We start from the raw sequence: 144,179 nt of genomic DNA on the forward strand, positions 1-144,179 counted from the left end.
TAGATAAATTATGGGATAAAATTAGAAAGAAAATGTTCTCCAAAACTAATAAAATGATTTCTCACCAAACTATTTCATAAGATGTGGACTTTTCACTAATAAATTTTTTTTATTGGATCTAATGCCTTAGACAATTACTAAAGTTGACTTTTCAACAATTAACTCTATTAAATATTTTAATAGATAATGCTATACTTAAAACATAATCTAATTTTTTTAATCTGAATAACACTACTCAAAACAATTCAATACTTCAGCCATCAAACCAATCTCATAATTTTCTACCATCTTATGCGTTTTATTTATTTATTTATTTTTTTGAAAAACCATCTTACGTTTGTGTACACATGTTGAAAAGTTTATTGTGGGTTCCACGATGGCGTGGCATGGGCTCTATAAATTTTTTATCAACAATGATACATCCCTATAAACTAGAGCTCTAATTGAGTTCTAGTGAAATGGAAAGTCCTCCCTAAAAAAAAAAAAAAAGAAAAAGAAAAAAAAAGGCCAAAACATCACATCAGATGGGCTCCACATACACATTAGAACTATTAGAGTTCACAAATTAGAATTCCAAAACATTTTTGATTTTTTATATTTTATCATGTAATGGTAAGAAAAAATTGAAAACTACTAATAACCAAAAAAAAAATAAAATTATTAAGTAATGGAAAATTTTATTACTTCAATTATTAAAATTAGTAAATTTTACCATTAATTTGTAATTTATTTTGAAAAGTTATTCAGTATAATTATACTGAATTGAAATTTTTTCTAATAGTAAATCATGATGATGAATATCTATATTTCGAAGTAAATACTAGATCTGTGTCAATTTCGAATAATTATCTAGCCTTTTAAAAATTTTATAGTGACAGTGTGTTTGGCCAATAGCAAGGGCTATATATTTATACCGTTCAAAATAGGAACAATTTAAGAGAAAAAAATTATTGTGCACACAATCACGTGATATTTTCATTAGACCACATAATTTTTAGTGGACTCCAATATAAATAGGAAAAAATGTCACACCATTGTAATGTACCATTGATCAATAACAATATTAGAAATACTTGACAATCTATACATTAAACTACTATCTCTCTCACATAGTTTGACATGTTGGAACAATTTTCTGTGTACAAAAAATAATTGAAACAAATCAAATAAATAAAAAATATGTATCAAATTTATTTTACCAAAATGTAAAAGTACAAAAAGATCAAGTCGAGTGTGTGACTCTCTGTCCTTAAGACAGATTCGCCCCACTATGGTGCTTATGGATAAAAAAACGTCTATCTCTCATGATACAATGATCTTCACAAATTGTAATAGTACTCCAAACAATTTGTATGGCGAAAAAAACATGTGTTCTATACTCTTTTTAATTTTTCCTAAAAAAAAAAAAAAAACTAATATGAAGAGAATTTATGTAAAGAAGCAAAACTAGGAGGGAACCAATTTTTTCTGGAGTTTTGCAGGATGTTTTTGGATCTCAAATACTGCTGGAAATGGCTAGTATTTATAGGCAAATTTGACAGACCCGAACAGATATGTTATTTGAATGAACAGATGCAAAATTAAATTGAATAGGTACAACACCATTTCAAAGATTGATTGTCACTTCATATGGCAACATGTTACTAGTAGCGCTGTTCGTCTTATCTTTGTTATCTTTACTGATTAGATAGCCGACATCTTCACCAAGGCTTATCCTCCAGGACATTTTTCTGATTTACTTTCCAAGCTCAAGTTAATATCAGTATTACCACCTTGAGCTTGAGAGAAGGGGGTGCGGGTGTTAGCTGTATATATCTAGATTACCATATTGTACATTAACATATTGAGTTATTACCATATTGTGCATTACTATATTAGCTTCTCCATCTCCTATATAAAGGAGTCTTGTATTAACTCATATTCATTCATTGAAATATACAGAGTTATATTCTCTCTCTCTTTCTTTCTTTCTCTCTCTCTCTCTCTCTCTCTCATTACAACATATAAGAGTTTCAGAGATCAAATTTTTTAGTCTCTGAAAGTGACAATTTTGTTGCAAAAGACATTTAGGGATCAATTTCTATCTTTGTGGGGATAGTTACTAAAAGGTTATCCCAAAAAGTCAAAAATATGACTTTTAGCGACAAAATTTTAAAAATGTCACTAATAAATAGACTTTTATGGACAAAATAATTTGATCTCAAAATGGTTTATTTTTTTAGATAAAAAATTTGGTCCAAAAAAGATAATAATTCATCACTAATGTCCAATTTTTGTTGCTAAAAATATAATAACGACACTTTTCGCAACAAAAATATTTAGCCTCTAAAAAATAATTTTATCCATAAATTTTGGTCTCTAAAATCTTAATTTTTTGTAGTCTCTCTCTCTCAGTTTCTCTCTATTCTCATAATAGTGATTTTAAGTAAATATGATTTGATGGAGTTAATGATGTCCGATTTATTTAATTTTTTGCAGATATAACCCACTTGATGTATTTAAAAAAATTGAATAACTCAGATTATCAAGTTGGGAAAATGGGCCCTATCACCCTATTTCCTACTTATTATAAGCTAAAATTAGTTTTAAAAAATATTAGAAGTTAAAAGTTTTTTCTCTTAACTTTTTAATTTTATTTTTGCATCATAGGTAATAAACAAAAACTGCAAGAATATTTTAGCACATATTTTTAACATTAAAAAAAAAATGATGGGTTGGGTTGAGGTCATGGTGTCAGTGGAATTGCGAAGTCCAAAGAAAAGAAACAGAGGCAATAATCTTACATTATGAAGACCCATTATTCAGGGTTTTTTTTTTGTTTTTGTTTTTGTTTTTGTTTTTGTTTTTGAACACAGAAACAAGAGAACGACAAAATCAACTCAACGCAACCTTTAAAGGCATAAGGGGATTTGCTACCCACTGGACTGGCAACATGCCCTTAAGAGCCGCTCTGGCTGTCCAGTGGGCAACCCTATTTGCCAACCGAGGGGACCAAAGAAACGAAAAACTATATCTCCCAGCCAGACAGCGAATATCCTTAATAATAGGGGCACACTCCCAAGGGGGGCATTCTCCGAAACACAAAGTAAAATCATTGACTTGTTATCGCACTGCTGGAAAATCGATTTTTAGCGGCGTTTTAAAAACGCCGCTAAAGGTACCAAATACGTCGCTAATTCTTTTTGTGACGTTTAATACCAAACGCCGAAGACGCGGCCGTCGCTATAGCTTTATGGCGTTTAGAAAACGTCGGTATATTAGTATAGGCGACGTTTTTAAAAACGCCGCCAAATGTCCTACCTAACTGTACTGTGACGTCACTATGACATTTAGCGACGTTTTGAAAACGCCGTCAAAGACATTTATACATTTTAAAAATCTAACCGTTGGGATAGGGATTAGTGACGTTCAAAAAACGCCGCCATAGCCTTTATTTTCATTTTTATTTTTGAAATTATACTAATTTTATATGGTTGAAAAAAATACCTGTCATAAACAATTATTAAGAACTAATAATTAATGTTTATTAAAATAATAAATAAACTAAGTTTGAAAACAAAATTAAAAATAAAAAACAATACGATAAGATGTGATACATGTACAATTACAGAATATATCTAGACACAAAATATATTAGAAACATATAACTCATTTAGGTGCTAACCAAAATTGAGTGGATGGATCAAGAATTCACATCCTGTTAACAAATACAAACCACTTTGATATATATATATACATACACATTTAAAGAGGTCCACGTACTCCATGAAATCTGAAATGTGCATCTCTGTTGAGTTGAGACAGCATGTACCGACTACATAGCGCTTACAATACAGTGCTTGAGAAATTTGCATGGATCTATTTGCTGCAGCAACAAGTGTGGCTTCATTTAACCGAAGATTGGAACTTCGGCATCACCGGTTGAACTTCTTGTGTGGTGATGCCAATGAGGTTGTTGTGGCTGATTCAAGCTGTAGTGCACTGCTTGGTTGTTCCCTTAGCTTCCTCTTTGGATGACACTGCAGCGAGGAGATCTATTCCACCCGAATCCACCTTACTGAACATGAGGTTAGCAACAGCCCTGTCAATGGAATTCGTCTCTGATTCCATAGTTTTCGTGTCCTCCAACCTGAGAGAATAGAATTAGCCTTGTGAATATCTGTCATTGCAACAAGAACACCAACACCATTGTTCTCATGACAAAATGAAACTTCATCATTTGACATGTATAAAAATGCAAAACCCTACACGCACAGAAAGTTTGTGTGCACAAAATGCAGCGATTTGTACATTTTGTGAGACATTGGTGGATACTGTGTGCGTAAACTTTTATGCACATATCATTGCTGATGCAATTGAATTTAACATGAAGGAAAATAATAAATGATGCAGTAGAAAATTTTAAGAGAAGTAAAGATGACAACATGAGCTTCACGAAGAGGAGAATAAAACAGGTTATCCTGCTTGCCAAATTATGACTATTTTCATAGATCAAGGCATTTAATGCTATTAGTAAATGAAATTGTAGCAGAGTTTCAGAGTACATTGAATAAGAAACTCCAAAACATTAGACTATAAGTGTATGACCTTATCAAGAATAAAAATCGTAAACACTCCAATTTTTTATTTACTAAAACAAATGCAAAAGGATTGTTCTGCCGCATGGAGTATGGGACAACATCAGATCCTACAGTGTTCAGCAGCTTGAACTGTCATTGAAGGAATAACTGTAGATGGGGAAAAAGTAATCCCCAGTACTTACAGGGTAATTAATCAGAAATAGATACCCTTGTTTTTAGCTAGAAAATGATGCATATGAAAATTTTACTTACAGGGTAATTAATCATGATACATAATTATATGATCTTTATTTCTTTTCTCCATCGCAGATTCAGACAATATACCAAATACTTACCTAGCCGTAAGACGGGGGTCTTTGTGTCCTTGAACCCACGGAAGATGCCTTGAATGGCCAGTGAAAGAACAACTGCAGGAGCACCAATAGCTCTAAGTTCAAGAAATTGTTGTGCTGGAATGTGCATGGGTGAAGCCTGTTAAGAAAATCAACTTTAGGAAATTTTGGTTCCCTGTAGCTAGAAAATGATGCATATGAAAATTTGAATGGTGAGATTTCTGAAACAAGCATAATGGGAAAAACAGATCTCTCCCAGGAGTGCAGTAATAGTATCAAAGTTTGAGTCTAAAATGTGATCAGTTAACATAAAGAGTTAGTTATGGATATATGTTCATTACTCATATAAACTAACATGTTCTACTCACTGTTGATATGCCCATCATGTTGAGAAACAGTCCAGCTCCCAAATACATAGCTAAAGCTTCGCATAAACCAATTCCAAGCGCTAAAAGTAAGGCAGTAGGGACTGAGGGTAGTGCCGTTCTTTCATCTGTTTCATCAAGGAGTTTACTGTTGTTAATTTCTGTCACAATCGTCATTTTACATCAAATTCTCAAAATGAACAAATGGAAGAAAAAAAAAATCTTATTTTTGTGTAATGTATTTCATGCTCAAGAGATTGAAGTCCTTGTTGCACCTATTCTAATTTTACCTGAAGTTGATCCCTTGCTTGCATTTTTGGAGATATCTTCAGCTACAAACGAAGCCGCAACACTAAGGAGAGGGATGTTGAATACCTCAGATGGAGTGAACAGAGCACACGCTTGATCAGTTATATTCAATAAGGATGCTTCCTGCCAAATTGAAAATTTGAATGAACTATTACAAAGGAATTGCAATCAGATAGACTGTTTAGAATTCTCAGAGAAAGAAAATGAAAGAGAAGAAAGGAAAGGAAAGAAACAATCACCTGTTTGCACAAAAACCAGAGAGAAGATATATCTTGTCTTGTAAAATTCAGATTATAACGCCCCACTAATGCATGGGTAATTTCATCCAAGGTAGGTTCCTTAAGCTTAAGAACACTAGGCTCCTGACTTGTTCTATAGGCCTGCATTCAGAGATATACACAATAAAACCAAAGAAGTATCATGTGTTGTAAAATTCAGCTCATAATGCCTCACTAATGCATAAAATTTCATCCAAGATAGGTTCCTTAAGCTTATTATCCAGCAGTATGAAGTTTAATTTCAATTTCCTAGTTGATCAGAATTGAGCAGGAACAAGCTGGCAATGCTTTACAATCAATTGAATAACATACGGAACACAATGCTTTTTTAGATATCAAGATAACAAATTTCCTATATTTATTTATTTATTGGGAAGTAAACTAATGCTTGTGTTTTTGGAAAGCAAACTAAAAATCCCCCAAGGCAATGTAGGCGAAGAAACATGAATCAAGACCCCCTCTCCCAAAAAAAAAAAAAATCAAATGTCTATAAATTTTTTAAGGAATGGAAAGGGTGAATCACCTTCAAAACTTCATTAATGCCCTCAATAATGTAGTAAAAAATTGCCCTGAAAAATGAAACAGATGTGAAGTATAAAATTCTGAAGACATTGGGAAACCAGAAAGTTCAGTAATGAAGCTAAATACAATGTAAATTACAAAGTGAGTCCTGTACACATGGCAATCTAGCGACAACCATAGAAAGAAAAAAAAACCCCACAAAAGCCAATTTTCCATCAACTACATCCATCAGTCACCTGAAGAAAAACGCCAATTGTTGTTTCCATTTTTCAAAATTTTTTAAAACAAAAAACAGAAAAACAAAAGACATTACCAAATAGGCCCTATTTCCACATGAGAAGTTACGTTTTTGGTAGGATAAATTAGATTTTTACCGTCTCCGCAAACACAATTCTTTCAAGTGATCCTTTTGAGAAGGCAGTACACCTTGAATTGCGGCAAGCCTGCAAGAATGTTCAGTTATTATCTGATATGTTGCTACATAATGTCTTGAAAGCATTTAAATTAGCCTACAAAAGACATATCATTTGACCCAACTCCATAATGTCTTGAAAGCATTTAAATTAGCCTACATGTTTTTCTTAGGCTTCAAAAAATGGAGAAAAACTCCCTACTTAAGCACTCAAAAACTACGTAGGCATAGAAAACTGTTTATGTCAATGTGTTGAGTGTGAGTATTTTCTGAGACAAGTCAAGTAGCTAAGCTGTCCAAATTCTGAAAGCCAGATAGGAATGGAGTGATCTGATTTAGGAAAGTTCAAAATCAGGTGCAGTATTAACATCCCTAAATTTTCCTTTTATCTTCTTTAATCTCTTGGAACTTCTTTTTTGATGACGAGGAACCCCGACACCAATCTTCGATGAGACCTGAGGTAAAACCCCAAATATGTGCAACCACCTGCTACTCTAGGATCTTCTTTGCACTCACACAGGTTTGTCTGTTGTTGTTATGAGAATTTGGACCATGAATTAGAGTGTCTAAATGAGAAAAGACATTTAACACTCCCATAATTGTCGACTTTTTGATGCATGAAAAACAAATTATTATTTCCTTCAATTTTTAAAAAGAGACTCAAAATTCTCATTGAAGTGCTATAAAAACAGTTTTAGGAGCTATTGATCAAGATAAAATCATGAGAACTCAAAAGCAACATCCAAAAGCTTCTTATTGAAGAAGAGGGGGAAAAAGGATTCCAAACAAACTGAAGAGATAGACACAATATTACCTTGACATGATTCTTGAAATAATGCCGAATTGATGGATCAAAGAAGAATGAATCATTCAAAGAGTTCAAACCTATACCTTCTTCCCATGCCCACTTGACATATTGAGTCTTCCCACCATATGCCTGCAAGTTATTAACTAAGCTAAGTAGCAGCCGAACTCTGTGTTGCCTGGCTTCCGCAATGACATGATCCAATGCCTACCATACTCTTTTGTCATTAAAATGAAAAAAAGAAATTTGGGACAATAATAATAAATGATCATGCAACATGATGATATTAACCAAAGTAAAAGAATTCAAGTATTGGCAACAGTTTGGCAATTTTATTTAATCTGGGATAAATTAAACAGATTCAACAATCCATGGGCCATTGGGCCATGTTCATGACTCGGTACAATTTAAGAAATACTTGAATGAATGAATGCTGAGATTTATTGTGTGATACGTCAACAAAGTTCAGTAAGTTTTGCGGATTTACAGGAATAAAATAAAATGGTTTTTCTTGTTTAAGAAATACTTGAATGAATGAATCCTTTTTCTTGTTTAAGAAATACTTGAATGAATGAATCCTTTTTCTTGTTTTGTTCATTCAAATAAAATGGTGAAAAATCAAAATCATACTGTTAGACAACAGTGTCACCTGATGTTCAGAAATTAGGAAGCGGGCTAAAAGTCACTAGTGCCTGGTCAATTGCAATTCCAAATTTGTGAGTTTTTTCAAAAATTCTAATTTAGAATTTCTAAGTCTTCAACGAGGGCATGATGAAAGCAACTTTGGAAATTTAGTACCTTTTAAACACCGCAACCACCCCCTCCCCCTCTCAAAAAAATAAAAATAAAAAACAAAAAAATAAAAAAACAAAAAATATCACTTTACTTCAAATAACTCAGCTTCATATACAAAGTAATTCTTAAATTTTTCATAAACATTTGTTGATTATGTACTCGCTGAATAATAAGGTTATATAGTTCAAAAAACAAGATCAATAATAGATAAATCATCATGGACAAGGACACAACACAGGGTATTCTGGATCTATCTGATAATTTAGGAATTAGAGTTTAGGATGTTGTAAAATACAAATACTCCTTAAAATTTGAATACCTTTAATGTAGTGTACTTTGTATTCGGCAAAGCCCAGAGCTACCGAATTGATGAAGCCTAAAAATGGGCTGTTTCTCTAGGCCCAAAATACGAAGTCAAGTCTCATTCCGTCATGTGATCAAACAAAAAAAAAGTGCAGGCTTCCAAACAATGTCAAATCAAGTTCATGTTTTACAATCTTCCACATCAAATCAAATAAAAGATGTCCTTTGGTATGAAATCGACAGTGGATTTGAACATTGTTGCATTGTAAAAAAGCAGATGTGGTTTCTATTTTGTTTTGATTTTCTGTTTAACTTTTTGATCAGTTGAATTATATTGACACAAGATAAAAATTAAAATCAAAATTAATATGAATAAAATTATAAAGATTAAAATAATACAATAAATAAATATATTTTTTCCTTCTAAGAAACTTTCGAATACTTGAAATAAGACAAAAGTTGAGTAATAGATTTTGTATTTAAGAGCAGCCCCTGTATTAAACACAGCAGGTCAGATGAGCAACTTGCATGCCAGTTTCAAAGCTCAGCAATAGCTTTTGTGTTTACTATTTCTACATACATTACATACCAACCTCTGCCAAAATGATTTTCTTTTAGAAAAAAATTACGAATGTATGTAATAGTTTTTAAAATAATAATATTATAAATTTTGAAATTTATCAAGAATTTAAATTATGTGGAAGAAATTTATTTTAGGTGTGACCCATAGCACAACAACTCTCATTTACACCACTCATTTTTTTCACAATTTTTATGATTGACAAATCTAGGACAGTAACATTAGTTTAAAACAAATACATTAAAAGTGAAATATATTTTTGTACAAGTGTGATGCTCACAAAAAACTTGTACTATCATAAAAATTTTCACTGTCTAATTGAAATATAATTCATTTTTTCCGAGAACACCCACCATAATCCCAATCTTACCCTTCTTTCTTAGACCTCCACCCCTACCATGTCCGTCCTCTGGCAGCCTCCTTTCCATAAGCCTCTCCCTGCCACTTCTCCACCTCCAACAGTCGCTTCCCAGCTACCCCCCTCTCTAAATGCCTCTACAATATTTGTTGAATTTATTGGGATGGTTGTTTAGCAGTATCTATATCTAAATCTTACTGATGCAGCACTACAATGGTAAGCCTGACAAACCAAGACAGTGCTATTGTACTCTTATATATGACTCGACCTGAATGTGTGGAAAATCATAAAGCATGGAAAGAAGAGATAAATTCCCCAATGATTGAATGCAATGGGGATGGAATTTATAGAACTAATGTGATCAAAAACTCAAAATGTACATATTCAACTCCACGAGACATCCAAATCAAACACCGTTTCGAGCTAGAGAGAAACTACAGCCAAACTAATAGCATGTAAAAATGCAGTCAAACGAAAGGACAATTTGTCGACATGAACAAACCGAGAAGAGAGAGAGAGAGAGTACCGATTAAAGTTCAGAAACAAAGTAGACTATTCGCCGCCATCGGAGCTTGAAATACGAGTAATCGAGGGGTCAGAGTTCAGATCTGAGCTTCTGGAAATCACTGAATCTCTGTAAATGAGATGGTGGAGCTCGCTACCTCGCCGGTTCAGCTTCAAAATCGCTTCGGTGTAGCTTCGATCTGAATCTTCGATGGAGATTCGAAATCGCTTTGATCTGAATCTTTGATGGAGCTCAAAATCGCTTCGATCTGAATCTTCGATGGAGCTCGAAATCGCTTCGATCTGAGTCTTCGAAATCACTGAGAGAGAGAGATGTGTGGCTTCAATCTTCAAAATGTTGAGAGATGTGTGGCTTCAATCTTCGATCTGAATTTATAGAACTAACCATTTTGAAGATGGTTTGTAAGAATACGCTTCGATCTGAATGTTGAGAGAGATCGATCTGAATCTTCGTTTTGTGTAATATGCTGTAATATGCTTACAGAGGGTTCCGATTCAAAATAAAGTTTCACAAAACGAGGCACGTGCGGCTACCGCATTTGGAGGCGTTTCCTATTATAAAACGGTGCCGTTTTGTGTAATAGAATATGCGGCGTTTATAAAACGCCGTTAAATGTTAATAACAGTGACGTTTAAGAAAACGTCGTTACAAAAACGCCACCATAACCCTTTTTTCCTGTAGTGTCGCTTACGATTTCGACCTGAGACAAATTTAGAGCTTGGGCCATGAGACAAGCCTTTCTAATAGCCAAAGCTTCCCCTTGCATGGCAGAATGAATTTCAACTTTTTGAACACCTCCTTCAACCAAATTTCCAATATTGCAATCTCGAAAAAGCACAGCAATAGCAGCTTTATGAGATCCAGGTTCGAAAGCAACATCGCAGTTGGCTTTGACGCTTCCAATAGCCGAAGGAGTCCAAACCACACTAGAGGACAGATCAGGTTTCATGGTTTTGGTTAGAAATTTCTTTGTGATTGAGGGATAATAAAATGTTCTTGTAAAATGCCCATATTGCCAATTTTTTATTTTTTGAGGATGGGTTATTGGATGTTATTATATTATTGTTGGGTTTATATAGTCAATGGAATTGACTTAGCATCCATTCATGGACAAAAATTGGGTTTATTGACTTAAAATTGAAAGTGATTGAATGCATGGACTCCTTGAATTGCCCTTTGATAAAATAATACTAATCAATAATAAAATTATAAATTAATCGTAGGATTAATTTGTCCAGTAAAATAATAAAATTATAAATAAATAAGATGAATAGTTGCACATGGATCAAGTCTCTTTTGCAATGCTTCATTTTTTTTTTTTTTTTGAAATTGTTTTGCAATGCTGATGTAGAATAGTCTTTTTTGATCACTTTAAGGACCGGTTCATTTATGATTTTGGGGGTCCATTAATCAGAGTATGGAAATAAGATGATAAATCCACTATGTAAATGTGACCAGTCTATTCATTTCAACTTGTTAATTATCACATCTCCATAGTGAAATTTTTTTGGGAGAGAGTTTAAAAAAAAAAAATTGAGATTATGCAAATATAAAATTTACTATCCAAAAAGATACTTATTTGTCTAAAATTTACTTATATATATAAATGTCATCTATCTTACCAATGCTCCAGTGTGCAATATATACTATATGCAATCGTATACAAAATTACGTAAGTTTTTTCAAACTTACGTAAGTATCTCACAAAAATGTGTAAGTTAAATACAAATTCTCATAAATTTGTCAAAACTTACGTGATTATGCGAATTTGTATTCAAATTACGCATTTTTGTAAGATCACGTATGTAAATTCATACAAACTTATGTAATTTTGTGTAGAGCATACGGTGTGCATTACATATCGGAGAATTTTCTCATCTATTTATTCAAATGCCACATATCTAGTCACCTATCTATTCACCTCACCACCATCCGCAGTTGGCAACTTTTTGACAATTTTTTTGGTGCCGGCAATTTTTACAACGCTTGTCCTTATCACAAAAAAAATATTAAATATTGAACCAAATAACATAAACCCTTTTTAATACATATTTAGATTAGCTTCTTTTTTATTTATTTTTTATTTTTTTAAGACTTTAGACATGTTGGTTTATTTATTGAGTCTTTACAAAACCTTTTAAGCGGTAGGATTCTCTAGAGTAATACCCTACAATGATCTCCTACAGTGAAGGAGAGGCAGCTAACACATGGCCCACTCACCAACCAAGGGCAGAGATTTAAATTCACTAAAATGACATCGTTTTCATGAGTAAATTGAAAAAAAAAATTGAAAATTGAAAATTTTGGGTTTCACTCCTAGAGAGAGAGAGAGAGAGAGAGAGAGAGAGAGAGAGAGAAAGGCTAAGAGAAGGAGAGAAGAGGAGGAGGACGTCGCCACCCCTCCCCGCCCTACCCATTCCACCCTCGATGTGCTGCCACTGCCGCTGCCACGCCACACCTCAAATAACACCATTTAGTACATTATGTGGACATAAAAGAATCCTCTCATTTGGTGTATATATATATATATAAATCATTGTTGAAGACCACTACACGAGTACATTGGTAATTAGTGTACACACTAGTGTACCAATTAGTGTTATGATATCATTAATGACCCTATTTATTATACAAGTTACAAATATGCAAAACCTCTAATTGGTACACTAGTGTGTACACTAATTGGTGCATGTAGCACAACCCTTTAACATTTTCACATATTTTCAAAACACACTTTCCAACATTAAACAATGCCTAGGGGGCACTTGTTAGCATTTGCCATATCGTATATGTGAGTGTTACAAAATTAACTTGTAACATGTAATTATATTTAAATAGTAGGGGTGCACTATGGCATGTATAGTTTTATTATTAATTGGTAATACATTGGGCAATGATGACATTGTGTTATCGTTATAACGAATTTTACTTGCATGGTTGATGACTATAATTGTTTTTTCACCAATTGATGGGAGAGGAATACAAATAGGGAAGTTGCGTCATCCAACAAATAAAACTCAAACTCAGACGTCACGCCTAGTAAGGAAAAACCTCACCCACTAAGCCAACACTTCGTCTTTGATGGCTATCTTGATGCTTTTTATTTTTACTTGTGAGTTGCAAAAATTTTCTCCAACCATTATCTGGAAACAATGAACATTAGATGATGCTAGCTGAATCTCTTAATAATATATACCTCTACTCAACTAAGAACTAACAACTGGTTGGAAGTTTCATAACTGCCAATTGAAAAGTTAGGAACATATATAGAGGGATGTGCATTTATGAAAAGTCACTTTCAAGATCTATTAAAAATGCAATGGGTTCAATACATTTGAACACTCTAATTGCTCAAATCTTGATTTCTCTCAATCTTACTTTTGCATGCACAAAATTTCTTCAAAAAAATTATCGAATCTCTAATTGTGTCATAGTCATCTCATTGATGCTATAATTACCTTGAGTCAGCAGATAAGTTGTGTCACTAGACTTCCTCTCTGTATAAAAATCAGGTTGCTTGGGTTGGGGGAGCACTACAGCCTTGGTAATCAACATTAAGAACACAGATAACATAGTTGGCCTGTCTTCAGGACATTTTTGCACACATAAGAGACCAACTTGTATGCACCTCAATATCTCTGACATTGGAAATGAACCCTCCACCAATGGATCTAATAGCTCATAGGCCTTTCCTTCAATCCAAAGTGTCTATGCCTGACATGGCTCAATATAGAACATCAAGATAAAAGAACTATTAGAAAATAGAATATTTATACTTCCACATAATTGTTTCACATAAAGGATCACGTAAGAGAAAAAAATGAGACAGTCTCACCCATTGTTTCTATTTTGTGATCTGTGAAAAGGTTTTGTGCAAGCTGCACAACTCATTGAAAAATAGGAAAGTAAAACAAGAAAACATTCTTTGTTTAAGAACTTACATGTCCAAGAAGGTTAAAATCGCGGCTTGTATGATGGAACAGCCTATTCCTTTTGCACTCAATATTTCCAAGACAATGACTCCGAAGCTAAAAACATTAGATTTCATTGAAAACAGGCCATCAATTGCATATTCTGGTGACATGTAACCACTGCATACCATTACCGAAGAAATTGGAAATTAGTACAAGATGAGCTCAAGAGATGTACTTGAAAATCTGGTGACTTTTTGGCTAAGCTTGTACAAGAAAAAGAGTGTTGGCCACTTACTAAGTTCCAATGACCCTTTTTGTTATTGAGGATGATTGATATACTCCACAAGCCTTAGCTAGGCCAAAATCTGAAATTTTAGAATTCATCTCACAGTCAAGTAGCACATTGTTGGCTTTAAGATCTCTATGAATCACTCTCAATCTTGAATCTCGATATAGATAGAGAAACCTGGAGCAATCCTAGCAGTAATATCCAAGTGTCTCCATGTGAGTGATCTACTTCTTGGGTTTTTTAGACCTGTATTGAATAAGGGGGCCAAGGTTTTTATTAGTTTATTAAATGTTCAAGTATTATATATATATATATATATATATATGTCCATTACAAAAGTGACATATTATGTCACTCAAGGACGGACCTAGGGCTGGGCATAGCTGGCTACAGCTCAGCCCGAAATTTAAAAAATCTATAGAATTTTTTTCCCCCCAGCCTAGCCCAACCGAGCCTCCCAACCTCTTCTAGCCCAACCCCTAATAACGGCCAATAGTTTTTTTTGTTTGTTTTTTAAATAGGTAGCCCAATACTTACCCAAAAAAATAGATAGGCAGCCCAATAAGTTTGTATTTGTTTAAAGAACAAATCTTCCGAAACAATCCTCACATCTTCCAATAGATAGGCAGCGGCCCTCTCTCCGTCATCTGCAGCAGCTCCACTTTCCTAACATTTTTTGTAAGTGTAATTAACCAATTATTTTAGTTCGTTGGCTGAGAATGGATTTGATTAACAATGGTTTTGAAATTTTGTCTTTATGCAACAAATATTATATTACTCTTAGTTTTTTTATGATGCTGCCTTGTTCAATATTCTATATTGCTCTTTGTTTTTGAACTTTGAAGGAGTTTTTTTTGACATATACAAAAATAATAAAAGCCTAAATAAAAATTATTGAGGATATATATAAAAACCCTAATATTTAAAATTATTGCAAATATACTCTAGTTTAATAATAAATACGGCTAGTTTTTTTAACTTTTTTTAGGTTATAAATAATGGAACCTCCACTACTAAAAAAAGGCAAAACCCTTTTCTCATTCTATCAATTAAAATAAAAGTCTAGTAGTACAACATTCAATGCTGTTAAAACCTCATTTTCTGATGTGCAACTGCTTTTCATGCCTCAAATAAACCAAGCGAATTTGATTCAACTGTTATTGAACGGGATCCTGGTATACGCTTGCAAACTTGTGAATATCCAGTTAATCAACAGGATGAGGTTAGACGAACTTATGTGAACTTGGGGCCTTATCAACCTATACTTGAGTGTCCTAGGTCCTCAAATTGATTTGTCTTATGTCGACCCTTCCTGTTTCTACGACGACTACAAAAAGAGCATTTTTGGGTATGAAGCATGTTAAAACTGCCATTCACAATTAAATGGGGGATGAGTTTCTTGGCGATTGCTTGTCTCTCTACCTTGAACGAGACCTTACTTTGAAAATTGATCTAGATTCTGTAATCAATGAATTCGAATCTTTAAAGACTCGTCGACCACAACTTAGTTAGATTGTTTTTAATCAATAAATTTAGATATTAATCTAGATTATATTATTAAATTCTCTTTTTTCTTATGTGGTTATACTTAAAATATATTGTATAGTTTTCCCTTAATATTAGCCCACCCTATCGCATTGCTTCATAGCCAACTTGGAAGCTTGCGAATCATGATATTATTAAGTAAAAATTGAGCAAGAATATCAAGTGATATAGAACGGTGGAAAAAACTGTGATATATACACTATTGCTCATAATATTATAGCAACTTAGCAAGGCAAACTTTTTCAATTAGCATAATTTTCTATTTGGTCAAATATGAATTCCAAACAAGCAAGATATAGATGAGGAAGGTTGAGAGGGCAAACCAAAAATGCAAGAATCCAAGCTTCCATTGAGCATGTACTCGTAAATTAACGTCCTTTCTTCTCCATGGATGCAACATCCCAAAAGCCTAACCAAATTACGGTGTTGAAGTTTGGCAATCAAAATCACTTCATTTTTTAATTCATTAAGACCTTGTTTGGAGTTAGTTGAGAGACGTTTGACAGCTACCTCTTTTCCAGTTGATAGCACACCCTACGATAATCAGCTTAAAGATTTATTTTAATCATTATGCAAAGATTACAGAAGCTTCTTCTTCTTCTTCTTCTTCTTCTTCTTCTTCTTCTTCTTCTTCTTCTTCTTTTTTAATGTATTTTTCCTTATCCAGAATTTCATTTATCCACTAAAATAGCTAAAATAGCCAGTGTAGAAATGGAATAAACTTACCTTGTAAACAGACCCAAAACCGCCTTCTCCAATTTAATTTGTGCAACAAAAACTGTTAGTTGCCCTGCTAATGGTGACCATATCCAAGATGGGTAATTCTAAGTTTTCTTTATACAACAACAAAATTATCTGAATTATTAATTGAAATATATTTTTGACATCATAAAAAATTATAATTGACCTAATGGTTTATTAATAAAATGAGTTATTTGTTATGTGATTAGAAATTTAAAGGAGCGGGATATAATTTTCAAAATTATATAAGACAATTTGTATTTTAAATAAATTATAAGAAATGTATTTGTAATTTATCATAAATTTATTTTTCATGATAAAAATTTGAGACCATTTTCCAGTCTCCTAAACTTTTCTATAATGTAATCAAATTATATTTTCATCAGTAAGTCCAACTTCAACAATGATGAATCATTTTTATTTTAAATTCAAAAAAGGGTTAAGGAAAATCATAAATCATCTAATAACATGTTAAATATAAACTATTATTTTTATATTTTGATGACATGTTAACTTATACAATGAAATAGAGATTTTTTTGATGGGTCGAGTTGGAGTTATGGTGTCTGGAATTACGAAGTCCAAAGAAAATAAACAAAAGCAAGAAAATATCGAAAACTCTTTTTTCAGGACTCATCATTTTGGATTGCGATTCTCTTCTAATTGAGTAATTTATTCTATTATTATTTTGTTTACATTGGATAAGATAGTGCATGGAAATTGACTGAGGAACATGGGTAAAATTGGGGGTAACTACACCCCAGTGGAATGCAGAAAAATAAAAAAAATACAAATCCATAAAAATAAAGAATAGTGTTTAAGAGTTTTAAATTGTGAGCTCTAATGTGACTCTAATGATGTGGAGAGTACTCGTGTAAAATTGGAGCCCACACTGCTCTCTCCACTCTCTCTTTCATCTCACTATAGCTTCATTTAGAGTTCTAGTATTAGAGTTATGTATCAATACTGAAAAAAGTATATAAATTTAATTGTTAATATTTATATAATTTTTCATTAATTTATAATTAATTTTTCAAATATCCACTGCTGTAATATTTTTCCATAAAATTGTACACTTGGACAAGAATCACCTTTCGGCCCACGCGTACAGTCACCACCTCCAATCAACAAAACAATGATACTAAGAACTCAGAAAAAAAAAATAAATAAATAAAACTTAGAAAATGAAATTAATGGATAGGATTTACTCAAAATTCAGTGCTGCAACAACTTTAAACACACACGGTAGATTTATGGGTCAAATACAAATGGGAAAATTATATCGGTAGTTTTTATATTTTGTCTCTTGTGTTATTTTGGTCATTTTATTTTTAATTGACTCAATTTTGACTATTAATTTTAAATTTTGTGTCAATTTGATCTAATTGATAATGTCATTAGTGTTTTTGATGGAAGATAATCATTGAATTAGTTCAGATTAACTCACTGAGTTTAATAAATTTATATTTTTATTCAAAAAAATATGACACATGTCACTTATATGTATATTTTTCATAAAAAATGCTAAGAGTTCTAATCAATTAGACTAAATTGAAACAAAATCATAAATTTAAGGTCAAAATTGAGCCAATTGAAATTATGAGAATAAAATGACACAAGAACCAAAATATAGGGACTACTAGTGCAATTTCCCAATACAAATACACCTTTTGAGATTGATTTAAAATGTAGATTGATCCTTGTAGTTTTGAAAATTATAAATACTCCCATGTCAACAAAATTTATATAACATAATTAACATAAAAAAATTAAATTTTTAACTACTCTTCTATACAAAAACAAAATTATCTGAATTATTAATTGAATTGTTTTTCACATCATTAAAAATTATAATTGACCTGATGATTTATTAATAAAATGAGTTATTTGTTATGCGATTAGAAACTTGAAGGAGCGGGATATAATTTTCAAAATTATATAAGACAATCTGTATTTTAAGTAAATTATAAAAAATGTATTTGTAATTTATCATAAATTTATTTTTCAAGATAAAAATCTGAAACCATTTTCCGGTCTCCTAAACTTTACTATACTCTAATTAAATTATATTTTCATGAGTTAGTCCCACTTCACCAATGATGAATCATCTTTATTTTAAATTCAAAAAAGGGTAAAGGAAAATCATATTTCATCTAATAACATGATAAATATAAATTGTTATTTTTATATTTTGATGACATGTTACAAACTTATACAATGAAATAGAGATTTTTATGAAAAAATCCACATACATGATGCTAGCTAAATCAAAATATATAACTTTGCTCATCTAAACTTTATTAGATATATCTTCAATTATGGAAAAATATATTAAAAGTTGCTAAGAATGCTCTATTATATAATAAACTAATTTTTTTAGCACCTGAACTCCACAATTTTAATCAATTCCAGAGCATCTCAACCCCACCATAAAAAAACCGAAAAAAGAAAAAAGAAAATAGAGAATAGTATGAGTGGAGGGAGAATATATGATAAAGATTTTAATTTTTAAAGAGGGGCTATAAAAAAATTAAGGGATACATATACAATATCCAATGAAAAAAAATAAAAAAAAATAAAAACCTGTTTAAACTATAATAAAAATTGTAATTTAAAAAACTTGAGAAAGGCAACTACCCACCTAGGTTGCATGTGGCCCCATCGTTGCAGGTAGAAAATGTTTTATCGAGCCGCTAGGCATGTCATAGTCACTTCGTTAATGCTAGGAGTACTTTTAAGTAATGATTGATCATGTGTTTCGATGGAACTCCTCTATGTATAAAAACCAAGTTGCTTGGGTTGAGGCAAAATTGCACTGTCACTAACCAACATTAAGAACACAGATGACATCATTAACCTATCTTCAAGGCATTTCTGCACGCATAGGAGACCAACTTGTATGCACCTTAATACCTTTGACATTGGAAATGAACCCTCCACCGTTGGATCTAATAACTTAGATGTAACGCCCCACTACTTACTAGCCCAAGTAACCTGTGGGTCGACCAACCCAAACAACATAAGAAGAAAGGCAAATACAATAGTCCAAGCATCCTTTTTTGTCCACATGGTAGAAGACCTTTGTTGTCCAACGTCAACATTCACCTTCTTTCCAAGCATAACCATATGGTAGCAGACCTTCGAAGCAGCCTATTTTTCCCATGAGATTCAGAATCTGCTCTTGAAAACTAGAAGTAAACATTTGCTAAAACAGAGCTACTCTGTATTACTAGTAATTTGCAATTCCTTCTGCTGCATAATTAAGGACAATAAAACCAATAACTAAACAGCAGCCACAGCAAGGGTCTCCCAATACTTAGGCCCCGTTTAGTAGAGCTGTGGGAAAGTGATTATAACTTATAGCCTAACAGCTTATAGCTTATAGCTATGAATATAAGCTGATTTTTGACTTATAAATTAAGCTTCTCATCCTTCACTCAAAGAGTAAGTTGATTTTTGACTTACAAAAAGCTGTAAGCTGTATTGTTAAGCTGAACCAAACACATCAAAATAGCTTAAATTAAGCTAAAAGCTGAAATAAGCTGGAAATAAGCCCTACCAAATAGGGCCTTAATCAAACTCCAATGCATTCACTCAGCAGATCTCCACTTTGTTACAATGCATACCTTATCTTATACAAATTTGAGATAGTAATGGACTGAATAGAATAGTCCTACTGAACTATATTTCATCCACAAAGCAATTCTTGTTTTAATAGCTTCACATAGTTCCTCCATGTCTGGTTGGATGCTATTGAACACAATCATTTCAATGTTTCCATATTGCCCATAAAATCATAAGTGAGATGGCTTTCCAAATCTTACCTTTCATCTTCTTCCATTTATAACTGGTCCACCAAAGCAGAACCTGTTCCACTGAGCTAGGCATTGTCCAATTAATTCCCCACCAATTCATAACTGAAGATCAAACTTTGTTACAGCTACAACATTGTAGGGGTCTTGCTAACAAGTGCCCCTAGGGCACAAGTAAGAGACAAAAAATAAAAAATAAAGAACACAAGACACTTTTTACTAAATTCAATGTACTTCTATTGAAATCAATACACTTTTTAACATTTTCACATATTTTCAAGACACACTTTCCAACATTAAACAATGCCTAGGGGGCACTTGTTAGCATTTGCCATATTTGTGTATGTGAGTGTTACAAATTTATCTTGTGACATGTAATTATATTTAAATAGTAGGGGTGCACTATGGCATGTATAGTTTTATTATTAATTGGTAATACATTAGGCATTGATGATGTTGTGTCATCGTTATAACGAATTTTACTACCATGGTTGATGACTATAATTGGTTTTTTACCAATTGATGGGAGAAGAATACAAATAGGGAAGGTGCGTCATCCAACAAATAAAACTCAAACTTAGACGTCACGCCTAGTAAGGAAAAACCTCACCCACTAAGCCAACACTTCGTCTTTGATGGCTATCTTGATGCTTTTTATTTTTACTTGTGAGTTGCAAAAATTTTCTCCAACCACTATCTGGAAACAATGAACATTAGATGATGCTAGCTGAATCTCTTAATAATATATACCTCTGCTCAACTAAGAACTAACAACTGGTTGGAAGTTTCATAACTGCCAATTGAAAAGTTAGGAACATATATAGAGGGATGTGCATTTATGAAAAGTCACTTTCAAGATCTATTAAAAATACAATGGGTTCAATACATTTGAACACTCTAATTGCTCAAATCTTGATTTCTCTCAATCTTACTTTTGCATGCACAAAATTTCTTCAAAAAATTTATCAAATCTCTAATTGTGTCATAGTTATCTCATTGATGCTATAATTACCTTGAGTCAGCAAATAAGTTGTGTCACTAGACTTCCTCTCTGTATAAAAATCAGGTTGCTTGGGTTGGAGGAGCACTACAGCCTTGGTAATCAACATTAAGAACACAGATAACATAGTTGGCCTGTCTTCAGGACATTTTTGCACACATAAGAGACCAACTTGTATGCACCTCAATATCTCTGACATTGGAAATGAACCCTCCACCAATGGATCTAATAGCTCACAGGCCTTTCCTTCAATCCAAAGTGTCCATGCCTGACATGGCTCAATATAGAACATCAAGATAAAAGAACTATTAGAAAATAGAATATTTATACTTCCACATAATTGTTTCACATAAAGGATCACGTAAGAGAAAAAAATGAGACAGTCTCACCCATTGTTTCTATTTTGTGATATGTGAAAAGGTTTTGTGCAAGCTGCGCAACTCATTGAAAAATAGGAAAGTAAAACAAGAAAACATTCTTTGTTCAAGAACTTACATGTCCAAGAAGGTTAAAATCGTGGTTTGTATGATGGAACAACCTATTCCTTTTGCACTCAATATTTCCAAGGCAATGACTCCAAAGCTAAAAACATTAGATTTCATTGAAAACAGGCTACCAATTGCATATTCTGGTGACATGTAACCACTACATACCATTACCAAAGAAATTGGAAATTAGTACAAAATGAGCTCCAGAGATGTACTTGGAAATCTTGTGACTTTTTGGCTAACTTGTACAAGAAAAAGAGTGTTGGCCACTTACTAAGTTCCAACGACCCTTTTTGTTATTGCGGATGATTGATCTACTCCAAAATCCTTAGCTAGGCCAAAATCTGAAATTTTAGAATTCATCTCACAATCTAGTAGCACATTGCTGGCTTGAGATCTCTTTGAAAAACTCAATCTTGAATCTTGATGTAGATAGAGTACCCTTGAGCAATCCCAGCAATAAATATCCAAGCGTCTCCTTCATGTGAGTGATCTACTTCTTGGGTTTTTTAGACCTGTATTGAATAAAGGGCCCAAGTTTTTATTAATTTATTAAATGTTCAAGTATTATATATATGTATATATATATATGTCCATCACAAAAGTGACATATTATATCACTCAAGGGTGGACCTAGGGCTGCGCATAACTGGCTACAGCCCAGCCCAAAATTTAAAAAATCTGTAGAATTTTGTTTTTCTCAGTCCAGCCCCAGCAGGGGCCAATAGTTTTTCTTGTTTGTTTTTTAGATAGGCAGCCCAATAGCAGCCCAATACTTACCCAAAAAATAGATAGGCAGCCTAATGAGTTTGTATTTGTTTAAAGAACAAATATTTCAAAACAATCCTCACATCTTCCAATAGATAGGCCGCGGCCCTCTCTTCGTCATCTGCAACAGCTCCACTTTCGTAACATTATTTGTAAGCGTGATTAACCAATTATTTTATTTCGTTGACTGAGAATGGATTTGATTAACAATGGTTTTGAAATTTTGTCTTTATGCAACAAATATTTTATTGCTCTTAGTTTTTTTATGATGCTGCCTTGTTCAATGTTCTATATTGCTTTTAGTTTTTGAACTTTGAAGGAGATTTTTTGGACATATATAAAAATAATGAAAGCCTAAATAAAAATTATTGAGGATATATATAAAAACCCTAATATTTAAAATTATTGCAAATATACTCTGGTTTAATATTAAATAGGGCTAATTTAAAAAAAAAAAAATTAGGTAATAAATAATGGAACCTCCACCACTAAAAAAAAAGGCAAAACCCCTTTTCTCATTCTATCAATCAAAATAAGTCTAGTAGTACAACATCCAATGCTGTTAAAACCTCATTTTCTGATGTGCAGCCGCCTTTCATGCCTCAAATAAACCAAGCGAATTTGATTCAACTGTTACTGAACAGGATCCTGGTATACGCTTGCAAACTTGTGAATATCCAGTTAATCAACGGGATGAGGTTAGACGAGCTTATGTGAACTTGGGGCCTTATCAACCTATCTTATGTTGACCCTTCCTATTTCTATGGTGACTACGGAAAGAGTATTTTCGGGTATGAAGCATGTTAAAACTGCCATTCGCAATTCAATGGCGAATAGTTTCTTGGCAATTGCTTGTCTCTCTACCTTGAACGAGACCTTACTTTGAAAATTAATCTAGATTCTGTAATCGATGAATTTGAATATTTAAAGACTCGTCGAGCACAACTTAGTTAGATCGTTTCTAATCCATAAATTTAGATATTAATCTAGATTATATTATTAAATTCTCTTTTTTCTTATGTGGTTATACTCAAAATATATTGTATAATTTTACCTTAATATTAGCCCACCCTATCGACGAATCCTGGGTCCGCCCTTGATGTCACTCATTTTTTATCGCATTGCTTTACAGCCAACCTGGAGGCTCGTGAATCATGATATTATTAAGTAAAAATTGAGCAAGAATATCAAATGATATAGAACGGTGGAAAAAACACTGATATATACACCATTGCTCATAATATTATAGCTACTTAGCAAGGCAAACTTTTTCGATTAGCATAATTTTCTATTTGGTCAAATATGAATTCCAAACAACCAAGATATAGACGAGGAAGGTTGAGAGGGCAAACCAAAAATGCAAGAATCCAAGCTTCCATTGGGCATGTACTTGTAAATTAACGTTCTTTCTTCTCCACGGATGCAACATCCCAAAAGCCTAACCAAATTACGGTGTTGAAGTTTGGCAATCAAAATCACTTCACTTTTGAATTCATTAAGACCTTGTTTGGAGTTAGTTGAGAAACGTTTGACAGCTACCTCTTTTCCAGTTGATAGCACACCCTACGATAATCAACATAAAGATTTATTTTGATCATCATGCAAAGATTATTCCAACTTCTTCTTCTTCTTCTTCTTTAATGTATTTTTCCCTATCAAGAATTTCATTTGTCCACTAAAATAGCTAAAATAGCTAGTGTAGGAATGGAATAAACGTGCCTTGTAAATAGACCCGAAACCACTGTCTCCAATTTTATATGTGCAACAAAAAATGTTAGTTGCCCTGCTAATGGTGACCATATCAAAGATGGGTAATTCTAAGTTTTCTTTGTCACTGGCTTGAATATTGAGTCCTGCCCTAGTTAATTGTAAAACACAAAAAAAATTTAATGCTTGTGAAGTTTTGTTGTGCAATTGACAGTGAAAACATATGATGAAATAAATTAAACAGAAAGAATCAACACAAAAACATAAGAATTTATGTAGTTTGTCCAGCAGTAGGTCATGTCCATGGGTGAAGATTATCAATCGATCAGAACACAAGTATATTAATTTTTTCAAAAAGAAAAAGAAACAACATATTCAACCATAAACCGTAAGATAGTAGAAAATCTCATAAACCAGAACTATCTAAATTAGATATACTAAGCAAGCAAAATTTAGCAAGAAGAGTGAAGAACATCAACCATATAATTCTATCCCACCCACCACAACATGCTCTCTGTGAGGGGAGTACACTCCCCACCCTTTGGCCACCCACAAATACTACACTAGACAACAAATGATAGAAATTGAAGGTCCAAACTACTAAAAAGAAAGAATGAAAGATATAAAAAAATCCATGTAGTTTAACAACTCTATTTTTTAAATATATATATATATATATATATATATATATATATCTTTTATACTATTATAAAGCAAACCGCCACGGTGATATAGACGAAGCTGGCTCACACTGTAACTGTTTGGTGAAGTTTCTAACCCTATTTAACTCTTTCAATTCGTAATTGCCAATCTAATTGTTTCACTCTCGTATACATAGTGTGTGCCAACACTTCTAGTATATATATATATATATATATAGTATACGCAATAGTACAACTAGAAAGCCCCCTACAAACACCACCCCATGATGATAGCAAAAATATGAAAACCAGCACCCCCAATAAAATAAAACTACTCTGCCTAAGAAGCATAACAACAAACACGTTAGTTGCCAAATAGAAGATAATCAGAAGGGAGATGACCACAACAGATTTCACCACAATGGCCACTATCCTTCGATGAGAAATCTTTGATTGTTGTTTTTTTTTTTGATAACTCAAGGTGTCCGGGCCAACTTGCGCGCACCTCGACTATCCCTGGGGGACCAATCCCACTGTCCCCTAGCGGGGGGCCCATTTAAAGCCAGAGCAGAGCTCCGTATGGACTGGCCCAACACAAGAGTTGATAGCACCTGTGAGGTTTTAAACCTAAGACCTAGAGAGGAGCAAACTCCTAAGTCTCAAGTCTCCACCACTAGGTCAACCCTTAGGGGTTTTGATTGTTGTTTTTTTTTTTTTTTTTTTTTTTTTTGATTGTTGCTGAGATGCTGCAATGAAGAAAACCATGACCCATTAGTTTAGCAAATTCAAACAAGAATCATCCATGTATAGAAAATGTATTAAAAAAAATTATATTTCATTCACAATTTCCCTATCCCTCTTCACTTGAATCCAAAACTTTCGTTTGGGAAGTTAATATTTTAGCCAAAAAATTTAAATGTCACTATAATTTGTTATATCTCTCTTTACTTTTTTATATATCTTTTCATAAAAAGCTAAATAATTAGCCAATTTCTAAACAAGACAAAATGTCTTGTAACTTTCATTTCCGATTTTTTATTGACTCTAAAGCCCATTAGATATGCTCTTAGGGTGAGAGTTTCTGACGCACTATCTATTTTTTTTTTATAGGAACCCAATTATGACACGATAGGATACCACCATAAATAAACAAGTTAGTGCCAAACACGCATAGTACGAAATTGACACAGATAACTGTTTAATGAAAAATTAGTTACATAATTTAATACTATTTTTACAAAAGGATGTCATGATATGGTCAAATCCCGTATGTAACAGCATTCAATTGAATAATAAATATGAAAAATACAAATTTAAGATAAACATAGCATTTCCCCCCCCTTATTTCAAATAATATGTTCCTTTTATTTACTATTTTAGAGTCAATTGTAAACAAAAAAATTAAATAAAATAAATAATTTTTAATTTTAAAGTTGGATAAATGAAATTAGAAGTAAGCAATCTAGTACAAATTCGTTTTATAAAACTTAATTTATGAAGAATTTTTTTTTAATGTTTGCATACACTAATTTCAAATAAAACATGACGGATTAACTATGAACTTAAAATAACATGACAAGAAAATACGAAAAAGAAAACAATTTAAGTTAATATTGTAAATATTCTAACACAAAACATGATCAACACTACACAATTCTCGCCCCTAGCCACACCAAAAACGACACTCCAATCTCTTCCTCCTTATCCTGCAATCAAACACCGGATAAAAAATCGGATGAAATTCATATGTTCCCTCTACTCTTGGCCAGAGTAACAATGAGCCTTTGTGGGTTGGTACAGGTGTATCAAAAGGATAATTTTAGTGGTAAGTGTGTATTAATTTGTAGGTGTGAAGATGAGAATACTAATAGCTAGTGGGAAAAAAAATATATTAGAGAGTTTATTTGTTTTATTATTGTAATTTTTTTTATTGTTAGTGAATTATTTCTCTCTCACCCGTAAACATAAGTATTTTACGAATCACTTAAATTCTATATTTTTATTGTTTTCTAATTATTTTACTTTTGCTTTCATTACTTAAGCGGAGTTTATTCCCAATACATGTTACCCAGCACCACACATCCACAAAAACCATCTATACTACAAACTATTAGCGTATTATTTTTACTATAAATCTACAAGTCTACTGTCCTAGAAGAATTTATCCAAATTTTTCTGTGTAGTGTGTTTGCGTATTATTTTTGGTAGAAGTCTCACTACAAGAAATAACACTTTTGTCGACCAAAAAATTGGTCGCTAAAAGCCCATTTTTAGTCGGCAAAAGTTATCTGCGACCAATTATTTTGGTCGCTACTTTGGTCGCCAATTGAGGGTCGGCAAAAGTAATTCGTGACCAAAATTTTGATTGGTCGGGAAAAGTGGGATTTTTGGTCGCTAAATATGTAATTACTGCAACTAATCCATTTTGTTGCTAAAACACTTTGGTCGCGAAAAGTGATATTTTCCCGACCAAATATCTTAGTCGCCAATTGTCACATTCCACGACCAAACATGTTTGTCGCCAAAAGAAATGTTTGCGCAACTAAAACTTTAGTTGGCAATAGACCTATTCGCGACCAAATCCTTTGGTTGCCAAAATAAATAATTTTAACGACTAATTATTTAGTCGCCAAATGTGGTTGGTAATACACCGACTACTTTATTTAGTTGACAAAAGTATAACTTATCTATCCTGACTAATTAATTGGTCGCCAAAACTAAAAAAACAAAACCAAAATTTGATCGCCAACAAAATAAACCTGTAATTTATAATAATCCATCCAATTTATTCAATATAATCTGTAATTTACAAAAATCATTCAAACCAACAAATAAATGGAATCATGAATATTCAACAAAATACTTATATCAACCATTTCTGAACCTGTTTAATTAAAGCCAGCAACTATTATAAGTTTTCATCCACAAGTAATTCCAAACTACATATTTCATCAAGCATAAAAATTTAAAACATAACAAGTACTTATTATTATGTTTAAAATTTTTATCCATGTGCATCAACCCAAAAATATAACTAGTAGTCTACCAAATAATTTCCATACACCCATCCAAAAATATAACTACTAGTGTATCCAAAAATATAACTACTAGTCTACCCTAAAACTTTCCATATACATCTATACAAAAATATATAATCCTTCCAAAAATACAAAAAGTGCCAATTGTCTTGTACAATTTGACTTTGTGCACGAGTTCATCCATCTGTACCAAAGAAAAAGAGAAATAATGTCAAGTAAAATTGGACAAATAATGAAAAATGTCCATGAAAAGTTAAGGTCACATTAGCAAATTAAATGGCTATCATTATCAAATTGTAAATAAAACAACAGCATTCTTATGTCTATAGCATTACCACTTTTTGTTAGGTTTTTATTCTTGGCAATCCCGTTTCACAAAACTCCTTTGAGTTGTAATTTTGTTCGCACTTTTATTTCAGTGAGGCTATGAGTTTTTAGATGCGAATCCAATCCAAATCGTGCTTTGCAGAGAAGTTTGTGATATTAATGCTTTCAAGATTGCCACTTTGCTAATTATGATGGGGGTCGAGCCACCCGGTCAGCTCGCGGGGTCGAGGGGCAGCGCCCCCGAAGCAAAATGCAAAAATGCATTCAAAGTTGCCTGTCCGCTCGAACGTCCATTTCCTCGCTCGAGCAGAGAATGCTGAGTTTCAAAAGTTTGGTGAGTCTGCAAATATACTGTGATCCATTTTTTCATGCTCGAGCGTCCATTTCCACGCTCGAGCATACACCCTAGTGCGGAACACGTCATATAGAGTCCTCGCTCAAGCATCAATTCCCACGCTCGAGCGAACCTCGCGATTTCAGATTCTATAAATTGACAAGTTGCTCCAAATCTAGGATTACTCCTCCAGATCTTCTTCTTGGGTTCTAGGGTTTATATCTGGGGATATTTTGCTAGTTTTCTTTGATGTTTTGATTAAGTATTCAACTCATGGTTTAAAGAGTATACATCAAAGGATTGTTTGTTTATTCTATACAAAAGAGAGAGTTGTTCTTCGGTGGATTCTGAAGAATTCGAGCTTGAAGCTTTGGTGGATTCTGGAGTGGCTCATCGTCAAGACAATTCCGAGGTGAAGACGGGGTTGGAAGAGGCACATAGGGGTTGGTTCAATTCGGGCGTGGATTCGCTAGGTAATTGAGAGTATACCTGTATAGCTCCTTTATGTCTTTTTAGTGGATTGTGTTGTGGCTTGTGCCTGTGGTTTTTTTTATCACAATTGGAGGTGTCCAATTGTGGTTTTTCCACGTAAAATTGTTGTGTCGATTTGTCTTGATTGTTTGATTGGGATTGTTATATACTGCTTAAAATTGATACATAATCACAAATCAACATCTAGGGGATTTCTAGATTTTTCACTTTTGTATTTCATTGTTTAGTTTTTTAAACGGACTTAAATGTAGTTCAAAGAAGAACAAGTCAAAAATAATTAAATAAAACCACAGTTCACAATAATATGCAATGGACTTCTCAACTAGCAAATGTAAATTATACATATTGGCATACGCGAGTGTCTAACCATACTGAAGGGAAAAATTGAAGCGGAATCCAAACAACCGGTGTTTGCATTTTTTATCACATTGTTTAGAGGCAGTTACATCTAGCTAATTAATACTTAATAGAAACCAGAGATCAGGTTCCCCTCCTAATTTTGAAGACTTACGGCCAGCACTAAACAGTGTCTTTTCATTAATAATTTTTTAATTTTGTTTGGGTAAGTAATTCATTTTCGTTAACTTAAACAATATGATAAAATGTTTGTTGTGGATCACCGAGTGGAGCCTCAATTAAAAATTCATTGCATCAGTTTATGTTCTTTTCGAATTTAGTCTTACAAAGCATTGCAGAATTTCATAGCCCACTGTTTGGGTATGTTGGTGCACCGGCCTAAGCTACCACATTGTCCTTATTCATTTACTAGGTTACCTAAAAGCATATTCTATTTGAGATTTATGTATCTCCTTTAACTAGCCCACTAAAATTGTACAAAGATCATTGAAAACCCTATACTACCCTAAGTGTTATATTTTAGTCTTGTAATGGTATGGAACAAAGACTGAAAATTATTCCAACGAGTAAAAAAAAAAAATTCACCTTTGCTTTGAAATAAGATAAAAGATATGGAAAGATAAGTGGTGTTCAATTTTTTACCCCAAACAGCCTATTTTCGCCTTTTTTCATCACATTTTTTTGTCTAAATATCTAACCGTGCGTCCAAGTATGCTTCCAAATGTCATCAAAAATCAATTTGCAAATAAAATAAAAAAGGAAAACATTAATATATTATCTGTCACGCCCTCAAAATAATAACATTAAACCCATCAATAGAGACATGCATTGATATATAAAAGCTCCACTTTCTTCTATTCATCAGAGTTTCATTACCAAAAGTATTACATGTTAACAACAAAAGCAAATGCCCTAAAGGCTTACAGCTTTCCAAGTTAACACTTGGTTACAACAAAAGAGTGCTAACTCATTTACACATTAAGCCCTTGGCTTGAATATACATATAATACATCAAAGAAATAAAACAACAGAAAGTCCGCCCGCCTCTATCCTCCCAAGCTACGTCCTTGGAGGTGGCATGCTACCTGTACCTGAAAATGATATTCCCATATAGGGTGAGCCGCAGCCCAATAGAGATACACTAAACCAAATATGAACAAGGACTAAAAAATTAGCAGTTGATAGAAGGCCAACACTGATACCTTCCCTTATCACACTTTACAGTTTCATGACATACAAGTTCATGTTACAATCCATTTTCCAATTCTTTTAAACTCTAAATTTACAACCATGGCTCAGGACCTGGCCAAACAACTCATATGAGACAGTAACTCACATTAAACACTTTCCCATTTCATAATAGATAAGCATACTAGCTATATCACACACCAACAGATAAGCATACAAGCTATATCATCACCAACAGATAAGCATACAAGCTATATCATCACTTTCACAGATATGCATAAAAGCACTATCACACTTCCAATGACAAGCATATGAGCTCTGTCAACACATTACTAGATAAGCATATGAGCTCTATCTATGGAGTCCATCCCCTATCTCCTCCCAAAACATCCGGTTTAGAGGTCCATCCCCTATCTTCCCCTAAACCGTGGAGTACATCCCCTATCTCCTCCAACACAACACAATGCATATAAACAATAATTATACACATCATCACACAATACATAAATTTAATGTATTCTTTCAATCGTCATACTCAATGACACATTCCAGTGATTAGTCTTAGTTTGCCTAATCATCATGCATTGTCTACAACAATCAAGACTATCCTCCACCGATAGCCCAAAGCAGTTATTTCTATACAGAAGATAAATGCAACAATGGATATATAATCAACATTTCAACTAGGTGAGCGATAAATAATCCAACTACACCATTTAATCCCATGCCTTTCCAAATCAATTCCTCATTTCTCATAATTAATCATACAAATTAATTAACCAATGTAATTAGGGAATATTCCATAATTAACATTACAACCCTTAGGTTCCATTTTCACTAATGTTTCAACATTAATTTCACTTTTCCATGCCAAACATGCACCTAGGTTTTATATAGCCAAAACCCCAACTTTTGTAAATTTACACAAAAGCCCCAAACTTTCACAAAATTACCAAACCAACCCCAACATCTCAAAATACTAAAATTTAAAGACAAAGCCCATAGTGAGGAGTAGGTTATCCCTACCTCGAAGTTAGAGCTCGGGTGGAGAAGAGACCAAAGCCAAAGTGCTCCAAAGACCAAGATTTTCGGATCAAAACGACGCCCTCGACGATCAACACAAGTTTTTTTTTTCAAAAACAGGTTTTCTCCATTCTCAACAATATTACGACATAATTTTAAACATTTCGACCCATTACCGGTCAATTCCATCTCTCTTCAAGAGGCATTTCACAACATATATTACAAGTGCATTATCAACATGCAATTTTCTTCCATTTCCAACCATTTCCAATATACATGGTTCACAGTTCATATCATAATTTATATACATGATACAACTCCAATTCTACAATATACTTCCATTAAATCAAAACATTACCAATGTTTTACAACTTAAGACATATATAAAGCTCTTAAGTCCAACAACATTACAAAATTTAAATACAGGATTACTCATCAATAAACAAGTCCGGATATTTCTCACGGACCTCCAACTCACGTTCCCAAGTGGCTTCCTCCACTCCGTGATGTTTCCACAAAACCTTAACCAAAGGGATGGTCTTGCCACGCAGGACTTGATCCCGCCTATCCAAGACCCGAACCGGTCTCTCCTCATACGAGGCATCCTCATCTACCTCTAAGTCAGTCCAATCTAATACATGCGATGGATCCGGCTCATACTTCCGAAGCATACTCACATGAAACACGTCATCAACTCCGGACAACTGTGGCGGTAAGGCTAAACGATAAGCAACCTCGCCAATCCTCTCAAGGATCTCAAAGGGACCAATAAATCGAGGGGATAACTTCCCACTCTTCCCAAACCTCATCAACCCCCGTCTAGGTGATATTTTCAAGAAGACATGATCACCTACCTCGAACGCCAAAGGCCTCCTCCTACGGTCGGCATAACTCTTTTAGCGACTCTGGGCTGTAACAAACCTCCTACGGATAAGCTCAACTTTCTCCGTTGTCTCCCTAACCAGCTCCGGACCCAACAAAGGTGCGTCACCCACCTCGGTCCAACAAACCGAAGACCTACATGGTCGGCCATAAAAGGCCTCAAACGGTGCCATACCGATACTAGACTGAAAACTGTTGTTGTAGGCAAACTCCACCAATGGTAAGTGCCTCTCCCACGTCCCACTAAAGTCAAGGACACAACCCCGAAGCATATCCTCAAGGATCTGAATAGTACGCTCGGACTGCCCGTCAGTCTGAGGATGATAAGCCGTACTAAAGGTCAACTTAGTACCCAAGGCACTCTGCAAACTCTGCCACAACCTAGCAGTAAAACGAAGATCTCTATCTGAGACGATCGTCACTGGGACTCCGTGCAATCTCACTATGTCCCGAATATACAAGTCGGCGAGATGGTCTACCGAATCTCTCATGCGCATGGGAATGAAGTGCGCCGACTTAGTCAACCGGTCTACAACCACCCAAATAGCATCACTACCCTGCTGAGTCCTCAGAAGACCTACAACGAAGTCCATAGTGACATGCTCCCACTTCCACTCGGCAATAGGCAAGGGTTGCAACAAACCCGCTGGCCTCTGATGCTCGACCTTCACTTGCTGGCAAGTAAGGCACTTAGACACGAAAACTGCCACATCTCTCTTCATACCCCGCCACCAAAACTGGCGACCCAAATCCCGATACATCTTAGTACCTCCGGGATGCACCGCAAGACGTGAATGATGGAACTCTCGGAGTACTTCCTCTCGGCAAGACTCCGGCACACACAGACGGTCTTGGTATCTCACACTCAGGTCGGGATACACCGTCAAACCCTTCTCAGCCTTTCCATTTGAGATCTTCTCTCGGAGGGATTCTACCTCAAGGTCACCTCTCTGTGCCTCTAACACTCTAGTCACAAGTGTAGGCTACGCAACAACAGAAAACAAGGCCGCAGCCTCAACAGATTCGCCCAGATGCAAATCAAACTCGCCAAGTACACCCAACATCCCCCGTTCCCGGATGGCTATACAAGCTACATCACTAATGGATTTCCTACTAAGGGCATCGACTACAACATTGGCCTTCCCCGGGTGATAGTGCAACTCAAAATCATAGTCCTCAATGAACTCCATCCATCTCCTCTGCCTCAAATTCAAGTCTCTCTGTGCAAACAGATACTTCAAACTCTTGTGGTCCGAGAACACCTCGAACCTTTCACCATAAAGGTAATGCCTCCAAATCTTCAAGGCAAAGATCACTGCTGCTAACTCTAGGTCGTGTGTAGGGTAATTCTTCTCGTGAATTTTCAACTGACGTGAGCCATAGGCTACCACTTTCCCCTCTTGCATCAACACACAACCCAAACCCTCTCGTGAGGCATCACAATAAACTGCGTAACCCGACCCTCTCTCCGGGATAATCAAGACCGAAGCAGTGGTCAATCTAACCTTCAACTCTTGGAACGACTTTTCACAAGTCTCACTCCACACAAATTTGACTCCCTTCCGAGTCAATCTAGTCAACGGCGAAGCTAGCTTGGAGAACTCTTTCACAAATCGACGGTAATACCCAGCTAATCCCAGAAAACTGCGAATCTCAAACACACTCTTAGGCTGTGCCCAATCTTGCACTGCCTCAACCTTGGATGCATCAACGGACACCCCTTTTCCAGATACCACGTGGCCCAAGAATTTGACTTCCCTCAGCCAGAACTCACACTTCCCAAACTTGGCATACAGCCTATGGGCTCTAAGCAACTCAAGCACCACTCTCAAGTGTTCCTCGTGCTCCTCCTCTGAATGTGAGTAAATCAGGATGTCGTCCACGAAAACGACTACAAAACGGTCTAAAAATTCCCGGAAGATCCGGTTCATCAAGTCCATAAAGACTGCCGGTGCATTGGTAAGCTCGAATGGCATCACCAAAAACTCATAATGGCCATACCGCGAACGGAATGCCGTCTTAGGAATATCCTTATCCCTGACCCTCAACTGGTGGTAACCCGATCTCAAGTCTATCTTAGAGAAACAACGGGAACCCTTCAACTGGTCAAACAAATCATCTATATGGGGCATAGGGTACTTATTCTTGACCGTACCCCGATTCAACTTTCGGTAGTCGATACACAACCTCAAGGCACCATCTTTCTTTTTAGCAAAGAGGCCGGTGCTCCCCACGGCGAAACACTAGGGCGAACAAAACCCTTATCTAGCAATTCCTAGAGCTGAACTTTCAACTCAACCAATTCTGCTGGAGCAAAACGGTAAGGTGCCATAGAAATCGGCGCCGTGCCGGGCACTAGATCAATAGAGAACTCAATCTCTCGGTGAGGTGGCAAATCCACAAGGTCTTCGGGAAAGACATCCGAATACTCACAAACCACCCTCGGCAACACAAGCTGGGTCTCACCACACTCACCACTCTCAAAGCTAGCAAGTAGACCACTAAGCTCACTCCGCCCTCGTGAATCATACCCCAGTGGCAAAACACTACCAACCCGGTCTCCCAAGAAATGGAACCACTCCCCGCTCAAGGTACATAACGTGACCCTCTGGCGGTAACAATCAATAACAGCCCGGTATGACGATAGCCAGTCCATACCCAAAATAACATCAAAACCCTTCATGGGCATAACTACAAAAAGGAAAAGGAAGCCTATGGTCGGCGACCTCTATATCACAACCTCTAACACCTTGTTTCAAGATCAACTCACCACCAATAGGCGATACCACACAAATAGGAGATGCTAACTGTGCCAACTCCAATTCCAAAACAGATACAAATGCAGCAGATACAAAAGAATGAGATGCACCCGTGTCAATCAACACACTAGCAACCGAGTTGCAAAACAGAAAAGTACCTCTCACTACTGATGGAGCCGGTACTAGATCCTGCGCGGTAACAGCATACACGCGCCCTGTAGGCCCCTGATCCACCTGCTCACCCCTCGGAGCATACGACTGCTGTACTGACTGGGACGACGAAGCCCCCGGATTGGCCCTCGAGGCCTGCACAGACTGAGCTGGCTGATAACTCTGCGTCTGCCTAGAACCAGACGCTCCTGAAGTAGCACTCAACTGTGGACAATACCTCTTCAGGTGCCCAGGCTGACCACACTAATAGCAAGACAATGGCTGGCCCCTGCCCTGACTCTGGCCCTGAGGTCTAGTTGAAGAGGAAGCAGCTCGCTGACCCCCTCCCTTCTGCGGGCAAACCGAAGACTTGTGATCGAGCTGGCCATACGCAAAACAAGTCAAGCCTCCCTGATTACCTCTCCCCGAGCCTACACTCGGCACCGGAAAGGTCGATCTAGCAACTCCACCCTGAGACTGCTGAGGGTTATAACCCCTCTGTCTCCTGCCATCACCCTGACCCTCCTGGCCCTGCTTGGAGCCTCTATGTTTCTCCTCGTCTTCCTCCTGCATCATAAGCTCCATATGAGCTGCAACATCCACTAAATGTCTATACTCTCGGATGTAAGACCCACCAATCCTCAACTTGAGGCCCCGCCTCAACTTCCGCTCAAACTCATAGCAACGGCGTTCTTCGGACGCCACCAACTCAGGTGCAAACCTGGACAAACTAGTGAAAGTGGCCTCAAACTCTGCCACAGACATACCCTGCTGATTAAGCCGGCTAAACTGATCCCTCAGCTTCTCCCTAGCAACTGCAGATAAGAACCTCTCCTGCAAAGCATTCACAAACGCCTCTCATGTACCACCAACACGAGCCTTCTCATACTTCCACCATTGACCCGCATCTCCCTTTAGCTGGAAGGATGCCAAGGTCACTTTCAATGCTCCGTCCTCGATGCCAAGCATCTCGAACGTCTTACTCATCTGTTCTAACCACTCATCAGCCTTCAGTGGTTCCTTCGGATCTCCAACAAACTCGTCCGGATTAGACCGGAAGAACTCCCTCTTCAAGAAGGAAGGCCCTGCCTCAGCTGCCTGATTCCCTGCTCTGAGAATACCCAAAGCTCCTGCTATCTCTCGGGCCAAGGCACTCATAGCCTGCTGACCCGCTGGCTCGGCCACATTGGCCTGACCAACTCCCTCCTGTACTGCCGGAATATCATCCGGTAAGGGTACTTCCTGCCTCGTAGGCCTACCATGCCTAGCACCTCTTCCTCGCCCTGACATCCTAATAAAGGTAATACAGAACGTTAGCACATTCACAAATGTGCCAAAACTAAACACTCACGTCCTAATGCATGGACAACTGTAATTCACTCCATGTAAGCACATAAACACATAAGCACTTACGAATTTCATTTCCAGATAATGATAGTCCCGAGGCGTTACTAGAGTTCCGGTTAGAAACAGCATTGATCAAGTGCCTTTCCAACAAGACTCACAGAAACCCAAGGATCCAATCAACATCCTAGAAACTAAATCCCATACCCACATAGTCACATAAGCATGTTATCAATTAAGCACATAGCATATGACACTACATCTAAGTCTCTATCAAGCGAGACAAATCCATTGTGATCCTAATCACTTCCCACATACCCAAAGTATACGAACCCGGTACGCTCTGATACCAAGTTGTCACGCCCTCAAAATAATAACATTAAACCCATCAATAGAGACATGCATTGATATATAAAAGCTCCACTTTCTTCTATTCATCAGAGTTTCATTACCAAAAGTATTACATGTTAACAACAAAAGCAAATGCCCTAAAGGCTTACAGCTTTCCAAGTTAACACTTGGTTACAACAAAAGAGTGCTAACTCATTTACACATTAAGCCCTTGGCTTGAATATACATGTAATACATCAAAGAAATAAAACAACAAAAAGTCTGCCCGCCTCTATCCTCCCAAGCTACGTCCTTGGAGGTGGCATGCTACCTGTACCTGAAAATGATATTCCCATATAGGGTGAGCCACAGCCCAGTAGAGATACACTAAACCAAATATGAACAATGACTAAAAAATTAGCAGGTGATAGATGGCCAACACTGATACCTTCCCTTATCACACTTTACAGTTTCATGACATACAAGTTCATGTTACAATCCATTTTCCAATTCTTTAAACTCTCAATTTACAACCATGGCTCAGGACCTGGCCAAACAACTCATATGAGACAGTAACTCACATTAAACACTTTCCCATTTCATAATAGATAAGCATACTAGCTATATCACACACCAACAGATAAGCATACAAGCTATATCATCACTTTCACAGATATGCATAAAAGCACTATCACACTTCCAATGACAAGCATATGAGCTTTGTCAACACATTACTAGATAAGCATATGAGCTCTATCTATGGAGTCCATCCCCTATCTCCTCCCAACAACATCCGGTTTAGAGGTCCATCCCCTATCTTCCCCTAAACCGTGGAGTACATCCCCTATCTCCTCCAACACAACACAATGCATATAAACAATAATTATACACATCATCACACAATACATAAATTTAATGTATTCTTTCAATCGTCATACTCAATGACACATTCCAGTGATTAGTCTTAGTTTGCCTAATCATCATGCATTGTCTACAACAATCAAGACTATCCTCCACCGATAGCCCAAAGCAGTTATTTCTATACAGAAGATAAATGCAACAATGGATATATAATCAACATTTCAACTAGGTGAGCGATAAATAATCCAACTACACCATTTAATCCCATGCCTTTCCAAATCAATTCCTCATTTCTCATAATTAATCATACAAATTAATTAACCAATGTAATTAGGGCATATTCCATAATTAACATTACAACCCTTAGGTTCCATTTTCACTAATGTTTCAACATTAATTTCACTTTTTCATGCCAAACATGCACCTAGGTTTTATATAGCCAAAACCCCAACTTTTGTAAATTTACACAAAAGCCCCAAACTTTCGCAAAATTACCAAACCAACCCCAATATCTCAAAATACTAAAATTTAAAGACAAAGCCCATAGTGAGGAGTAGGTTATCCCTACCTCGAAGTTAGAGCCCGGGTGGAGAAGAGACCAAAGCCAAAGTGCTCCAAAGACCAAGATTTTTGGATCAAAACGACGCCCTCGACGATCAACACAACTTTTACAAAGGCCGAAGAGAAGGAGGACACTCTAACTAGATCAAACCCTAGAGAGAAGGGAGTTTCTAGAGAGAGAGGCTCTCAAAAATGGGTTTTAGAAAAAGTAGGAGAGAGAAAGAAAAGCAAAAAGTGATTTAAAATCACCCAGCGGATAACTCATATACGTATGACCCGCTCGAGCGGAGAACACAATGCTCGAGCGCCAAGAACGAAAATCTGAACACGCTCGAGCGTAATAAGGCCCGCTCGAGCACCAAGACACAAGAATAAAGCACTTCTGCTCGAGCGCGAAACCCAGTCCGCTCGAGCGTAGATTTCCCCCTCCCAGAACTTATACCGAGAAAGTACTGCCCGCTCGAGCGCCACCGCTCGAGCGTAAACAAACCCGCTCGAGCGTAAAAATCACATCTGCAGAAGTTTTGCAGGAACACGAAATACTGGAGGTGTGCAATCCCCGCTCGAGCGCAAGAAGACCCGCTCGAGCGGATTGCCTAAAAACTGGACAACAAGGAGTTGAAACCAAGGCCTAACCAACCTGTAATAACCCTGCTCAAAACATCCTAATACTCAATCAAGTGGAATTAAAGGATGGCAACAAGATGGATACCACTACCAACTTCACGGAACCGAGTCCGGAACACAACAGAACAGTAAAGGGACAACCGGGATCACTATATTATCAATTACCAATTTAGCAAAAATGCATTTTCTACCGAAATTTGAATTTCATCTGTACTTAATCACAAAACAACAGCTAATCTAATTGGGGGCAAGCTCTTGCAAGTTATATGAACAACTATGAACCTGCTAATATTGAAAACAATCAAGCAACATGATGAGTTTTATTGTCATATAGAATGGTTCAATGAAACTTGGATCTTTGTTCTACTAACTCCAGTTATCTCCACAAATTTCACTATCTACAAGTGGATGTCCCTTTGATACAACTTTACTATCTCACTCACTATTTCTCCAACTTTGCTTAGAAAGAAATGAGAATACTGATATGGGTTGATTGTTGTTTATGGGTTTTCAATTTCACAAAATTTGAACTAAGATAGATCAACATAAACAACATAAAACTAGGCATGGTGTAAGTCTCACATAACACTTGGTGTAAGTCTCACTAACTCCAGTTATCTCCACAAAATTTAAACATTCACATTGGTGTAAGTCTCACATAACACTTACATGTTTATTTTTTTTTTGTACATCGGAAATAAACATAACACTTATATGTATGTGTGAGGTCTGCACCCATGTTACATTGGAATGTTCTGTATATTCTTCTCTTATGGATGTAGAACTGAAGCGCAAAAATGCACGAATCATAGTAAAGGAAAAAAATCACTTCTGATTTTGACGTCTAAAAATAATATTGCCCACTTTGCAACAGAGAAGATATATGGTTTGTCAATAAAGTTACAAGCAGAAGCACCAGCACCTCAAACTTTATAGTGTTCATATTTACACAAGCGAAAACTCTCCAAGAGGAACAGATCTCTTCACAAGTTTAGCCCAAGATTCATTGGTCTCGGTGATTACCTTAAGAGCATAATCCTTTTTATTCCAAAATAATTAATTTCACTAATTAAACAACAGAACAATATCATATAATAGAATTCAAAACATAATCTATAAATAAATTAATTTTTTTTTAAGGACAATAAAATAACAACAATATGGAAATCCCATTCTTAAAGAATGACATAATCAACTCTTGTTCTTGGATTCAGTCTTTTCCAGTGGTTTGACAAATACTTCAAATTCATGAGCAAAATGAATATGTTCAATGCACATAAATTTCTATTTGTTATGTACTTATGCTGCATGACATACAATTTCCTAATCAAACACCCTTCAAGATGGTTAGAACTGCATCTAAACAATGTAGATTGATTGAAGCATAGAAATCATAATACCTTGTTTGCTGCCTTGTTACCAAGACCAAACTTTTTTGCAGGTTTTCCATCAGGGATCTTGTAGTCTCTGAACCAGTCTTTGACTGCAGTGAGAGTGCCCTGGAGAAGTTACCCAGTCAGGCCCGTGATAACTATGCACAACAATTAATTTACATAGGTGCCAAATCAATTTTTAAGCAACCTATGTCAACTTATATTTCTATTAACCAGGGACTACCATAGTTTGCTAATAAATAGAACACCTTAGCCCTGATTACCAACATTGCAATGTAATCAGAATGATGTACATATGCACCGCTGATTATTAACATTTAAATCTAAATCACACCTTCATTCACGTTGCTTGAATTTAATGGCTTTGAGTAACCAACACCGTAAAATATTGACTTTCACACCAATCATTGGTCATGCCTGAAAAATCTAGAAATCCCCTAGATGTTGATTTGTGATTATGTATCAATTTTAAGAAGAATATAACAATCCCAATCAAACAATCAAACAATCAAAACAAAGAGACACAGCGATTTAACGTGGAAAAAACCACAATTGGACACCTCCAACTGTGATCAAAAAACCACGGGCAACAGCCACAAGACAATCCACTAAGAAGAATTAAAGGAATTACACAGGTATACTCTCAATTACCTAGCGAATCCACAACGCCTAATTGAACCAACCTTTATGTGCCTCTTCCAACCCCATCTTCACCACGGAATTGTCTTTCTGATGAGCCACTCCGGATTCCACCAAAGCTTCAGGCTCGAATTCTTCAGAATCCACAACTGAAGAATAACTCTCTCTTTTGTGTATAGCAAACAAACCTTTGATGTACTCTCTTTAAATCATGAGTTGAAGACTCAATAAAAACATCAAAGAAAACAAACAAAATATCCCCAGATATAAACTTTAAGAACCAAAAAGAAGATCTGGAGGACTTCAATCCATCACTTAGTTTTGGGAGAAAACCAAGTATTTATAGAGAACCAAAAGTAATCCTAGATTTGGAAGAAAACAAACTCCTTGAAAAATCCGGATTCTGAGGCTCGCTCGAGCAAAGATTTGCTGGCTCGAGCGAGGAGTGTATTTTTCATGATTTCTACTAGTGCCTTGGCTCGAGCGACGGATCCTTGGCTCGAGCGAGGAATACACTCTTTCAGGTTTTTGTATGGACGCAATCCTTGGCTCGAGCGCGCATTCCTTGGCTCGAGCGAGCCCTAGCTCGAGCGAGCAATGACGGACATGCAATTTTGAATGCAATTTTGCATTTTGTTTCGGCCGCGAGCTGGAAGAAAACAAACTCCTTGAAAAATCCGGATTCTGAGGCTCGCTCGACCCCCGTAATAATCAGCGAAGTGGCAATCTTGAAAGCATTAACATCACAAACTTCTCTGCATGGTTCGATTCGGGTTTGGATTCGCATCTAATAAACTCATAGCCTCACTGAAATAAAAGTGCGAAAATAAATACATCTGAAAGGAGTTTTGTCAAACGGGATTGCCAATAAATAAAACCTAACAATCTCCCCCAGTGACAAAACACACCTAACAAATAAAATCCTAAACACCCCAACCCATTACAGCCAACAAAAGCCAACTTCTTTCTCAAGGTCATGATCTGCAAAACAGTCATTAGTGCCACAATCTCCAAAACAACTATTAGTCCCACAAGAGTATACGAAAAACCAATAGACATATGACACGATTATCTTGAAACATGAGATGGAAAACATGAATAGATGAAAACTAAGACTCATGAAAAACAACTCTCAAATAACAAAAGCAAGATCATAAACCACACAAGCAATAATATGACGATGTAAATAACATGAACATACAAGAAGGGCAAATAGTGCATAGCAACATGCAAAACATATAACCAATCTCCCTTATCAAACATATCAAAGTGTTCATGCTAAACAAACTCTTGCAATGATAAACCAAGCTCCCTTACCAACCCAAATCAAGATGAACCAAACTCCCCCTCACTAAAAGCAACCACAAATACTGAAAACAGTGAACAAGAAGAAAACGACAAAAAATAATATGGTGGAGCAAGCAAGGAATTTCAGATTAGTACCTTAAAACATATAAGATTATCCAAGAAGCACCATTACAAGAAAACACAATGTGCACAGTCTATAGAAGATTCCTCATGCAAGAAAGTGATGCATTATATGAAAAGCATAGATCCCATGATAAAAGTGTGTGTGTGACTCTTGGAGTTCGACAAACACTAGATTCAATCCTAGTAGTGATCTGAAAGATGGACCTCCGACAAGAGAATCTTAAGCACGACAAAGGAAAGTCAAACCACTAGGAATCAAGGGGTATTTGGTGAGTAAAGGCGGAGGCTCCCCCTCAATCAATGAATCCTTTTTTTTTTTTTTTTTTTTTTTTTTCTTTTGCACATTTTTTTTTTCTTTCTTTCTTTTGCATATTTTGTCTACTTCTCTTTCTTTTTCTTTTTCTTTTTCTTTTTCTTTTGCACAATCATTGGTGGCTGACACGCTCAAGAGTATGGAAACCGAACCAGAGAAGCATGGATATAATAAGGATGGCCTGGTTGGTGACTCTGAGGTAGCCTTTTCCTCATGGCTAGACTGCAAAGAATTAAGGGGAAAGCCGTGGAGGTGCAAAAAGATGGTAGGTGGTTAAGAGACTCAACATCACCCATGATATGCTAGTATAGGTCAATTCCTCTAGAAAAGCAAAAGATACAATGCCAGAAGTCCATAAAAAAATAATCACTAAGGCGGAAGACTCTAAAATTTGCTAATCCAAGAGTGTGTACAGAATGAGACATACTTATCAAAAACACACACTCCAAAATGAGTAATGACCATAGAAAGCACACATATATTAACAAGTAATGGATATTCTCATCAATTCCAATATGCACCAAGGACCACTCAAAAAATTCAAGCTTGCAAAACCATACTAAGAAAATCTTTTTGGATTTTTTTTTTTTTTTTTCAATTTTTTTTTCTTAACCAAAGCAAGACAAAAAACAAACAAGCACACATTAAAAGACCAAAAAAAAAAAACACAAAAACCTATAGACTAAAACGACCAAACAAATTAACACAAGTCAACTTTTCTTACCCAAATCTTTTTGGTCTTAACAAAATCAGGTCTAGCGGTCTTGGTAAGTGTCGTGGTGTAGTGAACACCCGCATGAATCTTGGTATTCCGCCTAGACATGTAAGTCGAATTTCTAACCTTTTGAGGCACTCTCCCATGCAACTTATAACAATAAGGGCGAATATGACCATGCATACCACAATGATGACAAATAAACACAGGGTGTACCTTCTTTTCTTTTACCTTACCAACTCTAGGAAGTTTGAGAAGTCCATCCTTTTGTTGAATCTTTTGTCCTCCCTTTCCTTGAGTTCTTGTATCATGAGATGTGGAAGCACTCTGTTTTTGCTCTTTCTTACCACCAAAGCCAATGCCACTCTTGTCACAACTCATTTGTTGAGACCCAATGATATCCTCCAAAGTCTTTGATCCTCTGTTCCAAAGACCAATGGTAGCCATAGCACACTTGAGCTCTTCCTCTTTCTTGATCATTAGTTCTTCCAAAGCAACTTGTGACATCTCGAGAGATTCAATCTTTTCTTCATACATGGCGTGGGTTTGCAGCAGCTCATTCCTCTCTGTCTCACAAGTCAACAATTTTGCACAAAGAACTTGTCGATCATCAGCTACCTTGATGGCATTAATCCTGGCCTCGAAAATCTCCTCCTTAAGTTTGACATTCTCACATTCACATGCTTTGAGTTTCTTTGTGAGTTTGTCATTCAATTTGAATAACTTAAGAGACTCCTTATATAACTTTTCATAAGCTTGCTCAAGCTCTTCATGATCGCTCTCCGAGGATTCATCATCAGTGATATTCTCAACTGACTTCTTTGGAGAATCTGTTTGTCCTTCAGCTTCAGAAGCTGCCATGAAAGCAAGAAATTGTTTATGACCCTCTTCGTCTTGACCTTCATTGTCACTTTCATCTTCATCAGATTCAGATTCATCATCCCAAGTGATGGCAAGGGCTTTCTTCTTCTTCAAACGAGTGGGGCATTCTTGAGCAAAATGGCCAAATCCTTGGCACTCATAGCATTGGAGTCTTTCAGAGTTTCCTTGTATCTTTCCTTTCTCCTTCTTGGCTATAGAATTAATTTTGAGTTTATCTTTGCCTTTAGAATTATGAGAATGAGTAGATTCCAAAAGATTAGGATTCTTTTTCAAAAAAGATTTTTTAAATTGTTTAACAAAAGCAGCCATAATCTTGGAATCTATATCACAATCCTCATCAGAATCCTCTCTAACTTTATGAGCACTACTAAAAGCAATATCTTTTTGTTTCTGTTTGAAATTCCTGTGTGCCTCATAAGTTTGGAGATTTCCAACCAACTGATCCAGCTTGAGGTTGTCAACATCTTGAGCCTCCTCAATAGCCGTAACTTTTGGTTGGAACCGATCGGGCAAGGATCTCAAAATTTTTCCCACAACTTTGGATTCTGGAATTTTTTCACCTAAATTGAAGCTGGAATTTACAATGTCACTCAACTTCGCATAAAATTCATCAAAGGTCTCACTATCTTTCATTGAAAGGTTTTCGAAACTAGATGTGAGCCTTTGAAGTTTTGAGCGTTTAACAGAAGGAGTGCCCTCATGAATAGTTTGTAAGATATCCCAAGCCTCTTTTGCGACTTCACAATTACAAATACGACTAAATTCTTCAGGTGTGACAGCGCAAAAGAGAGAATTGATAGCTTTACTATTCCAGCTACTATTTTGGTAATCAGTTGTGTCCCACTGATCAATTGGTTTGGGGATTGTAACTCCATCAACAGTAATTGTTGGTTCAGTCCACCCATTCATGACGGATTGCCAAACTTTTTCATCAATAGATTTTAAAAAAGATCTCATCCGAGCTTTTCAAAAAGGATAATTGGATCCGTCAAGTAGGGGTGGTCGAACCATAGAATTTCCTTCACGAATTGTATCCATTATCACAAATCAAACAAGATCTCGTTCTAAAAGAAAATATTTTTAAAAAAAAAAAAAATAGAACGACCTGCTCTGATACCAATTGAAAAATCTAGAAATCCCCTAGATGTTGATTTGTGATTATGTATCAATTTTAAGCAGAATATAACAATCCCAATCAAACAATCAAACAATCAAGACAAAGAGACACAGCGATTTAACGTGGAAAAAACCACAATTGGACACCTCCAACTGTGATCAAAAAACCACGGGCAACAGCCACAAGACAATCCACTAAGAAGAATTAAAGGAATTACACAGGTATACTCTCAATTACCTAGCGAATCCACAACGCCTAATTGAACCAACCTTTATGTGCCTCTTCCAACCCCATCTTCACCACGGAATTGTCTTTCTGATGAGCAACTCCGGATTCCACCAAAGCTTCAGGCTCGAATTCTTCAGAATCCACAACTGAAGAATAACTCTCTCTTTTGTGTATAGCAAACAAACCTTTGATGTACTCTCTTTAAATCATGAGTTGAAGACTCAATAAAAACATCAAAGAAAACAAACAAAATATCCCCAGATATAAACTTTAAGAACCAAAAAGAAGATCTGGAGGACTTCAATCCATCACTTAGTTTTGGGAGAAAACCAAGTATTTATAGAGAACCAAAAGTAATCCTAGATTTGGAAGAAAACAAACTCCTTGAAAAATCCGGATTCTGAGGCTCGCTCGACCCCCGTAATAATCAGCGAAGTGGCAATCTTGAAAGCATTAACATCACAAACTTCTCTGCATGGTTCGATTCGGGTTTGGATTCGCATCTAATAAACTCATAGCCTCACTGAAATAAAAGTGCGAAAATAAATACATCTGAAAGGAGTTTTGTCAAACGGGATTGCCAATAAATAAAACCTAACAATGCCCTTATTAAGATAATTAAAAATAAAAGGAAGAAGAAAAGGAAGAAAAATGTTGTATAGCTCAAATGTACTTAAGACATAGATATTGTATATAATAAAACCAGTACATTGCTAGTGCTTCTGAGACTATATTTGTCTTACAAAATTCCATACCTTCTAGTGTTGTACACATTATCACATTACCATTATTAAAATTAATAACTAAAACATTTTGTGCAATGAGTAAGTTCGACCAACCCAACTAATGCTCATCCTAACTAATTGGTGTAGGCTTATTATTATACAAGGAGATGTTAACCAGTTATAGATCCATCCCCCAAAGGAACCAGACAAACAAAGAGCATGAGAGCAAATGATATGTCACAGATGTTACAAAAGTCTCAGCATGTATATCTACAATGAACTCTCTTTTTTTTACTAGTATTTAGAAGAAACTAAAATAAATTATTGCTTAGTTCAACAAAAACATTATCGAAAAATGCTTTTCCATATCATCAATATCATTAACAAGTGAAGCTCTTGGATCATCCAATGAAATTGCAACTATTTTCCAGTCAAGTTCCCCTTCATCAAGCATTGCTAAGGCAGCTAATGGCCTGACCTTCATAATCTGTCCTATCTTTCCACAAGTTTGACTAATCTCAACAAGATCGACTACAATTCGAAGAAATTGGCAAATTAAATTCAATTATTTTATTCTTTTGCTTTTGGTAGAAGAGAATGCTTAGTAAAGAGGTAAAATGAAATGAATGATCAACTAGTACCTGGATCGTTATCTCCAAGTGCCCTCTCAACTTCAGAGTTTGCAAATGATGGGTCTTCCCACGTTTGTGGAAACAATCCATAATTCCAATTTATATTGTAACTGAGAAAGATAAAATAAAATGATTCAGGAGCTTAAACTTTAAGAAACTCAAATTCCAATATAAAAATTATGGAGAAGTCATGTAAAGAGAGAATCCAGGGTTTTGTGATTAGAACAACAATGGCAAGAAGTACCAGAGATCTGGCAAACATCAATTTGTTAAAAGAAATAAAAGGATAAACAAGTTGGCTTAAAAGTTCTCATATTAAAGTTTTTTGGGGGTCTAAGACAAAATCAAAAAAAGGGGCCAATATATGTTCATAAAAATAAAAATAAAAAATCAACATGTTTGGCACCGCTACTGGTGATTGATATCAAAATAAATATCTAAATATATTTATTTCAGAGTACCCATAAAAAAAAGTTACCAAACGGTATAGTTCAAATTAACAAAACAAACTAATTTAATCAATAAATCTAATTAATGAAATGTTACAACATTGTGAAGCACACATAAATGATTTCATAGGGTATTAAATTAAAGAGTGGGACAATAATTTGTTTTCACCAGCATGTGAAGCAAACATAAATGAAAAGGAAAGATGACCATATAATCAATTTTTCAAACAAAACACACAATTCACTCATTATCTGATATCTTATAGCAAAGAAATTATGGAACACAATTTAATGAAACAAAATCAAGACAAACAAATTAAGGAAACTTTATTCAATTAAAATATGATAAAAACATAGGGTAAAATTATTTATTCCATTAAAATCTAATAGTTTATGAGAGAGAAAAACTAGGACAAAATTATTTATTCCATTATTTCAGCCAACAATACTTGTATATGTTTTAATTTATTTTTTTCAATTAAGCCTAATCACATTTGTGATTATAAATATTTTTTTAAATTGGGCCCAATAGAATTTTTTAGAATATCCTTTAGCCTGTTCCTAAATCAATGAAAATAAATTTGGCCTATTTAAATTTTGAATATACTACTAATGAATTTGGGAACCTTATTTTGGGGCCAAATTTTGGGGGCTAAGACACAAGTTTTAGTGGCCTCAAGGCCAGCCCTGAGTCTACGATACCAGAAGAATCTATCCAAATTTTTCTAGGTAGTAATACTACAAACTAGATTTAAGTATCCATCAATTAGCTTGAATTATCATCTATGGTTTAAATTTATTCTACACATAGACCCTACACTACACAAATTCATTTTCAGCCACATAACTCTCATTCGCGGTAAATTCGAGATAAATAAGTGGGGTTCATAGCATTTTCTTTTATATATAGTGTGTTTATGTAGTAGAGATTGAATTGGTATAGTATAAGATTCAAATACAAATGAATTCGAGTTATAAATTAATGCATGTGGATAAAATTCAGGATAAAATTTCTCAATTTGTAGTATCACTATTATTTTTAAGATGGTATCAAAAAAAAAAAAAAAAACAAAAACAAAAACAAAAACAAAAAGTCATTTTCTTTGAAAGAAGGGAGCACAAGTTTCTTTGTGAAATAAAATCTCTTTCAAAAAATACAAAAATAAAAAAAATAATTTTTTTTTTTTTTTAGGTAAACAGATTTAATCAACTTGATTGCCTTCTATATGACCTTTGTTGTCACAATTGTTCATTTTTCTTTACACAAAACGTCAAACTTGTAATAAAAATTTAGGGTGAGTTTGGAATCCAATTAAAAAAATTATTTGCTCGGTTAAAATTTTTCAAAAATACTTTTCAAAAAATTTTACTTTCTTGCTTTCCGTGTTTTTTTTTTTTATTTTTACTGAATTTTTTTAATATTTTAAGCAATTTTTTTTTTTAATTTTTAGACATGCCTAACATAAATATACCTAAAAAGTAAAAACTTTGAGAAAAAAACCTTTTAAAAATTCACTAAATATCAAAAATATATAAAAATATATATGAGAATTCAATACGTTTTTTTTTTTTTGTATTTTTATGTATTTATTAAAATATTTTTTCATAAATTTTTTACTTTTTAGATATATCTAAGTAAGGTGTATCTAAAAAAGTAAAAAAATGTTTAAAATTTTGAAAATATTTACTAAAAACAAAAAAATACGAAAATCAAAAATCTCAATTGTCAAAAAACTTAATCTAAAAAACTCAAACCAAACACTTATCTTTTTGAATTTTTGTTTTTAGTAATTTTTTTTTTTTCCTAATTGTGATTAAATTTTGTCTTTAGTCCGTCTAGTGTAGGAAGATCTCAAAAGTAAAAACTAATTTAAAAAAATTCAAAAAAACTTCATCAAAGACCTTTTTTGGGGGGTGTTAGTGGACTTATATATATTAGTCGTAGAACTTAAAAGTATAAACTTTTAATAATTTTTTTAATTAAAAAAATAGCAAAAAAAGGCACTAAAAAAAATATTTAAAAAAAATCAATCGTAAACACACATTTAGTAGGAAAGAACAACATACCTAATTCAATTGCATCCACTCGAATATACTAGTCTAATCCTCCGTTAGTGAACACTCTTGTATTTGTCTAATTCTCGTACCATGTGACAAAATGCCCCTACTCCACTCACATAAGCCAAGCATAAACAATTTCTCCAAGTCCTTGCACCTTCATTACTTATTGAAAAATCTAGAAATTCCCTACATATTGATTTGTGATTATATATCAATTTTAAGCAGTATACAACAATCCCAATCAAACAATCAAGACAAATCGACATAACGATTTTAACGTAGAAAAACCACAATTGGAGCACCTCCAACTGTGATAAAAAACCACGGGCAACAGTCACAAAACAATCCACTAAGAAGATATAAAGGAATTACACAGATATACTCTCAATTACCTAGCGAATCCACGCCCGAATTGAACCAACCCCTATGTGCCTCTTCCAGCTCCGTCTTCACCTCGGAATTGTCTTGACGATGAGCCACTCCAAAATCCACCAAAGCATCAGGCTCAAATTCTTCAGAATCCACCGAAGAACAACTCTCTCTTTTGTATAGAATCAACAAACAAACCTTTGATGTATTCTTTTTTACCCATGAGTTGAATACTCAATTAAACATCAAAGAAAACTAGCAAAATATCCCCAGATGTAAACCTTAATATCCAAAAAGAAGATCTAACGAAGTAATCTAAAATCTGACAGAAACACGTACTTATATAAATCTGAATCGCGAAGCTCGCTCGAGTGAGGAACCAAAAACGCGTGTTTTTCCATAAGTGGCTTCGCCCGAACCACACAACCTTTGCTCGAGCGTACATTCATCCTTCTTAGGTTTTTTGCCCGACGCAGCCTTCGCTCGAGCGAGCAAGGACAGGCAGGTTTTTTGCCCGACGCACCCCGGACCCGACAAGGGGCGTTGCCCTCTGGACCACCGCGAGCTAACTGGCCAGCTCGATCCCCATCGTAATCAGCGAAGTGGCAATCTTGAAAGTATTAACATCACAAACTTCTCTGCCAGGCATAATTCGGGTTGGATTCGCATCTAAAAACTTATAACCTCACTGAAATAAAAAGTGTGAAAGCAAGTACAACGGAAATGAGTTTTTTCAAATGGGATTGCCAAGAATAAAACCTAACAATCTCCCACTTTGGCAATGCCGTGACAAAACACACCTAACACATAAAATCCTAAACACCCCAACCCATTATAGCCAACAAAAACAAACTTCTTTTTGACGGTCAGTATTTGCAAAACAACTATTAGTGCCACAATCTCCAAAACAACTATTAGTCCCACAAGAGTATATGAAAAAGCAATAAACATATGGCTAGATTATCTTGAAGCATTTGAAGCATGAGATGGAAAACATGAATAGATGCGACTTGGAGATTTTAAGAACATGTAGCATGAAAACCTGAAAACTAAGACACATGCACCTGACACATGGCATGAATACATGAAATCCTAAGACACATGCACCGGATAACATCACTCCCCGTTTTTGTCATGAATTGACAAAGGAAGCTTAATCAACTAAACGAAGATCAGAAACCACACAAGCAATGACACGATGACGTAAATATGAGGAGCATGCAAGAAGGAAATGATCAAAGTGTTCATGCTAACAAACTCTTGCAATGATAAATCAAACTCCCCCTCACTAAAAGCAACCACAAACATTGAAAATAGTGAACAAAAAGCAAACGACAAAAATAATATGGTGGAGCAAGCAAGGAATTCCAGATTTGTACCTTAAAAACACACAAGATTCTCCAAGAAACACAATTACTTGAAAACACAATGTGCACAGTCACTACAACAAAAGCAACCTATGGTGACGAAAAGTAGTGAAGAAAATAAATTTCGCCACTAAATAAGAATAATCCGTGACGAATTATAAAATTTTGTCACATATAATAAAAAAGTAAAAATAATAGGTGTCGAAATTTATTTTCGTCAATAAATATTTCTTTTTAGGCGAGGAAAAATTAAATTTCGTCACCAAAGGTTTTCCCTCTAATTTTTTTGGGTAGCGCCAAAATTTTGAGACTTTTGATGAGAAAAAAAATTGTCATCAATTATAAAATTATTAGTAAGAAATATATTTTTGTCACTAATAATTTTTAATATTTTAAAGATTTTTTGGTGAGGAATTAATGTTGTCACCAAAAAATTTTGAGTATTGAGCAACATTGAAAAAACAATAGGGTTCTAGTTTTTTTTTTCCCCCCTTTTCTGTTTATCATTTCCTTTTCCGTTTATCATCTCTATCTCTCTCTCTCTCTCTCTCAAAACACACACACCTAATACTCTCTGTCATCGCTTTTTTCCCTCGCTACTCCCCCTTTAGCGCCTGCACTACCGTTGGCCCTTGTTGCCTTTCTACGCCGCGGCTGACATCGCATCTCTGAGCAAGCCTATTGTTCTCTCTCTACACTGGACTTGTATAAATAGGGCTCCACTCTCTGCATCAAACCCAGGTTCTTTTTCTCTGTTTTTTCTTGTATTCCATCAATTTGATTGAGCTATTGTAGAATTTTTATGGGTTTTCAATCTTCACAATTTTTTTTAGCTTCTACTCTGGCTTTATTGTTGATATGGTAAATAAATTTTGAATTGTTTTCCTTATTGAGCGATTTAAAAGCTTTGATTTATCATATGGGTTTTCAAGTTTCATTTATTTTTTGGAATTTTTTCAGTAGTTGATGTATGTAGTTAGCCATTAATGCTCTGCTCAAGGATTAGATTTCTAAACTAGGGTTTCGATTTTGGTGATTTGCGCAATTCAATTCCTTCTAGTCTACCGCCTAAAGATGGTATTTTTATTTTGTTATTATTCTACTCTATGCCTATCAAAATTATTTGGGCGAAAAGGACATTTATTTTAATTATTCATCTCGATATTAAGTTATTTGTAGCATGATTATTTGTAAGATCAATGAGTTTGGACTGTGATATTCTGATTAATGATATTGATAATGAAGCTGTAACACACTAACACCGTTACATTATTGTTTAGTTGATAGCAAAAAGAAATTCTGCATGTTAGAAATACTTTATGTTTGCTTTACAAACAAACCAGATGGCATGGTGTTCAACAAACCAGATGGCATGGAATAACTCTTTTAAAAATAAATCAAAAATAATAAAATTAAATTACAATTTCTAAAACAAAACAAATTACAAAATTAAGAATCTAAATGATAGAATCTACTCAAAAAGTACCTTACATCACAACAAAATTGCAAGTTTGATACTTGGGCGGTTTCCTATCAAACATGGGCCTTTTAAAACTAATCCACCAATATTAATCTAGATAACTATTTACCGTTCTATTATCCAATGATCCAAATAGACTAATTAACTTGTCTCCATTCAGTAATGCTCTCCATTAAGATGTTTTTGAAACGTATCTTTATCTTGATCGTGTTGTAGCAGAGGTTGGTTAGAGATTTTTACAAAATCCTCAATCAAGTGAGTACTGAAGAAATCGCAGATGACCGGAAGTTGTCGGAGTCATTTTTGAGCAACAATTGCTATTTTATTTGAGCAAAAATTTCGTAAATATATAAAAACTTTGGGTTTACTTTATTTCATTTAAGAAAGTGAAAGACATTGTTCTTATGAGTACAATGAAACAAAAATGAAGGAAAATGATGAAGATTTGAGGAAAAGACGCTAGAGAGAGAGAGAGAGAGTCCAATTTTGCTCTAGTTTTCATTCTGTTCTTTGAAGAAGAAGACATAGGTTTTATCCTGTTTGGGTGTGTTTTTGATGCAACCTAGTTAATTATTCAGTGTGGTTGTGTCCTAGGATGGTTTTTACATCCTAGTGAATTAGTCATTTAGTGAGGTTGAGTCTAAAATTATTTATTACATCCTAATTGTTTTGAGACAATTGGATGGTTAATTTTATATCAGAAATTATCTTTTTGTTTATATACTGAAATTGATCTTGCCTATTTGATTCTTGCATAAAAAATTTGTGAGATTTCAGTTTGTGAAATCTGGTTATAGCAGATTTCTGTGGGCCTGAGTTGTAGAAGATTATTTTTTTTTAAAAAAAAATGAAGGTGAAAGAAATTTATTTTCTTTTGGTGGGAATATATTTTAATATATTGAAATAATTTTTTATTCAAAAAAATAAATTATTGATTGAAAGGCATCTCTGTCGATGCGAAAATTAACATTCAGGTTATTGAACATTTTCTGTATTTATTATGTGCTCCATCACCATCAAAAAATTTTATTTGGTTTTATCTGTTTTGTGTGAGAATTAGCAATGTACAAGTTTTCCTATTTCTGACCAGCTAGAGTTATACCCCCAAATAATGTTTACTTGAAAATTATACCTCAACAATTTGTCATTTTCACATTTTTTAGTTACTTAAAAAGTCCTAGTGTATATGCAAGATATTTCTGTATGCATATTTTAGCTTTGCTTTTTTCATGCTTTATTTATTATGTGCACATATCAATCAGGTTTTACAATTTGGCTTAATAGATAGTTAAGTAAGCAGAACATGCTCTCACTGAACTTGTATGTTTATAAAGTTGGGCACAATTCTTGATAAACTGAGTCTAGATTTTAATGGATCAAGCCTTTTTAAAATAGCAAGAAATATGTATGTGCAAGGGACTGTTACTTTTGATCTGTGTTGGCTCTGGCAATTTCTTGTACCCCATTAAAAATAATAAACACTATTATTTTTTTTTTTGCTTCTATTTAAAGTGCTTTAAAATGAGGAGGTGAATTATGTCTACTTAACAGTCAGTAAAATATTTGCAACTTTCTTGACTTTATACCTAGATCTATATTATCACACATAACTTTTTGCTCTTTGTTTTGTTATTTTTGCAGTTGAGTTCTGATTTGACATTGCATTTTCATGTTGATAATACCCCCAGGCTCAGCTTAACATATTGCTTTTTGTTTCTTTTAACTTGTATGTTATTGTTCTTAAGAATTTCAGTGAGGAAATTATTGAATTCGCTGTTGACAGAATTTTTGCTCAACTTCACTTTTGCTCATTTGCTTTTTAAGGCTGGTGAAAATTAGGGTAACAAATGTTTCTACAGTTGTCAGTTAAGGATCCTGTGGATGGAGGAGCTTTCAGATGCATAATATGTCGACTATGCTCTTTGAGATTCTTTCTGTGCTAGTTTTTATTATTATAACATGACGGGTTTTTTTTTTTTTTTTTTTTTGTGCTGGTTTTATTTTCATGACAGTATGAGGATTTGATTGGGTGATCTTCACCTAAACAAACTTTATTTATTGTTAAAAATTTGTGGGATTCTTTTCTCACTCTCCGTGAGTTGGAAAATATGGGGTGTTTGACTGTTGTTGAACCAATTTGTATGAGTTTTTTAATTAGAGCAGATGTACTGCAACTGGGAATTGGTGTAGCATATGCATAAATTATCATCATCATGACATTATAATAATGTGTATTGTGCTATCTACATTATCCATGATACATTATCAATGGACTGATTTCCCTGTTTTGGTGATCAACACAATCTTCCTAGTGTAATTTAGTAACTAGAGGGCTAGTCCTACTATCAGCTGAAAATAGAAAAGTGATCAATGAATTAGAACCATTTGTCTGCAACCTTAATTGCATCTGAACTGGATGTAAATGGGGCAATTTTAATGTTTCTGAAATGTTTGTTGATTTGTATAATGATCAATAAATCAGAGATGTAATTTTCAAGTAAGGTGAGATTCTTTAAAGTTATGGAAATATGTCCTTTTTTCTTTTCTTTTGCCTTGATGACTTCAGGTTGACACTAGTGTTGTTCCAATAAAATTTGACCATGCACCCTATGTTTTGTTTTGGTTTGATGTTGGGCACTGCACTAGCACAATTTTGATTGAATAATAGGCCAAATTGTGTTTTTCACTCTCATCAATTTGCTATTGTTTTAGAGATATTGATCAAGTCTTTCTATCTCTGATATCTTAGTGTGACTGTTATGATGGCTGAGTATATTGTCTCACTGAAGAAGTTTTTTGCAAGAATGTTTCATGTGGTTTATGTCAATGTGAAAAGGATGAATGGAAAGTTGTCCGGAAGGGGCTTTGGAGCTCTGTCATGTCACCTTATAAGGACAGATATGTTGATGTTAAGTTCCTTGGTGAAATTTCTGGTCCTGTCACATTGACAGTTGAAGATGGTTAGACAATTATTTCCTGGTTCTTGGGTCTAATTCTTATTTTGTTTTATCTCTCTCGATGTTTATTTTTGGTTTTTGTGGTTTGTGCAGAGTTTCAAAGATGGCATTTACTTTGTCTTGCTTTTGGTTTTGTTTTATTACTGTTGGCACCAGTGGTCAGCAGTTGGGTTCCTTTCTATTATAGCAGTTCAATGGAAATTGGAGTTTTGCTTGTCATTATAATCCTTCTTTTTCAGGTATTTGGATTTGGTGGCATTGTACAGTAGTTGATTTTTTCGATCTGTTTCTTTTCAACTTGCGCTAACTTCTTTATTCTCATATGGTGTGTGACCTCTTGATTGTAAGGTTTTAAACTTAATTTTATTGCACATCAAATATCAAAGTTGACTTCTTTAATTGTACAGAAATCTTGAAATCTTTTGAAAATTGAACCTTGGTTAAGAGTAAAAGTAGACTGGTGTTCATTGGTTGTATTGGCAATGTGACTAATGCTATAAAAAATCTTGTAACTTGTGTGGCTTTATTTTTTTTTCAAATATTTATTTTTATTTAATTTTATAATTTCATGATAGCTTCAAGGGAGAAGAGATGGGAAGAAGAATAAGTTATGATTTTTGTCATTTTCTAGCTTTAGAATTGAAAGATAAAGAGAACGGAAAAGTATTATTTTCGCTATATTGAAGAATTTTTGCCAAATGAGTACTATTTACTACAATTTTATTACGTGCTAGATAGCTTTAGCATTTCATATTTTCCCATGAATCCATTTTACTTTCAAAATTCAACAATAAGGTCTAAAAAGTGGAGCCAATGTAACTTCTTCTACCCTTTCTTCTTTTGCACTCCCTCTAGCCGTCTCTACTTGTGTCTTGCTTTCAAAGTCTTTATTTAACATCTAGGGGCCATTGGCAAAAATGATAATCTTATTTTCCCCTCCCAAGATAAGCATTTCGTTTCATTATGGAAAACCAGTCACTAGTAAAGGGGCTGTTAGTTGTAGTGCAGTATACTAATAAATATGAAAAACAAATTGAGATTACTCGTGGTGGATCGTGGATGAAGGTTGAGAGTATAACATGTGAAAAACCTTGTGTTGTCTCTCAATTAAATATGATATATTTAGATTCTTAGAGGGAGATGAGCTTTAAATTTTATTTCACCACAAGGGAGAGAAAGATAAGAGGGATAAAAGGTGCTTGTCTACAAGGTGTTGGGGTCGGGTTTGGCCATGTACGGTGTGGATGCCTAGTGGACTGTGTCTATGAGGTTGTTGAGTCACCCAACCTTGGTGTTTGGGGAAGTGGTTGCTGGGTTTTGTTTTAGAGGTGGTTGATAGCCATGGTGGCCCATGAGGCTATTGGTCAGTGGTGGCATGTGAGGCTGATTAGTTTGTCTCAAACATGTCATGTGATTCTCTCTAATTCTTGTTGGCATCAGTATTCCTACAATCTTTTGGCATCTTTTGTTATCCGTGTTGCTTATCATCAAAGGATCACCTCAACTCTTTGAAGTTTTGGGATTGTTATATGCATTTATACTAAATTCGTTTATAAAATAAAATTATTTATATATGAGTTTAGATGTAATTAATAATATATTAATGTTTTCCTTATTTATTTTCTTTGCAGATTGGTTTTTGATGACGTTTGGAAGCATACTTGCAAATCAAGATTAAGTTTGAATTTTTTTTCCCCCTTCTAAATTGATACTTAGTTCTAGTTGCAAATCAAGATTGAGTGTATATTTATTTTTTTGTAGATCTCACGTTAGTTCATTTTGGAATTTGCTATGATTTTTTTTTTGGTTATATTTAATGGATTATTATTAAATTTGTTTGATGGATATATATATTTTGATATATAATATAAATTGTGATAGGTTTTTATTATTGGCAACCCCGTTTGACAAAACTCCTTTCAGTTATATTTGTTTTCGCACTTTTATTTCAGTGAGGCTATGAGTTTATTAGATGCGAATCTAACCCGAATCGTGCCTTTGTCAATTTCCATGGATCAAAACCGAAGTTGTAACAGGATCTAGTTTTCCAGGTTTTCCAATTTTGGTCGTCCCGTTCGAGCAGGGAAAGGGACGCTCGAGCGGGGATTGCAAGCTCACAGCATCTCTACTTAGCCTGAAAAAGTACTGGATGGTGTGATTATCCGCTCGAGCGTGGAAACTTACGCTCGAGCGTGAAGCCTATATGAATCACACAATTTTGAAGCCTCCGCTAGAGCGGGAATTACCACGCTCGAGCGGACCGCGCGAACATAGATTCTTGGATTTCTATAAGGAATTCGTTTTCATCAAAACTACGATTACTTTGGTGTTCTATAAGTAGTTGATTTTCTCCCAAAACTATGATAAGTCCTCCAAATCTTCTTTTTGGATTCTAAGGTTTATATCTGGGATATTTTGCTAGTTTTCTTTGATGTTTTCATTGAGTATTCAACTCATGATTTAAATGGTATACATCAAAGGATTATTTGTTTGTTCTACATAAAAGAGAGAGTTGTTCTTCGGTGGATTCTGAAGAATTCGAGCCTGAAGCTTTGGTGGATTCCGGAGTGGCTCATCGTCAAGACAATTCCGAGATGAAAACGGGGTTGGAAGAAGCACATAAAGGTTGGTTCAATTCGGGCATGGATTCACTAGGTAATTGAGAGTATACCTGTGTAATTCCTTTATATCTTCTTAGTGGATTGTTTTGTGGCTGTTGCCCGTGGTTTTTTATCATAATTGGAGGTGTCCAATTGTGGTTTTTCCACGTAAAATCGTTGTGTCGATTTGTTTTGATTGTTTGATTGGGATTGTTATACACTGCTTTAACTTGATACATAATCACAAATCAACATTTAGGGGATTTCTAGATTTTTCAATTGGTATCAGAGCAGATCACTCTATTTTTCTTTTTCTTTTTTGTTTTACAAATCTATTAGAGTGAGATCTTGTTTGATTTGTGATAATGGACTCAATTCGTGAGGGAAATTTTATGGTTCAACCACCCCTACTTAACGGATCCAATTATTCATTTTGGAAAGCTCGGATGAGATCGTTTTTGAAATCTATAAATGAAAAAGTTTGGCAATCTATCATGAATGGGTGGACGGAACCAACAATTACCGTTGATGGAGTAACTTTCCCCAAACCAATTGAAAAGTGGGACACAATTGATTACCAAAATAGTGCTGGAATAGTAAAGCTATCAACTCTCTCTTTTGCGCTGTCACATCTGAAGAGTTTAGTCATATTTGCAATTGTGAAGTCGCAAAAGAGGCTTGGGATATCTTACAAACTATTCATGAGGGCACCCCTTCGGTGAAACGCTCAAAACTTCAAAGGCTCACATCTAGTTTCGAAAAAATTTCAATGAAAGATAGTGAGACCTTTGATGAATTTTATGCGAAGTTGAGTGACATTGTAAATTTCAGCTTCAATTTAGGTGAAAAAATACCAGAATCCAAAGTTGTGGAAAAAATTTTGAGATCCTTACCCGATCGGTTCCAACCAAAAGTTACGGGTATTGAAGAGGCTCAAGATGTTGACAACCTCAAGCTAGATCAGTTGGCTGGAAATTTCCAAACTTATGAGGCACATAGGAATTTCAAAAAGAAACAAAAAGATATTGCTTTTAGTAGTGCTCATAGAGTTGGAGAGGATTCTAATGAGGATTGTGAGATAGATTCCAAGATTACGGCTGCTTTTGTTAAACAATTTAAAAAATCTTTTTTGAAAAGAATCCTAATCTTTTGGAATCTACTCATACCCATAAATCTAAAGGCAAAGATAAACTCAAAATTAATTCTATAGCCAAGAAGGAGAAAGGAAAGATACAAGGGAACTCTGAAAGAGTCCAATGCTATGAATGCCAAGGATTTGGCCACTTTGCTCAAGAATGCCCCACTCGTTTGAGGAAGAAGAAAGCCCTCGCTATCACTGGGATGATGAATCAGAATCTGATAAAGATGAAAGTGACAATGAAGATCAAGGCGAAGAGGGACATAAACAATTTCTTGCTTTCATGGCGGCTTCTGAAACTGAAGGATGAACAGAGTATCAGAAGAGCCCGGTTGAGACTGCCACTAATGATGAATCCTTAGGAAGTGATGATGAAAAGCTTGAGCAAACTTATGAAAAGTTGTATAAGGAATCTCTTAAGCTATCCAAATTGAATGACAAACTCACTATGAAACTCAAAGCATGTGAAAGTGAGAATGTCAAACTAAAGGAAGAGATTTCCGAGGCTAGGAATGATGCCATCAAGATTTCTAATGATCGACAAGCTCTTTGTGCAAAACTCTTGACTTGTGAGACAGAGAGGAATGAGCTTCAGCAAATCTATGCAACATATGAAGAAAAAATTGAAACTCTCGAGATGTCTTAACTTGCCTTGGAAGAACTAATGATCAAGAAAGAGGAAGAACTCAAGTGTGCTATGGCTACCATTGGTATTTGGAACAAAGGATCAATGACTTTGGACAATATCATTGGGTCTCAACAAATTTGTTCTAACAAGAGTGGCATTGGCATTGGTGGTAAGAAAGAGCAAAAACAGAGTGCATCTACATCTCATGATACAAGAACTCAAGGAAAGAGAGAACAAAAAATTCAACATAAGGATGGACTTCTCAAACTTCCTAGAGTTGGTAAGGTAAAAGAAAAGAAGGTACACCCTGTTTTTATTTGTCATCATTGTGGTATGCATGGTCATATTCGCCCTTATTGTTATAAGTTGCATGGGAGAGTGTATTTGCCTAGACCTAGGAATAAGAAGTTGGAAACCATGTCGAGACGGGTTCCTATTGCAGGGGAAAGGAACCACAACGTCAAGACACCATCCAAGAACCGCAAGTCTCACAATTTTGCTCATACTAAACCGGTTTGGGTGAGAAAACTTGATTTGTGCTAATTTGTTTATTTGTTTTAGCTTTTTGGTTTCTGTGTGTTGCTTTTAATGAAAAAAAAAATTTGTGCGCTTGTTCGTTTTTTGTTTTGCTTTTTTTTGAAAAAAAAAATCCCAAAAAGATTTTCTTAGTATGTTTTTGCAAGCTTAAAATTTTTGAGTGGTCCTTGGTGCATATTGGAATTGATGAGAATATCCATTACATGTTAATATATGTGTGCTTTTTATGGTCATTACTCATTTTGGAGTGTGTGTTTTGATTAGTATGTCTTATTCTGTACATACTCTTGGATTAGCAAATATCGGAGTCTTCCGCCTTAGTGATTTTTTTCTCTATGGACTTCTGGCATTGTATCTTTTGCTTTTCTAGAGGAATTGATCTATACTAGCATATCATGGGTGATGTTGAGTCTCTTAACCATCTTCAATCTTTTTGCATCTCCACGGCTTTCCCCTCGATTCTTTATAGTCCAGCCATGAGGAAAAGACTACCTCAAAGTCACAAACCAGGCCATCCTTATTATATCCATGCTTCTCTGGTTCAGTTTCCATACTCTTGAGCATGTCAGCCGCCAATGAGTGTACAAAAGAATCAGAAAAAGAAAAAGAAAAAGAAAAAGAAAAAAAAAATGTGCAAAAGAAAGAAAAGAAAAAAATGTGCAAAAAAAAAGAAAAGAAAAAAAAAATATGCAAAAGAAAGAAAGAAAAAAAAATGTGGAAAAGAAAGAAAGAAAAAAAAATAATGTGCAAAAGAAAGAAAAGAAAAAGATGTGAAAAAAAAAGGAACAAATAAAGGATTCATTGATTGAGGGGGAGCCTCCGCCTTTACTCACCAAATACCCCTTGATTCCTAGTGGTTTGACTTTCCTTTGTTGTGCTTAAATTCTCTTGTCAGAGGTCCAACTTTCAAATCACTACTAGGATTGAATTTAGTGTTTGTCGAACTCCAAGAGTCACACACAAACTTTTATCATGGGATCTATGCTTTTCACATAATGCAGCACTTTCTTTCATGAGGAATCTTCTATAGACTGTGCACATTGTGTTTTCAAGTAATTGTGCTTCTTGGATTATCTTGTGTGTTCTAAGGTACAAATCTGAGATTTCTTGCTTGTTCCACCATATTATTTTTTGTCTTTTTCTTCTTGTTTGCTGTTTTCAGTGTTTGTGGTTGCTTTTAGTGAGGGGGAGTTTGGTTTATCTTGATTTGGGTTGGTAAGGGAGTTTGGTTTTTCATTGCAAGAGTTGTTTAGCATGAACACTTTGATTTGTTTGATAAGGGAAATTGGCGATAGTTGTTTTGTATGTTTCTGTGCACTGTTTGAAAATTATTTCCTTCTTGCATACTCCTGATATTTACATCATCATATCATTGCTTGTGTGGTTTCTAATCTTGCTTTTGTTGTTTGAGAGTTGTTTTTCATGAGTCTTAGTTTTCATCTATTCATGTTTTCCATCTCATGTTTCAAGATAATCGTGTCATATGTCTATTGCTTTTTCATATACTCTTGTGGGACTAATAGTTGTTTTGGAGATTGTGGCACTAATAACTGTTTTACAGATCATGGCCTTGAGGAAGAAGTTGGCTTTTGTTGGCTGTAATGGGTTGGGGTGTTTAGGATTTCCTTTGTTAGGTGTGTTTTGTCACGGCATTGCTAGAGGGGAAGATTGTTAGGTTTTTATTATTGGCAACCCCGTTTGACAAAACTCCTTTCAGTTGTATTTGTTTTCGCACTTTTATTTTAGTGAGGCTATGAGTATATTAGATGCGAATCCAACTCGAATCGTGCCTTTGTCAATTTCCATGGATCAAAATCGAATTTGTAACAGGATCTAGTTTTCCTGATTTTCTAATTTTGGTAGTCCCGCTCGAGCAGGGAAAGGGACGCTCGAGCGGGGATTACAAGTTCGCAGTATCTCTGTTTCGCTTGAAAAAGTACTTGATGGTGTGATTATCCGCTCGAGCGTGAAAACTTCCACTCGAGCGTGAAGCCTATATGAATCACACAATTTTGAAGCCTCCGCTCGAGCGGGAATTACCACACTCAAGCGGACCACGCAAACACAGATTCTTGGATTTCTATAAGGAATTGGTTTTCTTCCAAAACTAGGATTACTTTGGTATTCTATAAGTAGTTGGTTTTCTCCCAAAACTGTGATAAGTCCTCCAGATTTTCTTTTTGGATTCTAAGGTTTATATCTGGGGATATTTTGCTAGTTTTCTTTGATGTTTTCATTGAGTATTCAACTCATGGTTTAAACAGTATACATCAAAGGATTATTTGTTTGTTTTACATAAAAGAGAGAGTTGTTCTTCGGTGGATTCTGAAGAATTCGAGCTTGAAGCTTTGGTGGATTCTGGAGTGACTCATCGTCAAGACAATTCCGATGTAATAACCCTCACACTGTCCTAACCATACTCATATGCATTCATATGATTCTGTCTTGTTAAGCTTGCATTTCAAGTCTTGTCCTTGTTCCCTTAAGTGTTACAGCATGCTTTGCACCTTACTTGGTGCGGGTTTAGCCGAGGTCACCCTGAGCCTAGGTCAGTTTTGAACCTCTTACATCTAAGACCATCTTGGAATTTACTTTGGTTGACTCCACCTTCGCTCTGACATGTTGGCCAAGATGTCACTATCTAGGCTGAGGTGTTCATCGCCGAGGCCGAGATGTGTATTATCTAGGCCGAGATGTTACCCTTGAACCTAAGTGACCTTACTCCTGGATTGGTACGACCTAGACCGAGGTGTGGCACATCTAGGCCAAGGTGTGGCACAGCTAGGCCAAGTGTTGTCCTTTCTAGCCGATGTCCTTGCCCCTTGCTTACCGAAGTCTTGTTGTTAGCCGATGTCGTTACTTGTCGGAGTGCTCTTGCCACCTAGCTTGTTGAGTACACTTTGTCATACTCTTGTCTTTTCACTCAGTCACCTTTTTGAATAGAACCAACCAGTCGTTGCCACGTGCCCCTGAAGAGGGTTAAGTCAGCCGGCAGAGCTAGAAACACATCATTTTTGTATCACATCTTTGTCTTTTAGGGAGAGAGACTCTAGGAAGAAGAAGGAGTTCTTGAGGGAGGAAGTAGACTACCAAGCTTGATCTTTGGAGTTTGAACCGGTAGATTCGAGTTTTAAGGTTAGAATCTTAAACTACTCTTGTTGTTCTTATTGATCATCTAGCTGCATTGCACGATCGAACCAGTTCTGCACGTCATGCATTGATTTAAAGTTGGTTTTAGAAAGAGAAGATAGTGTTCATGTGTTCTTGAAGAAAAAGTCTTGTTTGATCCGAAAATTTGCATTAAGATTCATGTTTTTGTGTTTGTTCTCACAAGATCCTTGAATATGGGTACCCAGGTCCATGTTTTTGAATTCATAGCATGAAATCTCAGATTTTGTAATAGCAAATTATGATCCTTGCATTCATCTTCCTCATGTTCATGTTCTTCATGTTCGTCATGCTCTTCGAGAGAGGGAAACCCAGATTTTCCCGACTTCATCTCCTTGGATGTGGCCATTGGGACCACACCTCGGCAAAGAAGTGTGGGACCTCGGCCTAGACCTAGTAGTTGCCCAGCATGTTTTCCCGAGATAAGAAACTGTGTTTTGTTTTGATTTGACTTAGTTTTGAGGAATGCCAAGATCATCTTCATGCATGTGAAACTTGTTTGAAAGTGTATTCAACAGACCTTGCCATGTGTTTGTAGGACTCGGACTTGCCTTGACCCTAACGTTTGAATAGCTATGTGAGTGGTATTTTTAATAAAGCTATGTTATAATGCTTTGATAAAAGTCTTGTTTTGCTTTGTTTTGAAACGTATTTATAAGCATGAATGGTTATTCCTAGTTGGAAAATATGTACTATCTTGTTTTGATGACATTCTTGGAAAGTCCTTACGTGCTGGAGGACTCTAAGCATTTGCAGCACAAAGTTTGGAAGTCCTTACGTGTTGGAGGACTCTAAGCGTTTGCAGCACAAAGTTTGGAAGTCCATACATGCTAGGGGACTCTAAGCATTCGTAGCACAAGTCCTTAGTGCCAGGGGACTATAATGCAACTGCACCATTGAATTGAGATATCTCCCTTGTCTTGCCTTGTTTGCCACTGACGGTTTATCGCGTGGGTTTGTTTGTCCGAGATGTCATCACTTGTATTATAATGATGCTAATAAGCATCCCTTGAAGCTTGACAGATTTGCTAGATGGACTTGGTTCATCCTTTGACTTGCACTAATTATGTTATGTATCGTTTGATAAAGATCTTGAATACCAATCATGCAAACCCCTTTATTATTTATACCATTCACTGAGTATCCAAGCTCACCCTCTCTCTCTATATATATATGTAGGTGATGAGCAAGAAGGCGGTGACGCCTAGATGTGATTCGCGAGCTTGTTTTGGATTTTTGTTATGTCGGCTTGACTTGCATTCACGTCGGCAGTCTTGAAAATTATGCTTCTCGACTTGTAATACTTGTAATTTGCACATGTCGGCTTGAGAAGCCTTTTGGTCAAGATGTATTCTTTTTGTACTTCCTTTTGTTTGTATTCAAGATTGTAAAGTTATGTAATGATGCATGCCATTCCATTTGACTTGTGCACAGCTCTTATGGACTACTTAGTTGTAAATGTATTGCTTCCGCACTTGTAAGCCCCATATGTATACTCTGTTGTGTATGAAACCTTGCAAGTTGGCCTTGGGTAATTGTGAATTACTGGCCATCATGGCACCATTGTACTAGGGGCGGAATGGGGTCGTGACAGATTGGTATCAGAGCAGAAGTTTCTTATAGTACGTTATTCACACACTTGAGTCCTAAAGAGCATAGGATTTCCCTTAGAAAATGTTAGGACCGCATCATATTGCTTGCTATTTGACAAGGTATGCATCATCTCGACATGACCATTTGTTATTTGCATACATGATTCTTGGTCCAGTTGTTTTAAAGTTGCATTTTGCATACTCATAACATCATGAGGAGGGGTAGACCACCAGTTGGCCGAGATCAATCAGAGGATAGACTGGACAGACTAGAAAGACTAGTTGAAGGTTTAACCCGCGAGTTGAGACAAATGAGGCAACAGAATGCTAGTGCTACATCTACCCAGGCCGAACAGACGAATGGCCGACATGCAGCTCCACCTCCTCCAGTGCCTCAAGTGCCTCTACAACCAGCCTTGTATGGGAATGGGACGATGACTTTGATTAAAGAGTTCAAGAAGATGAACCCACCGAGATTCCCAGGGGGTATAGAGCCGATAAAGGCCGAGGCGTGAGTTTTGGAAATGGAGAAGCTGTTCGAGATCTTTCCCAGCACCGACGCTCAGAAGGTGACATTGGCAGCATTCACATTAGACGACGACGCTCGAAGGTGGTGGATGATGATCTGGGAAGCTAACCCTGGTTTAACTTGGGCCAGATTTTTGGAACTGTTTTATAACAAGCATTTTCCCCTTAGCGTTCGAGATCGCAAGACCACAGAGTTCTAGGCTCTGACGCAAGGCAACAGGACAGTGGCAGAATACGACCATGCTTTCACCGAATTGGCGAGATACGCGCCTCATATGGTCAGTGATGAATATAGGAAAGCCAGGAAGTTTGAAAGTGGACTGCGTGGACCAATACAGGATCGAGTCAACATGCTCAATATGCCGACTCACGCCGAGGTGTTAGACAAGGCCATTCTGGCGGAAGCTAACTTAAGCCGATATCAAAATTCAAGAGAGAGTCAGAGGAAGAGACAGAACTACGAAAGTCGTCGGATGTTGTTGTAGACGCGCCCGCGGGAGGCCTTCGTGCTACAGTTCGGACTCAATTTGTGTCACGGTTCTTAATCTGAACCAAAGAGTCCAAATCCGGCAAATCGTTTTGAGAAACAGATTTTTGAAAAGAAGTGCCAAACATGGACTGCTTTGCTAGATACAGAGTCGCCACCTAAATATTTTTTATGGCGAAATTTAGGAAACCCTGACTCGGTGCCAAAGGCCACGTGTCGGTCATCACCAAAGTTACCTTGGCTCGGGAACTTGGGTACGATTGGGGAAGGTCAGCTATGAGCACCCCCTCTTGCCCGGTTCGAAGATCGGCCTCTACTAACCATGATATCCGTTTTTGAAAACGTTATGTGTTCTTATCCCGATTATTAGCCTAGAATTACTATGTTATGCGCAACGCACAAAAGTATAGACTAGATCACCTAATTTGGAAATAAGTATTGCATACCCGTTTGCTTTGAAAAAAAATGTTTTGGAATTTGCTACTCGCAAGTAGGCTAAAACACGGATTTCAATGAGCTATTCCAACTCAGACAATCCAACCTTCACCCATAGGCATTCAAGCAGTTATATCACATAAGCAGCTAGCCTCATGGTAATCATGCTATCATGGCAACACTCACACACATGCAAGGATGCTAAAGCGTAAATACTTACATCGTACTCCGTGCCAAAACAAAGAACTCGTTAGCAACCAATGCATGATCCAAGTCCATGTTTAAATGTCTAATGCAACGCATACGGAATGTCACTAGAGTAGGCTCGGCTAGTCTATGAATGACATGTGAAAATGCACAAGTAGCATGTATTCAAGTTAGATTTGAAATACTAATGCAATTAGCATGATGCGTCGAGCCCGGTGCATGCAATACTGATGAATGATACACACATGCATAGCATAAGGTATGCTAAATTAAACATGTCCTATTACTAACCATCAAAACAAGTAAGTAAAAGGGAGAAAGAAGTGGGGGTTGGAAGAAATGCACACACTCACCCACACTTATTACAAATTCGCCCTCGCTCAGAGGGACCAAAAGAATGATACAATTCGAATAATGAATTAACTAACCTAGCTAATTAATTATTACAGACCAACTAAATTAATTAAACAAATTAATCAACTTAAGAAAGAAAGAAAAAGGGCCTCGGGAAGAGGGCTCAATGCACGCGTGCTCGGGTCTTGCTCGGAAGTCCACTGCCATGTGCAAGCTGCCTCTGTTTTCCCTGCTCTGCCTCTCTGAAAACTTCCAAAGTCTCAGAATTGCTTCCCTGGACATTGGGGGACACCACCGGCTGAGGAGAATGGCCACCGACAGTAAGATGTGATCATCGGCTGTTGATGAAGCTATCGGCCACGGATGGATTGCCGGTCGGCACTATGTGCAGTCGATCGACAAAAAGTTCCTGCAGAATTTGTTTGACAGCAGCAGAGGACAGAACTTTGCATGGCAATGCAATCCAAGCAATGTATGCACCAACTATATCCCTTACCATGTTTATGACTCAAAGGGGCATGGTCCTTGGTTCTCGGACCATCAATCGCGTATTTCAATGCGTGATGACCCAAGAGACCAAGTTATGCATGTTGATTTCAAATGTAATGCAATGCACATAGTCAAATCATGGGGCTTCTACCTCTATCATGACTCACTTCAAGAGGTGAGGCAATGCATGCACAATGCAATGCAACCTAGGCATGCAAGCTAAGGATGCAACATGGCAATGCAATGCATTTATGCAAGTATGCAAGCAAATATGCAAGGCAAGCATGCAAACAAGCAAAGGATGGACTTAGGCATGGTTTAGGCAGCCCTCATTAGGCCTAAAACAGTGGCCAAGGTGCTCAAAAATGAAGGACTAATAGGCACACAAACATGCATGCAAATGATCTCCAACACTTCAAACATTAAAGAGAAATTCTCAAGCACACTCAAGAGGATGCAAACATGGACATATAACATGCAAATTAAGCCTTGAAAATCATGCAAGAACATGGTGCCAAACCAACCCAAACAATGCGATCAAGGTATGCAAGCAAAGTCCAAGATTCAAAGGAAGCTAAAGGGGTATTGAACCACACTTAACAAGACCAAACATGGCATGAATCCAATGACCCAAAACAGAGTTTTAGCACCTAAAACAAAGCCCAAAAGATTACTTAGATGGCATCTAAATGACTTGAATTTAAAAGCATGCACAATGACCAAAACACGGAGCATGCAACACAAGCCTTTGACACATCAAGGGGGCCATGAAATGCAAGCGTACAAGCATACTAAGTGGACTGAAATGACATGGAAAATGGTCCCAACCCACTAAATTAAAGCAAGTAATGCATTCTATACACTCACACCCTTAAGGCCAACAAGCCAAAATGCAAAGGGGCTATACAATGCATGCCAAAGTCGACCCAAACAACTAAGGACAGACCTTAATCACGGCAAAATAAACATGAAAGCTTCACAAAGCCAAGCCTAAAACATGCCAGAACAATGGTTTACAACCTAAGGCATGTTAAGGCAACAAAATGGCATTACAAGGCATGTATGCTAGGCAAGCATGGTGTACCAAAACCAACCTAAAACAATGCTATTTCATGGCAAAATAAGCATAAATAACAGCTATGGCATGGTCAACAAGAGCCTAAGCTAGGTGCTCTCTCAAGAGGCAAAAATGGTCCTTTTCAAGGACAACAAGGAGAGGGGGCGGCCCTCTCCTTCTTGGGAACTCAAGCCACCATCTCCACCTCTGAAATCCCTCAAGATTTCATTGGTGAGGAGGCCCAAACACCAAGGTCTCGGGGCTCACTCAAAATGGCACAAAATGGAGCCTTACAAGGCTTAAGAGGGGTCAAACAACCCCAAAGCTTGAAGCAACCTTAAAAAACTATTTAGAGGGCCTAAAAATAGAAATTTTTTATGTTATACACAAAGCTCAAAAACAGTTTCAAGATAGGATAAAAAGCTATGCAAGAATGGGGTAAAAAGGGGCAAAAGTCTTACCCTTGTAGACCTTCTTCACAAATGGTGGACTAGCTGTCTCCTTAGGTCCAAACCAGCTTCAAAACTCTGAAAACAATCCCCTAGAACCTCAATAGCCAAGGGAAGGTGTAATAGTAGGTGTTTGTGTATAAAACTAAGGCTTAAACACACACAATACAAGAGAAGGAGAGATATAGATAGAGGATAGATACAAAACCCTAAACCTAGAACCAGAGCTTCTCTAACAATTTTTTCTAACCTAATGCCAAGAGAGGAGCCCTCTTCTTATAGGCAACTCCCTCTTGTAAGGCTTCCAAAACAAGCCATCCAAGAGGAAAATCCCTCCATACACGTGTATGGAGGGGAGCAGAGTGGGTGCCAGCTATCACAGCTGGCACAAAATATCTACTAAAAGTAGATGAACAGTGATCGGCCATTCAAAATTGCCATTTTGGCAAAATAAATGGCCGACCGGCAACAAATAGTGCCGACCGGCAATATACATTGCCGATGGCATAAAATCACTGGCCGGTGGCCTCAAGCCATGGCCGGTGATGTGTGGGGGTGCCTCACAAGGCATTCCTTGCCCCTCCAAGGCAAAACACAAGTGTTTGGTGCAAAACCAGACACAACACGGTCGAGTCGAGAGATCCTGAGGCAAGGTACGCAACCGAGACCTCCGGGAACTCAAGACGAACACGAACAAGGGTAATCACCAAGTGTTCTGATGGTGACGTCCAAGTCTTGAGGACGGTCAAAAATGGGGTGTCTACAGTTGTTTAATGCCAAGAAGAAGGCGAACGTGAGCAGTTCCAGCAACTCAAATCGGGATGGTAATGCTAAGTGTAGACACCCCATTTTTGACCGACCTTAAGACTCAGACGTCACTGATTGAGCGCTCGGTTCAATTCAGAAGTTTCAGAGTCCCCGCTGCAAGCGTTGCCTCCGGACTTCCGGACTCATTCGTGCCTTGCCTCTGTTTGCGAACCAGTCTCTGTTTTCTCTGTTTTCTCTTCCTGAAGGAAGGGAGACGTCTCGTAGATCATCTCTCAGTGGCCGTAGGCTATGTTTCGTGGTCATAGGCCATTTTTCCCGTTTGGAGCCCGGTTTTCGATTTTTTAGTTTTTCGGAGCTGACGGTCGTGTGCCTCGGTTCGGGACCGCCTAACCACCTGCGTTTGCTCCGATTTTTGGTATATACCTTATTTCCTCCCTTTTGAGGAACACTGTGGCCCGAGAGACCAACTTCGTGGTCGAATGCCACCTCCGGTGCTTAACAGCCCATTTTCGGGGCCCCAGGTCGCGTGTTTTGGTCCCCGAACCTCCGTTTTACATCCGTTTTGGTTCATTTTTGGTGGAGACCTTATTTTCATTGTTAGAAAGCTTGTAGGAGGGTGGGAGGCCAGCAATTTTTTTGAAAAGCTAGTTTTATTTCTTCATCACTCTCCGTCGCCCGTTTTCCTCACTAGAAAGCTAATGTTGACCACTCCCGGGCCACTTTCTTTAGCCCTAAACCCCATATTTGTGTTGTACACACCTGGGAGGCCACCAATATGAATAGGCCGGCTAGTAATTGTCTCTGACCCTTTTGAACCCCTCTAAAAAGTTGGCTTTTCTCTCTTCTGGTTCACATTTTTTGGGTTTTGACCACATATTTGTGTTGTGCACACATGAGAGGCCACCTTTTTGGGGTGGCCGGCCAGCAATTCTAATTGACCCTTTTGACCCTTGGCCGACCGGCCATAGGGGGTGGGCGGCTGGCCACCTGAACCTTTTGAACCTGGCCGGCCATGATCCTCTCTCCAAGTGTGTTCCAGCTGTGCAATTTGTTTTCCCCCAGATTTTGTATCCGGGGGGCTGCCTTTTGGGAGGGAAATTTGGATTTGTTTTCCCCCCCCTTTCCTTGGTCTCTCTCCCTCTATAAAACCAACACTCGAGCTTCATTTCTAAGGGTTAGAGATTTTTGCTAAGGCACACAACCATCTTCCTCCATAGCTCTCCCTTCCAAGCTCTAAAGTCCATTATCCTTGGCCATTTACACACCACCTCCAAGCCTACAACCTCCACACTCATTCCAGCACCTTGGAGGCCATTTGCAAAGGTTAAAAGCTCAGAAATTTGGACCAAAAGTTGCTGGAAAGCTTCTCTTCAAGGGTGAGTCCCTATTTCCCCTTTTCTTGCCTTATTTTGCATGATTGGTTAGCCTTTGTTTCTTGCATTTTTGAGCTCCGACCCAAACTAAAAATAGTCATATTTCAAGCTCTTCGCCATGTTTGATCAAGGGTCTTTCTCTGTTTGAGGTCTCCTCCTCCCCCTTTGTGTTTAAACTCTCTTTTAGGCCTATTTTTGCATGATATTTTAGGCTTATTTGTGAGCTGTTTTGGACTTGGTCATAAACTGTGAAATGTCTTGTTTTGAGCTCCTCTTCAACTTTGTTGAAGGGCTCTCCTCTGTTTGAGGTCATCTGCTACCACTTGCCTCTTTATCCCTCTTTTAGGCCTTTTTCTTGCATGCTGATTTAGCCTCACTTTTGTTCATTTTAGAGACTTAAAATAAACAGTGAAGTGCTTCATTTTGAGCCCCTCTTCAACTTTATTGAAGGGCTCTTCACTGTTTGGGGCTAGCTGTTGTCCCTTGTCTCTATTCTCTCTTTTAGGGCCATTTTTGCATGATAGATTAGCCCTATTTATGTTCATTTTTGAGACTTGTTATAAACTGGAAAAAGGCTTTTTTTGACATCATCATCATGTTTTATTAAGGGAATTATTTTATTTGAGGTCACATGCTTCCTTGTATGCTTGATTGTCCCTTGTTTTGAGCCTTACACCTAAGCCCCAATTGCATGCTTTGTTTTGCCTTCTAGCCACTGAAATCCAATGGATTTTCAGTGGCTAGAACACTATTTTGAGAGCCAAGATTAGAGGGGGGTGACCCCCTCTCTCCTTCTCTTGTTTGGTGGCCATTTTGGCCTTCCAAAGAGACCCTACCTTGCATGCTTCGAAGTCACTTTCTAGGGTCAATTTGGTGAGTTTTAGGACTACCATATTTGATTTTCACAGTTGTTTATGGCATGCTAAATGTCTACCTTGCATGTGCTTAATAACTCCTTGCATGGCCCTCCAAAGTAACTCATTATTTTTGCATACGCTGGTTGCATATCAGTGGTTATTTGAGCCTATTTTCACATGATTTATTCACTGATTTTTTCTGTTTTGGTGAGATTACATTTGCTTCATATACTTGCCATGTAAACCATGATTGCTAGTCAAGATTGCATGCTATTTTGTCCACCATGCTAGCATCGTTTGGCCATGCTTTGAACTGGAAATGTTCATGTTTTGGGACTGCCTTGGCTCTGTCTTTATGCTTCATGATCAAATAATGCATGCTTTGTATAGCTATAGGTCAATTCATGTGCCTAGTTTTGAGTTTCGGGACCATTCCATGCATCGGGTGCCATATTTCCGTGATTCGGGACCATTTTGTATCATATTTCAATACTGAAATTTGCATGTTTTCATACCATGTTCCATGCCTTGCCATGCTTTGGTAGAGTGGCATTTGATGCCTTAGGCTTGGTCCTCGGTTTGTGTGCATGTGTGCACTCATTTTGAGTGTCTCATTTCCATCTAATGGCTACTGATGTGAGTGTGGCTGAGGTCCACTCATGTTAGTGTAAGTCCATTATGCGTTGTGTATGCCATTTCATTTCATAGCATTGCGTATGCAAGGTTGTATGTTAGAGCATTGTGTATGCCTCGTTACATCGTGCATTGTGTGTGCCATTTCATTTCATAGCATTGCGTATGCTAGGTCGCATGTTAGGATTGCATTCATGCATGTCATGCATATTGCATTGTGCTTGGGATAGGAGTTAGCCTAAGCACGGGAAACGAGGGACGTTTCGTACTCCGAGTGACGGAACGTGTCTCAATTCCCGGTCGCCGACACTCCGGATTATCCATGATGGTGTCTAGGCCTTGTTGTGTCCATATGTTCATTCATTTCATATTGAGTCATGCAATTCGACTTCTCGGCCATCATGCATCGAGATGCGTGATTGGTGGCACGAGGATCGAGGACTACACTCCCTGAAGAGTAGTCATGCATACATATGTGAAAATACTTTGCCATGCCCCTTTGTTGCTCTCTGTTACAGCAAATCAGAAATCAGTAACCTTCCAGAGCCTGGCACGCATCCCAAGAATAATTGCAAACAGAGGCAAACCGGGACATCGCAAGGGATTCTCCGCACAAGGCAAACCGAGCATGCATCATTCATCATTTGGAACAGAGCTGAGGCGGTCCATGGATTTACGTGCCAATTTACTGCTTTCCTAGATTAATTTGTTAATTAATTAGGGTTCTGTATTTATTCGGGACTGTATTATTTATTCATTTGGGACTATATTATTTATTCAGACCCTCTGCGCGAGGGCAATGTTGTAATAAGTGTGCGTGTGTGTGATATATGTCTTCCAAACCCACGTCTTTCTCCCTTTTATTTATCAGTTTATGATGGTTAGATTAGGGCATGTTTCAATTAGCATACAGTATGATAGCATGTTTGCATTCATTCATCTGTCTTGCATGCACCGGGCTCGGCGCATCATACTAACTGCATTTGTATCTCAATTCCAAGTTGAATACATGTTAGTTGTAGCATTTCACATGCCATCTTTAGAATAGCCGAGCCTATCTTAGTTGTATTTTGCATGTGTTGCATTAGGCATTTCTGTATAGTTAGGATCATGCATGGATTTCTACCATAGCTTTTGTTTTGGCTTGGAGTACTCGGTAAGTGTTTATGCTTTAGCATCCTTGCATGTGTGTCAGTGACTGCCATGATAGCATGCTTACCATGAGGCTATATGCTTATGTGATATAACTGCCTGAATGCCTGTGGGTGAAGGTTGGATTATTTGAATTAGAATAAATGCATTGACTATGAGTTTTAAGCCCACTAGATAAGTGGCAAAATCATGTTTTTCTAAGCCCGCCCGAGGGTGGCAAATCCACGTCTGAGCCTACTTGCGGGTAGCACCATCAAACCACTTTCAAAAATAAACATGAAATGTTTTGTTCCAATTCAAGCGACCCAATGTATACTTGTATGCTGTGCGCATCACATAGTAAATCTAGGCTAATAACCGGAATAAGAACGCATAATGTTTCCAAAAATAGATATCATGGTTAGTAGTGGCCGATCTTTGATCGGGCGAGCGGGGGTGCTGACGAAGTGACCTTCCCCAATTGTACCCAAGTTCCCGAGCCGAGGCAACTTTGGTGATGACGGACACGTGGCCTTAGGCAAGCGAGTCAGGGTTTCCTAAATTTTCCCAAAATAAAACATTTAGGTGGCGACTCTGTATCTGGCAAAGCAGTCCATGCTTGGCACTTCTTTCAAAATCTGTTTTCTCAAAACGATTTGCCGGATTTGGACTCTTTGGTTCAGATTTGGAACCGTGACAATTTGAGAGTCCAAACTGTAGTGAGCCCAAATGAACAGAACGGGACCCATCCTCCCGGGACGTTCGGGGACGTCTACAATTTCTGGCAACTCCGTTGGGGATTTAGAGAGCTTGACTCGAACTCGTGATATCCTGTTTTGATTTCATTTATGTGTCTCTTTGCATTGCATTTGCATTGGTGCGCCTAGGACACTGTGTTTGCCATCTGCTATTCCTGAACGGTTTGCCGGAGGCTTGTCTTGTCAAGGCATGACCATATGGCTGACCGGTTGTGGGCTCTGCCAGTATCGGAACACAAACCCCGGTTTTATTGGGGCACCCTTTTGACCATTCGACCTAGTGCATATTCGGAATCCATAGTGACCATTCCAAACTAGGACAGGTTGCTTACCCGATGATAGGTTGTTTGAAACCGCTGCGTGCGTAGTGAAACCCTAGCTCCTAACAAAATAGGATAGGGAAACGCTACCCCTAACATAGGGGTGTTTTGGCTCTCCTTGCATGCTATGTGCTTTTAGGGTGTGTCCCTACAGGAATGCATGTAACAGTTTGAAAGTCTGGGTATCAGGCCTGCAGGCATCAGTATCTGGGAATCAGTTTTACCTGAGGGTATCAGTTCACCGGCAGAATTTTGGGCAGCATTCAGTAGAGAGCACACTCATTCAACTATGTTCATATCTGTTCAGGTGAAATCAGGCTGAGATGCTGCATGTTTTCTCTTTTGCTAGGGGGTAGTCTTGGAACCATAGCTTCAGAAGGCTCCGATATCCCCCGAGGTTCATCAGACTTGTGGTGATAGACTTTGTCAGGTCAAAGATATAGTCCAAGGGCAAATTAGTGTTCCTCCGCCTGAGGCAGGGTAAAAGGGGTCAGTCAGGCACAGATCACCAGTCCAGCAGTTACCAGATCAGTGGCCCTTATCCACCCTACCAGTGAATAGTCAGGCTGAGGCCTCAATTTTTATCAATTTTTAGTCACCCCACCAGTCAGTCAGTCGGAATAGCAGAACATGGCAGGGATGGAGGAAATGATGCGTCAACTCCAAGAAAGTATGAAACTCATGCAGCAAGACACTGCCCGCCAGACGGAATTTGTCAAACAGCAGGCTGCAGTCATGGCTCAACAGACAGAGTTAATTACCCGGCTACAGCAGCAAACTGGAGTATCTACTTCACACCAGGCTCCTCCCCCACCAAGAGTTCCAACACTCGGGGAGACAGCTAATGTCCAGGAAGATACGGACATTCCGACAGGGCCAACTTCGCCCCCGGTTCTACCCCAGCTATCTAAAACACCCACCAACCTACCATACCCCCCCCTTTGATGTCGAGACGGACCCCACAGCATTGAAAGTAAGCAAGCTTTAGAAATTGTTCAAGAAGTCTCAAGGGGCCCACTCCATTCCTGACATTGAAGACGGGTATACAGACTCGGCTGTGACGCTGCCTGACAGATTCAAAATGCCGCACATTGATCGATTTGATGGATCCGGGGACCCCATGGTGCACCTGAGACTGTTTTCAGACATACTAAGGCCGATGGGCCTCACCAGATTACAGAAGCTATCATTGTTTGGCCGGACCCTGTCTGGGATAGCCGCAATCTGGTGTGCAAAATTAGAGAACTCTGTGAAACAGAATTGGGAAGAGATGGCTGAGGTCTTCAGTGATCAATACTCTTACAACGCACAGATTGAGGTCACAACTCGTGATCTTGAAGTCACCCAGCAAGAGCCAAATGAGAGCTTCTCAAAATTCGTAGCCCGCTGGAGGGCCAAGGCCTCAATGATGACCATTAGGCCAACGGATAAGGATCAAATACGGATAGTTGTGTGCAACCTCCAGCCCAAACTAATGCAGAAAATGATCGTGCTCCCCTTCCCTACCTTTTCAGATTTGCATGAGATGGGAGTACAGATCGAGGACGCTATGAAGCAGGGCCTCATTGACCAGGAGAAGGAGCAGCCTAGGAGGGCGTTTTCCCGCAATTCAAGTGTGACCACCAGCGGTGATGCAACTGCTAAGACTTTAGACGTGGACATGGTCGTCACCACCACACCAAGAGTAGCCACCCCCTTTGTTGATGCATCCACTTCAGACCCCTAAACTTCGGACTATCTACCCCGAGGCAAGAGGGTTTTCACCCCACTCTTTATGCCTTTGTCTAAAGCTTTAGGGGTCCTACTCAGGAAAGGACATCTAAAACCGTTAGAACAACGGCCTCTACCCGATCCTCTCCCTGCAAAGCATGACCCGACTAAGTACTGTACTTTTCATCAACAAACCGGTCATGACACCAACAGTTGCGTCCGTCTCCGCCACGAGATACAAAATCTGATTGACAATGGGGTCATCGTCGCACCAAGCTCTGCAAAGTCTATCGGCACTTGATTAGTGAACTTGGGGAGGATAATGTGACTTTGTGATCAGGAGATGAACCACCTTTACTCCGGATGTGGCGTATGGCACACACTGTTTTGAGCATTTTGCGAATGGTAGTTTTTGTGCTTTCTGACTTGGGTATTGGGTTAGTCTTGTCGTTTTGTATTGAGTCAGTCTTTTCATACTGAGTCAGTCGGGTCTGTCTTGTTGTATCGAGTCAGTCTTTTTTTGTTAAGAGTCAGGTGATTTCGAGGATGTTACCTCAAACATCACTTGCTTGTTTTGTGTTTGTCTTCTCGTTTTCTTTTGAGTCTGTTTCTGCCTTGGAGCCAGTAATGCCAACAGATTTGAATGAGCAGTAGTGGTTTTTCATGGTCTTGTGTTTGTTTCTGCCGTGTGCCAGTTGTTCTAGAAATTCTAAATGAGATGGAAGTATTTGACTAGAAGCTGTGTCTTTTCTGTGCCTTGAATTCATTACATCGACCTAAGTTTTCCAAAACTTTTTTCGAAACGTTGTGATAAAAAAACAAAGAGGAAGGAATTCCTCGGGCTTTGCAAAATTTGATCAATTGAGAAAAAGAGAGGCGTGCTAAGCCCTTAATGATCAAGATCATGCTTGTTAATGTGAGTACTGAGAAGGATCCTGACTTGATACAGATTGGTTCTACATTGTCTTCAGCGCGAGCGATTTGTCGCTTTCTTAAAAGATTTCAAAAACTGTTTTGCATGATCTTGCGAAGACCTGTGTGGAATCACTCTTGAGATTGTGCAGCCTAGGATCGCTCTCAGCCTCAAGACTCAACCCCTCATTGTCAAACCTTGGACTTAAGTTCAGAAATGTTCAATGGTCAACTACAACGTGAGGCCTGTGTGGCCAGATTCAAAGCAACCCTCAAACAAGAGGCAAGAAAGTCAGATCAAGAAGATCAGATGTCATCAAAAGAAACTTGTAAAGCTAGATCAAAAGCACCCCTGGAACTAGGGGCAAAGAATTTCAAATGTGCTCGAAGAGCCGAAGATGGATCATTCTATAAATCAAAGAAGGTCGGCAAGAATGCCAAATCCCAAAAGGGAGGAAAGAAGACAGTTTCTGCTGAAGAACAACTGAGTTCCTATCCGCAACACTAGGGGCAAATTCAGCCCCCCCTTGGATGGACTCCTGCATCGTCAACGAACATCAACCGCTCTCCTGGATTCAGATGACTTCAGGATCTCAAACCATTCAACATGGACAAAGCTACACTTTTACCCTTGAGAGGCTCACTGGGCTGAAAGCCCAGAAGGGTGACCCAGGCAAAAGTTAGAGCAAAAAAAAAAAAAAAAAAAAAAAAAAAAGATGAAAAAGGAAAAACAAGAAAAGAATTGAAAAGAATAGAAGAACAAAGCTCGCAAGGTTGAAAACCCAGAAAGGGCGGCCTTGGCAAAAGTTAGAGCGTAAAAGGAGAGGTTAATACTCGAGTGTACCTTAACCCCCGAACTACGTAAGGCTTGATTCCCATGTTTGGGATACATAGGCAACTTCATTCTGAAGTCCAGCCGTGAAACACTTCAAGTGATTGTGTCCATATATTGGTTTTGACCATCTTTGTCTTCTCTGTATCCGAGAGTTCGGCTGCGATCATCACTAATGAGGACTGTTTATGATATGCTGCGGCACTATCCAGACAAGGGGCAACTTTCTGTTGCCATGAGTCGCCATTTAAACCAGAGGCAACTTTCCGTTGCCGTGCAATGCCATCCAGACAAGGGGCAATTTTCCATTACCTCCGATCCGAGGTTATGCATCTCGAGAGTAAGTTCTGCGCTCGTTGACCATAGACCGCTTGCAAAAATGGCTTTTGAAAATTTTTACTGAGGTTGACGATTTCCTCGAAAATTATTCCATTTTCCAAAACTAGACCATTTTCTTGGACCAAAAAAGGAAAATTTTCAGTGCTCATAACCTGACTTGCAGGATTTCAAATCAAAAATCGAACAAGCATGTTAATCTAACTCTCATTTTGGTCAAAGTTGTTTTAATAGAAAGCCAAAAACAAAAAATGGTCAAAATGATGAACTAGGGGCACAGCTAAGTCAGGCTTCCTGTCTTTTCCCCCATTTTTAACATACTTGCCAAGAAGGGCACGCTACCTGCCAGAAGAGGGTACAACTGAAGTTAACAACAAAGGGCTGAAAGCTCTTTCATCCTCCAAGCAACGAGGTATCAAGCCAAGCGCGAAGCACGAACAGGAACGGATCAAGATATTCCACTCCTTGGTTTGGACAGATCTAATCATGTCCAAAATCCCCAATAAGAGCATCGTCAACCAATGTCGATTGCAGATCTGCTGCACATCCAGCCGCATCGCAACCCCTCTGTGGGAGAAAGTTCACTATTGTGAGCAGAAGAAGAGAATCTACCATAATGCTTGGGGCAAGAACCCGCAACTTCCTGTTTATTCATCAACCACCCTGGGGAGGGATGAAAAATTAGAGATTAAAGAATAGAGAGACGTGTGCTGAGAGAAAAAGTGAGAAAAAGGGCCTTTTCAGAAAAACAGAGCTTGAGGGCCGAGTGATGTGAGAATCGCAAATGAGAAAGGGTGGGAAACAATACCCGAAAAAACAGGCTCCCTGTGCACGTCTGTGTGTCGTGTCTTTTGTTTTGTTTGTCTCAAATTTTGTTTTGAGTCGTTCTGAGCGTGTCTCGTTGTGTATAGGTTATTTTACCTTTGTTTTCCATTTTTGAGTCCTTTTGGCTGTGGTCAGTTGTAGGCTCAATACCCGGTCGAGAACCCATTCTCAATTTCAAAAATGAATCGTTTTGTGCTCAGAGTGCTGTGCCATTCTCCACATTTGTGCAAAACAAGAATTTGTTCTTTCTGAAAACCGCAGGGTTCAACCCAAGTCATGCAAGAATAGTAAAACAAGGACCTATTTGAAGCTATATGGGTTCCAGACTACAAAGCAAAAGAAAAGAGGGAAAATCAAAGCATCTGAGTGTGTTTCACCTTCAGCAAATTCAGTGATTGTACTCCGAATGTACCTCTTCAGGCCTTGTTAGTGCTCTGAAGAATGAGTGTGCCTCTACTCCAAGCTTAAGCCCGCTTCAAGTTAGAATGACAATTAAAGCAGCAGCAAATGTTATCTCTCGCCAATATAAATAGGGTGTGCCCTTTTCAAGCGGAGTGTGTTACAAACCCCTCCGAGAGGTAAATCGGAGGTCGCGTTTGGATTTGGTCTCGTTAAGGCTTGTATTTCCTTATACGGCATTTTGTTTCAAACACGCTTTTGAAGTTGCACATTTATCGCATCGTTATGCACACCATTTCTCGCATTGATGCGCACACCATTCGTTGCATTGTTATGCACATCTATCTAGCATTATTATGCACCGTTACACCTGCATTGTTATGCACACTATATTTGCATTGTTATGCACCTCTTCACTTGCATAGTCACGCACATTCTACTTGCATTGTTATGTACAGTTCAATCGCATTGTTATGCACACTCTTTAGTTTCGAAACACCGGGATACGTCCCTACATTTTTCTCTGTTCTTGAAACACTGGGATACGTCCCTATGTTTCTCTCCCTTTTCGAAACACCAGGATACGTCCCTATGTTTCTCCTCCTTCTTTTCGAAACCCTAGGATACGTCCCTATGTTTCTCTCCCTTTTCGAAACACCGGGATACGTCCCTATGTTTCTCCTTCTTCTTTTCGAAACCCCGGGATAGGTCCCTATGTTTCTCTCCCTTTTCGAAACACTGGGATACGTCCCTATGTTTCTCTTCCTTCTTTTTGAAACCTCGGGATACGTTCCTACGTTTCACTTTCTTTCCGAAACACCAGGATACGTCCCTAAGTTTCTTCTTCATTCCCAAACACCAGGATACGTCCCTATGTTTCTCTCCCTTTTCGAAACAACGGGATACGTCCCTATGTTTCTTCTCCTTCTTTTCGAAACCCCAGGATACGTCCCTATGTTTCGCTCTTTTTCTGAAACACCGGGATACGTCCTTAAGTTTCTTCTTCATTCCGAAACACTGGGATATGTCCCTATGTTTCTCTTCCTTTTCGAAACACCGGGATACATCCCTATGTTTCTCCTCCTTCTTTTCGAAACCCCGGGATACGTCCCTACGTTTCGCTCTCGTTCCGAAACACCAGGATACGTCTCTAAGTTTCTTCTTCATTCCGAAACACTGGGATACGTCCCTATGTTTCTCTCCCTTTTCGAAACACCGGGATACGTCCCTATGTTTCTTCTCCTTCTTTTCGAAACCCCAGGATACGTCCCTATGTTTCGCTCTCTTTCTGAAACACCGGGATACGTCCCTAAGTTTCTTCTTCATTCCGAAACACTGGGATATGTCCCTATGTTTCTCTTCCTTTTCGAAACACCGGGATACATCCCTATGTTTCTCCTCCTTCTTTTCGAAACCCCGGGATACGTCCCTACGTTTCGCTCTCGTTCCGAAACACCAAGATACGTCTCTAAGTTTCTTCTTCATTCCGAAACACTGGGATACGTCCCTATGTTTCTCTTCCTTTTCGAAATACCAAGATATGTCCCTATGTTTCTCTCTTTTTTTCGAAACACCGGGATACGTCCCTATGTTTCTCTCTTTTTTCCAAAACGCCGGGATACGTCCCTATGTTTCTTCTTCGTTTCCGAAACACCAGGATACATCCTTACGTTTCTCCTTCCTATTCGGAAACACCGGGATACGTCCCTTTGTTTCTCCTTCTTTTCGAAACACCGGGATACGTCCCTACGTTTCTCTCCTATTCGGAAACACCGGGATACGTCCCTATGCTTCTCCTTCCTTTCGAAACACCGGGATACGTCCCTACGTTTCTCTCCCATTCGGAAACACTGGGATACGTCCCTATGTTTCTCCTTCCTTTCGAAACACCGGGATACGTCCATACGTTTCTCTCCCATTCCGAAACACTAGGATACGTCCCTATGTTTCTTGCATGATCATAAGTTACGTCCGGCTTTGTGCATATCATTTCGCATCTTGCCCCTTGCCTGCGGGCACGCCTGCGGGCGCATCTCTGTTTATCTCGCCTGTTTGTCCAAGTCTTCGGCCTTGTCAAAAATGGGTCGTCTTTGGGCTTTGACATTCACTCCCGTCACTTATGACTTTCGAGTTCTGTCAAAGAGGGGCAACTGTAAACACCCCATTTTTGACCAACCTTAAGACTCAGACGTCACTGATTGAGCGCTTGGTGATATTGCATATTGTGCTCGTTCAGAAGTTTCAGAGTCTCGGCTGCAAGCCTTGCCTCCGGACTTCCGGACTCTTTCGTGCCTTCCCTCAGTTTGCGAACCAGACTCTATTTTCTCTGTTTTCTCTTCCCGAAGGGAGGGGGAGGTCTTGTAGATCATCTCTCAGTGGCCGTAGGCTACGTTTCATGGTCATAGGCCATTTTTCTAGTTTGGAGCTCGGTTTTCGGTTTTTCGGAGCTGGCGGCCGTGTGCCTCAGTTCGGGACCGCCTAACCACCTGCGTTTGCTCCGGTTTTTGGTATATACCTTATTTCCTCCCTTTTGAGGAACACTGTGGCCTGAGAGACCAACTTCGTGGTCAAATGCCACCTCCGATGCTTAACAGCCCATTTTCAGGGCCCCGGGCCGCGCGTTTCGGTCCCCAAACCTTCGTTTTGCATCCGTTTTGGTTCATTTTTGGTGGAGACCTTATTTTCATTGTTAGAAAGCTTGTAGGAGGGTGGGAGGCTAGCAATTTTTCTGAAAAGCCAGTTTTATTTCTTCATCACTCTCCGTCGCCCGTTTTCCTCACTAAAAAGCTAATGTTCACCACTCCCGGGCCACTTTCTTTAGCCCTAAACCCCATATTTGTGTTGTACACACCTGGGAGGCCACCAATATGAATAGGCCGGCCAGTAATTGTCTCTGACCCTTTTGAACCCCTCTAAAAAGTTGGCTTTTCTCTCTCTTGGTTCACATTTTCTGGGTTTTGACCACATATTTGTGTTGTGCACACATGGGAGGCCACCTTTTTGTGGTGGCCGGCCAGCAATTCTAATTGACCCTTTTGACCCCTGGCCGGCCGGCCACCTGAACCTTTTGAACCTGGCCGGCCATGATCCTCTCTCCAAGTGTGTTCCAGCTGTGCAATTTGTTTTCCCCAGATTTTGTATCCGGAGGGCTGCCTTTTGGAGGAAAAATTTGAATTTGTTTTTCCCCCCCTTTCCTTGGCCTCTCTCTCTCTATAAAACCAACACTTGAGCTTCATTTCTAAGGGTTAGAGATTTTTGCTAAGGCACACAACCATCTTCCTCCATAGCTCTCCCTTTCAAGCTCTAAAGTCCATTATCCTTGGCCATTTACACACCACCTCCAAGCCTACAACCTCCACACTCATTCCAGAACCTTGGAGTCCATTTGCAAAGGTTAAAAGCTCAGAAATTTGGAACAAAAGCTGCTAGAAAGCTTCTCTTCAAGGGTGAGTCCCTATTTCCCCTTTTCTTGCCTTATTTTGCATGATTGGTTAGCCTTTGTTGCTTGCATTTTTGGGCTCCGACCCAAACTGGGAATAGTCATATTTCGAGCTCTTCTCCATGTTTGATCAAGGGTCTTTCTCTGTTTGAGGTCTCCTCCTCCCCCTTTGTGTTTAAACTCTCTTTTAGGCCTATTTTTGCATGATATTTTAGGCTTATTTGTGAGATGTTTTGGACTTGGTCATAAACTGTGAAATGTCTTGTTTTGAGCTCCTCTTCAACTTTGTTGAAGGGCTCTCCTCTGTTTGAGGTCAGCTGCTATCACTTGCCTCTTTATCCCTCTTTTAGGCCTTTTTCTTGCATGCTGATTTAGCCTCACTTTTGTTCATTTTAGAGACTTAAAATAAACTGTGAAGTGTTTCATTTTGAGCCCCTCTTCAACTTTGTTGAAGGGCTCTTCACTGTTTGGGGCGAGCTGTTGTCCCTTGTCTCTATTCTCTCTTTTAGGGCCTTTTTTGCATGATAGATTAGCCCTATTTATGTTCATTTTTGAGACTTGTTATAAACTGGAAAAAGGATTTTTTTGACATCATCATCATGTTTTATTAAGGGAATTATTTTATTTGAGGTCACATGCTTCCTTGTATGCTTGATTGTCCCTTGTTTTGAGCCTTACACCTAAGCCCCAATTGCATGCTTTGTTTTGCCTTCTAGCCACTGAAATCCAATGGATTTTTAGTGCCTAGAACACTATTTTGAGAGCCAAGATTAGAGGGGGGTGACCCCCTATCTCCTTCTCTTGTTTGGTGGCCATTTTGGCCTTCCAAAGAGACCCTACCTTGCATGCTTCGAAGTCACTTTCTAGGGTCAATTTGGTGAGTTTTAGGACTACCATATTTGATTTTCATAGTTTTTTATGGCATGCTAAATGTCTACCTTGCATGTGCTTAATAACTCCTTGCATGGCCCTCCAAAGTAACTCATTATTTTTGCATACGCTGGTTGCATATCAGTGGTTATTTAGGCCTATTTTCACATGATTTATTCACTAATTTTTTCTTTTTTGGTGAGATTACATTTGCTTCATATACTTGCCATGTAAACCATGATTGCTAGTCAAGATTGCATGCTATTTTGTCCACCATGCTAGCATCTTTTGGCCATGCTTTGAACTGGAAATGTTCATGTTTTGGGACTGCCTTGGCTCTGTCTTTATGCCTCATGATCAAATAATGCATGCTTTGTATAGCTATAGGTCAATTCATGTGCCTAGTTTTGAGTTTCGAGACCATTCCATGCATCGGGTGCCATATTTCCGTGATTCGGGACCATTTTGTATCATATTTCAGTACTGAAATTTGCATGTTTGCATACCATGTTCCATGCCTTGCCATGCTTTGGTAGAGTGGCATTTGATGCCTTAGGCTTGGTCTTCGGTTTGCGTGCATGTGTGCACGCATTTCGAGTGTCTCATTTCCATCTAATGGCTACTAATGTGAGTGTGGCTGAGGTCCACTCATGTTAGTGTAAGTCCATTATGCATTGTGTATGCCATTTCATTTCATAGCATTACGTATGCAAGGTTGTATGTTAGAGCATTGTGTATGCCTCGTTACATCGTGCATTGTGTGTGCCATTTCATTTCATAGCATTGCGTATGCTAGGTCGCATGTTAGGATTGCATTCATGCATGTCATGCATATTGCATTGTGCTTGGGATAGCAGTTAGCCCAAGCACGGGAAACGAGGGATGTTTCATACTCCGAGTGACGGAACGTGTCTCAATTCCCGGTCGCCGACACTCCAGATTATCCATGATGGAGTCTAGGCCTTGTTGTGTCCATATGTGCATTCATTTCATATTGAGTCATGCAATTCGACTTCTCTGCCATCATGCATCGAGATGCGTGATTGGTGGCACGAGGATCGAGGACTACACTCCCTGAAGAGTAGTCATGCATACATATGTGAAAATACTTTGCCATGCCCCTTTGTTGCTCTCTGTTACAGCAAATCAGAAATCAGCAACCTTCCGGAGCCTAGCACGCATCCCAAGAATAATTGCAAACAGAGGCGAATCAGGGCATCGCAAAGGATTCTCCGCACAAGGCAAACCGAGCATGCATCATTCATCATTTGGAACAGAGTTGAGGCGGTCCATGGATTTGCGTGCCAATTTACAGCTTTCTTAGATTGATTTGTTAATTAATTAGGGTTCTGTATTTATTCGGGACTGTATTATTTATTCATTTGGGACTATATTATTTATTCGGACCCTCTGCGCGACGGCAATGTTGTAATAAGTGCGCGTATGTGTGATGTATGTCTTCCAACCCCACGTCTTTTTCCCTTTTGTTTATCAGCTTATGATGGTTAGATTAGGGCATGTTTCAATTAGCATACAGTATGATAGCATGTTTGCATTCATTCATCTGTCTTGCATGCACCGGGCTCGGCGCATCATACTAACTGCATTTGTATCTCAATTCCAAATTGAATACATGTTAGTTGTAGCATTTCACATGCCATCTTTAGAATAGCCGAGCCTATCTTAGTTGCATTTTGCATGTGTTGCATTAGGCATTTCTTTATAGTTAGGATCATGCATGGATTTCTAACACAGCTTTTGTTTTGGCTTGGAGTACTCGGTAAATGTTTATGCTTTAGCATCCTTGCATGTGTGTGAGTGACTGCCATGATAGCATGCGTACCATGAGGCTATATGCTTATGTGATATAACTGCCTGAATGCCTGTAGGTGAAGGTTGAATTATTTAAATTAGAATAAATGCATTGACTGTGAGTTTTAAGCCCACTAGATAAGTGGCAAAATCATGTTTTTCTAAGTCCACCCGAGGGTGGCAAATCCATGTCTTAGCCTACTTGCGGGTAGCACCATCAAACCACTTTCAAAAATAAACATGAAATGTTTTGTTCCAATTCAGGCGACCCAGTCTATACTTGTATGCTGTGCGCATCACATAGTAAATCTAGGCTAATAACCGGAATAAGAACGCATAATGTTTCTAAAAATAGATATCATGGTTAGTAGAGGCCGATCTTTGATCGGGCGAGCGGGGGTGCTCACGAAGTGACCTTCTCCAATCGTACCCAAGTTCTCGAGCCGAGGCAACTTTGGTGATGATGGACACGTGGCCTTAGGCAAACGAGTCAAGGTTTCCTAAATTTCCCCAAAATAAAACATTTAGGTGGCGACTCTGTATCTGGCAAAGCAGTCCATGTTTGGCACTTCTTTCAAAACCTAATTTCTCAAAACGATTTGCCGGATTTGGACTCTTTGGTTCAGATTTAGAACCGTGACAATTTGAGAGTCCAAACTGTAGTGAGCCCAAATGAACAGAACGGGACCCATCCTCCCGAGACGTTTGGGGACGTCTACACTAAGCCGACGTGTGCGAGTTGTGGGAAGTCGCATCTCGGGGTTTGCCGTTGGGCATCAGGAGCCTGCTTTGAATGTGGCAAGATAGGCCACCGCGTGAAAGACTGTCCGAAGGCAAGGGCTAATGATGGTAAGAAAAATGTGAGCACCTTGGGCTCTTCACACGGAAGCAACGTCGAAAGGACACAGATGAGATAGGGCAGAGTTTTTTCTCTAGTGCCAGAAGACACCTAGAATGCTGAAACGGTAGTGTCAGGTACACTCTCAATTTGCTCTCAAGTTGCATACATCTTGATTGATTCAGGCTCTACACATTCATTTGTATCTGTTAAATTTGCCGAGAAGTTGAGCAGACCGCTAGAACCCCTTGATTATGTGTTATCTGTATCTACTCCATCTGGGGGAACTATAATTATTGCATCCATATATAGGGCGTGTGTTGTGGTGATTGAGGGTGTAGAATTATTAGTTGATTTGATGCCATTAAGCATGACTCACTTCGATGTCATATTAGGAATGTATTGGTTAGTAGCGAATCATGCATCCATTAATTGTGTTACTAAGAGCGTCACATTGAAGGCCCCAAACCAAGCCGAGGTCTTTTTCCAGGGTAAGGGAGTAGTACCCCCACCTTACTTTATCTCATCCATGAAAGCCTATAAGTTGATTCAAAAGGGGTGCCAGGGTTATTTGTGCAGTATACTAAGTGATTTGAATGGAAGTGTTGAGTTGGCAGACATACCAGTTGTTAAGGAATTCCCCGACGTCTTTCCAAATGAGTTGCTTGGCCACTTAGTCGATAGAGAAATAGAGTTTACCGTGGACATCATGTCGGGAACGCAACCTATCTCCAAAACACGCTATAGGATGGCCCCAGCTGAACTTAGAGAACTGAAACTGCAATTACAAGAATTGTTGGATAAGGGATTCATTAGGCCGAGCACTTCACCATGGGGAGCACCCGTTCTGTTTGTTAAGAAAAAGGATGGCACACTTCGCCTTTGCATTGATTACAGAGAACTTAATAAGGTGACCATTAAGAATAAATATCCATTGCCGAGGATTGATGATTTACTTGATCAACTACAAGGGGCACGGGTCTTTTTTAAAATTGATCTGAGGTCGGGCTACCATCAGCCGAAAGTTAAGGCCGAGGATGTCGAGAAGACTGCTTTTCGGACAAGGTATAGCCACTACGAATTTTTGGTGATGCCTTTTGAAGTGACCAACGCTCTTGCAGCATTCATGGATTTGATGAACAGAGTCTTCAAGTCGTATCTAGATGAGTTCATAGTTGTTTTTATTGCTGACATATTGATCTATTCCAAGAGTACAATTGAGCACGAGAATCATCTGAGACTTGCCTTGCAAATCTTGAGAGACAAGAAGTTATACGCCAAGTTGAGCAAATGCGAGTTTTGGCTTCTCAGCATTTCATTTTTAGGGCATGTGATTAATGAAGAGGGTATATCAGTTGATCCCAGTAAGATTGAAGCCATTGTGAATTGGTCGACGCCGACCAACGTATCCGAGGTTCGTAGTTTTCTGGGCTTAGTAGGTTATTACAGAAAGTTTGTGAAGGACTTCTCAAGGATTGCAGTACCATTGACACAACTAACTAAGAAAGGAACAGCATATGAATGGACCGAAGATAGAGAATCAGCCTTCCAAGAGTTGAAGACGAGGTTAGTTACGGCACCAGTTCTTGTACTCCCATCAGGTAATGAGGAATTTCAGATTTTCAATGATGCTTCACATAAGGGTTTAGGTTGTGTATTAATGCAAGGGGGCAAAGTCATAGCATATGCATCTCATCAGTTGAAACTTCATGAAAAGAACTATCCAACCCATGATCTAGAGCTAGCAGTCGTGGTGTTTGCTTTGAAGATTTGGCGTCACTACTTGTATGGAGCCTCTTGCCAAGTTTTTATAGACCATAAGAGTTTGAAGTACTTGTTCACTCAAAAGGAACTAAATTTGAGGCAGAGAAGATGGCTTGAATTATTGAAGGATTACGACATGCAAATTCAGTATCACCCAGGTAAAGCAAACTCGGTAGCCGACGCATTGAGTAGAAAGTCAGTGGGAAGTTTGGCATGCCTAGCCATGATTTCAGTGGAGCCGACTACTATTGGGGAAGTAAAGGCAAGGCAAATGGAGGATGAATTCCTAAAGAAGGTCGCCGACGAGATCATCACTAGGCCGAGGTCAGGTTACACCCTTGAGAATGGAGTGCTTAAGTTTGAAGGAAGGTTGTGTGTGGCCGACGTCCCAGAGCTGAAAGGAAAGATTTTGCAAGACTCCCATGGATCCAAATTTGCAGTTCATCCAGGGAACACCAAGATGTATCAAGATGTAAAACAGACTTTTTGATGGCCGAATATGAAAAGAGAGATAGCCGAGTTTGTGTCCCAGTGTTAGTATTGTCAACAAGTGAAAGCAGAAGATCAGAGGCCAGCAGGACTTCTCCAACCTTTGCCGATTCCTGAGTGGAAATGGGAACACATCTCCATAGACTTTGTGATTGGTTTGCCGAAGACACAGAAAGGAATGGATTCGATCTGGGTTATAATCGACAGATTAACTAAGTCAGCACACTTCTTGCCAGTTAAGACTTTGTTTAATGCTGATCGACTTGCTGTGTTGTATATGAATGAGATTGTTAAACTTCATGGTGTGCCGATGTCCATTGTGTCAGACCGAGATCTAAAGTTTGTTTCTAGATTTTGGCAGAGTTTACAAAAGGCTTTCAGGACCGAACTAAGGTTTAGTACGGCTTTTCATCCCCAGACCGATGGCCAAACGGAGAGAACAATTCAAACACTTGAAGATAAGCTTAGACTATGTGTATTGGACTTCAAAGGAAGCTGGGAAGTGTATTTACCATTAGTGGAATTCGCTTACAACAACAGTTATCAAGCTAGCATTGGCATGGCGCCGTATGAAGCCTTGTATGGAAGAAAGTGCAGATCACCGATATGTTGGACCGAGGTAGGAGATAAAGCCTTGATCGGCCCTAATCTAGTTCAAAGGACAACCGAAAAGATCAAGCTTATCTAACAGAGAATCAGAACCGCTCAGAGCTGATAAAAGAGTTACGCCGACCAAAGAAGGAAGGAGTTAGAGTTTGAAGTTGGGGATCATGTATTCCTGAAGATCTCGCCGATGAAGGGAGTTTCAAGATTTGGGAAGGAGGGTAAATTGGCACCCCGTTACATTGGGCCGTTTGAAATTCTTGAGAAAGTTAACCCAGTTGCCTACAGACTTGCTTTACCGCCGAGATTAAGTCAAGTTCATAATGTGTTTCACATCTCGATGTTGAGGAAGTATATTCGGGATCCACTGCACGTGATTGATCATTTTGGGATTGTGGTTGATGAAGATTTAAGCTATGAAGAAAAGCCGATGCGTATCATCGACAGACGAGTGAGGCAATTGAGAAACAAGGCAATATCGATGGTGAAAATTGAATGGAAGGAGCATTACAGCAGGGATGCTACATGGGAAATGGAAGAAGAAATGAAAGTCCGATATCGAAGTTTTTCTTGAATTGAGGTAACTCAAGTTTGGGGACCAAACTTCTTTAAGGGGGGTAGGATGTAATAACCCTCACACTGTCCTAACCATACTCATATGCATTCATATGATTCTGTCTTGTTAAGCTTGCATTTCAAGTCTTGTCCTTGTTCGCTTAAGTGTTATAGCATGCTTTACACCTTACTCGGTGTGGGTTTAGCCGAGGTCACCCTGAGCCTAGGTCAGTTTTGAACCTCTTACATCTAAGACCATCTTGGAATTTACTTTGGTTGACTCCACCTTTGCTCTGACATGTTGGCCGAGATGTCACTATCTAGGCCGAGGTGTTCATCGCCGAGGCCGAGATGTGTATTATCTAGGTTGAGATATTACCCTTGAACCCAAGTGACCTTACTCCTGGATTGGTACGACCTAGATCGAGGTGTGGCACATCCAGGCCAAGGTGTGGCACAGCTAGGCCAAGTGTTGTCCTTTCTAGCCGATGTCCTTGCCCCTTGCTTGCCGAAGTCTTGTTGTTAGCCGATGTCGTTACTTGTCGGAGTGCTCTTGCCGCCTAGCTTGTTGAGTACACTTTGTCATAGTCTTGTCTTTTCACTCAGTCACCTTTTTGAATAGATCCAACCAGTCACTGCCACGTGCCCTTGGAGAGGGTTAAGTCAGCCGGCAGAGCTAGAAACACGCCATTTTTGTATCACATCTTTGTCTTTTAGAGAGAGAGACTCTAGGAAGAAGAAGGAGTTCTTGAGGGAGGAAGTAGACTACCAAGCTTGATCTTTGGAGTTTGAACCAGTAGATTCGAGTTTTGAGGTTAGAATCTTAAACTACTCTTGTTGTTCTTATTGATCATCTAACTGCATTGCACGATCGAACCTGTTCTGCACGTCATGCATTGATTTAAAGTTGGTTTTAGAAAGAGAGGATAGTGTTCATGTGTTCTTGAAAAAAAAGTCTTGTTTGATCCGAAAGTTTGCATTAAGATTCATGTTTTTGTGTTTGTTCTCGCAAGATCCTTGAATATGGGTACCTAGGTCCATGTTTTTGAATTCATAGCATGAAATCTCAGATTTTGTAATAGCAAATTATGATCCTTGCATTCATCTTCCTCATGTTCATGTTCTTCATGTTCGTCATGCTCTTCGAGAGAGGGAAACCCAGATTTTCCCGACTTCATCTCCTTGGATGTGGCCATTGGGACCACACCTCGGTAAGCAAGTGTGGGACCTCGGCCTAGACCTGGTAGTTGCCCAACATGTTTTCCCGAGATAAGAAACTGTTTTTTGTTTTGATTTGACTTAGTTTTGAGGAATGTCGAGATCATCTGCATGCATGTGAAACTTGTTTGAAAGTGCATTCAACAGACCTTGCCATGTGTTTGTAGGACTCGGACTTGCCTTGACCCCGACGTTTGAAGAGCTATGTGAGTGGTATTTTTAATAAAGCTATGTTATAATGCTTTGATAAAAGTCTTGTTTTGCTTTGTTTTGAAAAGTATTTGTAAGCATGAATGGTTATTCCTAGTTGGAAAATATGTACTATCTTGTTTTGATGACATTCTTGGAAAGTCCTTACGTGCTGGAGGACTCTAAGCATTTGCAGCACAAAGTTTGGAAGTCCTTACGTGCTGGAGGACTCTAAGCATTTGCAGCACAAAGTTTGGAAGTCCTTACGTGCTGGAGGACTCTAAGCGTTTGCAGCACAAAGTTTGGAAGTCCGTACGTGCTAGGGGACTCTAAGCATTCGTAGCACAAGTCCTTAGTGCCAGGGGACTATAATGCAACTGCACCATTGAATTGAGATATCTCCCTTGTCTTGCCTTGTTTGCCACTGACGGTTTACCACGTGGGTTTGTTTGTCCGAGATGTCATCACTTGTATTATAATGATGCTAATAAGCATCCCTTGAAGCTTGACAGATTTGCTAGATGGACTTGGTTCATCCTTTGACTTGCACTAATTATGCTATGTATCGTTTGATAAAGATCTTGAATACCAGTCATGCAAACCCCTTTATTATTTATACCATTCACTGAGTATCCAAGCTCACCCTCTATATATATATATATATATATATGTAGGTGATGAGCAAGAAGGCGGTGACGCCTAGATGTGATTTGCGAGCTTGTTTTGGATTTTTGTTATGTCGGCTTGACTTGCATTCACGTTGGCAGTTTTGAAAATTATGCTTCTCGACTTGTAATACTTGTAATTTGCACATGTCAGCTTGAGAAGCCTTTTGGTCAAGATGTATTCTTTTTGTACTTCCATTTGACTTGTGCACAGCTCTTATGGACTACTTAGTTGTAAATTTATTACTTCCGCACTTGTAAGCCCCATATGTATACTCTGTTGTGTGTGAAACCTTGCAAGTTGGCCTTGGGTAATTGTGAATTACTAGCCATCATGGCACCATTCTACTAGGGGCGGAATGGGGTCGTGACATCCGAGGTGAAGACGGGGTTGGAAAAGGCACATAGAGGTTGGTTCAATTCGGGCGTGGATTCGCTAGGTAATTGAGAGTATACCTGTGTAATTCCTTTATACCTTCTTAGTAGATTGTTTTGTGGCTGTTGCTCGTGGTTTTTTATCACAATTGGAGGTGTCCAATTGTGGTTTTTCCACGTAAAATCGTTGTGTCGATTTGTTTTGATTGTTTGATTGGGATTGTTATACACTGCTTAAACTTGATACATAATCACAAATCAACATCTAGGGGATTTCTAGATTTTTCAAATTGTTTAGTGAATTTTTTGTGTGGTGTGGTGTATACTAACTAGTGGATTTCTTAGCACATTTAAAAGGCTATTGTGACATGAGCAGGGATACTTACGAGATAATAATTTAAATTGAAATACAAAATATGGAACAAGCTTAGTAACGAATATTTTCGTCATTTGTACTTGTTAGTATGACAAAATGATTATTTATTTTTGTAATGAAATATATTTCGTCACCCATGTCTGACTTGTGGAGACGAAAAATTTCGTCAACTTTACATCTTACCGTGACGAAATTATTTCTTCACCAATGATCAACATGTGTGACACATTTATTCGTCAACTAAAGTTATATATACAACACTGAATAACTATTTGGTGACGAAAATGACAGTTTTTGGTGATAAAATGTTGTTTTATTGGTGACAAAAAATTTTGTCATCAAAGTAATTTTATTGGTGATGAAATTATTTTTCCTCCCGGCGATTTTTAGTGACAAACATTCAATGACGAAACTAGTGACGAAAATATTTCTTCACAAATATCTATAGTGACGAAATTAGCTCTTTGGAGACAAAAAAAATTTCATCATTCAAGACCCAACTTGTTATAGTGAGTCTATAGAAGATTCCTCATGAAAGAAAGTGATGCATTGTGTGAAAAGCATAGATCCCATGATAAAAGTATGTGTGTGACTCTTGGAGTTCGACAAACACTAGATTCAAATCCTAGTAGTGATCAGATAGCTGAACCTCCGTCAAGAGAATCTAAGCATAACTCCGGAAAGTCAAACCACTAGGAATCAAAGGGTATTTGGTGAGTAAGGCGGATGCTCCCCCTCAATCAATGAATCCTTTATTTTCTCCTTTTTTTTCACATCTTTTTCTTTTCTTTCTTTTGCACATCCTTTTTTTTTCTTTCTTTTGCACATTTTTTCTTTCTTTTGCACACTCATTGGCGGCTGACACGCTCAGGAGTATGGAAACTGAACCAGAGAAGCATGGATATAATAAGGATGGCCTGGTTGGTGACTCTAAGGTAGCCTCTTCCTCATGCCTGGACTACAAAGAACAGAGGGGAAAGCCGTGGAGATGCAAAAAGATGAAAGGTGGTTTAAGAGACTCAACATCACCATGATATGCTAGTATAGGTCAATTCCTCTAGAAAAGCAAAAGATACAGTGCCAAAAGTCCATAGAAAAGAAAATCACTAAGTTAGAAAACTCCGATATTTGCTAATCCAAGAGTGTGTACAAAATGAGGCATACTAATCAAAGAACACACACTCCAAAATGAGTAATGACCACAGAAAGCACACACATATTAACATGTAATGGTTATTCTCATCAATTCCAATATGCACCAAGGACATCTCAAAAAAATCAAGCTTGCAAAACCATACTAAGAAAATCTTTTTGGATTTTTTTTTTTTTCCAACAATGAAGCAAGACACCAAATGAACAAGCACACATTTTTTTTTTTTTTCTAAACAAAGAAAGACAAAAAAACGAACATGCAAGACTCAAAAAAAAAAAAAAGAAACACACAGAAACCTAAAAACTAAAAAGAATATACAAATTAACACAAGTCAAGTTTTCGCACCCAAACCGCTTTAGTATGAAGAAAGTTGTGAGAATTGCGGTTCTTGGATGGTGTCTTGACGTTGTGGTTCCCTTTGCTTTCAATGAGAACCCGTCTCGACTTGGTTTCCAACTTCCTATTTCTAGGTCTAGGCAAACAGAGCCTATGTTCATGTTTGGTCTCAAGCTAATCAAAATAGCGAGGTCTAATATGATCCTTAACCTCCTCACGACCAAAGAAGTGTCTCCTACCCCATGAGATGTTAGAATTTCTTTCATCTCTATGAGACACTCTCTCATGCAACTTATAACAATAAGGGCGAATATAACCATGCATACCACAATGATGACAAATAAAAAACAGAGTGTACCTTCTTTTCTTTGGCCTTACCAACTCTAGGAAGTTTGAGAAGTTCATCCTCATGTTGAATTTTTTGTTCTCCCTTTCCTTGAGTTCTTGTATCATGAGATGTGGAAGCACTCTGTTTTTGCTCTTTCTTACCACCAAAGCCAATGCCACTCTTGTCAGAATAAATTTGTTGAGACCCAATGATATTGTCCAAAGTCTTTGATCCTTTGTTCCAAAGACCAATGGTAGCCATAGCACACTTGAGTTCTTCCTCTTTCTTGATCATTAGTTCTTCCAAAGCAACTTGAGACATCTCGAGAGTTTCAATCTTTTCTTCATATGTTGCATAGATTTGCTGTAGCTCATTCCTCTCTGTCTCATAAGTCAAGAGTTTTGCACACAGAGCGTGTCGATCATTAGCTATCTTGATGGCATCAATCCTAGCCTTGGAAATCTCCTCCTTTAGTTTGACATTCTCACTTTCACATGCTTTGAGTTTCATAGTGAGTTTGCCATTCAATTTGGGTAAGTTAAGAGATTCCTTATACAACTTTTCATAAGCTTGCTCAATCTCTTCATCATCACTTCCCGAGGATTTATCATCAGTGACATTCTCAACCGGCCTCTTCAGACACTCTGTTCGTTCTTCAATTTCAGAAGCCGCCATGAAAGCAAGGAATTGTTTATGTCCCTCTTCACCTTGATCTTCATTGTCACTTTCATCTTTATCAGATTCTGATTCATCATCCCAAGTGATAGTGAGGGCTTTCTTCTTCCCCAAACGAGTGGAGCATTCTTGAGCAAAGTGGCCAAATCCTTAGCATTCATAGCATTGGACTCTTTTCAGAGTTCCCTTGTATCTTTCATTTCTCCTTCTTGGCTATAGAATTAATTTTGAGTTTATCTTTGCCTTTGAATTTATGAGTATGAGTAGATTCCAAAAGATTAGGATTCTTTTTAAGAAAAGATTTTTTAAATTGGTTTACAAAAGCATCCGTAATCTTGGAATCTATCTCACAATCCTCATCAGAATCCTCTCCAGGTCTATGAGCACTACTAAAAGGAACATCTTTTTGTTTCTTTTTGAAATTCCTATGTGCCTCATAAGTTTGGAGATTTCCAACCAAATTATCTAGCTTGAGGTTGTCAACATCTTGAGCCTCCTCCGTAACTTTTGGTTGGAACCGATCGGGCAAGGACCTCAAAAATTTTCCTACAATCTTGGATTCCGGTATTTTTTCACCTAAATTGAAGCTGGAATTTACAATGTCACTCAACTTCGCATAAAATTCATCAAAGGTCTCACTATCTTTCATTGAAAGGTTTTCAAAACTAAATGTGAGCCTTGGAAGTTTTGAGCGTTTAACAGAAGAAGTGCCCTCATGAATAGTTTGTAAGATATCCCAAGCCTCTTTTGCGACTTCACAATTGCAAATACGACTAAACTCTTCAGGTGTGACAACACAAAAGAGAGAATTGATAGCTTTACTATTCCAGCTACTATTTTGAAAATCAATTGTGTCCCATTTATCAATTGGTTTGGAAAAAGTTAATCCATCAACGGTAATTGTCGGTTCAGTCCACCCATACATGACAGATTGCCAAACTTTTTCATCAATAGATTTTAAAAACGATCTCATCCGAGCTTTCCAAAACAAATAATTGGATCCGTCAAGTAGGGGTGGTCGAACCATTGAATTTCCCTCACGAATTGAATCCATTATCAGAAATCAAACAAGATCTTGTTCTACAAGATATTTTAAAAAAAAAAAAATAGAACGACCCGCTCTGATGCCAATTGAAAAATCTAGAAATCCCCTAGATGTTGATTTGTTATTATGTATCAATTTTAAGCAGTATATAACAATCCCAATCAAACAATCAAGACAAATCGACACAACGATTTTAACGTGAAAAAACCACAATTGGAACACCCCCAACTGTGATAAAAAAAAAACTATGGGCAACAGCCACAAAACAATCCACTAAGAAGATATAAAGGAATTACACAGATATACTCTCAATTACCTAGCAAATCCACGCCCAAATTGAACTAACCCCTATGTGCCTCTTTCAGCTCCGTCTTCACCTCAGAATTGTCTTGACGATGAGCCACTCCATAATCCACCAAAGCTTCAGGCTCAAATTCTTCAGAATCCACCGAAGAACAACTCTCTCTTTTGTATAGAATCAACAAACAAACCTTTGATGTATTCTTCTTAACCCATGAGTTGAATACTCAATTAAACATCAAAGAAACTAGCAAAATATCCCCAGATATAAACCTTAATATCCAAAAAGAAGATTTGACGAAGTTATCCTAAAATCTGATAGAAACACGTACTTATAGAAATCTGAATCGCGAAGCTCGCTCGAGCGAAGCTTCTCTCGCTCGAGCGAGGAACCAAAAATGCGTGTTTTCCCATAAGTGGCTTCGCTCGAACCACACAACCTTTGCTCGAGCGTACATTCATCATTCTCAGGTTTTTTGCTAGACGCTGCCTTCGCTCGAGCGAGAACTCCTTCGCTCGAGCGAGCAAGGGCGGACATGTAACTTCGAATGGGATTTTGCATTTTGCTTTGGGGGCGCTGCCCCTCGACCCCGCCTGGGCACTACTCCAAACCCACCAAGGGGCGCTGTCCCCTAGACCCCCACGAGCTGACTGGGCAGCTCGTTCCCCGTCATAATCAGCGAAGTGGCAATCTTGAAAGTATTAACATCACAAACTTCTCTGCAAGGCATAATTCGGGTTGGATTCGCATCTAAAAACTTATAGCCTTACTAAATTAAAAAGTGCGAAAGCAAGTACAACTGAAAGGAGTTTTGTCAAACGGGATTGCCAAGAATAAAACCTAACACTTATGTTCATATCTGAATGTGCTACTACTGAGATATCAGGAATCTTTGCACGTGTAAAAGGAAGAGTGCCACACTTGCAAATGAGTAGTTCTTTGGTGAATTCCAAGAAATTTGGGCTTGAAGCTTTGGTGTATTCTGAAGTATTGTCTTGTATTCGACATCGGCGTTGTGAATTGAACGTTTGAGCAAGACAATTCCAAGGTGAAGACGGTGGTAGAAAAGGCACATTAGGGTCGGTTCAATTCGGGCGTGGATTTGCTAGATAATTAAGGATACACTTGTGTAATTTTTTTTTTGTCTTCTTGGTGGATTATTATGTGGTTTTTGTCCGTGATTTTGTTATCACAATTGGAGGCGCTTCAATTATGATTTTTTCACGTTAAATCGTTGTATCAATTTGTCTTGATTGTTTGATTGAGATTATTATTTATTGTTTTAAATTAAAATATAATCACGAATTAATATCTCAGGAATTTAAAGATTTTTCACAATATGAATTGGGTGACATCTCTGTTGGGCAACTCCATTTGTCACCAATCCATGGCCCGGTTCTCCATTACGAAGTCGGGCCCTTGTACAAGAATGACTAGGGCAACCCACTGGGGTCCATATGGAAGAAATATTCCCCACTACCCATGTCATCACGTGACTTCCATGCTGTCAGGAACCGGCATAAGCCCGTCCTCCGATCCAACCCAAGTTTCATTACTTACACAAAAAGGCCCAACTTTAATTCTTGGAAGCATAGTATTGGTAGGTTAATCAAAACTTTGCCATACAATAACACTGTTACTTCCATTAATATCACCACTTTGGAACAACTCTATATTACCCGAATCCAAGAGCCATGCTGAATAAGAACTATTTATTGCAGCTTCTGTTAAAACATTTGTATGCCAAAGTGTTGTAACATTTTGGGTATTGTCGCTGTAGATGACAAGTTTTCCATATTGGTCGATGGATATTGCTCCGGACTTACCATTGATTGGGTTGTCTCAATTGGCAACCCAAACTACTGTTTGTTCGGAGATCTTGTAGTACCATATTCCGACATACCTGAGACTGGATGATTCATTTCCAAGACTAAAAAACACAGTTGCGAAGGTCCGTCTCATCGTTGAAGACTAAAAGATCACCGTCTTTGATTGGTCACGTTGGAGTTATGGTGTCTGTGGAATTACAAAGTCCAAAGAAAATAAACAGAGGCAAGGAAATATTGAAAACTTTTTTTTAGGACTCATCATTTTGGTTTGCGATTCTCTTCTAATTGAGCAATTTCTTCCATTATTATTGTGTTTACATTAGATAAGATAATCAATGGAAATTGACTGAGGAACATGGGTAAAATTGGGGGTAACTACACCTAGTGGAATGCAGAAAAAAACATACAAATCCATAAAAATATATATATATATTTAATTATTAATATTAATATAATTTTTCATTAATTTGTAATTAATTTTTCAAATATCCACTGATGTGATATTTTTCCAAAAAATCATATCCTTGGACAAGAATCACCTTTCAGAATCACCTTTCGGCCCACGCATACGGTCGCCCCCACCAATCAATAATTAAACAGTGATGCTTAGAACTTAGAAAAAAAATAAATAAATAAAAAAACTTAAAAAATGAAATTAATGGATAGGATTTACTCAAAATTCAGTCCTGAAACAATAACTTTAAACACGTAGGGTAGATTTATGGGTAAAATACAAATGAGCGAATTGCATCGGTAGTTTTTACATTTTATTTCTTAGGTCATTTTGATCATTCTATTTTTAATTAGCTCAATTTTGACCCTTAATTTTAAATTTTGTGTCAATTTGATCTAATTGATAATGTCATTAGTGTTTTTGATGAAAAATAATCACTGAATTGGTTCAAATTAACTTATTGAGTTTAGTAAATTTATAATTTTATTCAAAAAAATATGACACATGTCATTTATATGCATATTTTTCATTAAAAAAATGCTAAGAGTTGTAATCAAATAGACTAAATTGAAATAAAATCATAAATTCATAGTCATAATTGAGCCAGTTAAAATTGCGGAAATAAAATGACACAAGAACAAAAGTATAAGAACTACTATGCAATTTGCCCAATACAAATAACCCTTTTGAGATTTATTTAAAATGCAGATTGATCCTTGTAGTTTTGAAAATTATAAATGTCACACCTCAAAATTTGAACAATTAAATATTAAATTAGGACTAAATCCCAATCAATATTCCATGATCCAAATCCTAAGGGTGAAACAAAATCTACTAAATGTTCTCATCTCCATAAGGTTTAAGTAAATTTCCATGCTCAACAGATTACAAGGAATAAAAAAACCTAACAAAACGCCAACCAAACCATCCACCATAATTTCATAACTATCAAATACCTCCAACACTAAAGTAGAAATAACTAGTCAAAACAACTTAAATAATGTAACGGTAAAAAATAACCCACAATGCCAAATTGTCAAAAATACTAAGGACATAAAAAAAAAAAATACATAACTAATATCGACCCTAAGCTCAAGAAAACCAAAAGAAGTCCAAAAGACATGTCCTACGATCATAGCTATTTCTTGTCATCACCATAGTCTCAACTAATCCTACAAAGGAAGCTCGGCTGCACTCAAACAAAATGCACCCGAGTTGCCAAGAGACAAAACGGGTCAATATACAGGTATACTGGTATGAGTACAAGATTTAACACCCACATGTCCACCAGACACAAACAAAAATACATTTAATTCTTGTTAAGGGATAAGACAAGTAGTTCCATCCGCACCAAGATGAATGGGTAGTTTCCTAAGATACGGTGGCATTTAGTTTCTTGCCCATACACAACCTAACATAAATTGAGTATAAAATAAACAAAATAAAAAATGGTAGGTCAGCCCTGTATAAAAAGTTAGTAAGACCTACCATTCTATAAAAAAATAAAGTTAGTACAATTTTAATCATAAGTAACTTGTTGAAGAAATATAAAAATGCACTGTTTCATACTTAAATAATTCGAATTGACCAAAACTCAAAGAACAAAAGTTGTACAGAATAAAATTTCCTAAAAAGTAACTCAAATAAATTTAGTAGAAACTGAACAAGTTGAGAGAAAAACTTAATAGAAAATCCTAAACAAAATTCAATCGAAAAATCTGGAACTAAAAACGAAAAGAAACTGATGTAAGATGAATTTTTTCAGAAAAGTTCAAAACACGAAAAGTGTTCAGAATAATGTTTTACTTCAATTTATGTAAAACCAATAAAATGAGCTCCTTTCGTAGGTTGAAACAGCCTCTAAATTCTGCATTGCTAAAATAAATCAAAACTACTATAACCAAGATCACCCGATTATAAGTTCTAATCGATCATTTTAATAAAAAGTTAAAACACAAAAGTTGTCTAGAATCACGCATACATGCCTCTGCTCAAATTTCATAATTTATCAACGTCGTTTACTATTTTTCAAGATGTACAAATCAATACAATTCACAGTATAACAATAAACTCATATTTAATTCTTTGTACCTTAACTCCACCACTTCGCCCTCCACTTCCGATCTACACATATATCCCATGTGCCTCCCGTATACCTAACGCCGCTCCGAAGCCAAACTTACACGGGATATCATTCCGAGTTTGACCCACACTCCCCGGATGGTTAGGATATATGTACGCGCATAAATCAAAGCACTCGCATACTCATGAAAACGAGGCAACAATATATATATACACAATCTCTCATCTACTTATGAGAACAAATATAACAATACCAAGCCTAAGGCATTTAAATAAATCTCATAATCCTCACTTTTTTTTTATATACTCTTTCTCACCAACACTCAAATATAACAATAACCCATGAAGGTATGGTGGAGTATAAGGAATTTATCTATGGGTTCTAAGTTTATTTTAATTTCATATAACTATGAGCGTGATTACAATCATAAAATAAATACATATAAAAACTCTAAACCTGACATACACAACTAATCAAAATAATCAAAATCAATCCATCAACTTTATGTAAATACAAAATCAAACCAACATCAAATAAATATAAATAAATAAATAAAACAACAAATTAAACATAAATCAAGGGAAGTGGCACAATTATTTTTGAAGATCAAAGAATTATTTGAAGAACTAATGGAGCCACTAAAACAAAACCATAATCCTTTTCTTTTCTTTTCCTCACTCCTCTGTCGTCTCCCTTAATCTCTCTCTCTCTCTCTTTCTCGGCAGCAGCACAAACAAAGCCCTCCCTTATGCTTATAACCTAATTGACTGTTATATAATATTATATAAATACACATAAATATAACACATATAAATATAAATATAAAATCAATATATATATAACACCTTTTATATATATAAAAAAACAAAAATATCAATATATATAAATATTCAAATTAATTATATATAATGAAATAGTACATTAAATTAATTAAATATCACATTAAATTCTCATGAATCTACACAATTAATAAAGCCAAAAATAAAATAAAGTAATAATAGCAATGATAAATAATGACTTAAGAAAATTAGAGTCGCTACAATATACACACCTCAAAAGTATCTCGTCCTGAGATTCGATGGGAAAGAGTACTAAACAAAAAGCTCCGGGTGCATACGCCGAATTTTCTCTTTCAATTCCCAAGTGATATCATTCTCATCCTCGCTCCATTGCACTTTCACCAAGTTCATTTTCTTGCGCCATAACTGCTTTACATCCCGATCTAGAATAGTAACTGGCCGCACCACATATGTGAGATCATCATTAATCTCCAACACTTTTGGTTATACTACTTGGGAAGGGTCTTACACACACTTCGACAATAAAGATACATGGAATACATTGTGAATCATAGCTAAAGCAGGTGGTAAGGCTAATTTGTAAGCCATATTACCAATCCTCTTAGTGATCTCGTATGGCCCCACAAATCTAGGTGCCAACTTTCCCTTCTTTCTGAACCGTATGATACCCTTCATCGGCGAGACCTTCAAAAACACAAAATCTCCAACATGCAACTCAACCCCCTTACGTTTTCTATTAGCGTAACTCTTTTGACGACTCTGTGCAGTCTTTATATGTTCCCGAATACTGTTTACCTTTTCTGTGGTCTCTCTCACTAACTATGGCCCTAATAACGACACATCTCCTACCTCTATCTAACAAGCAAGTAATCCACACAGCCTCCCAAACAAAGCCTCAAAAAGTGCCATTCGGATACTGGAGTGATAGCTATTATTATAAGCAAACTCCACCAATGGTAAGTGTTCTTCCCAACTACCACCATGATTGAGGACACAAGCTCTCAACATATCTTCCAAGATCTGATTTACCCGCTTAGTTTGCCCATCCGTCTGAGAATGATAAGCCATGCTCAAGTCTAACCTAGCACCCAAAGCATGCTGAAAACTCTGCCACAAACAATGGATCACGATCCGAAACTATAGAAACTGGTGCACCATGAAGTCGCACCACCTCCCGAACATACAACCTAGCCAGTTTATCCGCAGTTCTGTAAGCACTGATAGGAAAAAAATGAGCAGACTTGGTGAGTCGATCTACTATCACCTAAATAAATTCATTGCCTCGCTTAGACAGCGGCAATCTATCCACAAAATCCATAGAGATGTACTCCCATTTCCAAGCAGGGATCTCAAGAGGTTGCAAAAGTCCAAACAGTCGTTGGTGTTCTGTTTTAACCTGTTGACACACATAACATCGAGAAACATACTCTCCTACGTCCTTCTTCATACCGTCCCACCAAAACGTCCTCTTCAGGTCATGATACATCTTAGTCCCACCAGGGTGAATGGCATATCAGGACCTATGGGCATCATCCATAATCTCTTTCCTCAATTCAACAATGTCAGGTACACACAACCTGCCCTTAAATCGCAACCCCCCATTTGAGTCCACAGACCAATCAGTAAGACAATCATCGATCAAATCCACTACAAGGTCATCGAGCTTGCTGACGAGAAACCTGTCTAAATTCTGCATCTGAAACTTTACCCAGTAACGTTGGCTACACGGTCAAACTACCAATGTATGCCCTCTCGACATTGTCTATTGGTTGAATATTATGCATCGAAATTAACTCCAAGGACTTCCATTCCTAAATCATCAAAGACGCTATAACCCCATGTTGTTGACTAAGTGCATCTGCGACCACATTTCTTTTTCCCGGGTGGTAAAGGATCTCGAAATCATAACTACTGATGAATTCAACCCACCTCTGTTGTCTCATGTTTAACTCTTTTTGAGAAAAAAGATATTTAAGAATCTTGTGATCTGTGTATAACTCAAAACGCTTCCCAAATAAGTAGTGTCGCCACACTTTCAACACAAAAACAATTGCTGCCAACTCTAAGTCATGAGTAGGGTATCATCTCTCATGAGGTTTTAATTGTCGAGAAGCATAAGATACAACCTTTTGATGCTGCATCAACACACATCCCAACCTAGTTCCATTCGTATCAGTAAACACAACTAACTTTTCTCTTTGTACTGGTATAGTTAACACCGGAGTTGTAGTCAACCACTGCTTTAACTCCTAGAAAGCTTTCTCACAATCATCTATCCATAAGAACTTCACATTCTTGTGGGTCAACTTGGTTATAGGTGCTACAATGGAAAACTTCTCTATAAATCTTCTGTAATAACCGGCTAGTCCTAGAAAACTCCTCACCTCTGAAGGGTTCATGGGCTGCTTCCATTCTCTGACCGCAACAACTTTCTCAAGATCTACTACTATACCCTGATTGGATATAACATGTCCCAAAAATTGAAATTCTTTCTCCTAAAAGTGACACTTACTGAACTTAGCGTATAATTGTTGCTCCCTCAAAGTCTACAACACGACTTTCAAGTGTTCTCTGCATTCTTCTTCATTCTTAGAATTCACCAAAATATCATCTATGAAAATAATCACAAACCTGTTTAGATACGGTTGAAAAATTATGTTCATCAAGTCCATGAAATAGGAAGGAGCATTGGTCAAACCAAAAGGCATTATAAGAAATTCGTACAACCCATACCGAGTCCGAAAAGCAGTAAGCGGCATACTTTCCTCTGACACACCCATCTGATGATAACCCATTCTGAGATCAAATTAAGAGAACATGGTTGCCCCCTTCAACTGATCAAACAAGTCATCAATTCTAGGTAGCAGATACTTGTTCTTGATAGTCACCTTGTTTAGCTCTCTGTAATCTATGTACATAAGAAGAGTGCCATCTTTCTTGGAGATAAATATCGCGGGTGCTCCCTACGGGGAGTTACTTGAACGAATGAACCCTTTCTGAAGCATTTCTTCCAACTACTTCTTCATCTCCACAAGCTCTTTAGGCGTCATTTTGTATGCCACCTTAGAAATCGGTGCAGTTCCCGACACTAGGTCAATGCAAAATTCTACTACCCGTCGAGGTGGAGGTCTAGGTATCTCCTGAAATACATCCTCAAACTCATGTACCACATCTACCTCACTAATATCCTACTTGGGGATTTCTACCGAGCATAGAAAACTCGTCATCGCCGACTCTTCTCGATCACTAGAAGTGTAGGTAAACCGTGGCATACCGAGAATATCTATATTTACAGTCTTTCCAGCACAATCTAGAGTCACAAAGTATTTTCGCAACCAATCCATACCCAAAATAATTGTAAACCCCTCAAACCCTAAAACAATTAGGTCTTCATACAAGACTCTACCCGCAAAATCAATCTCAAAATCTTTGCACATCTCATAAAGAGTAACTGCCCTTCCTAAAGGGGTCTCAACACAAATAGGTCTAAACAAGGAGGTAGTTACAATATGTTCTCTTTCTACAAACTATCTAGGTATAAAAGAATGAGAGGCCACCAGTATCAAAAAGTATTCTGCAAATGCCCTGGCTGGAGCTGCATGACCCTGTCGCGCCTATTGTCTCTGAGGGCAATCCTTGATTACATGTCCTAATTGCTGATACCCAAAACACTTTCTATTGATCGGTTGAGGTGCTACTACTCTAATAGGTGGGGGCCCCTCTAACTGAGGTACGAGAGGACGATAACCCAACGGTGGCACCTGCTGCCTCTGTCCTTGATAACCTTGTGGGCTCGGACCACCCTATCTCGGATAATAGTGCCCCTGGGCCGGAAATTGCCCTAGGCCATGAAATTACCCCGAGGTCTGATATTTCCTTGACTACCCTATTTGTTATGGCCTCTGAAACTGCTGACCCCTATGTCTTTGATCACAGGGTCGGTATCTATTTCCATCCCATTGCTGGAAATGACTCCCTCTAGAAGTCTCTCCGACCTTGGCCTTCCCTTCTTTAAGTTGCTTCTCCTTTTCCTCATACTTTAGTGCCAAGTCAAGAACTCTGTCAAACGGTTTAGCATCAATGGGAATAAAGGACTTAGACAAGTAATGATTTAATTCCTTAATAAACTTCTCATTCTTCTTCTCCTGCGTGTCGACCAAGTAAGGGGCATAACAAGACAACTCATTAAACTTGGTGACATACTCAATCACTGTTTTATCCTCTTGAGTTAACTTCAAAAATTCATCACTCAACTAAGACTGAACAGCAGCAGGAACAAACTTCCAGTCAAAACGGATCTTGAAATCTGCCCAAGTCAAAGTCACCAAATCTAGACCCTCCTTCCAAGAATTCTACCAAAATAAGGCTGCTCCCTCAAGTTGATGTGTAGCCAACTCTTGTTTTTGAACCTCGGTGCACTACATATGACCAAACACCATCACACATTTCAGAACCCAAGCGCCAGTTGCAATGGGTCCTCTATCTCCAGAGAATTTTTGACCTCCCAAAGAACCAAAGTATTTGTTTCTCTTCGCAAAAGGATCTCCCTGCTGGCCTTGATTATTGTTCTGAAAAACCTGAAGTAACTGAGCCATCAACCCTCCCACATTAACTTGCACCATATTAGTTGCCTCGGTAATAGTCGCCGTTGTCGTTGCTGCTGCCGCTTTCGCTTTATTAGTAGCTGTTTTTCCCCCTATGCCATTAGGCTCAACACTTCTCAAATTATACCTTCCAGTCATCACCTTCAAGTTAAACACACAAAAAGAATTTGTTACAAATACTTAGAATAAACTCAACCACCAAACTAAACCAACTAACCCATGTTTCCACAATCCGAGGATCACCTAAACTCTCACAAGTCTAAGGTAACCTAGAGCTCTGATACCCAACTGTCACGCCTCAAAATTTGGACAATTAAATATTAAATTAGGACTAAACCCCAATCAATATTTCATCATTCAAATCCTAGGGGTGAAACAAAATCTACTAAACGTTCCCGTTTCCATAAGGTTTAAGTAAATTTTCATGCTCAAAAGATTACAAGGAATAAAAAAAAATTAACAAAACGCCAACCAAACCATCCACCATAATTTCATAACTATCAAATACCTCTAACACTAAAGTAGAAACAACTAGTCAAAACAACTTAAATAATGTAACGTTGAAAAACAACCAACAATGCCAAATTGTCAAAAATACTAAAGTCATAAAAAAATAATAAATACATAAACTAATATCAACCCTAAGCTCAAGAAAACCAAAAGAAGTCCAAAAGACATGTCCTACGATCATAGCTATTTCTTGTCACCACCATAGTCCCAACTAATCCTGCAAAGGAAGCTCAGCTGCGCTCAAACAGAACGCACTCGAGTTGCCAAGAGACAAAACGGGTCAGTATACAGGTATACTGGTATGAGTACAAGATTTAACACCCACGTGTCTACCAGACACAAACAAAATATATTTAATTTTTGTTACGAGATAAGACAAGTAGTTCCATCCACACCAAGACGAATGGGTAGTTTCCCAAGATACGATAGCATTTAGTTTCTTACCCGTGCACAACGAAATATAAATTGAGTATAAAATAAACAAAATAAAAATAAAAATATGGTAGGTCAGCCCTGCATAAAAAGTTAGTAAGATCCACCATTTTGTGAAAAAATAAAGTTGGTATAATTTTAATCATAAGTAATTTGCTGAAGAAGTATAAAAATGCACTGTTTTATGCTTAAATAATTCGAATTGACCAAAACTCAAAGAACAAAAGTTGTACAGAATCAAATTTCCTAAAAGGTAGCGCAAATAAATTTAGTAGAAACTAAACAGGTTGAGAGAAAAAACTTAACAGGAAATCCTAAACAAAATTCGATCGAAAAATCTAGAACTGAAAACGAAAAGAAACTGTTGTATGATGAATTTTTTCAAAAAAGTTCAAAATATGAAAAGTGTTCAAAATAATGTTTTACTTCAGTTTACATGAAACCAATAAAAATAAGCTCGCTTCGTAAGTTAAAACAGCCTCTAAAATCTGCATTGCTAAAATGAATCAAAACTACTATAACCAAGATCATCTGATCATAAGTTTTAATTGGTCTTTTTAATAAAAAGTTAAAACACAAAAGTTATCTAGAATCACGTATACATGCCTCTGCTCAAATTTCATATTTTATCAACCTCGTTTACTATTTTTCAAGATGTACAAATCAATACAGTTCACACTATAACAATAAACTCATACTTAATTCTTTGTACCTTAACTCTACCATTTCGGTCTCCACTTCCGACCTACACATATATCCCATGTGCCTCCCATATACCTAACACTGCTTCGAAGTCAAACTTGCATGGGGATATCGTCCCGAGTTTGACCCACACTCCCCGGATGGTTAGGATATACGTACGCATGTAAATCAAAGCACTCGTCTACTCATGAGAACGAGGCAACAATATATATATATATATATACACAATCTCCCATCTACTCATGAGAACAAATATAACAATGCAAAGCCTAAGGCATTTAAACAAATCTCATAATCCTCACTTTTTTTTATACACTCTTTCTCACCAACACTCAAATAAAAGAACAACCCATAGAGTCATGGTGGAATATAAGAAATTTATCTATAGGTTCTAAGTTTATTTTAATTTCATATAACCATGAGTGTAATTACAGTCATAAAATAAATACATATAAAAATCCTAAACATGACATACAAAACTAATCAAAATAATTAAAATCAATCCATCAACTTCATGTAAATACAAAATCAAACCAATATCAAATAAATATAAATAAATAAATAAATAAAACAAATTAAATATAAATCAAGGAAAGTTAATTTTGTACTCGTAATTATTTTTAAAGATCAAAGAATTATTTGAAAAACTAATCCTCTTCTTTTTTTTTGTTTCCTCACTCCTCTGCCGTCTCCCTTGATTTCTCAATTTCTTTATTGACTAACTCTCTCTCTCTCTCTCTCTCTCTCTCTCTCTCTCTGTGCAGGAGCACAAACAAAGCCCTCTCTTATGCTTATAACCTAATTGATTATTATATAATATTATATAAATACACATAAATATAACATATATACATATAAATATAAGATCATTATATATATATATATATAAAACACTTTTTATGTATATAAAAAAAATAAAAATATGAATATATATATAAATATTCAAACTAATTATATATAATTAAATAGTACATTAAATTAATTAAATATCACATTAAATTGTCATGTATCCACACAATTAATAAAGTCAAAAATAAAATAAAGTAATAATAACAATAATAAATAATGACTTAAGAAAATTAAGGTCGCTACAATAAATACTCACATGTCAACAAAAATTATTCAACATAATTAACATAAAAAATTAAATTTTTAAGTACTGTTTTATACAACAACAAAATTGTCTGAATTATTAATTAACATATATTTTTGACATCATAAATAATTATAATTGACCTGATGGTTTATTCATAAAATGAGTTATTTGTTATGTGATTAGAAACTTAAAGGAGCGGGATATAATTTTCAGAATTATATAAGACAATTTGTATTTTAAATAAATTATAAGAAATGTATTTATAATTTATCATAAATTTATTTTTCATGATAAAAATCTGAGACCATTTTCCGGTCTCCCAAACTTTTCTATACTCTAATCAAATTATATTTTCATCAGTAAGTCCAACTTCAACAATGATAAATCATCTTTATTTTAAATTCAAAAAAGGGTTAAGGAAAATCATAATTCATCTAATAACATGTTAAATATAAACTGTTATTTTTATATTTTGATGAAATGTTAACTTATACAATGAAATAGAGATTTTTATGAAATGGGAAGGATCAAAATCCACATACATGATGCTAGCTAAATCTCAATATATAACTTTCCTCATCTAAACCTTATTATATATATCTCAAATTATCAAAAAAATATTGAAAGTTGCTAAGAATGCTCTATTATATAGTAAACTAATTTTTTTTAGCTCTTAAACCCCACAATTTTAATCAATTCCAGAGCATCTCAAAACCATCATAAAAAAATAAAAAATAAATAAAAAGAAAAAAAAAACAGAGAATAGTATGAATGGAGGGAGAATATAAAATAAAGATTTTTTTTAAAATTTTTTTTAAAGAGGGGCTATAACAAAATTAAGGGATACATATACAATTTCTAATGGAAAAAAAAAGCATACTGTTTAATAAAAAAGTGTAATTTTAAAAACTTGGGAAGGGCAACTGCCCACCTAGGTTGCATTTGGCCCCATTGTTGCAAGTAGAAAATGTTTTATCGAGCCGCTAGGCATGTCATAGTCACTTCGTTAATGCTATGACTACTTTTAAGTAATGACTGATCATGTGTGACGATAGAACTCCTCTCTGTATAGAAACCAGGTTGCTTGGGTTGAGGCAAAATTGCACTGTCACTAACTAACATTAAGAACACAGATGACATCATTGGCCTATCTTCAGGGCATTTTTGCACGCATAGGAGACCAACTTGTATGCACCTTAATACCTTTGACATTGGAAATGAACCCTCCATCATTGGATCTAATAACTCAGAATCCCTTCCTTCAGTCCAAAGGTTCCATGCCTGCAATGGCTCAAAATATATGTAAAAATTAAATATAAGAAAATATGAGGAAAGCTAAAAAGATTCTTTTTAATAAATCAAGAACCGCCTCCAATGCAAGGTTACATTCAACCTACCCTTGCAAGGTAAGCTTTAGATGGTTGCAACTACCCACAAACCACAAGTATTGGATAAGTTAGGGTGTTGCTAGCGGAACACCATATCCTTGGTTTTATAGTTGGTTTGTGATTCAACCTCAAACCATTATACCATGGGTTGTAAGAAGGAGACATGTTATACGTTTATGAACTTACATGTCCAAGAAGGTTAAGGTCATGGTCTGAATGATAAAACATTCGGTTCCTTTTGCCACTGATTATTTCTAAAATTATGACTCCGAAGCTAAAGACATCTGATTTCATTGAAAAGAGGCCATCAATCGCATATTCTGGAGACATATAACCACTGCATATCATTATCAAAGAAAACTAAACTTCAGACATGAACTTAAATCTATAGTTTATCCTAAATCAAGGAAACATTACGTTGTTTACTTACTAAGTTCCAACCACCCTTTCTGTTTTTGTTGATGATTGATCATGTCCAAAAGCTCTAGCCAAGCCAAAATCTGAAATTTTAGGATTCATCTCACTGTCAAGTAACACATTGCTAGCTTTAAGATCCCTATGAATTATTCTCAATCTTGAATCTTGATGAAGATAAAGAATCCCTCGAGCAATTCCCACAATAATGTTCAATTGTGTACTCCATGTAAATGATTTACTTTTTTTGTCTACACCTGCTAGGAAAAATTCACCAAAGAGTTTTGCTTAGTTTATTAATTTTTTTTCATAAATCATTCTAGTTAGACAAACTTCTTTGGCAATAATACTTTTTTTTATTGGTCAAATATAAATTCCAAGTAAGAAAGATATGATACATGATCTAGTGGCCCCAAATGCCCCCAAATCTCATATTATCCACATCCATTTTATTATATCATAAATTCCAGGTTATGAATGTTTTGGGACAGAGAATATAAAAAATTATAGACAAAGGATCCATGGTTGAAAGATACATAAGAAGGTTGAGGAGGCAAACCAAAAATGAAGGAATCCAAGCTTCCATTGGACATATACTCATAAACTAACATTCTTTCTTCTCCATTGATGCAACATCCCAAAAGCCTAACTAGATTTCGGTGTTGAAGCTTGGCAATCAAAATAACCTCATTTTTGAATTCATCCACACCTTGTTTGGAGCTTGTTGAGAGGCGCTTGACAGCTATGTCTTTTCCACTTGATAACTGACCCTAAGGTATTAACATCAGGTTTAAAAAAATATTATACAAACTAACAAATCTTGTATATTTTTTTTTGCTATAATAAAACTTTGTATTCCGAAACAAAATCTACTTCAATGATATGATAGGTGCCATATCAGTTAGTATGAAAAAATGGTAAGATTTGGTAATTTATATAGCATTACACCAGGATTTATTTTTCTATGAAACAGTAGAGCAATGGAATAAACATACTTTGTAAACAGGCCCGAAACCACCTTCTCCAATTTTATTTGTATCAGAAAACTGGTTAGTTGCCGCTGCAATGGTGATCATATCAAAAATGGGTAATTCTAGTTTTTCATCATCACTCGCTTGATTGTTGAATCCAACATCTATTAATCACAAAACACACAAGAAAATGTAGAGCTTATCAAGTTCACTATTTGATACTGAAATAAGGAGGAAAAACAAACCCTACAAATTTTACATGGGTAGTGTTTAGTTTACTGAAATAAAATGACAATTTCATCAAAAAAATCATTTCTCACATTTAGCCAGGGGTGTAAATCTAGCCCGGCCCACCTGGGCTTGGGCCTAGCCCGGCCCATGTCAGGCCTCGCTGGCTCCCGCCAAAATTCGGGCTGGGCAGGGCCGGCCCACAGGCAAAAAATTTAAGCCCAAGGGTATTCGCGCTTGTGGCGGGCCAGCGGGCCGGCCCAATGGGCTTGGGCCGGCCTAACATTTTTTTTTTGTATTTTTAATTTTTTTCTTTCAAAATTTTATTATTTTCCATTAAAAAATACACTAGGCCTTGGGCGGGCAGGGCTTTGGGTTGGGCCCTAAGTGGGCCTTACGCATGCCGATGGACTGGGCCAAACGGGCCAGGTCGGGCTTCAAAACAATAGCCCAAGCCCTAGCCCAGGGGCTCGGGCCTGAGCCCAAGCAGGCCTAACGGGTCAAGCCCATCTCGGGTTGTAGGCGGGCTTCGGGTCGCCCACGGGCCTCGGGCCATTTTTATACCCCTACATTTAGCTGATCAAGAAAACAAGAAAAATACATTAAAAATAAAATTTTCAGTTATCAGTGTAAGGGAATGTTCTTGACATATAAATACTAAAAAAATATCATTTCAGTTCATTCTACTTTTATTCAAGTTAACAAAAAAGCTTTCCACATCATACAACTAGCTATGTATGTATAAATGACTCTAGGTGATGAATGAGAATCTATCTGTTTACCTGTTCTTGCCTTCTTCATTACCAACCAACAAACTAATGAAATAATCAGGGCCAACATCACGACTGCAGATGTCACCACAATGGCCTTCTCACTTATGGACTTCTTCTTCTTCAAATGTTGATCTAGAAAAAAAAAAGAACATGATCATTGATTAAATTTGAAATGTGAATTAGCCAGGTAGATCATAACAATGTAAACGGAAAACTTTACAAGGATTTGGGTCATGTATGGTTTATCCCCCTAATGTTTGGAAATGACCACATAATTTTCTTGTAGTTTGTGGGCTAAAGTGTACCGTTAGGCCCATTAGCAATTTAATTAAAAAGACTAAAATACCCTTATATTTTCGTCATTTATTTGGAAGACAAAGTGTACTTTAACCCCACGTGCTTTATTCTATGTGCATTTTATCCCCTTGTAATTCGAAAATGAGCATATAACTCGCTTTTGTCTGCCACGTGTTTCATACTTGCTATTAAGTTGGACGGCATATTTAACGGTGCACTTCAGTCTACAAACCAAGTAGGGGTTTTTTGGTCATTTCCAAATGTTAGGAAGGTAAACCACACTTGGCTTAAATCACATGGGGTAAAGTGAAGTTTGCGCTAGTGTAAAGTACATAGAAATAAGAGGTTATTTAGGAGTGATTATTCTATCTTTCGAGAATTTCACATTGGTAGTATGCTCCACCGTTAGTAACAGTTGGTTTGGGTAAGCAGCTTATTTGTTACAAGTTGTCACATTACCTTTATATTTTTCTGCACATTTTATAAAAAGTCACGAAATAAACAAACCTCAAACCAACCCTAAGAGCCTAATAATTACAAGGTCCTAAAAATAAGAAAATTATAGGACAATGACAAAGGTACTATTGGATGAACACGCAATCACATGATCTTTCTTACTTATGTGATTATTTTTAACAAAATTTACCATTTTCCTCTGTTGCTATAACGTAAAGGTGGCAAACGGTCGGGTATGGATGGGTTTGGGCGGGTCAAAACGAGTTATGCATTACCCGCCTATTTAATAAATTGGCTTAAATTGATTGGGTTGAATTGGATACAGATTGGACATATAAACCCAAATAATCCATTTATTTCATCACTTTATATATATTTTTTATATTTTTTCAAAAAATATATATATTTTTAAAAATTTTAAATTATTTTTAAGTGTTTTCAAAAATTTTAATTTTTAATTTTTTCAATTTTTTATTTATTAATTTTTTTTTTATTCTTTTATAATGATGATGGTGATGGCGAAGCGGAGGTGATGGTAATGGAGTGGCGGTGGTGGTAATGGTGGTGATGTAGCAATAGTGGTGGAGGTGGTGATTGGTGGTGGTGGTGGTTATGGAGTGACAATAATAGAGGAGGTGGTGTGTCGGTGGTGGTGGTCGTGGTGGTGGAGTGAAGTGATAGAGGAAGTGGTGCTAGTGGTGGTGGTAGAGTGGCGGCAGTAGATAAAGTGGTAGAGGAGCAGTGGTGGTGGAGTGGCGATGGTAGAGGTGGATTGGTGGTAGAAATGGTGCCCGTTTAAACAGGTATAAATGGGTAATCTTATCCAACCCATGTTAGCCCAATTTTAATTGGGTTGACAATGAGTAACTCATTTAAGCCTATTTATTGATTTGGAAGAATTTATATGAGTTTTAAATAAATACAATTGAGCTCATTTAAGCCATCTCCTTCTCTACTATCAAAACCATCGCCTTAAGCTACGGGTGATTTTATTTGTACCCAAATAATAACTCAATATATCTAACTAGAATTTTAAATTTTTAGGTCCTATTATACCCTAATATAAATTTACTAATAAGGATAATACACATTAAAACCTAAAATAATTTTTTTTCTTATGCTACACTCTAATTATTTATACGTATTATTTATATTCAAGTCTCTTTGTCTTTTTTCCTAAATTTCAATTATTTTCTCTTAATCTTTTTCTCACTCCACAACTCCAATCCATCCCACCAAAACTCATAATTATTGTGTTGTTACTTACAAATAGAATAAATTTTGAACAAAATCAAACAATAGATGAGAGTAATAATGATGAGTGTTTTTTGAAGCAATCTATCAAAGAAGAAGTAAGTGTTCAAAATTAAGAAGCTTGTCACCAGGATTTGCAAAAGAACATAGCACAAATCCACTAGTTTGCACTGAGAGAGAAGAGTTTCCCACGAGTAGATAGTTGTTTCTTACATAGGAAATAAGCAAAATGAGGCCTCTGAGATCAAATGCACACCTACCTTTTATATGTACCAAATAATGGGAGCTTTTCATACCGCAAGTACAAACATATACATACCAGTGACGAGGGCTGAGGGTTTTCCGATTGTCGTCTTCCCTGTATGTGAATAGAGCAAAAAAAGATTTTTCAAAATGGTGTAATTTGGAATTTTTGATTTATTTATTATTCGGGTATACCATTTTATCTTGAAAGGTAATTTGTGGAAAAACATAGAATGCATTTAGAGTAAATTATAATTATAAATAATACAATAGGGAGCACTGAGAAATTGAACGTGCAAAATGATTTTTTGGGTGCAAATAAAATCTCTCCCCAAACTACCCTTGAACTCATGATTTTTTGTCAAGCATGGTTATGAAGGGTATTAATGGAATGAGAAGGGAAAGAAACACAATATTAAGGATATTTTGTCTCTATGATGTGGGAGTAGCGAGGACATTTTTCTTCCATATCCAATCAAGTAGTTGTTTATATCAAGTTAACGTGATTTTTTGAAGGTATGATGTACTTAATAGGTTTTACACATTAAACAGATTAAATTATCAACATAAGCCCAAACTAGGATCCACCAAAGCTGAGCAGTCCTCTCCACTAACTGAAGAGGAGCCAAATCCCTTCATATATATGGATAACGTACAATCACTTAAATCTTTTTTACAACTTAAGAGGGAACTAATCCATAAAATTTTAAAATAATTAATATTAATATATAAAGAGAATTTTTGAAATTGTAGAGGGCGATGCCTCCCTTTGGTCTACTCTTGGCCAAGTGTATTGTACCTTTTTAGAAACTACCACAACAAAAATAAATAAGTAAATAAAAATAAATAAATAAAAGAGAGACAAATAAAAATCTACACAATTATCAATGATTTTAGATAGGTGGGTAGCATAATGAAATTGGTTAATTAACATACCTAATTCATCAGCATCAACACGTATATACCAGTCAAGCAGAGCACTATCGGACTTTCTTACATCCATCAAATCTCCATACCATGTGATACAGTTGCCCAAATCAGCTACACTTGAGTAAGCCTTGCAAGAACAATTCATCAAGCACCCCGCTTCACACTCATTCATGCTCAGTTGTGGTGCCACACGTGCCCAAGATGTATCTGGAATCTTCGCACGTTCGACCTTCACGAACCCTTCTCCCTTCCCACACGTGCCAAGCCCCGCACGCTTCTTCTCCACACACCCGCCTGTTGCATCTCTTAAATTCCATTGCTTCGCTGACTTGGGCTCGTGCCCTGGAAGACACGTGCACTCAAACCCCGCCGGCAATTTGCTTTCGTCACAATAGCCATACGCACCACACCGCCCATAATAGTCACATGGTTCATTCGGGGCTGAGTAGAACTCGACCCATTTACCATGACCCTGACCCTCCACATCGACCCACGTATCCATTTTTAACCCCCCAACAAGTTCGTCCAAAAAAAATTTAGACAAACTCGAGCCATTGACCTGATCATACTCTATACTGACTTCCTCGGGATCATCAATATACTTCGAGTGAAACATGACATTAGTGAAATTCTCAGTCAGCTTGCTGGTGATCCATGGTAAGATCCGATGTAATTTGACTGAGCCCTTGTACAATACAAGCTGGGGCCACCCACTTGGTACCATCCTATACGAGTATTCTCCTGTGCCCGGATCGTCTTTCGACTTCCACGATGTCAGGAACCGGTCCAGACCAGTCCTCCGGTCCAGCCCGAGTTTCATGTTGGGCAGCAGAGTATTCGTAGGATGATCAAAACTTTGCCATGCAACAAAACTTTCATTTTTAGTATCACTGCCTTGAAACAACAACATCAAATTCCCCGAATCCAAGAGTCGAGCTGAATAAGAATTGCTCGTGGCCATCACTGGTGCTGAAACGTTTGTATGCCAAAGTGTAACATGTTGGGAATTGTCATCGTAGATGACGAGGTTTCCATGTTGGTCGATAGACATTGCTCCGGATGTACCGTTGATTGGTTTGTCTCGATTGGCAACCCAAACTACGGCTTGTTCAGAGATCTTGTAGTACCATATTCCAACATACCTGCGATTGGATGTTCCATTTCCCGGACTGAAAAACCCAAGTGCGAAGGTCTCATCGTTGGAGACTAAAAGGTCACCGTCTTTGATGGGTCGTGTTGGAGTTATGGTGTCTGTGGATTTGCAAAATCCAAAGAAAAGAAACAGAAGCAAGAAAATATTGAACACCCAATTTTCAGGATTCGTCATTTTGGGTTGGTGAAATTGAGAGACACGATCTGAGAGCATTCCAAACAATGTTATTTATATTTCTTTTAAATTTTACTTAAAAAGTGCATTTTTTATTTTAGGATATCACTTTTTTAATTACTTTCCTAATACTCCTTATTCTTTTAGAGCATCTCCAACGGTAGTAGGCATTTTACCTATCTGAATATTACTATAAAGTATATATTTTATTTTGCCTATCAACTGTTTTATGTTTTTACTCCAACCATGCTCTTTATTTTAGCTATTTATCTAAATACTATTAATTTTATAGAATGCCACGTCAACAACAAAGATGGAGGGAAATGATCCTAATGATTGAATACATTTTGCCTAGCATTGAAGGCTAGCTACATGTAGCTAGTGGATATGAGTTGAGCCAAAATGCCTAATCATATGCCTAGTGCATTGGAATTGAAAAAAGTGAATCACACTAGGCATTTTAACTAACAAGTATTATATGCCTAGTGCATTGGAGATGCTCTTACTGCTTTATTTAAATATTATTTAGTTATTTTTTTTCAATTAAACTTGTTTTTTAAAAAGTTTAGAGAGAGTAAAGAGGAAAAAGAGGAGAGATAAATAAAGAAAAACAGTGACACAACATATAGAGTGTCATTATAGCATTTGCTAAATTAAGAAACTTTTTAAGGGATCTGTTGCAAATAATTTTTAAATAAAAATTGATAATAATAGAGAATCTGTTGGATGCTCTAATGATTGATAATAAAAATTGATTCTCCTCGATGATGTTATTTGTGTTCACATAAGGGCAAATTATATTGCTATTCCCTATAATTTGTCTCTTATATTATTTTGGCTTTTGAAATTTTAATTGGCTCAATTTTAATTTTGAATTTTTTACTTTATCTTAAATTGGTCCAATTTATTTCAATTATTAACATTTTTTTATGATAAATATGCACATGAACAACACGTGTCATGTTTTTAGGAGTAGTATTATAAACTTAATCAATTCAATTGCTTAACCTTAGCCAACTCAATGAACATTTTTCAACAAAATTTGAATGGCATTATTAATTTAACCAAATTGACTCAAAATCTAAAATCAAGAGTTAAAATTGAACTAATAAAAACTGTAAGGATTAAAATAATACAAAAATATAAGGACTCTGCTGTTTTTTAGCAAAAATAAATATAAATTTTGGACACAAAATATATTTCATAATTTTTTTTTACAAAATTTGTTGATGCAGCGTACTTCTTAAAAATCTTAACCATCGATTTATTTTAAGGGGAATATCAAAAAAGTAGAGGATAAAAAAAATAATTTCAAAATCGTAATAATATAAATTTTTATTGCATAAATTTATATACGAACTACTTATACTATACTTCACTTTTTTTAAAATTCTCCCATGTTTGATTTCAATAGCCAAATACTTATTGGGAGGAAAATTGTGGTTAATTGAAAGAGATTTGGTAGTGATTCATTCAACACTCCGACGTCTTGACTTACCCTTTTGTCAAATAATAATCAGACAATTCAATGCTCTCATTTGGTCACGCTTAGTAGGTAGAGAGTGTCTGCTGGACGCAAAGCATGGTTGTGATTGTTGCGTGTTTAATGAGATTCATTTTATGTTTTATTTTAATAATTTTAATTATTTATTTTTTAAAATATATTAAAACGAACATATTTATAAAAAATAAAATGAATCGATCATCGTTAGCCTTTCATTAAATCACATTTTTATCTAAAAAATATATATGGTAAATGTGATTGTTAGCTGTATGTATTTATATTATTATATTTTGCATTATCATATTGTGTTATTACCATATTGTCTATTACCATATTAACTTTTCATTTCCTATATAAAGAAGTCTTGTATTCACTCATATTTATTCATTGAAATATATAAAATTATAAAGGCTACATTTGGTAAGCCTCTGAAATTGTAGTCCCACATATTGATTTGAGTGTGGTATTTGTTTTGAGTTTTCAAATCATAATTCTACATCCATTTTTCAAAACTCAATTCAAAACATAATCATTACTTTTCAAAACTCAATTCAAATCAATATTTTAATTTTTTAAATATTTTAAATATTTAAATATTTTAAAAATATTTTAATTTTGTTAAGATTTTAAATATTTTAATATTTAAATATGTTACGATTTTTTTAATTTTTTTAATTTTTTGAATATTTTTAAATATTATGATTTTAATTTTTTAAATTTTAAAATATTTTATAAGATAAATTCAAACTCTATTTTATAAAAATATTTTTACATATTTTAATTTTTTTGTTATGTATTTGGTTACGATTTGAGTGTAGAATTGTGAAAGTAGTATGGAGTTTCGAATTATGTGTTTGGTTACGAGTTTTAAAAATAATTTCTTAATTGAGTTTTGTTTTATGTGTTTGGTTACGATTTGAGTGAAGAGTTGTTTTTAAATTTAAATTATTAAAATTTTAAATTATTTAAAATTTTTGAATATTTAAATTATTTAAATTTTTATGATTTAAATTTTTTGAATATTTATTTTAATTTTTTTCTTATTAAATTTTTTAGATTATTTAAATTATTTAAATATTTATGATTTAATTTTTTTGAATATTTATCTTGAAAAAAAATTATTTCCTTTGTAGTATTTTCAATTAAAAAATTGATTAATGTTATTTTCTATTAATAATAAATTTTTTTAATTGAATTTTAAAAAGAGTTTGGTTATGAGTGTTGATCAGAATTTTTAATAGTATGAAAATAATGTGTTTTGTTATGAGTTATAACAATTTGAATTAAGTTTTGAAAACTCTTTCCAAAACTTATAACCAAACAAATTTTCTTACTTCACATGTCAAATCAAACTATCAAAACTCAATTCCACACTCAATTCAATATTCTATTCAAAAATTATAACCAAACAAATTTTCTACACTCAAATCATAATTTCAAAATACACAAACTCAAAATACAACTCATATTCTCAAATCATCGTTAGAAAGTCTTACCAAACGGAGCCAAAATCTCTCTCTCTCTCTCTCTCTCTCTCTCTATTCTCATAACATGGTGTCAAAGCCTAGGATTTCCTCTTAGCCTCCTCTTCTTCTTCACGTTTTTTCTATCTCTTCGGTAGACTAATTTATTCTCACGTTGATTTTTGCATATCTAGTCCTTCTTTGTTTCAACAATCACTCCATGGATCGTTCAAACAACTCTTCTCAGCACCGTGGTTCTTCTAAACCACCTACGACTCATAGTCGGTATCACTCTTCGGCTCAACTGCTACTCATCGCTAGCCACATACTCAACATTCTCCAAGCCACTCTTCTGCACCTTCACCAACCTACATTCTTCATGATATTGAAGCCATTGTAAAAAAAGGTTCTTTCTACTTCTACCTCTACCTCTACCTCTACCTCTACCTCTACCTCTACTTTTGGTACACCAACTATTGCTCTCTCAGTCACTCCAAGTACCTCTTCTTGGTATTTTGATTCAGCTTGTTGCAATCATATGACCTTTAACCCTACACTTTTTTCTTCCATTACATCTTCTTCTAATTTACCAGTTATTCACACTGTTGATGGCTCTCAAATACATGTTAGTCATATAGGTCATATATCCATTTCTAATATCTCTCTGCCTCACACTTATCTAGTTCCCAGCCTTACACTTAATCTTATATCTATTGGCCACTATGTAATCTTGGCCTCACTGTTTTATTTTCTCCAATTGGTTGTGTTGTGTAGGATCCGAAGACGGGATAGACTCTTGGGATAGGTCGTAGGCATGGTCGTCTGTACGAGCTCATCCATCTGCGCATTCCATCATCTAATACTTCTCATATCCAGACTGTTGCTCCTACTACTATTAGTTTCCCTTTTGCTTTATGGCATTCTCGATTAGGTCATGTGTCTTTTGGTCATTTACGATCTTTAGTTTCAAGCGGTCAATTAGGTCCTGTTTCAAATGAGAAAGTCGACTGTCTATCTTGTTAACTTGCCAAACAACCTGCTTTACCATTTCATACTAGTACCTCTATGTCTCATACACCTTTTGATCTCATACACTTTGATGTTTAGAGGCCTTCACCTAATACCACTATGGGAGGATCTAAATAGTTTGTCATATTTATAGATGGTTTCACTCGTTTCACCTGTTTATTTCTTATGTAATCTCGTTTTGAGTTACACTAAATATACTATGATTTTTCACAAATGGTCAAAATTCAGTTTTTTTCCACCATCAAAATTTTTAGTGCTAATAATGTCCAGGGATATAAAGAAACTCATTTTTTGAGATTCCTTCGTCAAAATTGTACACTTTCTCATTTTTCTTGTCCTATTACCTCCCAACAAAATGGTCATGCTGAGTGCAAACATCGCCATATCTTAGACATTGTCCATGCTCTTTTAATATCTTCTTCATGTCCTGAACGTTTTGGGGGGGAAACTGCTCTCACAGCTGTCTATACTATCAACCGTGTCCCTTCCATTATCATTAACAATCAAACCCCATATGAGCGTCTGTATGGCACACCTCCTGCCTATACTGGTCTTCGTGTGTTTAGATGTGCTTGTTTTGTTCTTCTTCAACCTCATGAGCATACCAAATTAGAACCTCGTGCTCGTTTGTGTTGTTTATTAGGGTATGGGTTGGAACATAAAGGTTATCATTGTTGGCATCCTCTTTCTCATTATCTCCGTGTCTCTTGTCATGTGGTATTTTGGGAACACAAGATGTTTTTTTTCTCTAAGTTTCATTTGTCCACTCCTCCTACTACACCATTCTTTACAAATCATTCTCTTCTGTTTGATGAGCTTGATACATACCTTACTTCTGACATGATGACTCCAGCCCATCCTAAGGATTCTACTCTGCATTCTGGTCCTGCTACTCCACTCTCTGATCCTGAGTCTACTCTTATTCCTGCTTTTGCTCACACTCCAGCTCCAGCTCCACCTCCTAGTCCTGTCTTCATTTCCTCTCACAGTGAACCTCATGCATCCCTTGATTCTACTTCATTATCTTCTACGCTAGAGGTACCTCTTAGTCATTCCACTTAGGTAACACAACCTTTTATACTTCATCGTGATTTCATTGTTAGTTCTACTATTTTTTCTTCTCATAAACCTACATCCTATCAAGAGGCTTGCTCTAACCCTCTTTGGCAGCAAGCTGTGATTGATGAACTGCAGGCTTTTGATAAAACTCATACCTAGGATGTAGTTGACCTTCCACCTAGAAAGAGTGCTGTTAGTTACAAATGGGTTTATAAGATCAAAACCCATTCTGATAGTTCCATTGAGCGTTACAAAGTTCAACTTGTTACCCGGGGGTTTAATCAAGAATATGGGATTGATTATGAGGAAACATTTGCCCCCATTGCTCATCTTACTTCAGTTTGCAGCCTCTTTTCCATTGCTACTACTCGCAATTGGAGTCTTTTTTAAATGGATGTCAAGAATGCTTTTCTCAATGGTGATCTCACTAAGGAAGTCTATATGTAACCTCCTTCTGGTTCCTCAGTTCCGTCCGCCAAAGTTTGCAAACTTCATCGTGCTTTGTATAGTTTGAAACAAGCTCCTTGTGCTTGGTTTGCCAAGGTCAGTTACACCATTCATGACTTTGGCTCTCCTCCAGTGCCCATGATTCTGCTCTGTTTATACACAAGACAGAGCGTGATATTATTATTCTTCTTTTCTATGTAGATGATATGATTATCACTAGAGATGACACAGTGGTATCTTTAGTCTCAAACAGTTCCTTAGTCACTAGTTTGAGATGAAAGATTTGGTACTTAACTACTTTGCTTGGAATTTTCTCAAGATCTTTCTAGTTACTTTCTCACCCAGGCCAAGATTGCACCTGATCTCTTAGCTCGTACTGGTCTTACTAATTGCAAGATTCCACCGACCCCAGTTGATCTTCAAACTCATCTCACACCCTTGATGGTCACCTATTATTAGATGTTACTTTATATCGTCAGCTAGTTGGCAGTTTTGTCTATCTCACGGTTACTCATCCAGACATTGCCTAAGATATTTACATTGTCAGTCAGTTCATGGCCGCTCCTCGTTCTCCATACTATGATGCTCTGGTTCACATTTTGTGCCACCTCAAAGGCCCTATGTTTCACGGTCTTCACTACTTAGCACACTCTTTTCTACAGTTATACGCCTTTTCTACTGCAGATTGGGCAGGAGATCCTACTGATCGTCGTTCTACTACAAGGTTCTGCTTCTTCTTGGGTAACTCTCTTATTGCCTGGTATAACAAGAAGCAAACTTTTATTGCTCGTTCTAGTACTGAGATTGAGTATCGTGTTGTTGCTGACACTACTCAAGAGCCTGTATGGCTTCGTTGGCTTCTTTTTGATATGGAACTTTCTCATCTTACTGCCATTATCCTTTATTGTGACAATCAGAATGCTATTCAAATTGCACATAATGATGTCTTTCATGATCACACCAAGAATATTAAGATTGCTTGTCACTTCATACGGCAACATATTACCAGTGGCACTGTTCGTCTTATCTTTGTTACCTCTACCGATCAGACAATCGGCATCTTTACCAAGGCTCATCCTCCAGGACGCTTTTCTGACTTACTTTCCAAGTTCAAGTTAATATCTGCATTACCACCTTGAGCTTGGGAAGGAGAGGGGGGGAGTGTTAGCTGTATATATCTATATTACCATATTGCACATTATCATAATGTGTTATTACTATGTTATGCATTGCCATATTAGCTTCTACTTCTCCTATATAAAGGAATCTTATATTCACTCATATTCATTTATTGAAATATATGAAGTTATATTCTCTCTCTCTCTCTCTCTACAATATATAAGAGTTTTAAAGAGCAAATTTTCTAGTCTCTAAAAGTGAAAATTTTGTTGCAAAAGATATTTAGGGATCAATTTCTATCTTTATGGAGATAGTCACTAAAAGGTCATCCCAAAAAGTCAAAAATAAGGCTTTTAGCGACAAAATTTTGAAAATGTCACTAACAAATAGACTTTTAGAGACAAAATAATTTGGTCTAAAAATGGTTTATTTTTTGAAATAAAAAATTTGGTCCAAAAATGATAATAATTCATCACTAATGTTCAATTTTTGTTGCTAAAAATATAATAACGACACTTTTCGTAACAAAAATATTTGATCTCTAAAAAATAATTTTATCCCTAAATTTTCAGAATCGAGTAGGTGTTGTCACAGCATAGTGCTGTAACAGCACAACGACACCGTTTTGTTTATTATATATAAAAATAAAAAATTAAAACACATGCACGTTTTAAGCGGCAGTCTTACTTTACGATGATACTTTTATGTTGACTTTAGGAAAATAACGAATTATACTAACAGTCCTTATAATTTGAGATTCGTGTTATTTTAGTTCCTAACTTTTCAATTGTGACACATTTGACCCTAAATTTTGAATCTTATTCCAAATAAGGACAATTGAAGATATCATTTGAAGATATCATTGCTCAATTTCAAGGTCAAGTCGTCAATTTGATAAAATATAAACTAATTTGAAATATAAACTATTTAGTATATGAAATATTTTTAGTTTTGGATTTTTTGATTTAATGGATTGGTTTAATAATGTTATCAAAGTTGTCGCCATATTCGACTTTTGAAAAAATAGAAACTAATGTAATGAAAATAAAACAATCACCCATTACATGATTATCATCCAAACATAATAAAAATTATTTTGATAAAAAAAAAATAAATGTGTAAAAGATTTATCAATTTTACACAATTTTATCTTTTGTGGGTAGAAATAATTTTTAAAAATTTAAAAATATTTTTTAGATGTTTATTTTTTTCAAATTAATTTATATTTTATTAAATTGCCAGTTTTGCCCTTGAAATTGAGCAATGATATCTTCAATTGTCCTTATTTGGAATAAACAATTAAAAAATTATGGATCAATGTGACAAAAGTCCCAAACTATAGGAACCGTTAGTGTAATTTGCCCTTAGGAAAATAAGGAGTAGCTACAAACAAAATATAAATAAATGAAATTTATGATATAGTGCACCAATTTATCAGGTATTTAATATACTTAAATTTTAAAAAAAAATCAATAAATTTTATTCTCTTACATTTTCTTATATTTTTTTTTTCAAGAAAATTCAATTAATCTAACCGTGCAAACTCCCATAGAGGCTTGGTCAAGTTTGGACCAGAAATTTTTTTTAATTTCTTTTGCGATTCACAACCATCCTTACATAATTGAAAGAGATGACATTTGATTAATATGCAACTATTGCCTTATCATTATTGTAATTTTTTATTTTTCAAAAATATTAGGCTCGATCATATTATTTTTTACTTATTTTAATGATTTTAGAATTTGAATTTTGAATGATTTAGTGTGGGAGGGAATTAGATTTAGAATGATATTCAAAATTGAATTTGTTGGTTGGTTCACAGTTTGAATTCAATTTTATATTTGAAAATTGTTTGAGGGCTCGAAATCCTTGGCGCGAATTTGGCTCGAGACCCAAAACGACGTCGTTATGGGTTTCATTTTTTTTTCTTCCTTTTCTTGCTTTTTTTGTCTTTTTCTTCCTTTTCTTGGTTTGGAACACAGACCAAACACAGAGGCGAGAGAGAGAAGAGGAAGAAAGGAGAAGGAGAAAAGATAGGGAGAAAGAGGAGGAAAAGAAGAAGACGGTGGCAGTGATGGCGGAGGACAGGTTCGAATTGTTGAGCAATGATGAGATCCAAAGATCTGGAAAGCAGAGAAACCTTCGATCGGTGTTGGGAAGCCGAGGAACTGATGGTGACCGACTAGAGCTAGGGTTTCGATGATGCAGAAGAGGTCGGTAGAGTCCAGATTTGAGGCGGTAGGAGAAGGGTTTTGGAGAGAGAGGTGGTGCGGTGGGTGTTTAGAAGAGAGAGAGAGGGGCAGTGGCAGTAGGGGGAGGTGGTGGTCAATCAGCGGCAACGGAGGTGAAGAGAAGAAGAGAGAGAGAGAGAGTAGTTGATTTTTGGTTGATTTTTTATTTTTGATTTTTTTTTTCTAGTGGGTCTGATCTGATCTGATTTTTTTTTTTTTTCTAGTTGATGATGTGTTGATGAAGATGTTGTTGTTGGTGTGTTCATGAAGATGTTGTTGATTTCTTCTTCTTCCTCTACTTCTTCTTCTTCTTCTTCTTCTTCTTCTTTCTTTCTGCTTCTGTTTCTGTTTTCTTTTCATCTTCAAAAGAGAAAATTCCAAAACGAAAGAAAAAGAAAAGAAAAAAAAAATCCAAAACAGCGTCGTTTTGGATTCGGGGCAGATTCGAGCCTGAAGATTTCGGGCCCTGTAGCAGCTCTGTTTATATTTTTATTTTGATTTAATTTAGATATTACAGTTATATATATGGTAGCAATATATACTTTTTATATTATATGGTTGTTACAGGTTGTATAATTGAAATACCATTTGTTTCAAGTGGCTTATATTTTAACATTGGTTTTCTTTTAAAATTTAGAGTAAATCACATCCGTAGACCTTAAATTTTGTCCCTTGTGTCATATTGGTTCTTATACTTTCAATTGACTCAATTTTGACCCTAATTGTTTAGATTTTTATGATAATTTGGTCAAATTGATAATGACGTTAGGATTTTGAATGAAAAATAGTTACCAAGTTAGTTGATATTAACTCAGTAAATTGATAAAGTTTATAAATTTGCCCTTACGTGATACATGTCGCTCATATGCCCATTTTTCATTAAAAAAAATTAACAATTATAATTAATTGAATCAAATTGGGACAAAATAAAAAAATATATTGTCAAAATTGAATCAATTAAAATTACATGGATCAAAATGACACAAAAAAGAAATATAAGAACTATTGGTGCAATTTACTCTAAAATTTATTTTTACAAAAAAAATGATTTTGAGACAAATAAAAATATTATAAAATTCAATTTCTATATAATTTTTTACTTATCTTTTCCAACTAATTAAACCTCTTATTTCTTATAGCAAATGTGAATTTTATTTCTATTTTTTTCACCTAAATCCATTCACTACAATTGAACTCAACAGAAAACGGTGGGTGTTTCAATTATTATTTTTTATTTTTTGTTTTGTTTATAGCTTCTTCCTTATTTTCATAAAGTCAACTTAAAAGTGTTACTCTACACTCTCCACCTAAAGCAAGACCGTGGCGTGTTTAATTTTTTTTTAGTTAATAAACAAAACGGTGCCGTTGTGCTGTCATAGCACCAAGCTGTGACAGCACTTACCCCGCTTTTTTAAATTTTAATTTTTAAAACTTTAATTTTTTGTACTCTCTCTCATAACAGTGATTTTAAGAGATTGTTTGACATGACCTAAATAAGTGTATTTTTTATTTTTTTACGAAAAGATGTGCAAAAAAATAGAGAGGTGATTTGATGGAAAAAAGACAAAAAGATAAAAAGATGAATTATTTGAGGTATGCCAAACTTGGCCTAAGTGAATGTGATTTGATGAAAAAGTTAGCAATATCTAATTAATTTAATTGTTTACAGATATAATTCACTTGATATATTTAAAAAATTGAACAACTCAGATTATCAAGTTGGGAGCCAAAATGGGCCCTATCACCCTATTTCCTGCTTATTAAAAGCTAAAATTAATATTAAAAAATATTAGAAGTTAAAAGTATTTTCTCTTAATTTTTTAAGTTCATTTACAAAAACTGCAAGAATATTTTTGCACAGATTTTTAACGTTAAAAAAAATAAAAATAAATTATAAGCATCTCAATAAATTGCACCAAACATTCTCAATGAGATTTTCAGTCACCAATACTTTAGCGAAGGTCTCAGCAATGGAGACTAGAAGGTCACTGTCTTTGATGGGTTGGGTTGAAGTCATGGTGTCAGTGGAATTGCGAAGTCCAAAGAAAAGAAACAGAGGCAATAATCTTGCATTGAAGACCCATTTTTCAAGTTTCATGGTTTTTTTTTTTTTTTGGAACACAGAAGCATGAGAACGACAAAATCAACTCAACGCAACCTTTCAAGGCATTGGGGGATTTGCCACCCACTGGACTGGCAACATGCCCTTAAGAGCCGCTCTGTCTGTCCAGTGGGCAGCCCCATTTGCCGACCGAGGGGACCAAAGAAACGAAAAACTATATCTCCCAGCCAGACAGCTAATATCCTTAATAATAGGGGCACACTTCCAAGGGGACCATTCTCCGAAACACAAAGTAAAATCACTGACTTGTAATCGCTTACGATTTCGACCTGAGACAGACTTAGAGCTTGGGCAATGAGACAAGCCTTTCTAATAGCCAAAGCTTCCCCTTGCATGGCAGAATGGATTTCAACTTTTTGAACACCTCTTTCAACCAAGTTTCCATTGCAATCTCGAAAAAGCACAGCAATTGCAGCTTTATGAGATCCAGTTTCGAGAGCAACATCGCAATTGGCTTTGAGGCTTCCAATAGCCGGAGGAGTCCAAACCACACTAGAGGACAGATCAGGTTTCATGGTTTTGGTTAGAAATTTCTTTGTGATTGAGGGATAATAAAATGTTCTTGTAAAATTAATGCCCATATTGTCAATTTTTTTAATATTTTTTAAATTTTTTGAGGATGGGTTGTTGGATGTTATTATATTGTTGTTGGATTTATATAGTCAGTGAAATTGACTTAGCAACTATTCGTGGACAAAAATTGGGTTCATGGACTTCAAATGAATGCTTGGACTCCTTGAATTGCCCTTTGATCAAATAATACTAATCAATAATAAAATTATAAATTAATCATAGGATTAATCTGTCCAGTAAAATAATAAAATTATAAATAAATAAGATGAATAGTTGCACATGGATCAAGTCTCTTTTGCAATGCTTTTTATTTTTTTTGAACAGTTTTGCAATGCTGATGTAGAATGGTCTTTTTTGATCGCTTTAAGGACCGGTTCATTTCCGATTCTGGGGGTCCATTAATCAGAGACAACATTGATATGAAAATAAGATGATAAATCCACTATGTAAATGTAATCAGTCTATTCATCTCAACTTGAATAGTGATCAGTCTATTCATTTCAACTTGTTAATTATCACATCGGCAGATTCTCCATAGTGAAATTTTTTTGAGAGAGTTTAAAAAAAAATTGAGATAAATTTTCAAAAAAAAAAAAATTTGGGAGAGAAAGTTTAGAATTTTTTTTTTTGTTTGTTTGGTTGTATATTTTGAAAATAGTTTTAAAATTTGGGAGTTTGGGACAATTTGATATTTTGTTATTGTTGAGTAGATGTGTGTGAGAGAAAAAGTGATTGAGAATGAGAGATGAGAGAGAAAAAGTGATTGATTGATGTGTAAGAGAGAGAGAGAAAGTAATTTTGAAAAAAAAATTTAAAAATTTGAACCGAACAAAATTTAAAAAATTTTCTTCAAAAATTGTATCTTGAGATACAAACTAAACAATTACATTCATCTGTCCAAAAAGATACTTATTTGTCTAAAATTTACTTATATATATAAATGTCATCTATCTTACCAATGCTCTGGTGTGCAATATGTACCATATGCAATCCTATACAAAATTATGTAAGTTTTTTCAAACTTACATAAGTATCTCACAAAAATGCATAAGTTGAATACAAATTCGTATAAATTTGTCAAAACTTACATGATTATGCAAATTTATATTTAACTTATGCATTTTTATAAGATCATTTATGTAAATTCATACAAACTTATGTAATTTTGTGTAGAGCATGTGGTGTGCATTACATATCGGAAAATTTTCTCATCTATCTATTCAAATGTCACATATCTAGTCACCTATCTATTCACCTCACCACCATCCGCAGTCGGTGACTTTCCAACAACTTTCTGACAACTTTTTTGGTGCCGACAATTTTTACAACGCTTGTCCTTATGACAAAAAAAAAATATTAAATATTGAACCAAATAACATATAACCCTTTTTAATACATGTTTAGATTAGCTTTTTTTTTTAAAAAAAAAAAAAAAAAAAAAAAAAGACTTTAGACATGGTGGTTTATTTTATCGAATCTTTACGAAACCTTTTAAGCATTAGGATTCTCTAGAGTAATACCCTACAATGATCTTCTACAGTGAAGGAGAGGCAGCTGACACATGACCCACTCACCAACTAAGGGCTGAGATTTAAACTCACCAAAATGACGTCGTTTTGGTAAGTAAATTGAAAAAAAAAATTCAAAATTCAAATTTATGGGTTTCACTCCTGGGGAGAGTTAGAAAGAGAGAGAGAGAGAGAGAGAGAGAGAGGCTGAGAGAAGGAGAGAAGAGGAGGAGGACGTCGCCACCCCGCCCCGCCCATTCCACCCTCAACACATTGCGTTGCCACGCCACGGCTCAAATAACATCATTCAGTACATTATGTGGACGGAAAAGAATCCTCTCATTTCGGAACTATATATATATATATATAGAGAGAGAGAGAGAGAGAAAACATTGTTGAAGACCACTACACGAGTACAGTGTCACCTTTAGCTTTGTGGTCATTAGGGGGTTGATGCCTTGGACATGAATCCCATCATGTGTGTGTGTGAGAGACAGAGAGAGAGAGAGGATGAATTGTAAATAAAAATGAAGAGGGTAGTTGTCAAGTCCTATAATCTGTAAAAAACAAAATGGAAATCCTTTCTTTTGGACTAGAAACATACTAAATAAGGCCCATGGACTGCATGGTCTAAAACAGAGCTACTCGGTATTACTAGCAATCTGCAATTCCTTCTGCTGCATAATTGTGTACAATAAAACCAACAACTAAACAGTAGCCACAGCAAGGGTGTCCCAACATTTGATCAAACTCCAATGCATTCACTCAGCAGATCTCTACTTTGTTACAATGCATATTGTGATATCCCTGTTCTGTAAGATGTTAATTGGTCCTTAATATGAGTACGATTATGTGTTTTATATGATTTTGTGTACCATTATGTGAAAATATGTGGTTTTGAATTTCTATCTATTCACTGTAGGAATATCTGTTTGATTATCTGCTTCGGAAATTAAATTGAAGGCCTTATCGGCCACAGAACCCGAAATTAATTACCGCATGTTGATTAGCGTAATTTTTAGAGCCTACGGTGAGATTTAATTGAAAATTAATTCGGATCAAAATAATTAGATTCAGAACGATTAATTAAGTGCCCAATTATTTATTATTGATATTTTTTATTAGTGGGACTTATCTTAAAGGCACTATACACTCAAAATCTCTCATTCTTTTCATTTGGCTGATTTTGGCTCCAAGAGAGAGAGAGAGAGAAAGGGAGAGAATTGTGCAATTTAGCTCAAAGCTTGGAATCTTGAAGATTAATCAAGAATTTGCTATTGATTGGAAAAATTGAGCCTCTAGGTAAGCAATTGATTCTTGAATTCATGAGTGTAATGTGTAATCTTGTGTGGTCAAAGTTGATTAAGGGCCAAGAACAAGAATGGAAATGAAATTGAGTTGATCATGTTGAATTGAAGGTCAATGTTTGCATGCATGTATGTAGTTCCTTTGAATTTGCATATTTGAACACCAAATGCATGATCTATGTGAGTTTTTAGTTGAAGATCATGTTCTTGACCATCTCTTCATCATATAAGTTGAGAATGAGAATAATATACCACATGCATGTGCAAACTATAAGGTTGTGAGTGTTGAATGCATGAAATTGTGATATTGGTAATGAGTTTGATGGAAAATGAGTCATGCATGTGTTTGAGTCATGAAACTGAGCTCCATGTTGAGGTGTTTTAGTGTTGGTGCCATGTTAGTACAAGTATATGTGAAATTGGAGCCATAATATGCAAGAAATGTGGTTGAAATGTCGAAATTGAACTCAAGGACACATCCTGGAAAACCCAGAATTTTGATGTCCGCTCGAGCGGGAGAAGTTCTGCTCGAGTGGGAAATTCGTGCTCCCAGTATTTTTGCAGACATGAATGTCCGCTCGAGCGGAAAATTCCACGTTCGAGCGGGGAGCTATGTAGACAGACCTTCCACTCGAGCGCCTGAGTTCACGCTCGAGCGTGAATTCGATGCAACCAATACTTTTGCAGACCAATTGGGTCTGCTCGAGCAGGGAAGTCCACACTCGAGCGGAGACCCTATTTTCAGAAATTTTGTTTATACGTTCTGTGTTTCGTTTTTCATTCTCCTTCACTTCTAAGTACTCTTAGGCGTGCATTGGGCATTTTAATTGAGTTAAAGAGATAAGAATAAAGCCTAAAGAGGAAAATGTGAATTTAAGAATGGATTGAATTGTTGGTGACCCTTTTGTGTTCATGGACTATGTAGGGTCGAGCTCCAGGGCAAACCAACCAGCCGATCACTGTGAGTAATATCGATATTTGAAACTTGTCATTTGTCTAATTGCTTATTTCCTTATAAGCCTTATGAGTTTGCCAGATCGAATGATGGACAAATGTTTGATATGAATTGTTAGGTTTTTATTATTGGCAACCCTGTTTGACAAAACTCTTTTCAGTTGTATTTGTTTTCGCATTATTTATTTCAATGAGGCTATGAGTTTTTAGATGCGAATCCAACCCGAATCGTGCCTTACAGAGAAGTTTGTGATGTTAATGCTTTCAAGATTGTCACTTCGCTAATTTTGACGGGGGTCGAGCTGCCCGGTCAGCTCACGATCGGAGCAAAATACAAAATTGCATTCAAAAATGGCTGTCCGCCCTTGCTCGCCCGAGCGAAAAAGTCCTCGCTCGAGCGAAGGATTACGTCTATACAAAAACCTGAAAGAGCTCATTGGTCGCTCGAGCGAAGGGTTCGTGGCTCAAGCTAAGGCACTAGTAGAAATCACGTGAGTTAAGGTTCTTGCTCGAACGAGAGAAGCTTAGCTCGAGCGAGCTTCAAACTCTGGATTTCTATAAGGAATTGTTTTCTTCCAAAACTAGGATTACTTTGGATTTCTATAAGTAGTTGGTTTTCTCCCAAAACTTGATTGACTCCTCCAGATCTTCTTTTTGGGTTTTAAGGTTTATATCTGGGGATATTTTGCTAGTTTTCTTTGATGTTTTGATTGAGTATTCAACTCATGGTTTTAGAAGTTTACATCAAAGGATTGTTTGTTTAATTCTATACAAAAGAGAGAGTTGTTCTTCGGTAGATTCTGAAGAATTCGAGCCTGAAGCTTTGGTGGATTCCAGGGTGGCTCATCGTCAAGACAATTCCGAGGTGAAGGCGGGGTTGGAAGAGACACATAGAGGTTGGTTCAATTCGGGCATGGATTCGCTAGGTAATTGAGAGTATACCTATGTAATTCCTTTATATCTTCTTAGTGGATTGTTTAGTGGCTGTTGCCCGTGGTTTTTTTATCACAATTAGAGGTGTCCAATTGTGATTTTTTCACGTAAAATCGTTGTGTGGATTTGTCTTGGTTGTTTGATTGGAATTATTGCTCACTGCTTAAAATTGATACATAATCACAAATCAACATCTAGGGGATTTCTAGATTTTTCATGAATGAATGGGCCGAAGGCCGTTTTGACATGAATGAATGGGCAGAAGGCCATTTTGACATGAATGAAATGGGTCGAAGGCCGTTTTGACAAGAATGAATGGGCCGAAGGCTGTTTTGACATAAATGGATGGGCCGAAGGCTGTTTTGACACAAACGAATGAATGGGCCAAAGGCCAGTTTGTTATCTAAATGGACCAAAGGCCGTTCTGACGCAAATGAAAGAATGAATGGGCCAAAGGCCATTTTGTGAAACTGTAGTCACTTAACTTAAATTTGGTATATAAATGTTAAATGAAAATGTGAATTGGGCCCAAGGCCATTCGGAGTATGCTATTTTACATATCGTTTGTATCTTCTTATTTGATATTATTCATTGGGTTATCGCTCAGGCTCATTTATGTGTTTGTAGGTGAGCCAAGAGAGGTCCAGACCCAGCCCCAGTGAAGTCTATGTGGAACAACCGAGTTTTGGAGAGTGAGCCCTAGTGTCTCACGCACGAGACCCGTCTTCGCCTTTCTGCCATGCTATGTTATTTTTGTCATGTTGGCGAGGACTTTGCACATGTCTGTATATAGTTTTTATGGGTTGACTTAGTTTTTGGATGATCCTGTTGTACAGAACTTATGCTACTGTACTTCCGTCGTGAGTTATTAATGTATATATGTTTAGTTGTTTGGATGTGCCATGTAAGCACAGCTCTATGGACAAAGTTTTAAATTTTGCTTCCGTTTGGCCCCCATTAACTCTGTTAAAATACATTTGTTTTGGTTTGAGGCCGCAGGTAATCTCATGATTACTGGCCGGTTATGTCCTTAACCCACAGGGGCGGGTTCAGGCGATGACACATATCTTATCTTATACAAATTTGAGATGGTAATGGACTATATAGAATAGTCCTACTGAACTATATTTCACCCACAAAGCAATTCTTGTTTTAATAACTTCACATAGTTCCTTTATGTCTGGTTGGATGCTATTGAACACAATTATTTCTATGTTTCCATATTGCCCATAAAATCATAAGTGAGATGACTTTCCAAATCTTGCCTTCCATCTTCTTCCATTTATAATTGGTCCACCAAAGCAGAACCTATTCCACCGAGCTAGGCATTGTCCAATTAATTCCCCACCAATTCATAACTGAAGACCAAACTTTGTTACAGTTACAACATTGTAGGGGTCTTGCTAACAAGTGCCCCTAGGGCACAAGTAAGAGACAAAAAAATAAAAAATAAAGAACACAAGACACTTTTTACTAAATTCAATGTACTTTTATTGAAATCGATACACTTTTTAACATTTTCACATATTTTCAAAACACACTTTCCAACATTAAACAATGCCTAGGGGGCACTTGTTAGCATTTGCCATATTGTATATGTGAGTGTTACAAAATTATCTTGTAACATGTAATTATATTTAAATAGTAGGGGTGCACTATGGCACGTATAGTTTTATTACTAATTGGTAATACACTAGGCATTGATGATGTTAAGTCTTCGTTATAATGAATTTTTACTTGCATGGCTGATGACTATAATTGTTTTTTCACCAATTGATGGGAGAAGAATACAAATGGGGAAGTTGGGTCATCCAACAAATAAAACCCAAACTTAGACATCACGCCTAGCAAGGAAACACCTCACCCACTAAGCCAACACTTCGTCTTTGATGGATATCTTGATGCTTTTTATTTTTACTTGTGAGTTGCAAAAATTTTCTCCATCCACTATTTGTAAACAATGAACATTAGATGATGCTAGCAGAATCTCTTAATAATATATACCTCTACTCAACTAAGAACTAACAACTGGTTGGAAGTTTCATAACTGCCAATTGAAAAGTTAGGAACATATATAGAGGGATGTGCATTTATGAAAAGTCACTTTCAAGATCCATTAAAAATGCAATGGGTTCAATGTATTTGAACACTCTAATTTCTCAAATCTTGATTTCTCTCAATCTTACTTTTACATGCACTAAATTTCTCAAAATTTTTTTATCGAATCTCTAATTGTGTCATAGTCATCTCATTGATGCTATAATTACGAGTCAGCAGATAAGCTGTGTCACTAGACTTCCTCTTTGTATAAAAATCAGGTTGCTTGGGTTGGGGGAGCACTACAGCCTTAGTAATCAACATTAAGAACACAGATAACATGGTTGGCTTGTCTTCAGGACATTTCTGCACACATAAGAGACCAACTTGTATGCACCTTAATATCTCTAACATTGGAAATGAACCCTCCACCAATGGATCTAATAGCTCATAGGCCTTTCCTTCAATCCAAAGTGTCCATGCCTAACATGGCTCAATATAGAACATCAAGATAAAATAGAAATTAGAAATTAGAATATTTATACTTCCACATAGTTGTTTCACATAAAGGATAACATAAGAGAAAAAAATGAGAGAGTCTCACCCATTGTTTCTATTTTGTGATCTGTGAAAAGGCTTTGTGCAAGCTGCACAACTCATTGAAAAATAGGAAAGTAAAACAAGAAAACATTCTTTGTTAAAGAACTTACGTGTCCAAGAAGGTTAGAATTGTGGTTTGTATGATGGAACAACCTATTCCTTTTGCACTCAATATTTCCAAGACAATGACTCTGAAACAAAAAACATCAAATTTCATTGAAAAGAGGCCATCGATTGCATATTCTGGTGACATGTAACTACTACATACCATTACCAAAGAAATTGGAAATTAGTACAAAATGAGCTCCAGAGATGCACTTGAAAATCTGGTGACTTTTCTAGGCTAAGTTTGTACAAGAAAAAGAGTGTTGGCCACTTACTAAGTTCCAACGACCCTTTTGGTTATTACGGATGATTGATCTACTCCAAAAGCCTTAGCTAAGCCAAAATCTGAAATTTTAGAATTCATCTCACAATCATGTAGCACATTGATGGCTTTAAGATCTCTATGAATAACTCTCAATCTTGAATCACGAGGTAGATAGAGAACCCTTGAACAATCCCAACAATAATATCCAAGCGTCTCCTTTATGTGAGTGATCTACTTCTTGGGTTTTTTAGACCTGTATTGAATAAAGGGACCCAAGGTTTTTACTAATTTATTAAATGTTCAAGTATTATATATATATATATATGTCCATTACAAAAGTGACATATTATGTCACTCAAGGGTGGTCCTAGGGCTGGGCATAGCTGGCTACAACCCAGCCCAAAATTTAAAAAATCTGTTGAATTTTTTATTCTTGGAACAATCTTTTGTGTAAATAAAATAAATTGAAACTAAATCAAACAAAATAAATAAATAACGTACCGAATTTATTTATCGAACTGAATTAAAAATAAAAGACCAAGTCGAGTGTGTGACACTCTGTCCTTAAGATAAATTCGCCCCGCTACGGTGCTTACGGTTGAGTGGCGTCTATCTCTTAGGATACAATGATCTTAACCAATTTATAGTAACACTTCAAAACAAATTGTTCGGCAAACCAAACCTGTGTTCTAACTCTCTGAATATTTATTCTAAAACTAAAATGAAGAATAATGCACAAAATAAAATCTAAACAGCAAAGATGGGATTTTGTAGACTGATTTTTTGATCCTTAACCACTGCTGGAATGATGGTATATATAGGCAAAACTGCTGTCCGAACAGGTACCATAATTTGAATGAACAGATGTGAATTCAAATGAGCAGGTGCAAACTGTTTCAAACAGACTCTTGAAATATATATATATATTTTTTCTTTCAAACAATTTGAAAAAGTAGTCGTTGGTGGACCAAGTTCTAAACTATTGAAATATATTTTTTTATTAAACTATATGGAATATATATATATATATATTAAACTATTTGAATAGTTTAATAAATAAAGGAAGAGGTACAAACTTTAGGAAACCCCTTAGGAACCCAAAATTTGAATTTAGAATTAAATTAAATTCCACAATAATTTTTATTGAAAAAATTCAAATGAATTTTATCTAAAAAATAATGTTACACCCGAAAACGACGTCAACTTCCCATTCACTCATAAATGGTTTTGATGTTCCATCTTCACTGTGTAACTTGCCACGCGGCAAGGAACATGTCACCTCTTCGGACCCACCCCAAAAGACATTTGGGGCCCACTCAAATTTTGGCCTCGAAGTCGGCCCAAAATATGCCTATATAAACCAATTTTTCCAACAATCTCCCACATGAATGGAATTTGACGGAGAGAAAATGCAACAATATTATCTAATTTCAGAGAGTACAGAAATTGGAAATATTCTGTAAAGGATAGGTAGCTTTTGGCTTTGAACCTTCCCTTGTGAGACACTATCAGATTTACTAGCTAACCAGTGAACATGATATCTTGAACTGTTCAGCCGTTTGTGTAAACCAAGACAATAGAACTCACACAGTATATCCCCAGACACAGTTTAGTTCTCATTATTGTGTTCATTTTGGCCCTGAACAACCTGGTCTATCATGAGTGCTCTAGAGAATTGTATCCCTTCACAATTCTCATAGAACCGGCCCAGTTCACACTCATATAGGTGATTCTTATGAAGAGTATCTTGCCATACTCCACTAGGTATACCTAGATATAAGAATCATTAAATTACTTAACCTAAAACGCTGCAAACATCACTATTTCATCATAAAAATGGATAGGAGTTAGACTCCCCAGTGATCCTTCTAAGTCATTCACAACTCGGTTATCCCTTTGAACCTAGATCTTGGGATCTCCAGTCAACTAGGTTGGGTTGCCGTTGTGGTAACTCTTATTTAATAGGCTTTAGTCCCATTCCCCTTGATGAATTCTCAACTAACTCTCTTGCTAACCTTTTGGTTAGTGGATCCACTATGTTGTCTTTAGACTTAACATATTCAATGGAAATAATTCCATTAGAGAGTAGTTGTCTCACGGTATTATGTCGACGACGAATGTGTCGAGACTTACCGTTATACATATGACTCTGTGCACTACCAATTGCTAATTGACTATCACAATGTATGCATATAGCAAGCACCGGTTTTGGCCAAATTGGAATATCTTCAAGGAAGTGGCGAAGCCATTCTGCCTCTTCCCCTGCTTTGTCTAAGGCTATGAATTCTGATTCCATAGTAGACCTAGCAATGCAAGTCTGTTTGGAAGATTTCCAAGACACAGCCGCCCCACCAAGAGTAAAGACATACCCACTGGTGGACTTTGAGTCTCTCGTATCCGATATCCAATTTGCATCACAGTATCCTTCAAGTACTGCTAGATATCTAGTATAATTCAGCCCAATGTTACGAGTGAATCGGAGATATCGTAGAACCCTTATAATTGCTTTCTAGTGTTCTACTCCCGAGTTACTCGTATATCTACTTAATTTACTTTCTGCATAAGCTATATCTGGACAAGTGCAGTTCATCAAGTACATTAAGCTTCCAATAATTTGGGCATACTCTAATTGAGAAATACTTTCCTATACATTCTTAGAAAGATACAAATTAACATCTACAGGTGTTCTAGCAAGATGATCATCATCTTTGCTAAATTTGTCAAGTATTTTCTCAATGTAATGAGATTGTGACAAAGCATATCCTTTTGATGTTTTGGTAATTTTCATACCAAGAATTACATCAGCAATGTCCATGTCCTTCATGTCAAAATGTTTATTCAACATTTTTTTGGTAGTTTTAATCATATCATTATTACTACCTATGATGAGCATATCATCTACATAAAGACATACAATGACATAACCTTTGTCTGTGTTTTTAATATAAACACATTTGTCACACTCATTAATTTTAAATCCATTTGACATCATTGCCTTATCAAATTTTTCATGCCATTGCTTTGGCACTTGTTTTAAACTATATAATGATTTAACCAATTTACACACTTTTCTTTTCTTTTCCTGGAATAGAAAAACCTTCTGATTGTTCCATGTAAATTTCTTCATTTAACTCACCATTTAAAAAAGCTATTTTCACATCCATTTGATGAATTTCTAGATTGTATAGAGATGCAATGGCAATTAGCATTCTAATGGATGTTATTCTAGTAACCGGTGAGTATATGTCAAAGTAATCAAGACTTTCTTTTTGTCTAAAACCTTTGACCACAAGTCTTGCATTGTATTTGTCAATTGATCCATCCGCTTTCATTTTTCTTTTGAAAATCCACTTGTACCCTAGAGGTTTACAACCCGGTGGCAAGTCCACTAATTCCCAAGTGTGATTTTGCAAGATGGATTCAACTTCACTGTTGACAGCTTCTTTCCATAAAGGAGCTTCAGGACTGGACATAGCCTCTTTAAAAGTTAAAGGCTCATTTTCTAACAAATATGTTAGAAAGTTTGGACTAAATGATTTTAAGGTTCTAGCACGTTTACTACGCCTAAGTTCTTCGTCCTCATTTTGATCTAACTCTTGTTCTTGATCATGTTCTTGATCTTGACTATTAATAGCATTGTGAGATCTTTTATTGTTACTAGTCTCTTGTCCAATCTTATTTGGAAATACATGTTCAAAGAAAGATGCATTTCGAGATTCAATAATAGTATTTATATGCATTTCAGAATGTTTTGATTTATGAATCAAAAACTGATATGCACTACTATTCTTGGCATAACCAATGAAAATGCAATCAATGTTCTTAGGACCTATCTTAGTCTTTTTAGGACTAGGAATAGCCACTTTAGCCAAACACCCCCACACTTTTAAGTGTTTGTAGGATGGTACTCTTCCACACCACAATTCATAAGGTGTTTGATTCACTTTCTTTCGGATTATTTTATTTAAAATATAATTAGCAGAAAGTATTGTTTCCCCCCACAAGTTTTGAGGTAATCCAGAACTGATTAACATGGCATTCATCATTTCTTTTAAAGTTCTATTTTTCCTTTTAGCAATTCCATTTTACTGAGGTGAGTAAGGAGCAGTGGTTTGATAAATTATTCCATGTTCTTTACAAAATTCACCAAAAGGTGATTCATATTCGCTACATTTATCACTCCTAATTTTCTTGATTTTCTTACCAAGTTGATTTTCAACTTCATTCTTATATTGAATAAAAGTTTCCAAAGTTTCATCCTTGGTTCGAATTAAATAAACATAATTATATATAGTATAGTCGTCTATAAAATGACAAAATATTTTTTCCCACCTCTTGTTTGAATTGACTTAAAATCACAAATGTCACTATGAATTAATTCAAGTGGTTTCGAACTTCTTTCAATTGAATGGAAAAGAGTTTTGGATAATTTTGCCTTAACATAAATTTCACATTTATGATTTGAATCAATGTCAAATTTAGGTAAACATTCCATAGTAATTAATCTACGTAAAGATCCATAATTAACATGTCCTAGTCTACCATGCCATAAATTTGAAGACTCAAGCAAGTAAGAAGAAGATGTATTTTTATTAATGACTGAGGGTACAATGGTCATTACATTCATCTTGAAAAGGCCATCAGACATGTAACATTTTCCTACATACATCCCGTTTTTGGTAAGTACAAACTTGTCACTTTCAAAAACTAGCCTAAACCCATTCTTACTCAACAAAGATCCGGAAACTAAATTCTTGCGAATGTCCGGTACATGCAGCACATTGTTGAGAGTGAGTTCCTTTCCTGATGTCATCTTTAGTACAATCTTTCCTTATTCTTCAACTTTGAAGTTGAGGAGTTGCCCATAAAAAGTTGTTCACCATTGTCCACTGTAAAATAAGATATGAACATCTTTTTGTCGGCACAGATATGGTGAGTAGCATCAGTGTCCACCCACCATTCTTTAGGATTTCCGACAAGATTTGCCTCGGAAATAACTGCAGAAAGATTTATGACATTTACACCATTGGAAATTTCATCTATTTCGGTCATTTTGGCTTTAGCAACCTTCTTACTTGATCTTCATTTGCCTTTACGTTTGTAACGGAGATCTTTGGCCCGATGTCCCTTTTTGTTACAAATGTAACGCATGCCATTAAACTTGTATTTCTTAGTTTCCCCTTAGATAGCATTCTTTTCTGCCATCTTTTAAAAACAATTCCTAAGAACTTCTCTGATTTTTCACCATGATTCACTGGCACATTCCCAACATAAGGAGAGGTTGGCGTAATGGCAATCACCATACCAGTACTGGTTTAAACATTAGTTTGACCAGTTTTAGTAGCCATAAATTCTAAATTATAAAATAAAATTATAATTAGAATTTTATACTACACAGGAAATTTAAACCAAAAAACATAGAATTTAAAATTCTGTAAAAATAAAAGAAACAAGAATTGTAACTTTTATTTCCAATTAATTTGAAAATAAAATAAAATTTTATTTAAACAAATTAAACCAAAACTATAAAAATAAATTCTGTTAAAATAAAAGCAACAAAACAAAATGTAACTTTTATTTTCAATTAATTTGGAAATAAAATAAAATAAAATTTTATTTAACCAAATTAATTCCACACAGAAAACTAATCCAAATTCACATAATTAAATTCTGTAAAAATAAAAGAAACAAGAATGTAACTTTTATTTTCCAATTAATTTGGAAATAAAATAAAATAAAATTTTATTTAACCAAATTAATTCCACATAGAAAATTAATTTCTGTAACACTTCAATAATTAAAATACTGAAACAGAATTTTAATTAATGAAAACTCAAAAATAATTTCTAAGACCCAAAATTAATTTCTGAAAAAATTCTAGAAAAATATATTCTGAATTGTTAATGACACCAGTATCATACTACTAGTTGTCAAAGAAAATAGAGAGTATATTACTACTATCTGTCAAATAGCATATAATTACTATTTGTTTTTCCAACCAGAATATTATTTTTGTAAATCCACAGAAAATAATTTTCTTCAAAGAAGAAAGAGAAAATGAAACAAACGAAAAATTCTGTAAACAGAATAATTTGGATCTATCTTAAGATTGTTGGACCAATCTTCTGTGTAAATAAAATAAATTGAAACTAAATCAAACAAAATAAATAAATAACGTACCGAATTTATTTATCGAACCGAATTAAAAATAAAAGACCAAGTCGAGTGTGTGACACTCTGTCCTTAAGACAAATTTGCCCCGCTACGGTGCTTACGGTTGAGTGGCGTCTATCTCCCAGGATACAATGATCTTAACCAATTTGTAGTAGCACTCCAAAACAAATTGTTCGGCGAACCAAACCTATGTTCTAACTCTCTGAATATTTATTCTAAAACTAAAATGAAGAATAATGCACAAAATAAGACAGCAAAGATGGGATTTTGCAGACTGATTTTTCGTTCCTTAACCACTGCTG

The 144,179-nt window shown here is 36.6% G+C and overlaps 3 protein-coding genes, 1 long non-coding RNA gene and 3 pseudogenes across 6 annotated transcripts; all 7 read right to left on the minus strand.

Annotated features, from left to right (window-relative positions):
• Positions 1-3,620: 3,620 nt before the first annotated feature.
• LOC114311547 (uncharacterized) lies at positions 3,621-10,655 on the minus strand. Of its 2 annotated transcripts, XM_082902052.1 has the most exons (9): positions 10,166-10,654; positions 7,690-7,810; positions 6,761-6,829; positions 6,388-6,433; positions 5,826-5,966; positions 5,568-5,709; positions 5,281-5,405; positions 4,916-5,051; positions 3,621-4,129 (listed from the first exon to the last, which is right to left on the minus strand). In XM_082902052.1, the coding sequence occupies exons 2-9, from the start codon at positions 7,698-7,700 to the stop codon at positions 4,035-4,037; spliced, it is 765 nt and encodes a 254-aa protein (XP_082758178.1). In that variant the 5' UTR covers positions 7,701-7,810; positions 10,166-10,654; the 3' UTR covers positions 3,621-4,034. The 2 variants fall into 2 exon arrangements, with proteins under 2 accessions (XP_082758178.1, XP_082758177.1); XM_082902051.1 differs by having other exon boundaries at positions 6,761-7,810; positions 10,166-10,655.
• A 2,918-nt stretch (positions 10,656-13,573) lies between these two features.
• LOC145805325 (G-type lectin S-receptor-like serine/threonine-protein kinase SD1-1) lies at positions 13,574-18,385 on the minus strand (annotated as a pseudogene).
• Positions 18,386-19,336: 951 nt separating this feature from the next.
• LOC145805326 (receptor-like serine/threonine-protein kinase SD1-6) lies at positions 19,337-23,296 on the minus strand (annotated as a pseudogene).
• A 16,860-nt stretch (positions 23,297-40,156) lies between these two features.
• LOC114303240 (uncharacterized) lies at positions 40,157-40,986 on the minus strand. Its single transcript, XR_003643643.2, has 2 exons — positions 40,744-40,986; positions 40,157-40,381 (listed from the first exon to the last, which is right to left on the minus strand). It is a non-coding gene; the product is annotated as an uncharacterized LOC114303240 (long non-coding RNA).
• A 6,129-nt stretch (positions 40,987-47,115) lies between these two features.
• On the minus strand, positions 47,116-104,308 carry LOC114274268 (soluble inorganic pyrophosphatase 6, chloroplastic-like). The gene is made up of 4 exons (XM_082900440.1): positions 104,104-104,308; positions 47,664-47,670; positions 47,429-47,529; positions 47,116-47,318 (listed from the first exon to the last, which is right to left on the minus strand). Exons 1-4 carry the CDS (start codon positions 104,306-104,308, stop codon positions 47,116-47,118), a joined length of 516 nt encoding a protein of 171 aa, XP_082756566.1.
• A 6,622-nt stretch (positions 104,309-110,930) lies between these two features.
• Positions 110,931-118,596, minus strand: LOC114315756 (G-type lectin S-receptor-like serine/threonine-protein kinase At4g27290). Of its 2 annotated transcripts, none has more exons than XR_014348750.1 (8): positions 117,127-118,596; positions 116,267-116,305; positions 113,950-114,072; positions 112,964-113,103; positions 112,528-112,738; positions 111,985-112,225; positions 111,741-111,874; positions 110,931-111,447 (listed from the first exon to the last, which is right to left on the minus strand). XR_014348750.1 is itself a non-coding variant. In XM_082902055.1 (8 exons), the coding sequence occupies exons 1-8, from the start codon at positions 118,484-118,486 to the stop codon at positions 111,139-111,141; spliced, it is 2,574 nt and encodes an 857-aa protein (XP_082758181.1). In that variant the 5' UTR covers positions 118,487-118,596; the 3' UTR covers positions 110,931-111,138. The 2 variants fall into 2 exon arrangements, 1 of the variants encoding a protein (XP_082758181.1); XM_082902055.1 differs by having other exon boundaries at positions 111,741-111,891.
• An 18,317-nt stretch (positions 118,597-136,913) lies between these two features.
• Positions 136,914-144,179, minus strand: part of LOC145805327 (G-type lectin S-receptor-like serine/threonine-protein kinase SD1-1) — a 15,039-nt pseudogene continuing 7,773 nt past the window's right edge.

This window comes from Camellia sinensis, chromosome 13 (genome assembly GCF_055761805.1).
Source record: "Camellia sinensis isolate YWXY chromosome 13, ASM5576180v1, whole genome shotgun sequence".
In the NCBI taxonomy this organism is placed as follows: domain Eukaryota; kingdom Viridiplantae; phylum Streptophyta; class Magnoliopsida; order Ericales; family Theaceae; genus Camellia; species Camellia sinensis.

Excerpts from the sequence above, each read along its gene's own strand:
- LOC114274268 (XM_082900440.1), bottom strand. The coding sequence starts at position 104,308 with ATGTATCATGACCTGAAGAGGACGTTTTGGTGGGACGGTATGAAGAAG. Across the intron at positions 47,319-47,428 it reads ACTTGGAGATAACGATCCAG|TCGATCTTGTTGAGATTAGT; the intron begins GTACTAGTTGAT and ends TTCGAATTGTAG.
- LOC114311547 (XM_082902051.1), bottom strand. The coding sequence starts at position 6,885 with ATGCTTTCAAGACATTATGTAGCAACATATCAGATAATAACTGAACAT. Across the intron at positions 5,406-5,567 it reads AAGCAAGGGATCAACTTCAG|ATGAAAGAACGGCACTACCC; the intron begins GTAAAATTAGAA and ends TTGATGAAACAG. Across the intron at positions 5,052-5,280 it reads ACATGATGGGCATATCAACA|GCTTCACCCATGCACATTCC; the intron begins GTGAGTAGAACA and ends TTTTCTTAACAG.
- LOC114315756 (XM_082902055.1), bottom strand. The coding sequence starts at position 118,486 with ATGCTCTCAGATCGTGTCTCTCAATTTCACCAACCCAAAATGACGAAT. Across the intron at positions 112,739-112,963 it reads GTTTCGGGCCTGTTTACAAA|GGTCAGTTATCAAGTGGAAA; the intron begins GTATGTTTATTC and ends TTAATACCTTAG. Across the intron at positions 111,448-111,740 it reads ACCTTAACCTTCTTGGACAT|GCATGGAACCTTTGGACTGA; the intron begins GTAAGTTCATAA and ends GAGCCATTGCAG.